Below are 111,939 nucleotides of genomic sequence, written 5' to 3' on the forward strand. Positions count from 1 at the left end.
CTGCTGTGATCACTCACACATGTAAGGGAGCAGCTCCCTGATTTGGCCCCATATGGAGGGTCCCCCTTTGGACAGGGATGAACACCAACTGATTACCACTTACCTGCAGGGCATCAGGGCCACCAAGGTGAGTGAGGTGCTAGAGGGTGTCCTCCCAGGAACAGGACATTCTTCTGGCCTCTTCATACCAGGTGTGCTCACTGGAAGTAGCACACCTGTGACGTCACCTGTTTTCTGGGGTGACTCAGTTCTCTCTCTCTTTCTCTCTCAGAAGTCACACTCGGTGCTGCTGCAGTTCCTCTGATATCTCCATGGCAACGTTCACGCGGATTTCATAGAACATAAGGTGTTTGAGCTGGAAGGGCTCTTGGGGATCAGCTCCTCCTGCCCCCACATTTCACAGAGCAGGGAACAGGCCCAGAGAGGGGACATCACATGCCCAGGGTCACACAGCAAGTCAAGGACCAAGAGGAGCCTCTGGTGCCGAAAGCAAACAGCTGCGTTCTGCAGAACTGAATTGGAACACCAGCCCTGGGGGCTTTGCCACTGCCACCACTTGCTAAAGGACCCCTGAGGTCCAGCCCAGTGCTCTGCTGCTTAGTCACAGAGCTCTCCCTCAGTGGGTACAGGAGCAGGCAATATGAGGCCCAAATTCAGGAAGCTCCCAGGTGGGTGCTTAGGCAGCAGAGTCACTTGGAGAGCACCCAAGGAGCTAGAAGTGGGGGCCAGAAAAGCTAGGGAATGGTGCTCCAAGCCTGGAAGATCAAGGAGGGTCTCTCATTCCTAGCTGCACCCCTTTCCTGGCATTCAGGGCCAGCCCGAGGGCTCAGGTCTGGGGGATGGGCTGCAAGTGAGGGGTGAAGCTAGAGGGCTTGGAAGGTGGGGGCACAGAGAGAGATGGTCTAGGCTGAAGGCCCCAGGAGGTCATTGTGGCTGTGAACTTGTGGCACATGTCACTCCAGGACAAGGGGGCCAGATATACAGAAGGACCAGTCAGCCATTGCAGTACAGGAGCTGGCAGCCACAGGCATGAGGGGACCCAGGTGTGGACTGTCAGATGCTCCAGGAGTGAGGTTGCAAGGAGCAGCTCTAGAGCGGCTCCCTTCCCTTGGGGACATGGACACACATGTAGACCCTCTTCTGCTTAGTGGAATTAGCCCTGCACTAGAAGGTTTGGGGGCTATAGCACTCCTTTCAGGGACACATGGTCCTCACAGCCCAGGGATCTGGACATTCCCAGGCCCAGCCAAGGCCACCCAACCCTCCTGACCATTCCCACCCAACTGGCCCTTCCTTTGTGTTTGCTGCCAGCCCACTGTAGTTATTTCTTGCTGTGTAACAAACATTCAAATATTTATGAATTTGCTCATCTCTACTTCATAAGGTGTCATGGAGAATCCACGCCAAGTGGGCTTCTCCCCTCACATGGCAGGCAAATCAATTCCTCTTCACTGGCTACTTGGGCTTTCTCCCAGCATGTCAGGTATCAAAAAGGAAGGAACTTTGGGTCCAAAAATAGTCACTTCTACCATATCTCTTGGTCAAAGAAAGCATATTTCCTGACCAGATTCAAGGGTAAGAGACACATAGGCCTTCTCCCTCATTGAGAAAATACCAAAGAATCTGTCATCTTTGACCCATTCCAGAAGCCCCTGTCCTCTGCTCAATGGACTCTCTTGTCCTTCCTCACCTTCAAGTCTGAAGACTCCATCTCTTCTAGAGTCTTTTCTGTCCCTACTACCTCTCCCCTGGGCTGCTACAACCCCTCTGACCCTCTTCTGCCTGTAGGCTTTACTATCCATCACATCTGCCACTACTCTATACAATGTATCTGTGCTCTGCTCAGAAATAATGTATTGATACCTTTCTATGAAAAATGTGCAAGCTCCTAAATGTAACATTCAAATTTCTCTTAGAATTTGGGCTCTCCTATCTTCCCAGTTGGATTACCTCTCCTGAAGCTCACCTGCTACATATTCACTGCCTCCACCTGGTAAGTTTCACCATCTCCTGTTGGACTCCTGATCCACCTTTGAAGCCCAGTGCAAATCCCTGTTCCTCCACAAAGGCTCATTCTCACTACAGGACCATACCAGTTTTGCTCTCGATGCACACTGATACAAATTCTGCCTTAAATCCTTATTAACAATAACATGTCCTCCTGAAATGAGGTTCATGTTTCTAATTCATATTTCTTCTGACAATTTAATAATTGCTTATTGAGGCCCAGAGTTGGCTGCCAGGGATATAGCAGTGACCAAGACAAGCTGCTTCCTGTGCCCAGAGAACTTACATTCCAGAGGGGGTAACAGATGGCAAACAGAGGAACCAAGAGACATAATGAACAAAGAGTAAGAAGACTGCAGGGATGCAGAAAGGCAGGGGGGTCTAATGCAGGTACCCAGAGCTCCCTTTTTTTTTTTTTTTTTCAGAGAAGCCAGACATGGTGGGGCGGCCCTGTACTCTCAGCTACTTGGAAGGCAGAGGTTAGGAGGATTACAAATTAGAGGTCAGCCCGGGTGAAGATAGCAGAGATCCTATGCTGGGGCATAGCTCAAGTAGTGGAGAACTAGCCTAGCATGTGCAAGGCCCTGGGTTCAGTCCCCAGGAGAGAGAGGGAGAGGGAGAGGGAGAGGGAGAGGGAGAGGGAGAGGGAGAGGGAGAAATCAGAGAATCAGAGACCTGAATTTTCTGGATTTTTACATAAACCCTCCCAATTTTAAAAGCAAGTCTGTCTCCTCTGCTGTTCCAAGCTCCCCCCTACCCCCCTCTGCTGGCCTCCCACTTTCTCTGGCTTGCCTGCTCCTTTCCTCTTCCCAGTTGCCTGCCCCACCAGCACCACCCCACCTCCAGGATGCCCTACTTGCAGCACCCGCTCCAGAGCATCCAAATTTCTTGTGTGTGTTCTTGGCAACAGCAGGAGAGCATAGGATCCACTGCCTAAGACCCTAGGGCCAATGGGTATTGGCTGCTGAGGCTCCCAGCTGAGACCCTTGAGCCAACCATCCTGAAGGTGGCCTTGTGAGATAGGATACCTGGAGTCCCCAGGGCTTTAGTAGTGGCAGCCTAGACCCACTACACACATTTGGAGATTGGTCTGAAGAGGTGTGTGAGTGTGCGTGGGGGGAGGGACAAAAGGAAAGTAAGTCTGAGGGGCCTCTGAGAGTGCTTCGTTGGGTTTGCCCCAGAGCTCTGACAGGACTCTGAGGGGTGGATCTGAGCCCATCCTGCCATGGGACCATTTATAGTCTATGGGGGCAGAGCAAATCCTGGCTCTGTCACTTCCTAGCCTGGTTACCTTGAACAGCTCCCCCTTGTCTTCTCAGGCTTCAGTTTCCCACATTGGGTACCCTGGCAGCACCCACTTCACAGGACAGTTTTGAATATGTCACATGTCTGACACATGACAGCAGGGTGGTTCTCAAGAGCCTCTGCTTGAATCACCATGGGATGACATCCTTCCATCTGGATCTCTGCAAGCCTCCGAGTCCCAGAGGTAGCTAATTATTCATACGCTGGGCAATGCCAGCTGGGAGGGCTCAGACCTCTGTGGGACCCAGTGTCATGATGACAGCTGTCATTTCTTGGATTACAGCCAGGCTGTCCCTCCAGCTCCCGGAGGAGCACCAAGAATCACCTCACCCCAGGACACTACCCCTCTGCACCTGGCACCCCCATTCTGGAGACCCAAAGTGTCTTCAGTGGGGGTCCTAGGGGGTAAAGGGGGTGTCAAACCCTGGAAATGTGTGTTCCAGGGTCCAGTGTGGTATTTGAAAAATCAGCACTGATATCCCTGTGGCCAGAACCTGGAATGGGAGGGCCAAGGGGCCAGTCACACCTGGAGAGGAGCTTTCACCTCGAATCCTCCAGGGCAGAGTCCCCTGGAAAGGGAGTCCTAGAGGTCCTGTCCTGCCCCTGGCTGTGACGGACTTTCTTTTTCTCCTTCAGATCTCTAGGTTTCAGCCCAGGTGGCAGAGGCTGTGGGAGAGTAAGGTGCCCACTATATCCTGCCTCTGATAAGCAGCTGTCGGCTGAGCCCAGAGTGCCCTGGCACAGCAGGGTTTATTTGCCAAGCTTGAGTGTTGGAGCTTCCTGGACCCGCCTGCCCTGGAGGGGACAGAGCAGGGAGGAGCAGTGGGCCAGGTGGTAGGCATCTCTGGCTGAGAAGGACAGAACCCCAGAGTGCTCACGCATACCGCCCTTCTGCCCACAGAACCCTCATCTAAGGACATCTACCTTGTTTCATTTCGGTACCCATGCAAGGAGTGAATCACTGGGCTGGGGCAGCAAGGAATGGGGTGGTGCACAGTACACGGAGGGGACACGAGATCCGGAGGCTCCCTTACTCAGGTGCACTGCCCCACACGGGGGTCCAGACACCCAGGCGACTTAGACGCTGGGTCACTGGGCCTGAGCTACCTCACCTGGCAGGAGTCCGGGACAGTGCACCGCCATGGCAGAGACCACCAAGGGCCGTGTCCAGGCCTCCCGACCCCGCCCCCGGAGCGGGGGGCTCATTTGCATGGCCCCGCCCCGGCGTGGCCATTGGCGGCGGCTACGGAAGGCCGGGCCTGAGTGGCTGCGCGGCCTGTGGGGTGGCAGGGGCGGGGCGGACGCCAGCCCCAAGATGCTACCACCGCCTCTGCCGCCGCCGCGGGACGGGTTTGGGTCCGGGTCCGGGTCGGGCTCGGTAATCACAGGCAGTTGGACGGCCCGGGGCTCCGCGGCCGCAGCAAGAGTGCACTGAGCGCCCGCTTGCCATGTCCAGGAAGAAGACCTCCAAGAGCAAGGCGGGGAGCGTACCTGCTGCCTCGGCGCTGCCCGCCGCCAACGGGTCCCGGCCGGCGCGCCCCGGGTCCGCGCACCCTGGCTCTGAGACGCCGCCCAACGGGCCCCCGCAGCCCAGCCGGCCCTCGCTGGGTGGCGGTGGTGACTTCTACTACGACGTCGCCTTCAAGGTGAGCTACCTCCCTCCCCACCCCCAACACACACAGGCTAGTGCAGCAGGTGGCGTCGGGTCCGAGCCGAAGGGGAGGGGGCGCAGAGGGGTAGTGCCAGGCTCAGCGGACCCCAGCTGCCAAGTCGTCCGCTGCGGAACCCCGTGGCTGGCACGGCTGCACTGTGCATCGTGCGCGCGCGCGCACACACAGCTGTCAGGCCCGAGTTGGAGGTATTCAACAGCTGGCAGGGTCTGACTTCCCGCCCCCCCCCAACACATTCACCAGGTGGAGGGCCAAATAAGGGGTCCCGAGACATCAGAGCTCTGCAGCTGTCCCTCCCTGATTCTCGCCCCCACCTGGGCTCCGGTTTTATCATTTCCCATATGCTGCCTTCCCTCACCCTGTGTGGGTCTCTGCTTTTTCCAGGAGGCTATAGGAAGAGGTTTATCAATTGGGTGAGGAGACTGAGGTCTCTTCCAGACCAAGACAGAACCTGTGTGAATTTGGCCGGGGTAGGCAGGACCATTTTTGGGTTTTGGAGCATTTGGCAGGAGGCTGGGTGGGGGAGGCAGAGGGCCTGACTGCCCCTCCCTGTACCCAGATCTGGCCCAGGCCCCTCTTCATGTCGAAGTCTGACCCTGGATTGGCAAGTCCCTTCTGAGCCTTGCTGCTGGGATTTGTAACCTTACTGGGGTTTGAAGTCCCTGGCCCAGAGCCCCTACAGTAGGGTCTCTTAGGAGGTCTCAGCTGACACCCCCAGCACTGCTCTCCATTAGGCCCCAAATGTTGCACTCCCGGATCAAGCATGATGTCCATTGGAGAGGGACAGGTAGGATCCCGATTGAAATGGGCACTGTTGGAGGGGGAGGGGACTGAGACCACCAGGGTCAGAGCTAGGGATTCAGGCCATTGAAAACTGTAGCTGCTGCATCTCTCCAGGCTATGCTGAGTCTCCTGGCCTGGGATGTCCCCTTCTCTAGTCTCTCCAAACACAGTCCATGTTTGGCCAGGACTGCTCAGGACGCATCAGAAACCCCCTCTGGGTAGGCTGACACCTCAGTACCCCCCCCTTTTTTTTTGGCAGTACTGAGGCTTGAACTCAGGGCCTTCATCTTTTTTTTTTTTTGTGAAGGGTTTTTTTGAGATAGGATCTCTTGAACTTTTTGCCTGGGCTGGCTTTGAACCTTGATCCTCCTGATCTCTGCCTCCTAAGTAGCTAGGATTACAGGTCTGAGCCACTGGCACCAGGCTCTCAATCTCCTTTTTCCCAGGCCTGACCCCCTGACCCTCCTATCTGTCCTAGGTCATGCTGGTGGGGGATTCAGGAGTAGGGAAGACCTGCCTACTCGTGCGCTTCAAGGATGGAGCCTTCCTGGCAGGCACCTTCATCTCCACTGTGGGCATTGACTTCCGGGTAAGAATGGAGGCTGATATCCTGAACTATGACTGGTCTTGCCATGCCCCAGCCCCCCAGAATCCCTGGGTAGCTGGTTTTATGTAGACCCAGTTGTGTCCACAGGTCAGGGAGTGAAGCTTGGCAAGGGTGGCTGGGATGGGACTCCTTAGCTACAAAGCTGACTGCCTCCCAGTACCTTTCAACACCTGGGTGGTGGCTGCATCTGAATGAAGCAGAGAGAAGACCCCTTGCAATGGGGCTGTATACTGTGTCCCAGGGTGGTGGCAGTCAGAGGGGACCCAAGACTGTGGGAGGTGCTGGGTCCCTGCCCAGGTCCCACAAGCCAGGTAGCATGGTACACAGCCTGGGAGAGGGTTTCCAGAGCTTGCCTGGTGGAAAAGTTCCTGCCTTTGGGTGTGGAGACCTCCTTCCCCCCACCCTAAACCCTAAGTGGGGGCATGGGGGCTCTGTTATCAAAGCCCTACCTTGCCCACCAGTCTGAATCGCACGTGCTGAGGTGCTGGTGTGTTCTTGGCAAATTGTGCTGAGGTGCTGGTGTGTTCTTGGCAAATTGTGAACTTGCATTTTTCTCACCCTCTAATTAGACCCAGTTAGCTGGAGGCCTGTTCGAAGGACAGGAAAGGGGGGCTCCCTCCAGTCTGGGAAGCAGTTCTCTACCTCAGTTGGGGGTTCCAGGTCTCCCAAAGCTCTCCAGGACGAAGGGCTGAGGTGCTAGAGGCGGGAAGGATAGGCTTGGGGGAATGAGTGATTCTTTGCCTGTCCTCCCTTCCCCCACTTATTGGCTCCGGGCAAGTGGTAAGGGAGGTGGGGCCATTTGGTTTGCATCCCTGTTCAGGGTACCAGGGAAAAGCGAGGTATTGTCCCCAGCCTGGCAGATGGTTGAAACTGGTTCCCTGGAGACCCAAGAGTACCCTGACCACAGGGGCTCCAGAGGAGGGAGGTGGAGCTTGTTCCAGCAGACCAGGGACTCAGTCAGTGGTTTTAGCCCCTCCTATACACCTGAGGTGAGACAACTCCAGCCTGGCATCTAGTCCTGGGAAGGCCCAGCTGGCAAGAGGCTTTAAAAAAAAAAAAAAAGAAAGAAAGAAATTAGTCTTTTCTCTGGGTATGATGTGTTTCCCAGTGCACAAAACAGTTCACATGGGAGCAGCTGCAGATGGGCACCCCACCTACCCCATTTGCAGATGTGGAAACTAGAGCAGTTAATGTTGACTGGGTTATAACACAGATGACTTTAAGTTGGTACAAATGGCTCTAAGCAGGAACAGTTCATCTACAGACTGAGAGGTCTACACTCTTAACAAAACCTGAGCAGGCCCCAGGGAGAGGGCTTTCTAGAGCAGTGAAGAAAAAATCTGTACAAGAAGTAGACACAGCTGGCCGCAGAGAGTGGCAACCTGACATCAGCTAAATCTCTTCAAGGGGTCACCCGGAGGTACAGGAAGCGGAAAAGGGAAGAACCAGGCAGCCCCAGGTTTCAGAAGTATGAGCTGCAGGCAGTGGTGTGTGGGACAGGCATTGCTCAAGAATGACTTAGGGCCGGGCACCGGTGGCTCACACCTATAATCCTACCAACTCAGGAGGCAGAGACCAGGAGGATTGCAGTTCGAAGGCAGCCTGAGCAAATAGTTTGAGAGATCCTATCTCAAAAACACCCATCACAGACACAAAAAAAGGGCTGGTGGAATGAGTGGCTCAAGGTGTAGGCCCTAAGTTCAAGCCCCAGTACCAAAAAAAAAAAAAAAAATTAAGACTTAGAATTTAGCCAGGGGTGGGAAAGGGGCTCCCCAGTCATCAGTGGGGCTGGGTTCAACACTGGCTTGTATTAATCCTGTGACACTGAGTCCTGGCTGAAGCTGACTGGTTCTCTTTCAGAATAAAGTTGTGGATGTGGATGGCATGAAGGTGAAGCTGCAGGTGAGATGACTGGGGGAGGGCAAGTTGGGGGTCGGGGTCACCAGGGAGGAGCTGAGCAGCATGACCAGAGACTGTTGCCACAGATCTGGGACACAGCTGGTCAGGAGCGGTTCCGCAGTGTCACCCACGCCTACTACCGGGATGCTCATGGTGAGCCCATGGACATGGGGGCTGACCATTCCCCTGGGAGTCGGGGCTATGATCTGTTGGTGGGACAACAGATGAGGGTGTGATGCTGCCACACTGTGACTTGAGGTGTCTGGGCAGCAGGGTATGTGTAACTGGGAACCACTGAGCCCCAGGGTTGTCCTCACTGCCCTTTGCCCCCAGCACTGCTGCTGCTCTATGATGTCACTAACAAGGCCTCCTTTGACAACATCCAGGTCAGTGGCCTTCCTTGGTGGAGGGGGGTGGAATGGGCCACCAGAGATGGGGATTGATGGCCCCTTTGCCCAGCACACTGAGCTTTTCTGGAAATGGGCACCCTATGGGGTCTGCCTTGGAGTCAGCGTTCCAACAGGGCAAAGTGCACAGGGAACACCAGCCCCCAGCCTGGTCCCAGCTGTCCCCACACAGGCCTGGCTGACTGCGATCCAGGAGTATGCCCGGCACGATGTGGTGCTCTTGCTGCTGGGGAACAAGGTGGGTGGCCGGGTCCCATGGGGTAGGGCCGCTGTGGGGAGGAAGGGTTGGCAAGCCATGGGCCAGACGTCACCAAAAATCCTGTGCTGGGGCCAGGTGGACTCTGCTCAAGAGCGTGTGGTGAAGAGGGAGGACGGGGAGAAGCTGGCCAAGGTGAGTCAGGTGGGGTGGGTTCCTGAGGGTGCCCTTGAGGCTGTGAAGCCTGGGCTGTCCCCACCAGTCCTCCCAGGTGGCAGTAGCTGTTTGCAGGAGTACGGGCTGCCTTTCATGGAGACCAGTGCCAAGACGGGCCTCAACGTAGACTTGGCCTTCACAGCCATAGCAAAGTAAGTCCTGGCAGTGAACATAAAGCTCCCCAAGACCCAGGATCTGAATCCCCGTGTTTGGGGGTACAGGAGGCCACTTTGTTCCATCATCACCCCTGCTCTGCAGGGAGCTGAAACAGCGCTCCATGAAGGCTCCCAGCGAGCCCCGCTTCCGGCTGCACGACTATGTTAAGAGGGAGGGTCGAGGGGCCTCCTGCTGCCGTCCCTGAACCTGGCTGAGCTCAGTCCCACTTTGAAGGAAACAGCCCTGGAGGGCTGGACAGCGGGTCTATAGGCCCTTCTGACTTCATCAAGTGGACACCCCAGGGTGCCCATTTCCAGGACTCCTGGATCAAGCTTCATCCCTTAGTCCCATCTTAATCCTTGGTTCCGAGGAGCAGGCCACAAGGCCATCATAGAAAAGCAAAGGTCCTCCACTTGGAGGGGCACACCTCACAAGGGCACAAACCATGCTGGTGCTCTGCTGCCCCCCTCTGGGCACTCCCAGCTAAGCTGGGCCACAGGCCAGCATGTGTGTAGTGCCTAACAAAGCCACGTCTTCACCTGCACACTGCTCAGGCAGGACTCCACCGCTAATCATACGTTCATGTGCCCCAAGGACCACAGCCACCTCTTCCCTGGCAACCCATAAGGGGCTCTGGTCCAAGCATCAGTAAAGTCCAAGGCTGTGTTCATGATGCAAGGAATGACACGTGGGCATTAACAGAACATCAGGAAACTGCGATCACCAGCCCTAGCCTGCTGACGAAGGTACCAACTTGGTGGGCCACAGCACTAGGCCAGGCCTGTTCCTGAGGCATATGGTTGCCCAGCTATTTCCAGCTTATGCTAAAGCCATCAAACCAGTCTTTTGAGTGGTTTCAGTCCTAGTGAATAAAAGTATGTTTTCTGAAGTTTGTTTCATCTGTTGAGCAACTGAAGTTTTAGAGGACTCAGTAAGGCCAGGACTTCAGGACAAGTTGGGCACAGGTGGGGATCTGGATGATTAACGTCAATTTCCCCACAGTACCAAACAGTAAAGAGGAGCATTCAGGACCCATCCTATGGTAAAGGCATAAAACAGGCAAAAAGCAGTCCCAACAGACTTGCACTTTCGTGCCTATATCCCTTTGCAGATTGCAGGTGGTTCACGTTAAGAGCACATGAAATTAATGATGCTTAAGAACAGGGTTTGGTGAGCCTTGAGTCAGTTAAAAAATTTACCAAAACAAGTAGAAGCAAAGCTTTATTAAAATACTATTGACTCAATGTTGGAGTAGCCTTGTAAGAAAAACAGATTAAGGTGACAGTATAAGGTAGATGGACCTCATATACCTGTATGAAATTGCTTTAAGAAACCTACTGCAATTGCTTTAAGTGGAGCAGGAGGGGGAGAGATGATGGGGCAATATAACTAATGAACATATAAATCTAACCAGAATTGTCACTATGAATCCTTCCTGAGTAATGAATATATCCTAATAAAAAGTTTAAAATAAAACACTACGCTGCTGAGGGTAGCAGTGAGCAGCTGAGCAACAAGGGAGTGCTGCTACCCTGACGTTTGGGACAGGCCTCTACGGTATGTTAGGGAAGGGCTCAAAAGAACAGAGAATCACGCTTTATGAGTGACACAGGACTCTAGCAATCTCTGGGGATGAGAGTGCGAGAGCACGCTGAGTTGGGGGTAGGCTGGGTTTTTTAAGGTCAAAGCAAGAACAAAGACAGGAAGCAGAAGATAATCAGAAGGAGTAAGGAAAAGGAGTAGCCATTGTAGGTTAGGGGGGCATGGGGTTGTATGAGGCGGTTTGCCTGGTCCCTGATGCCTCCTTGTGCAGCTGTGAGGTGGTCCAGGCTGTGCCAGTTTTGCAGGACCACTGCTGCCAGGGAGTCCTGTAGATCGTCTGTTGTAAGATTTCTTTGAGCCTGTTAGTCAATTCCTTAGAAAGTCTGGCAAATTCAGAAATGGATATTCCCATGCCAGCCCAGCCAGTTCCTGCCCCAGTAGTGATCCCCAGGGCTACCAGGAGGGGGAACCAATTGTACTGCTCTCTGTTCTTATTTGAGTATTACCTGAGAGGGGATAGGAAATGAGGTGTATGGGGGTGCGAACTCAAGTGTGGGGGACATATAAGCTAGGGTGCAGGTTCCAGTCTAATTGGTTGGTAAACAGATGTAGCTATTTGTCCCGCATACCCAAGTGTCCTGAAGTGAAGGCACCCTGATGTGTGGAATTAGGTGAGCAGGAGTAGATTGGGGGGGTGGACTGGGAACAGGTATTTGGTGGGAGCACGCTAGCAAAGAAGCTGTTAGCACAAAAATGGTGTTGCTGCTGGGGCCCCTGGAATTCCAAACCAGTGGGTTTGGAGTTTCCAGACTCAGTCTCTAACTGTGAGTGGAGGAAGAGTCTGATGTTTGCTGGGGTTGGAACTTGTTTGCAGGTGTCATTGGCAGGAAACAATCATTTCATATTCTGGGATAGCTTTGTGTCTCGTCCCACACAGTACTGTGAGGTGGTGGTGGGGATTTTGTATAGGTCACCTGAAAAGGTAGGGAAGTCTGAGAGTTTGAAATAGTCAGGGCTGGAAATCTTTATGTTTCTGTGGGCTGTAGGATTTAGGAGAAGGATGGTTGTGTTGCAATGAGAAGGTGGGAGCCTACCTGTTGTGGTGGGTGGGATATAAGGGAAATGCAGAGTGGGGCCTGATATGCCAATTTAAGATTGATTTGGGCAGGGGTGGTTATAGGTCTTTGTGGGGGTTTGGGGTTTAGGAAGGAGGTCCTGATTTCCTTGATAGCACCTACCAGGAAGATGTTTGTTCCTTCTACCAGGGTCATTCCCTAGACACCGAGCTTCCTGTATACTCACTACAGCCGGTGAGGTGACCCAGTAGTGTAGTGAGACTGGAAGGTTGGGGCTAGATTAAGGAAAAGGTGTTGGGGGATAGGAAATCCCAAGGCCACTTTTTTTGGCTAACTGATCCACCTGGTTGTTGGCCTGAGACAGGTATTTTCCATCCCGTTGGATGATGGCTGCCCAAAGTAATTCATCAATTAAAAAACTGTCCATTTACAATGGGGGCTTCTCACTGTGTTAGGAATCCTCTCTCCCCCCAGATTAAAACATCGGAGTGAATAATGTATATGTATTTGAGGGCTATTCTGCCTGCTGAGGTCCTAGGGGGCAGTTTTGGCTTCTATCACCCATTGGGGAGGGAAGCAATCTTGATTATGAAATCCCTCAATTATTGCACATCCAGCCTGGTAGGGGTGGGCCTTATGGGAATTCCCTTCAATGAACCAGTGGGGGGGGGCGCCCTAGAAAGGTGAGAATCTGTAATATGGGAAAACGAGCTAAAAGCAGAGTAGAGAGCCTCAAGGCATAAATGGGCAGGGGCTCCCCGAAAAGGGTGGAGATAATGGGGAGAAAGGTGGCGGGATTTAGGACAGATCATCGACTGAAAGATATTTGGGGATCTAAGAGTGTGGCATGATGTAGTTGAACCCTGGAGGGAGGGAGGGAAAGAAAAGCCCAATGGCTCAGGTTTGTCAGGGAGTAAGAAGACAGGACATAGAGGGGACTATGAATGGCTACTTTGTTGGCCTCTGGGATAAGGAGTGAGACTGTCTCTAGAACTCTGAGGCAATGGGGCCAGCCTGGAATACTGGGTCTAATTGTTTGGATAGGTAGGCGATGGGGTGAGAGTGTCACTGGCCTTTTGGCATAGGAGACCCAGAGCATGGCCTTTTATCTGAATGAATATAAAGGAAGAAAGGTTTGGTAGGATCAGGGAGGTAGTTAGGAGAAAGGGATGAGGGGGCTAGAAGAAGATGCCCTTTGGGGGCATCCTAAAGGGGCTTGGCTATTAAAGAAATAGGGTATCCATATCCTAAAGTAGTTGAATAAACCCAGTAGGGAGAGCAACTCCCCTTTGTTAGAGGGCAGCAGGGTGCTAAGGAGTGAAGTAAGGCAGTCTGGAGAGATGGACTGACAGCCAGGGCATTCAGAAGTTTGTTGTGTGGGCCTGCAAAGGAGGTGGTCATCCACATACGGGATGAGATGGCGGGGGGCCAGTCGAAGGGACTGGAGGTCCTGTTGGAGAGCCTGTCCAAAGAAATGAGGGCTATCCTGGAATCCTTGTGGCAGGATGGTCCAGGTTAGTTGTTACGAGGTGAGGGTGTCTGGATCTGACCAAGTAAAGGGGAAGAGAGGTTGGGAGACAGGGCGGAGCAGAATAGTGAAAAAGGCATCTTTTAGCTCTAATACAGTAAAGAACTGTGTCTGGGAAGGGATAGTACAGGAAAGTATAAGGGGTGGAAACAGGGTGTGTATGGAGAATGGGTCTTGGACGCCCAGGATGGGGGTATTGTGAGGCTTGTAGGAGCCTGTGAATGATAGGTTTGAGTGCCCTGAAGGTAGGAGGTGGCAGGGGATATTGTGAGACATTAACAATTGTAGTGGGGTCTTTGAAGGTCAGGAGATAAAGAGTTTCCTACAGTATGGAATCACTTGGTTTCAGTGGGCCTTTCTGTTTCTCCCTTAGAAGACAGTTGACTGTAACTGAATTTTCTGCACATGGCCTCACCTCCGCATTCCACCTGGCTCTTAGTATTTCATTCTCTTAACGGAAGTTTACTGCTAAGCAATTTAGATAAAGGCCCCCATCTTACTGTCAGGCCCTCCTGCCCGCTGGGCCTCTGGAATGCAGTCCATTTAGGGTTAAGGGCTGCAAGTTGATGTTGCGGGAAGAATAACAGACCAGCAAGAACGAGACAAACCCAGGTGGTCGGAGGAAAGATTTATTTACGCTAAAGGGCCAGAACCTGGATCTCTCCAAAATGGCGCCGGCCCTTTAGCTCAGGGTTGTTGGTTTTTTATGCCTCAGAATGCGGAAGCAAGCAAGCGGGAAGGACAAAAGCAGACGTGGCAGTTAGCCTTTCGCTGGGAGGTTACAACGTGTCACAGTAACACAAGGTTACCACGTATCACACTAGCACACCTGTGGCGGAAGGACATCGCTGTTTCTCTCGGGATGGTCTGAAACAGGGACCCGGCTGGGGGAGGGAGCTTTTACTTGCCTTTAGATCTTTTCCCTGGGTTTCCATCACTGGCTCACCACGGGCCCTGAAAACCAAACAGCGTGCAGCATGTAGACAAAAAGCCCTCATTCCCCTATTTTACTCAAATCCCTCCCCGTCAAGGGAACGTACCTAAGCCTCAGTTTTGCAATGTAATCAGACTGCACATGCAGTTTTCATACGAGGTGTCAGAAGTTAAAAGTAATTCATCATAGGCTTGGAAGTTCATGGGGAAAACCAGGCCAGGTTGAATCTTACCCGCAGGAAGCTGATGTGTGGATAAACGTTGAGGACAAAAAGTGGAGGCCAGACCAAGGCAGGACCCGGAACTAGCCAGGCCGGCAAGATTCGTGGGATCCCAAATTCCCATTCGGTGTCCAGTTTCTTCCCGCAACACGTGGACCAGCACAGGAAACACACCAACAAAACCTCGCACTCAATCCCAAAAGAACGCAGCCGTACGAGGCTGAAGCTTTTATAGGAACTTCCCCATCTGTGTGATTGGGCAATCTCGACGGAAGTGCCCGCCTTCCTTCGGCTGAAACGCCTCTTGTTTCCACCAATCGTGTCAAAGTATTTCTTTTGGAGGCGTTCCCTCCGGCAAGGTCCGACGCTCCTCCCTTTTTTGGAGACGATGAGCCTGACTGTGAGCGACGGGTCATGTTAACCAATCAAACTCCGATCTGCAACATAGACTGATTCTAAAGCCTCCAATCCCACCCCGCGACGACGGGGCTGTCGGAAGTCGTAGTTTGTGAAGCGATGTGTGTGAGGTGGCTGCCGGGGTTCCTAGAGTGGTTGAACTACAAGCCCCAGCTGGCGTAGTGCCCCAGCACTTCCGGCTCGTGCGTCTTGTGCCTTTCCCGGCCGGCGGCCGAGGGGGCACGATGAAGCGGGACGGTGGCGCAGCCGTTCCCGGGCAGTCGCGTGAGGGTAAGTGTCCGCGCGGTGCGCCGGATCAGGTGCTAGCGCCTCATCAGGTGCTAGCGCCTCAGTGCCGCGCGGTGGGGAGGGAGCAGGGGCGTCGCGGTCGGTGGAGGGCCTGGCCCGGGGGGGGGCGGGGCCAAGACGGGTTGGGGTCTCCGCGTCCGTGCGTGTCTCTCAGCTTGTCCACCAGTTTCTCCATTCCTTCACTCCCTCGTTTTTTTCTGCACTTCTTGTTGGCATTTATTGAGTGCCGCCTGGGTGTTAGGCACTGTTCTAGGCTCCGGGAAGACTGCAAAGAGCAAGATCCTAGTATTCATAAGCTCATGTGGTGCAGGATTTCTCAGTCTCCGCACTACTGACAGTTCGGGCTGGGTCGTTCTTTGCCGAGAGGAGCTTTCCCGAGCATTGTAGGATGTTGAGGTAAAGTCCTTGACTTTACCCACTGGAAGCTAGTACCCCACTCCCCGTTGTGACAACACAATCCTCCAGACATTAGTAAATGTTTTCGGGGGGCGGGGGGTGCAACCCACCCTCCAGAACCCTTGGCATAGAGAAAGGAGGGAGAGACTGACAATATAATTCAAATCATGAGGAGTTGTGACAGATATGAAAAAACCAAGACGCTAAGAAAATCAGGACTGGGGGTTCCTGGATGGTTTGGTGGGGGGCCCTACAATTTGGCAAAGACCTTATGGAGAAGCTGCCAGTCTTGGGACATTACTGTAATAAATAGCATTACATGCAGGGGGAGCAAGACCAACAAAGGCCCCAAGTGAGAAAGGGCTTGGCGCACCCCAGTGAGCCACTGGCAAGTGGTGGAGAGGCGAGGTTGGGAAGGAGGGACAGTCCACAGGGTGCAGGGTGGGGATTTTATTGTGCTTACAAGCAGGCTGTGGAAGACTTTAAAAGAACAGGAGACGGATCAGGTCTAAGTCCGGGAGCATTCTGGTTGTGGGTGAGGGTGGACTTTGGGATTCAGTGGAGATGCAGAAAAGAGTAAGGAGGCTCTTAGCCCTCACCTCTTAGTTCTCATTGAGGTCCAGCTGTCCAAGGCTGGCTGTCTTGAGCCAAGCCAAGGTAGTCAGCTGAAGCTGACCTACTTTGCTGCCTCACTAGCATGCCTAGGAGCTCCATCCGCCCAGCCTTTGCCCCCCATCCCCCTCACCATGTCTCAGAGTCTTTCCCTGTGCACACACAGGCTCCCTCTCCTCCGCTGCTCACCCCTGGCCTTGATTTAACAGCCTTGTGGCTTCTTCCTCATTCCTTCTCTTTGGACCTTTCCCCTTCCCAGACTCCTTTCCTGAGGGTCTGTGTAGCAGGCACAGCCTCTCTGACATGAATCCCTGCTTTCACCACTCTGGACATTGATGTTTCTCTGTAGAAATCCCCAGTCCCTGTGACTTGAGGTTCCTGCATCTATTTGCTGCAGTCTTTCTAAAAAGCAAGAACCTTTTTTTTTTTTTCACAATTTTATTAGCATATATTAGTTGTACAGGGGGGTTTCATTGTAACATTTACGTATGTGCTTACAATGTATCTTAATTAGATTCACACCCTCCATTGTTCTTCCTCATCTCTGCACCCCCCTCCCCCCATTCTTAGAACAATTTCAACAGGTTTCATTGTTCTGTTTTCATACACATATACAAAGTGCATTGCAAAACCTTCTTCTGAGGGAGAGCAATGATATACGCAGCCTGACTAAGGATGGAACTGGCCAGGAAGGAACAGCCAGGAGTAGTGTCCAAATCTGAGCGGTTCCTTGAAGTATTTCCCTGAGTCTGTGTATCAGGGTCTTTCTAGAAAAGAATGGAAAACATCAGGGCCTTCAGTTCCCCTGGGGAAGTGCCTTTGGCAGGTTGGATGAAGACTAGTGGGCTTCTGTCTGTCACCCCACTGGTTTCCCAACTCCTCCAGGGTCATATCATGTTAGTCATCAGCATGTCCTCAACTCTCCTGCATGCAGTGTGTGTACACTTTGGTCAGCTGGTTGACGAAGCAATGGCCAGTGTGGGAAATGGGAAGATAATGCAGCCGAAGGGCCTGACATGGCCAGAATGAGCAAGCAGCCCAGGTCTGTGGTTGGGGGCTTCTTGGCTCAGCTTAGTGAGGGTCTGGCTTGAGAGCATAGTGGGGCTCCTAGATTTGCTGGCAGCAGTGGAGGAAGCAGAAGGAACAGAGCTTGGGACATCCTTGGTGTGACCTCCTGCTGGCTTCTGTCTGTGGGCCAACGTCTTAGGCTTTCTCAACCCACACTCTGAACTGTCAGAAAGGAACTGCTGTTGTCACAGCTTTCACTCTTAACTATGTGTCACCTCTCATCGCTCCTTCCAGACACAGGTCCATCTATAGTTCATTTTATGGTTAGAAATCCGTGGCAAGAGCAAACAACTAACCCAGTTACACTCTGTTAAGTGGGGTTTGAGCACAGGTCTGTTTGAGTCTGGGACCTGTGGCCTTAGCCACACACCACACACCATGTCCATAACAGGCACCTTGAAGAGTACAAGAGTGTCGTGAGTGAAGTGTTAGCACATGTACAACCCCAGTAGCTGTCAACTGGACGTGTCTTGCTCTAAACCAGAGTTCCCACATGCCTGGTCTTACCAGCAGGTAGACACCAACCACTTTACCAGCCGTCTGACTGGCTTACTAGGAGGGACCCACTAACTCAGCCTTCAACAGATGACCCCAGTATCCCCAGGACGGAGAGATGCAGCTGCTCCCTGGAGGAGTGTGCTGCCAGGAAGGGCAGATGAAGAAGGAAAACAACCACTGGATCTGGTGCTGATGATGTGGGAATTGGTGTTTGAAGTCCCAGGCAGGAGCGAAGCTGTGGAGAATGAGTAAACCAATGCCAGGAGCACCTGGCACCCTGGTAGAACAGGCAGCCTTGAAGAAACCCAGGACTGAGGAGTAGGGATGCTCTGGGTGCCAGAGGAGGTGGTAGTGTATAGTGTGGGCCAGTGTGGAGTGGGGGCAGGTCTCTGCCCTCTGCATTCCCAGTCTGGATCCAGCAGAGGGAGCTGCAGATCCCAGAGAGGCTTGGCCTGGGCAGAAAAGACCAGGAGGCTAAGAGTGGGGTAAAAGAAGGAGGCTGAGCAGTCATGGGGAAAGAGGCCAGTTAGGGAGCTCTATAGATTGGGACTGTGGGTGTAGAGAACAGGGGAAGGTGAAGTGAGGGCAGAAGCTGGGCTGGGGTTCCTGAGGGAGAAAGAACAAACAGACTTTTGCTCAGGTTTTGTGGAGGTTCTGAAGGATTATCAGGGCAGAGGCAAGAAAAGACAGGAGCCCCTGACGTCATACCCTGTCTGGGATGGAAAAGATGTGCTATGGGGACGTTAGGGGAACAACCAAAGGAAGTGCATGTGGTTTTGCTATGGCAACCAGGCCTGTTTCTATAGGATTTTATAGCTAGACCTGGGCTTGGGCCAGAGGGGGCCAAGATAGGGACTGACCCAGAGGTTTGGCAGGATGCAGGTCCCCTTGGGGTGACTCTGTGATACCAAGAACCATACTTGAAGCTCTGGCTTATGTCCAGCCAGTTCATTCCCCACAGCTCAGGCAGGGCTGAGGCTTCTTGAGCCATCCCTGGCTCTTACCAGGGTGGCCACAGGCTTAAAAGGGCTCCCAGGTTGTACCTGCCCTCTTGAAGTTTCAGCATGGGCTGCTAGGGGACATCTACTTGCCTGGAGCTGTGGAATAGAGCTGCCTTGGCCAGACTTGGCCCTGTTACGGAACCCCTCTCCATCACTTGCTCTAGCAGGGCCACCTGGGTTGTCCCCTCCACCAGCTGCCAGACACAGGGTTGGCCCAAGGGTGTAGGGACGCTGGCCTAGCCTGACCTCTTGGGGTGTGTCCCAAGAGAAAAAGGGTAAAGACCTGTGTTCCATACCCCTGCTGAGGGTGATACCCCAGCATATCTTGTGTTGTGGAGCTCTAAGCCTTGGGTTCCCTCCTGGGTGTGGTCTGGGGGTGGGCTTTACCCACCTGAGCAGGCGCCTCATGGAAGGGGGGTGCAACTTGGGCTTTCAAGGAGAGGGGCTGTGGCATTCCATGTGGGCAGGGAAGAAGATTCCCTCACTCACCATTGGACAGAGTGCAGCCCCAGGAAGCCCTGAATTTGAATGTAGGTAGACAAAGACCCCTGGGTCTTGACCCTAGACTCAGGTGAGGTGGGGCAATGGGTTCTTCTGCATTGGCCCCACAGAAGAGCACGTGGTGAGCACTTAGGAGGTGAAGAGTGACTGCCCTACCCTGCACACTGCCCACCCCGTACCCCTCACCTCAGCAGGACCCTGAACACTCTCCAGTCATACTTGCCTGCTAGTGACAGCCATAGTAGATAGCCCCATTTCTTTCAGGACCTTTTCTCTTTAAAAGCAAGAATCCTGCTGGGCGCCAGTGGCTCATGCCTATAATCCTAGCTACTTAAGAGGCTAAGATTGGGAGGATCATGGTTGGAGCCCAGCAAATTGTTTGCAAGACCCCATCTCCAAAATAACCAGAGCAAAATGGACTCAGGCAGGAGAGCACCTGCTTTGCAAGCAGGAAACCCTTAGTTGAAATCCCACTCCCACCAATAAATAGATAATTAAGTAAATAAATGATAGAATCCTGCCCTGGGTGTTGGTGACTGACCTTGAATTCCAGGTCAGTCTGGGCTACATAGTGACCTGGTCATTTAAAAAAAAAAATGCTGGTGGAGTGGCTAAGTGGTAGAGCACCTGCCTAGTGGGCATGAGGTCCTGAGTTCAAACCCCAGTACCACAAAAAATAAAAAAAAATTTGGGGGTAGAGCACTTGCCTAGCATATGTGAAGTCTTGGGTTCAATCCACAGCACCCTCCCCCCATGCCCCAAAAAATTCCCTGTTCCCTGAGGGTACCTGTACTAGGCTCTGCAGACAGGCATGAGGGTTGGGGCTTGGAAAGGAGGAGCAAAGGAGCTGACGGGGACAGCCCTTTTTCAGCCCACTCTCCACAGCTTTTCTCAGCTTGGGAATAAGGCTCCAGTCCTGAGGAAGGCCGCCCACCACCAGTCCTGGAAACTGGAGGGCAGGAGAAGCCCTGCTTTCAGGGCCTGGTTGACAACTTCCTGCCCTCTGGGATGCCTCAGCAGAGTGTAGGGTGGGAAGAGGCTCTTCCTCATACTCTGGAGGCCAAAGCATGTTTCCAGGGCCACTGGGCCATCCTCCCTGTCCAGTGGGTTGTTGAGCTCCTGGTGGCTGCTTCCCAGGGGTTTGTCCTGCAGGTTGCTTGCCCTGCTGCTTGGGGCCCAGGCCTGGGCTCACAACACTAACTGTTATTACAAAATTCGGCATCTAGTGGGCTGGGCTGAGGAGAGCCTTTGGCATCTTGCTCAATTCTGCCTTGAGGGCGGGGCACACAGATGGGGGCTTTGGACTCCAGCCTTGGGTCCTCCTGTCCCTAGGTCCCTGGCAGGGCTCAATCTCTGAGAACCAGGAAATGTTCGACTGAGTGGTCAGCCTCCCTCCTTCTCTGCTCTGTTTGGCTCTTGAGCCAATCCTGTGGTCTCCCCACACCCTGCCCAGTAGTCCTTAGGACCTTCCGGCTGATTTGCATATTACATTGCATGCCTTTCTGTTTACCTCACCTCAGTGAGGGAGAAGTCAGATGCTGCTGCCCAGACTAAAGTAATGAGTGCTGAGTGTGGCAGGCCCCAGCCCCCAGGGCTGACAGGCTGTCTGTGGTTTCAGGGGGAGTTCCTGCTGGGGTCCAGGGTGTCAGTGGCTGGAGCTTGCAGCTGGCCTTATGACCCTGGAAGCCAGCGGTGAGGGAGCAGATAGGTTTATGAAATCCAGGTCAGTGTCTCCTGCCCCCTCCATGTGAGCCATCCACAGGTTTCTTAAAACGGGCTGAACATTTGCTGATGGGGTGAGTCCTGAAGCTCCCAGGTCCAGGTTTTCTGGGCTTCCCCCGTGGCAAGGGTGTCCTCACCTCAAGCGGAATGTCTAACCAAGGCCCTGGCCAGCTATCCCAATCTTTTTGCTTAAAAAGAAAGCCATCATGTTTTGAAGATTGGATAATATCAAAAAGGGAATTTTCAGACCTTACATAACCTAGCTGTTCAAGTTAACATACTGTCATTTTTAACTTTTCTAATAAAACTGCTTTTTCTTAATTTGGGAAAAAAAAAAAAAGAAGAAGAAAGGAAGAAACCAGCAGCAGTGGCACTGGGTGTGGGGGTGGGGAGTGACTGGCCACATTCTCTGAGTCCCATCTGCAGGAGCCCCTGCCCCATACAGCCAAGTCTGAGGCACACAGAGCCAAGCACAGTGTGTGTGCGTCGGGGGGAGGTCACAGTTAGGCCTAGGGTATCGGGCAGTGGGGGGAGGCAGCTCTGCTAGGTATCAAGGCTGGTGCAGTGGGAGGGAGGAAGTGTTTACTGGGGATCAATGGGTGCACGCTGGCAGGCCAATAGTCATGGCTACTCTGAGTATAGAAGGAGTCTGGGGACAACTGTGGACAGTGCCCCACCTACCTGAATCTGAGGATGCTCAGAGCAAGGTGGCACAGGTGACTATCAGTGCCAACTACAGGGGTCAGCAGCCACCCCAAGGTGGAGGATTGAAGCCCAGGGTCCTTGGCAGGTAGGGCCTGGATAATGCAGGGAGAGAAGGACAAGGAGTCATGGGTGGCAGAGAGGTCAGGGGCCAGCCCCTCCCTTTGGGTCCCTGAGCCAGACTGAGCACCACTGGGTAGACCAGGACACAGTTTATGGTCGTGGTGTGTGTGTGGCCTAATGGAGAGAGCTAGGCTGTCTCATCTGTACTCCCAAGGGATTGAGACAGAAATTCCTTCCCACCTTCTTTGAGTGGGGCTAGAGCTGGGCAAGCAGCCTACCCAGAGCCCTCTAGAGTTTACTCCTTTCCTGCTCCTTCTCTGTCCAGCAGGGACTTGGCATAAGCTGTGCCACCCTGTGGTGAGGCCCTGACCACTGAGGTGGACACTCAAATGCCATGTCCCCCCAGCTTATTCTGAAAGCCCCCACACACACACCAGGGGATGAGCTCCTGTGTGTTCCCAGGTGCTGCAGTGGCCTCTTGAGGTGGGGAGGGCACATGGCTTGGCAGGAGTCCTATGTGTATGGCCTTCCTCCCCACAGGGAACTCTAGAGTTTCAACTCTAACAAAGGCCACTGCTTTGGGGGGGGGGGGTGCCATTCTAGCCCTGCCCTCCCAAGTTCCTGGCTCCCAGATCACAGAGTCCTGAGAGTGGGGAGACCCTTGGGAGGGAATACCTGTTAACAGTCCTGTGCCCCTGCAGGGCATGCTTCTGTGCTGTCACAGGGTGGGTGTTGTCCCCAGGACCCACCCTGAGTGTGACCTGCTGCTTGAGTGTCCTGCTCTCTCTAATCTTCTTTCTCTGTAGGTACTAGCCTGGCCTGCTGAGGGGCACGGTCCCCCAGGCTCACCCAGCCCCTCTTTTCTGGGGAGGGTGGGGTTATTGACTCTTTTGTGCTTCCTCTGTGCCCTTTTCCTGCCACCCCAGCCCCTGAGTGGCACACTTGGGGGCCTGGGTGATCTGCACAGGGTGGAGAGGTGGGTCTGTCTCTTTTCTATGACTTTCTCCATGTGGCCACATTCAGGTGAAGTCAGATTCCAGTTATTTCACCCTATGGGTTCTCTCTGGAATGTGGTCAGTGTCCCCACTGGCCTGCAGACTGGGTCTGACTAGGTCCTACTGCACTTGCCACAGTAGAGAACACATTTGTCTTGTCCTGGCTGGTCACCATGTGACTGGCGTGTGCACCACACCTTGTTTTTTTTGCCCAGTAGGCTAGTGGAGACGTCCACCAGGGTCCAGCCTTGGCCTTAGAGGCAGGTCTGGAAGTGACTGGCTGTCAGTCAGGACCCAGAGAAACAGCCAGAACAGATGGGGGTCTTTCTAGCTCTAGGACAGAGCTGAACAGGCTCTTTAGGAGGGCTAGGCCCTAGAGGATGGTAAAACTGAGTCAGCCGCCCTCAGGAGCCTCCTTGCCTACATCTGGGGCCTGCGCACACCTGAGCAGGGAGGGAGCAGAAGGACTGTCCATAGGACAGTTGCCGAGTTGGTATCAGAAGTAGGAGGCTGTCGTTGCTCTGTGTGGGTCAGCCTGGCTGATGGCCAGGAACCTGGGTTGCTTCCCCTTGAGCCCTCATTTGTGTTGCACCCACAGAGGATGCTGCCCAAGGACCCTGGATGCCTCTCTAGAGCATGAGCTCGGGCAAGAGCGCCCGCTACAACCGCTTCTCCGGGGGCCCTACCAACCTTCCCTCCCCTGACGTCAGCACCGGGGTAAGGGGGGCCCGGGGTGAGGGTCTTCCTTCTTCGCATACCTGCACACCAGGCCCCCAGCATGCTGCAATAACTTGACACTGGCTGCAGAACTTCTAGCAGCCCCCTTCCTCCCTAGAGGGTCCCCTGAGGCTCATGGGCCGCTCAGTGGGTAAGTGTGTCAGTGCGTGTCCACCTTTGCATGTCCACGTTCTCTCCAGGGACAAGGCCAGGTCTCCTCTGTTCTCTCTTAGACCAGAATGGAAACAACCTTCGGGCCCACCTTTTCCGCTGTCACCACCATCGCTAAAGGTGAGCCTGTGTGTGGGAAGAATCTGCAACCCCCCGAGGTCCATCAAGGCCTGAGGGGCATTTCCTGGCTGGACAAGAGTTGGGTGCTTATGTTGGAAAATGAGCAGTTGGCCTCCAGCCTCTGTTCCTTGCCACATCTCAGTTCCAAGCCAGACGCTGGCTGGGTAGGAGTCAGGCTGTCCTGCTTCTGTGCCTCAGCCTCTGCTGCTGTGCTTGCCTGCATCATCCTGCTCCTTTGTCCTGAAACCTTGCCCATTATCTCTCCAGGGAGGCCTGTCCTGACTTCCCTGGCACCACCAGGCACATCCATCCCTTATCATGGTGACCCATGACTTGTCCCCAGCCTCAGGCTCTAGCCTCTGAGAGGTCATGAGTATCGTGGGATCTTTTCTCAAGTGTGGTCTGACACCCTCAGCCTCAGCCCTGGTCCAGGAGATGGCAGATGGAACTTTGTCCTGCCCGAAGGCTGGGGGAGGGAGGATTGGCCCTCCTTTTGGGGACTGGGTTCTGGGGCAGAATGTGTTCTCCTGCCTTTCTGGCACTCTGCCCTGCAGGAATGTACCAGCGGCTAATTGGTTTTTTAATTGCCTTCCTGTGACTTCCTCTGGATAAACCTGGCTGAGGGCTCATGGCCACCAGGTAACACCTGCTTACCACCTCCTTTTGCTGCCTGATGACCCTCTGGGGCTCTGAAAGGACCTTTTTTTCTTTTTTCCCTTCTCACAAGAGGCTTGTTCCTGAGGGAAAACAGATATCACCTCTAATCCCCTAAGCCGAGGGACTGTCCCTTCACTTCTCATCGACCCTTAGAGGCCGCACAGTGCCTGTGGCAACTGCTGAGAGCTCTGGAGACAGAATGATGTGTGTGGCACATCTTCGTCCCTGGTGGCAGGGGGAGAAATGAGAGCCAGGCAATGAAGCACCAACACTTGCCTTATCTGGCCCTTCTCATTGCAAATGGGGAAACTGAGGCCTAGTTACAGGGCAAGGAGTCCAAGCCCTGATCTTAAACTGAGGACTTCAGGGCTGGTTCTGTGACATCTAGATCGGGCTGGGCCTAAGACTGGTGGCAGTCACTGCAGGGCTATCCTCAAGGCTGCAGGCTGCAGGGCTCCCCACATGGATGGTTACCTAGCTCTTCTTAGGTCAGCCTTTCCCTTTGTCCCAGGCTGAGCAGGGTGGTGTGTAGCAGGAGGAGGGCAGTACCTCAACTCCTTTCCTGCACCTGCCTTTCTCTGTTTCAGTTTCCTCTTCTGTGAACACTCCTGGCAGAGTTACCTTGAAGGTTAACAAGAGGTCCTTAGATCCTGCCAATTAACTTTAGGTGTAATTGTTCAATGTTCACTATGTACCTCAATTGGGCATGGAGTGCCCTAGGCCTGGCTGAAGTGGTGGGACCTTGCAGGGGCTCTGATAGAAGACTCCTGAGGGTGGGCAGGTGGGTCCAGGAGCAGCCAGGCTCCAGCACTGTGCCTGTGCAAGTGCAGGCAAGCTTGCGGACATACTTGTGCCACTGATTTAACCTTGGGACACAATTTCAGCTACTCCTACCCTGCCCCTGCCCCTCTTGGCCCTGGGAGAGTTGAGAGGTAGAGACAGCCCACAGAGCCCCATGACCCACATGGGCTCCACCAGCCAGGACAGCATCTGCCCCTACCCGATGGGCCTCCCTGCATTGGCCCACGCTCATGGTGCCTGGCCCTCCCCTCTCTTCCTGGCAGCTGATGGGACCAGCACATACAAACAACACCGCAGGACTCCCTCCTCCTCCAGCACCCTTGCCTACTCCCCACGGGACGAGGAGGACAGCATGGTAGGTCCCACTTCATAGGTGCCCAGTGTGAGCCCCCACATCCCCTCATGCCCTCTGTCCTGGGGACTAGGTTTCAGGAGAAGGTGACAGTAGGGAAGAGCTCAGGGAAGTATTTCGAGGCAGAGGGAACAGCACTGTGGACATCCTGAAGTATGAGCACATGTGATGAGACACTGAAACTAAGGAGGCCCCCATGGCTGGATGATGATAGCAGAAGGCAGTCAGTTTGAAGGGCTAGGCTGGAGGATGTGGCACATGAAGGCTGAAACAAGGCACATTTGGCTCCACCTTAAGTGAGGTGGGAGCCACAGAAGTTTCACTAAGGAGGGTGACAAGAGAAAAATCTTACGTTTTGAAAGCTTCCTCTACTGCTAAGTAGAGGGTGAGTGGGGTAGCTGGGTAAAGGCAGGAAGTCAGTGAGGGGGTCCTGACTTGGGGAGACAGACACAGCAGTGGGGAAAGGTGCGTGGACATAAGCTATGGGGTCAGCAAAGGCAGTGGGGGCCTGTAAGTCCTATGCTGAGTGTAGGGGAAGGTAAAAACTCCCTGCCATTGGCTGTGTTGGAGTGGAAATGGTTCAGGGCAGTCGGGCTGGCTGCAGGTACTCAAGCCCCATGGCCAGGGTCATGGTGGCTATTCCCTGCCAGTCAAGTTTTGGTAGTCATCGATGGTCACCGGACCTGCCAAAGGAACAGAGGTCAACCTTGGTGGCACTGGGGCACCTGGGCATGGAGGAACAGGCTGACTGAGAGACAAGGGAGCCAGGCACACTCAGACCCTGCTGCTGGTTGTATCTTTGTGTTTTTCACTGACTTTCCTCTGGGCCAGGCTCTCCTTGCTGTGTGTGGCAGCTCTACTGATGGCCTCCAGCTGGTTCTCAAGCTCAGCCAGGCTTCTGAAGGCTGCTTCTCATACTGAGTGGCCAGGCCTTTTGAACTCAGGCCTTCTCGCTCTTGAGCCATTCCCCAGTCCTTTGTTTTTAGTTTGTTTTTCAGACAGGGTCTCGTGTTTTGCCTGGGCTAGCCTCCAACTGCAGTCCTCCTACCTCTGTGTCTCAAGTAGCTGGGATTACAAGTGTGTGGCACTATGCCTGCCTTTTCTTCCCCTTTTTAATGGAAAGAAGAAAATACTTTTAACTAACTGAACAGGCATACTTGTTTGCTAGGTACTGCACTGGACCCCAAGGACTAGTCAGATGTGTCCATGTCCTGGCCCTCAGGCCTCTGCCAGTCTCAGTCTCTATCCACCAGCTTGACTGGCCTGCCTGGTCCTTGAAGGAGGTTGATTCACTGAGCATCTGGTTTTGGATAATCCTGGAGCATCTGGAGAGTCACAGTGGGTTTAAGGATGTGCCAGCACTTTCTCTGTTTGCTGTGGGCCCACAGGCAGTCCCCTGCCTGTTCCACACTGCTGGCCAGACTCAGCCTCTGTGTTTAGGAAGGTAGGAATCTGGGAGGAGCATGGAGCTCTGTGCCAGCTCCTGCTTGAACCTGCTTCTGCCCCTCTAGTTGCCATCACTGCCCATGGGAATGTTTGACTCACTTCCCTTCTGTTCCTCACATGGCATTTCCATGCAAACAGGCCACTTGGGACACTGGGGGGGGAGGTGGGCACTGTCCTGGTGATGGAGGCGCATGTCTGTAGTCTCTGCTTTCTGCTCAGGGACGCCTGGCTGGCCTTGGGTCTGGCCAGCCTCTCTCTGCAGCATGAGGTTCACACCCAGGCTGGCTGGGAGCTGAATTGCTCCCATGGCCTCCTTGCTAGACAGAGGCTTAGGAGGGAGGCAGCTGGGACCAGGGTGGTGGGTCCTGGATGGGTCTGGACTTATAAATGAGGCTGCAGGCCTCTGTCAGGCTGGAGGGAGGAGCTGTGGGAAGCTGGCTTCTTGGGCACTTCTGGAAGTTTCCAGGCTAGGAGGGAAAGAAGGGACAGTACCTGTCCCTTGTGTAGAAGCCCTTGTGTAGAAGGCTCAGGCAGAGGTAGGCCCTGTGACTCTCTCCTTTTTTATTTTTTGCACTGCTGGGGATTGCACTTCACCTTGAGCCATTCCACCAGTCCTTTTTTATGATGGGTGTTTTTGAGATAGGGTCTTGCAAACTACTTGCCCAGGCTGGCTTCACATTATGATTCTCCTGATCTCTGCTTCCTGAGTAGCTAGGATTTCAGGCATGAGCCACCAGCCTAGCAAGGCCCTGTGACTCTTGCTTCCAGCTCTCAAGAGGCTTAGGCAGGGTTTGGGGGCGAGGGCATTCCTGCCTTCTTCCCTGGCTAGCTTCATGTCCCCTGGCCAGGGGAGGCCAGGCAGACAGGTGAGCCTAGGGCCACCTGGAGCCCAGCAGCCTCTCCCAGGCCAGCCTCCATCTACCAGTCTGGGGACCCTTGCCTGCTTCTGGATTGGCTGGTGGAGGCGCCCCCTCTGCAGCCTACATTCCCTCACGGGAAGCAGGAAATGGCCTGAACGTGTCCTCATAGAATTGAATAGCAGGAAGTCTCTCCATTTACACAAAGAAAATTGGCAGACAAGTGCAGGCAGCCCAATACCACAGGCCAGGGCCAGGGCCAGCCCGGGTGGGCAGGGGGGACCCAGGGCTTCACCGCCCCCCACCCCCACTCCTCAGCCTACTAGTCCCAGAAGCTCCACTGACTTCACTTCTCCATAGGGCTTGGCCCTGTCCTCCCTGCTGCTTAAACCCAGTGCGGGGTCCCCTGATGGGCCTCCTCTCTCTGTCCAGCCCCCTATCAGCACTCCACGTCGCTCCGACTCCGCCATCTCCGTCCGCTCCCTGCACTCCGAATCCAGCATGTCCCTGCGCTCCACGTTCTCACTGCCTGAGGAGGAGGAGGAACCGGTAGGTGTGTGTGTGTGTGTGTGTGTGTGTGTGGTGTAGGGGGTCTGAGTGCAGAGAGTCTTCCAGGTCTGTCCTTGTGCTACAGTAGCATGGAGACACCCTCCCTTCAGGCCACATTAGCCCAGCTTACAGTGAAAGACTGGATCACACCTGGTCAGGGTTCCTGGTCCTCACTGGTTCATGTCAGGGTTCCCTAGGTATGGTGTCCCCTATTCTCATTTCACGGCTGCCTAGAGGTGGGTGGCAAGAAGGTGGGGCCCTTTCTAGCCTTCATCCCAGGAAGTGGGTAGGCGGGGGCTGGCTGAGACCATGCGTGTAGATACCATATGTGCGGCTGGATGCAATCCTCCTGCTCAGGCCATGCCTCTGGGGGCCACACCCCCTGCTTATGCTCCTTTCCCACCCCTACCCCACCCCCAAGCCTTAGCAGCTTCTCAAGACAGACTGTAGCTGAGATTTCCTAGCCCCCGAGGGTAGCCCTGGGCCTGGACAGGGTGGGTGGTGCAGCCTGGGTTGGTGGCATGACTGAGGGTGGCCTCCACAGAGCACCAATGTGTCCTGGCCCCTCACTCCCCCTTTGCCCTGCTTGGTGCAGGAGCCGCTGGTGTTTGCCGAGCAGCCCTCAGTGAAGCTGTGCTGCCAGCTCTGCTGCAGTGTGTTCAAGGACCCTGTGATCACCACCTGTGGGGTGAGGCTGCCTCCCATGGGCCCTCCTGCCACCTACCCCAGGCTGCTAACCCTGTCTCTTGAGGGCAGTGATCTGCTGGCCCCTTTCCCATAAGCCTTGGTCTTTGTCACAGGCCTGGTCTGGCTGCCCATGAGACGCCCTCTGCAGTGGGCTGGGGATAGGGTGAGCCTTGGGCAACCACTGGTTTTGACTTGGGGTGCAGTGACCACCGGGGCTGTCCCCTAAGTTCATACTTTGTTCCTACAGCACACCTTCTGTAGAAGATGCGCCTTGAAGTCAGGTATGTGTGCGCCTCCCATCCATACTTGACCACCTGGCTCCCCAACTAGGGAAGGCAACCCCAGCCCTTGCTCCTGGCTGCCAAGCAGAGACCACTGGCTTGTCCCTTGTCCTGTGTACCATGTCCAGGCACACTTGGCCTCTGCTGGTGCTGGGGTAGTGCTAAGGGTGGTAGGGATCAGGCTCAGTGCCTCCACATCAGAGCCATGAGACCAGAACTCCTGATGTCTTCAGACTTGGAGCCCTCCCTGGGGCAGGCATGATAGGGGGTCTCCTGGAGTGAGCACCTGTGTTCTCACAGACTGTCCTCCCAACAAACACCTACTCCTGCCCCACACCAGGCTGACTGCCCTTCACCTCTAGTCTGCTGCCAAGATTTTACTGGGTCAGCTAAGGCGCCTCCATAACCACCTGCTTATCCGCCTGGGAAGCCCTGAACATATTCCTGTGCTGGGCGCCTCAGTGGGGCAGATAGATGGGTGGCTCAAACACCTAACAGGCTCATGCCCTGTACTCATGCCAGTGTGTTCCACCTTACCAGGACTGTTTACCACTGGGCAGGGCTGCCAGGCAAAGGGGTGCCTGGGCAGGCTGTGGGATCAGTGTTCCCTCTTCCCACAGAGAAGTGTCCCGTGGACAACGCCAAGCTGACAGTGGTGGTAAACAACATTGCGGTGGCCGAGCAGATTGGGGAGCTCTTCATCCACTGCAGGCACGGTTGTCGAGCTGTGGGTGCTGGGAAGCCCAGTGTCTTCGAGGTGGACCCTCGGGGTTGCCCCTTCACCATCAAGCTCAGTGCCCGGAAGTAAGTACTCCCATAGCCCCAACCTCCCCAGGAGTACTGAGCACCTTTGCCTCTCTGGGCCTCTATTGTGAGGCTGTAGTTCAATTTCCAATGTCCCATCTGGGTCTAGGGACCACGAGGGAAGCTGTGACTACAGGCCTGTGCGCTGTCCCAACAACCCCAGCTGTCCACCACTGCTCAAGATGAACCTGGAGGCTCACCTTAAGGAGTGTGAGCACATCAAATGTCCTCACTCCAAGTATGGGTGAGTGTGGTGGCGGGGCATGGGCAGGATCCCAGGCTCTCCTTGGCTACGAGCCCCTGTGTGTTGGTCCTGGGGAGATGGACCTGAGCCAGGAGCCATACCAATGACATCACAGACAAGGTCCAGTTGTCCAGGAGAGACTCGTGCCCAGTGGAAGAGCAGAGAAGTGACTGGACAGGTTGAAATGGGTCAGGGTGTCAGGGAAGGTGCATGCCAGCAGCTGGCCCAACTGTCATTTTGAGCAAATGGATGGAGTTTTGAGCAGAGAAGGGAGGCAGAGGCAGGTTTTCTTCTCAGAGAGGGAGGAACTTTGAGGGGGGTGGGAGATATAAGATCTCACTTGTGAAATGGCCTAATGGCTGCTGGATGGCAGAGATTGGGCAGGCAGCCAGATCTGGAGGATTCTCAAGGGATTCTTAGAGCTGGGGAGGCTCAAAGAGGGTCTTCCTGAGCAAGCAGGTGTATAGCCGTCCTGTCTCCTCAGGTGTGCGTTCATTGGGAACCAGGACACGTATGAGACACATCTGGAGACATGCCGCTTCGAGGGTCTGAAGGAGTTCCTGCAGCAGACAGATGACCGCTTCCACGAGATGCATGTGGCACTGGCCCAGAAGGACCAGGAGATTGCCTTCTTGCGCTCTATGCTGGGCAAGCTCTCCGAGAAGATCGACCAACTAGAGAAGAGCCTTGAGCTCAAGTTTGGTGAGATCTGGCCCGGAGGGTACAAGGTACAGTGCTGCTCCTGACCCCTGACCCCAGTAACACCCCCTTCCTCCTGCCACTCAGATGTCCTGGACGAGAACCAGAGCAAGCTCAGTGAGGACCTCATGGAGTTCCGGAGAGATGCGTCCATGTTGAATGTGAGCAAGCAGGGGCCACAGGCTGGTGAGATGCAGAAGGGTGGGTCTGGAAACAGGACTGTCCTTCAGCTGGGACCTCTGCAGGCAGGCCTCCCACCACTGGCCTCTGTCCCCAATAGTTGGGACTAAGGGCCTATGTTCCAGTGAGGGCGGTTGCCCTTGCCCTAGTTCTGGGGGCTCCAAGTCTTCACCAGAGGCTGTGGCAGCTCCCCTTACCTACCCTGTGCTTTGCCCTTGACCTTGCAGGATGAGCTATCCCACATCAATGCACGGCTGAACATGGGCATCCTAGGATGTGAGTATAGCCCACTGCTGTGCTCACCCTCTGTCCTTGGAGTCCCACTGGGTCCCTCACTAGTTTCTCCCATCTACAGCCTATGACCCTCAGCAGATCTTCAAGTGCAAAGGGACCTTCGTGGGTCATCAGGGCCCTGTCTGGTGTCTCTGTGTCTATTCCATGGGTGACCTGCTCTTTAGTGGCTCCTCTGACAAGACTATCAAGGTGGGTGGAGTCCTGCCTCATGGATTCTGCAGCCTGACTGGGTTAGGCACTGCATGCCAACCTTTGCCACCTCCTGCCCAAGGGTGGGCCCTCTTCCCCGGGTGGATGGCTTCCTCATCTTGTCATCCTTGGCAGTGAACTAACCCTGCTGGAACCTGTTCTGGCCCTGATCTCTGCAGGTGTGGGACACGTGTACCACTTACAAGTGCCAGAAGACACTGGAGGGCCACGATGGGATTGTTCTGGCTCTCTGTATCCAGGGGTGAGTCCAGGCACAGGGGTACCTACTGACCACAGGCACCCTGCGGACCATGAACTGTGAGCTTGAGCCTGGATCCCTGGGTGGCAGTGTGTGTGTACCCTGTGTGGCTGCAGTCTCTGCAATGTAGCCAGAGCCCTGGGCACAGCTCTGGGCTCAGGAATCATAGAACAGCTGTCCTGGCTACCTCCTTGCCTTAGGGTAGCCTCTTCCCCAGACCTGTCCCCGTATCTTGTGTCATGCTGGGAGGCTCTGTGTGGGCATGAGTGTGACTCAAAGGGAGAGGAGCACGTCCACTGGCAGCAGCAGCTTCCTAGCAACAGCCAGGTCCTCGGACTTGATGCTAAGGGTGGCTGACCTCCCAGCTGAGCTGTCTGCTTCCCAGGCAGGCACCAGGCTGTATCTGCCATTTCCCATGTTCCCATATAAACCAAGGCTTTGGCTCCAGAAAATATCAGTGGCCCTGCCACCAGACCAAGCTGTTGGTTCTTGAGGCTAGCCAGGGCAGTGTGGGTGAGGATGGTGGTCTTCCCCCATCTCACTTGTTGGCTTTGCCTCCCCAGGTGCAAACTCTACAGTGGCTCTGCAGATTGCACCATCATCGTGAGTGGGGCCTGGGCCTGGAAGCTAGGATGGGTGGAAGAGACCCAGCACTTGCTCCCTCACTGACCTCCAGGTTCAATGGGTAGGGCTGGGACCCTGAGGCTTACTGTCCCCCATCTTAGGTGTGGGACATCCAAAACCTGCAGAAGGTGAACACCATCCGGGCCCATGACAACCCCGTGTGCACACTGGTATCCTCACACAACATGCTCTTCAGTGGTTCCCTGAAGGCCATCAAGGTACAGCCCGTGGGTATGTGTGTATGTACGGGACATGGGTGCCACTGGGTACCTGCCTATCCCAGTAATAGCTGTCCCTGCAGGTCTGGGACATCGTGGACATGGGTGCCACTGGGTACCTGCCTATCCCAGTAACAGCTGTCCCTGCAGGTCTGGGACATCGTGGGCACCGAGCTGAAGTTGAAGAAGGAGCTCACAGGCCTTAACCACTGGGTTCGGGCCCTGGTGGCAGCCCAGAGCTACCTGTACAGTGGCTCCTACCAGACAATCAAGGTGTGGCAAAGTTGCCTCCTGGTGGCAGTCTCACCCTCTGTCTGACTTCCCAGGCTGGCCTCAGTGGTTCCCTCTGTCCTGCCCCTACCATCAGAAATACACTGGGCCCCAGAGACCCTGGGTATGATGTGCTTGGCCTGGGACCAAGTGGCTACACTTGCCCCTAGATCTGGGACATCCGGACCCTCGACTGCATCCACGTCCTGCAGACATCTGGCGGCAGTGTCTACTCCATCGCTGTGACGAATCACCACATAGTCTGTGGCACTTACGAGAACCTCATCCATGTAAGGACTGGGCACCCAAGGCAGGCCTGACTCCAAGCCCATCACTCCCAGCCTTGTTCTGAGTCTCTGTCTCCGACCTGCCTCTTCCTACCCCTCCCAGGTGTGGGACATTGAATCCAAGGAGCAGGTGCGGACTCTAACAGGCCACGTGGGCACTGTGTATGCCTTGGCAGTCATCTCAACACCAGACCAGACCAAAGTATTCAGTGCATCCTATGACCGGTCCCTCAGGGTATGTGCTGCCCAGCAGCAGGGGCTCAGAGGGATGGTGACTGAGCCTGGGTAGGCACTCACATTCTGTGTGCTCCCCAGGTCTGGAGTATGGATAACATGATCTGCACACAGACCCTGCTGCGTCACCAGGGCAGTGTGACTGCACTGGCTGTGTCCCGGGGCCGGCTCTTCTCAGGGGCTGTGGATAGCACTGTGAAGGTCAGTGCCTATAGCACAGGCCAGTCAAAGGGGCTGTACAGAACAGCGGAGGTGTGGGTGGGAAGCTAGTGACCACAGGCAAGTGGCAGTGGAGGGCAGGGAGCCCTGGGCCACAGGGGCATCTGAAACAGAGCTCTTTCTTTGCAGGTTTGGACATGCTAACAGAATCCAGGCTAAGCCTTGGCTCTTCCTGGGCCTGTCTGAGCCAGGCTGGCCACACAGAATGGCCTCCGGTTTCTGCCTGCCCTGTGGGGACAGATAGATGGGCTCAGGCAGCTGGGCAGTGCACTCCTGCCCCTGTGCTCAGCAAACCTCCCTCTATCAGGCCCTGCCTCACTGCTGCCAGAGAAATGTCCAGGCCCCTCTTGGGGTGCCAGGTACGATGCTCACCCAGTCCACTCCTTTATGCCACTCCAGACGGCCTGCGGGCCTTTTTACCTTTTCTACTGGTTTTAGACTGTATATAGATTTTATTACTTCCTGATTGAAATAAAAGCTGCACAGACTGTGGTCATGAGTAGGAACAGGTCCTGGGGCCAAGGGGCTGCGTGTGGGCCCTGAGGACATTGGTGTGCACAGGCACCAAAAGAGAGGGAGGGAGGTTAGGGGACCTTCCTTCCCTGCATGAGGAGGCTTGTCACCCCTCAGCTCCCAACTTCCAGTCCTGAGCCTCATTTCCCCCAACACAACCCCCCACCCTCCAAAAGAGTGAGCCAGGCAGCTCCGTTTTCTGCTGTTTATTGACAGCTGACAGCTGCTCCCTGCCCAGAACCCCCCCTTCCCACTGCTGGAGCCCCAACGTGGGCCACCCACCAAGAAGAGGCCAGGTGGATGGCCAGCACATCCACTCATGGGGAAGTGCCAGGTGTGCCAGCCGGAAGGGGCCCCATGGCCAGACACCACCTTAGTTAGCCCGCACCACAACTGCTGGTTTTCGGCAATTTTTAAACTTTTTTTTTTTTTTAAGAAATGTCAAAGTTGTGCCCAACACTGGTGGATCAGCAAACACGATAGAGGAGACCAGTCAGTATTTTTTGGAGGGAGGAAAACAGCGTGGGAAGGACTACACGACACAGCCTTGAACCATGAGCAGAAGCATCCTTGGGGACTCAAGGGGGCGACTGGTTCCTTGTATAGGGCCAGCCCGGGGCCCTGGGGAGGAGGGCAGGCACAGCCTCACGCACATCTGCCCCCAGCCTGGCATGCACATCCCTGCACTCAACTGCTGTCACTTGGCTGCATGCCCACGCTCACCACTGCACACACGAGCACCCCCAGGAGGAAGGAGCCTTCTTTGAGGTCTCAGGCATGGAGGACACAGCCTGTCAGTGAGCAAGGCACACCCTTCAAGTTCTTCAGATGCAGACAAGTTAAGATAGAAGAGTGGAGGAGAGGCCCTGGGTGGACCTCCCCCTCCCCGCAAGACCAAGTGTGCTCCTGGCCAGGGGCGTGGCCACTCCTGGATGGGGGGAGGGAAGGACTGACAGATAGCCTGGGCCTCTGACAATTTCTGTCTCCAGCTGGACTCCGTTGTCCTTTCAGTTGGTAAATGGTTTTTTATAGAATCAATAATATTTCTTTTTTCTTTAAATATATATTTGTTAAAGTTATACCTTTTTGTTTCTCTAGGGAAATCTGCCTTAGCTCATTTCCCAATAAATTAATACTCTTGATAGTTTATATTCTGGGGGTGCAGTGGGGCGGGCGGACCTTGGCCCCGGCTCTTGTGCTGCGCCGGAGCGGCTGGCAGAGGTTCCCCAATGGGCAGTTCTGTGCTGGGCATAGACCTGTGCTCTGCCACGGATTGGGGAGGGGACCACGGTGGCCGCCCCTCTCTTCTTCCCTCAGCGCCCAGCCTGCCTCGGGCAGGAGAAGGGCGGCTCTCCACCTGCAGGGCAGACGTGGAGGGCGCCCAGCAGTTATTGCACTGTGAGCAGCAGACAGGGACGGGCACCCGCGGGGGCAGCGCGTCTGCCCAGAGCCCTTGGAGCCCCCGGCCAGGCTGTCCTACAGGCTAGTGCCCGGCCTGAGCCAGGGGCAGGAGTTGTGCTTGTGCAGGAGCTGGGCAACACGCCACTCCCCGCCCCCGCCGCCGGGAGGTGCCCGTCCTGAGGTAAAGGTCAGTGTGCGGGCCCGAGCCGGGGACGCGGCGGGCCCGATGTGGGCGGCCGCCTCACTCCAGCATGGCGTCCAGCTGGTCCGCCAGGTCGTCGAACATGCTGCCGATGTCGTCCAGGATGCTGCCCGTGCTCTTCTCCGCGGACGCTGAGGGGCTGGGGACCCGCGCAATGAGCAAGGCGAGGCGGGGGCCGGGGCCCCGCCCCCTCTCCCAGCCCCGCCCCCCGCCGCCGCCGCCGCCGCCGCCGCGCTGGCCGGATCGGCCTCAACCTACCGCAGGCCCTGGCCGTCCTCCTGCCGGATCTTTTCCTCCACCGCCTGCAGCGCCGCAGCCAGGCACGCGCTTGTCTCCTCCAGCTTCTGCCTCGCGCTGTCCCCGGGCGAAGCGCCGTCCAGCGCGGCGGGAGGCCCAGCGGCCACGACGGTGGCGGCGCGCGGGGGCTTAGCGGGCACGTGCAGCACGGGCACGCCGGGGGACGGGGGCGCGGCGGGGCTGGCGCTCTGCGACGGTGGCGTGCTGGCCGGCTTGGCCAGGGCAGCGGGCGGCTGGCGCGCCGGCGAGGGCGCGGGCGACGGGCTGGCGCTGCCCGACTGCAGCCCGGCCGCGGCCTTGGGCGGTTTGGGTGCCGTGGGCGGCGGAGGCGGCTTGGGTGACACGGGCGGCGGCGTGCCGTGGGCGCGCTTCACCTCTGCGGGGAGGACCACGCTAGCACCCGGAATGGCACAAGCCCTGCCGCCGCGTCCGCTCTAGCATGCAGAGTGGAACCGCTGTCCCCCGCCCCGACCTCCCCGAGGCCGCCAGGGCTCGCGCTTCCAGGTGCAAACCTATTTACATCACTGCTTCCCAGGCCCTTCCAGGTGTGGCCTGCAGCAGCCACACTGGCCCTCCAGCTGCTTGACTGCCGCAGAGCCTTTACACTTCTATCTTATCTGGAAAACTTTTCCCAGTCTCCTGCACCTCAGTACACCTGTGTCAAGGCCCTCCCTGCACAGATCCCACCACTCATGGGCTTCTGTGCCTTCTTCTCCGAGTAAGAGAACTATGTCCACTTCATTCCTATCCCAAGGCTGGCACGGCGGGGGGTGGGGGGGTGGGGGGGGTCTGTGGCCATTCCCACCCCAGGAGGGCATCATCAAATGCAAAAAGAAAATCCCTCAGCCTGTGGGGTAGGCTAGCAGGACTGAGGGCCTGCTACCCCTGCTTGCCCTGTCCTAGCTGGCGCTCTGCTCCTACCTGGGCTGCCGGGGCCTGGCAGTGGCACCTTCTTAGAGGCAGGCGTAGGTGAACCCTGGATCTTGGGCACAGGCTGAGCCAGGACGGGCTTGGGAGAGACAGGCGGCTTTGCAGGCTTCCGGGTATCACCATCAGGCAAGGGCAGTGGAGGCAGGTGCACCAGGTCGGTGGGAGGGGGTTCAGCAGGTGGGGGTGGGGGGGGCAGCTCCGGGGGCCCAGTCTGCTCTGAGGCCGGTCTGCGGCGCATGGTGGCCGTGCCATTTTGGTACACGGATAGCGGTGGGGGCGGCTCTGGCCCCACCTCCCGTTCCTTGGCCTTGGGCCTGCGCTTGACGGTGTCAGACTCTGTCAAGATGAACTTGACATTCTCCTGCTGGCTCTGCTTGGCCCGGATGCGCCTCTTCAGTGTGGCACTGGCCTCCACCCTGGCCAGAGGTGGACCCTCTAAGCCCACCTCGCCCTTGCCCGGCCCTCGAGGACGCTGCCGGGTAGCACCATCCTCCACAAAGTGGCCCTGCTCTGTAGGTTCCCCAGATCCCCGGCGGGCAGTGGCCAAAAGTCCCGTGACAGGCCCACTGAGTGTGCGGCGCCTGTTCACCACCTCACCATCAGGCCCTATGGCCTCTTTGTGCTTCACTGAGGCCAGCACTGTCGCCACCCGGCCGGGCTCTGGGCTAGCGGGACGAGGTGTGGGGTGGCCCTCAGGAGGCCTGCGAGCAGCACGACCTCCACCCCCAATAGAAGACAGCTCAAGCATGGCTGCAATGCTCTTCACGCTACCAGCACTGCCTGTGTCCACGCTGCCAGCCAGGTCACTAGCCCGCCTGCGCTGTGCCCGTACCCCCAGCCGGCCATCCTCGGTCTCGGCATCCTGAGCCGGTTCATCAGCCAGGTTGGCACTGGCCATGGCTGAGCTGGAGCGCTTGGGTGGGGGCGGTGGGGGTCCCTTCTTGCGGGGGCGCACAGCAAAGGACTGACTGCGGTTGACATTCTTGTCGGTACCAGTGGGTGCCCTCACTGAGTGGCTGCGGCCCACACGTCGCTGGACCGTGGCATAGGGTCCCGTGGCGGTGGGCACCAGCAGCTCATCCCGCTCAGGCTCGCTGTCAGATGCCGCATAGCGATTCAGGCTGTGAGCACGCTTCTTGGGCCGCCCAGAGTCCACATCAGCCTCCGGGGGCAGGCATAGCGTGGGCACAGCCGCTGACACGGGTAGGGGTGCAGGCCCTGGAGCAGCTGGCCCCACTTCTCCCTCCACTGGCTGTGGTAGCACATAGGCAAAACCACGGTGTGTGGGTGACTGAGGCAGGGAGCGGGGCGACATAGGTCGCTCTGTTGGTGGCAGCAGCTGTGGGGTGGGCTTCACCTTGGCTGTGGCTGGGGCTGGACCATGAGGTCCCCCTAGGGCTTGAGGGGAGCCTGGCCGGGCTTTGGTGGGCGTCTGTGGGGGTGTGAAGTGGCTGGCGCCTGGTGGGAGGACTTGCCGTGGTTTGCCAGGCACTGGGGGCACACTGGCCCTCTTGATGCTGTGACCTTGGCGGCCTGGCCGGGCCTCCTTGGGTGGAGTGCCTGGGGCTGGCCCCTCATCGAGCAGGTACTCCTGGCTTCGTGACATGGGGCTGCCAGGCCCAGGGGGCCCATCACCCAGCAGCTCCTGAGAGCTGCTCATGTGCCGAGCCCGTCCACCTAGGCTGGGCTCCTGCCGCATGGTAGCCCTCGGGGTGGGGGGCAGGTGGTTGGAGGGCTTCTCAGCAGCCACTGCACCCCCCTCAGCTGGGCCAGTCATGGCAGCCTGCAGCTCACCACTGAGCTCACTGTCTTGGAAGGTGGTCATCTTAGGGGACTGGCATTCAGCTGGGGCAGGCTCTGGCAGGGGCGGTGACTCAATGGTCATCACCTCAAGCGACTGAGGTGTCTTCCGGCGTAGTGGTCCCCCCTCATACTTGGCATATTCTGCCTTCTGCAGCTCCGCCAGTTTCCTCACTGCCAACATCAGCTTCTTTTGGTGTCCTGAATGGGACATGGGACAAGTCAGAGGACCCAGAGGTGGAGGGGCTAGGCCTGGATTTGGGGCCGGGGCCTCACCCAGCTTGGTGATGCCGATCTCCTGCAGGTCCTCCCAGGTGATGTCCGTGATGAAGTCGATGTTCTCATAGCCGTTATCCACCAGCACCTTGTAGTACTGGGCCAGGCCAATCATGGACAGCCACATGGCCAGATTAGCCTAAGGAGCAGGGGACAGAGAGGGGCAACCCAAGCTGTCTGCTCACACCCTGCCCACCTACCTGGAGCCATTTTAAAGGAAGGGGCCCTGGACCAGTGGGGCACAGACAGACAGAAGGACAAACGGACAGGCCCGAGGTATTAGTATTAGAGGTGCAGCCTCGACAGGACCCACAGGCCAGCTCCCCAGTATCCCCACTGAGCACTGGCATGCATACATGAGCCAGCACACGCAAACACACATGGTAGACCCATCCTCAGAGCACAGTTGCAGGTGGAAGAAAGCACTGCCTTGCCTGGCTGGGTAGACACAGGCATAGTGCCCCGGGGAGACACACCCACACGTCATGGACACAGACACAGCACCACATTGGATACGTGTACACACACACACCCTGCACACTGTACTTCCAGACATTCAGGGCATCAACAAGCCTACCTGTGTCATGTTCACACTCTCTCACTGTTTACCCATCCACATCAGATACATAACCACACACCTCACGGTCACATCACACACATGCAAATATCCACAGGGGTCTTCACTCAGAACGGCCCAGTCGCTACCTGAGTTCACAGTTAATGCCACTTGTGCACCCACACTCAGCACCCTCATTCATGCTAGTGACAGAGTGAGGCGAGGCCCTCAGGGCCCAAATGTGCTCCTGGGGGAGCCCCCTGATCTGCTGACCAAGTGGGCAAGGTGGGGTGGATGAGTGCGGACCCACCCATCAGTAGATCCAGGGATAGATGGGAGCATGGAGCACAGTGCACTAGCATCAGGTTGGGTGGCCCCAGGCCCAACCCATTCTCCTGCCCAGAAGCGGTCTCCTGTCATAGGCACCTCCCAGTGAGTAACAGTACAGACCACAGTCTGTACAGGTACCACCAGAAACTGTGCTGTCAGCCATTGGCACCGGCCAGTAAATGCAGTGGAACCTGTGTGCATGCACACACACTTGTCAATACACCCAGAGCACATCAGGTCCCACACATAGGGTGTGTGGCCAGCATGTCCTGCATGGGCCCTTCTGCAGTCTGTGTATATGCATGATGGGCGGTGACATAGGGGGCCTACAGTGTGGAGAAAGGACACTCCTGGCTTCAGACTTTCCTCACCCTGACAGAACAAGTGTTACCCATACCCCTGCCCAGGGAAGCTGGCCCCAGCGTCCATGAGGCACACACAGGCTGTTCAGGAGGCTCCCTGCTGGCAGGCCATCCTCCCTTTCCACTCTCCAGGGCCACAAAGAGCAGGTGAGGACTTTAGTCAGAAAGGCTGTCTGTCTGACTGTCTGTCTGCCTGCCTGGCAATCCTGGCTTAGCCACCAGAGTGCAGGAAGCCTTACGGGTTTGTGTTCAGGCAGCCAATCAGGGATGCTCAGGCCACTGATCTCTGCAGTGATCTTCTTCCGGTGGCCTGGCTTGGTGACACCAATAGCTGTGAGGTCCTAGATAGACAGGAGACCCATTATCAGGAGGCAGGGGTTCATCTTTGGGAAAGGAGGCAGCTGACAGCCAACCTGCCACAGCTCACCTCAGGAGTCATGCGGCTTATGGTAGGCAGGTCGTAGCCAGCACTGGTGAAGTTGGGGGCATAGAGCTGCAGCTGGAACGTGGCGAGCCACTGGCTGACCGCCTCCGCACTCTGGAAGACACAAGGCACCCGTTGCAGCCTGCCTGCCTCCAGGCCTTGACCCAGCCTCCACAGTGCCTCCTTCTCTGCTCAGCTGGTGGGCCACCGAGCGCTGGGTCCGCTGTCCGTGGTCCATCTGCAGGCATGCCCTGGCAAGCCTGGCATCAGCACTCCTTGGTCTGCCACCTGAACACAGCATCCGCAGCCGTGTGGCCTTCTTCTGTGAGCTCCGCCAGGAGGGTCCAGCTGCTGACCATGTCACAGCCTCCCTGACCTTTCCCCCATTCCTGCACCAGGGACTCCCACACCATCTTGGGGAGGCAGGTGAGGGGGCTCTGGGGAAAGGGACTTCCCAGGCAGGGCTGGGCTGCTCAGCAATGCCCCCTCAACTCCCTGGAAGGTGAACTCTTTGCCACAGGTGGGTGCCTCGCCTCCTCTGCTGTGCAGGACTCAGCCAGCAGCTCATGCCTCCCAGCACACTGGTACATGCACACATGATCCACTGCCCTCATGCACACACCTGTGTGTCACAGCCATCCCCTTCCATCTGTGCAATCACACATGTGCATGCCTGGCTCATAGTCACACCATCCCATACACTCACATACCACACCACACCACACACACACACACACCTGTCACCCTCTGTACCTCCACAAGTGTACACATACTAACTCACAGTTTACATGACAGACAACACCTGTACACTTGTGTGTGCACACATGACACACACACAGACTGATAGACGGACAGAACGACAGAGTCTGCTGTCTAGACCCCTAACCACTGCTGTGGCCAGCTCAGGCAGGCTGCCCATGGGCCTGTCACACTGCCAGGCCCCACCCTCCCGAGCCTGGCCTTGGGAGCCAGCCCAGGCCCTGTACCTTGCCCTCCGAGGCTGGCTCTAGCTTCTTGGGCAGTTGTTCCCCGTAGACCTGCCCAGCATGGGTTGCTGGAGGCTGGGACCTGGTAGCACCTGGTGACAAAGAAGGTGGCAGGGCAAGGGCTATTCAGGAGCCACCTCCCTGCCAGGCCAGCACTGCTGGGTCCTTGCTCTTACCTGTGGAGCCTTCTGGAGGCTTGACAGGGCTATCCCCGGGGCTGGACTCAGAGACAGACTTCTGGGAAAGCACTGTTGCCAGGAGCTATAACCCAGAAAGGCTGCTTGCCTGTGCTGCTCCAGACTCAGCCACCCAGGCTGCACTGGCCCAGCCACCACCCCACTGACCTTGACTCCTTCGGAGCCTGTATGTAGGGCATGGCTCCCTCCACTCCGGCCACCAGCTGCACTGCTTAAGCTGCCACTTCGGTCTCCACCTGTTAGCACAGGGAGCATGAAGCCAGTGCTGGCCTCCATCTGGCCCCACAGCGGTGACCACAGAGGTGCTACCGTCCCAGCAGTCCAGAGGCCCCCATCCTACCTGCAAAAGGCTTCCTCAGCACCCAGATCTCCTCTGGGGGCGCAGAGGGCCCCGCTGAGCCGCCTCCCTGGGGTGGGCTTGGCTCGCTCCCTGCTCGGGAACCTGCAGGCCGAGCACAGCCTCCTTGAGCCTTGGGCTATCCATGTGGGAGCAGACATGGAGAGGGGGCCTACCAGAGGCATACACACCTCTGGAGGTCATGCCACAGCCTCCCCCTGCCCTGGCTGTCTCCAGGAAGCTGAAAGATCCCTCCCCACATTGGACATCTGAGACCAAGAGAGTGGCTGAGGGGACCCAGGGCCAGTGGCCCTGAGGTCCGACAGGCAAAGAGGCTGAGGACTGCTGGAGGGTGCAACCTTCTCTGTGCTAAGGGACAGGTAAGAAATCGCCCAGGCACCTGAACTCCCACCCCAGGAACTAGATGAACATTGGTGGCTGGCCGCATCTCCTAATTGCCCCTCTTGCTCCACCTGTTGATCTCCATGGCCTGTAAATGGTAAGCCAACCTCCTCCTACCGCACGCCCAGCCCTCGGAAAACAAGCCATCGGGTTTCCCTACCTAACCCTGCACTCCCTCCCCTTCCTCCTCTGCTCCAGTCATGCTGGCCTCCTGTCCTCGTGCCCCAGTGCCTTTGTGCATGCGGTTCCCACTGCCTGAATTGCTCTGCCCTGCGGATGGCCAGCCCCTCCCACTTCTCAGGCCCTTCTCTGACCTCCCTACCTAAAGCAGGCCTCACCCCACATTCTCTATGCCACTTGTTAGTATATTTCCCTCCATGTTTATGTCACTGTCCCTGCTTCCTCCCATGCCAGGGTGAACTTGTCAAGAGCACAAGCAATGTCTTGTCTGGTTCCCTTGAGTCCTTAGTGGACACCTGAGAACTAGAATGTGGCAGGCAGATCATGTGTGTGCATTAAGTGAAGAAATGCATGTGGGGGTGCTGATGAGAGCTGACCAGAGGGATCCCAGTCCCAGTAATGGCTGGAGCTCAACCCCTGCCTCGTGGCCAGTACACCAGAGCACACTTACTGCTTTATGGCCTTCAACTCAAGCCAAACCCCCCCCCCCACACTGCCTTCCTTCTAGGGATAGGTGGGACTTGCCTGCTCTCTTGATGATAGCCTCACCCAGTGAGGATGGGAAGTAGCCCACACGGTCGTTGCCCGTCCGGTTGTCATGGATACAGCCCTTCCACCGGCCATCTGGATGCTGTTCCAGGACCTGGTCAAATAAGTGGGGAGGTGTGCTCAAGGAGACCCCCTTCAGGTGTGGTCTCTGCCCAGTGCCCCACCCCAACTGCTGAGGGATGGTATTGTGAGTGAGCATGCCCAGGTCCCACCCATCCCAGTCACAGCAGCCCAGGAGCTGTCCTCACTGTGATGATGTCTCCTGCCTTCACGTTGAGACTGGTCAGGTCGTAATTGTTGCAATAATCCTTGGTCGCCCGGACCTGCAGGGCTGCCGAGGCCTCTGGGGACACAGGAGGTAGACCCCCCCCAGTCCTGCGAGCTGCCTGCCCAGGCCCCACCCCAGCCCCACAGCCCTGCCCGCGCCCACCTCGCAGCAGCTGCTTGATCTCTTTGCTGGCCTGAGACGTGGTGAACTGGTGCACGATGTCTAGAGCCGTCTGGCTGTAGGTGTTTCTCACCTGGGCATTGATCCCACTCTGCATGTGCCAAAGAGTGAGGCTCTATCAAGAACCCCTGTGCCCTGACCTGGCCCCAACAACACCCTCCCACCATTGCCCCGAGACTCACGTCCAACAGTAGCCGGACCACTTCCGTCTTTCCGCAGAGCGCAGCCTCATGCAGAGCTGTGCCGGATTTGGTCTGGCGGTTGATGTCGATGCCAGCCTGAAGGAGGAGTCTGGCGGGAAGGCAGGGAGGATGGGCAGGACCTTTCAGCAGGAGCCCTCCTCCCAACCATCCTCAAGCTGGGCCTCTATTCCTGGGTGCTCCGCTGACTGCTGGGGCTTGAGGTCAAGCCAGCCCTGCCCTGTGTTGACACAGTGTGTCTGATGTTTGCCAAGTGCTTGTGGAAGGGCCCATCCCTGGCAAACCCCTCATCGTTGTCATCTTGTCCACTCCTGACGCAGGCACTGCTGGGAGCCCCACTTTATAGTTAGGGAAAACAAGGCAGAGAAAAGTTAAGTGCCTCCATGAACAACCTATAGAAGCCCCTCCCTGTTCCCTCTGGGTCATCCTTTACCTGGGTAGCCGGAGGCCATACCAAAGGCACAACCACATTCCTGTGGTTCCCCCTGACGCTCTGGTCCGATCCCTAAGCCGGGAGCAGGAGCCAAGTCCCCAGATGCCATCAAGCCCCAGGAACCCTGAAGCTAGGTCCCCCTCCCTGTCCCTGGTTATACCTGATGATGTCGATGTGGCCATTCTTGGCTGCCAGGTGCAGGGGACTGGTGCCATTGGGGTCGGTAGTGTCCCCTGGCCGGGGCTCCAGCAAGGCCGCGCACATGTTGCTGCTCAGCAGCAGCTGGACCACCTGAAAGGAGGGGTCAGGGTAGGGAGGACCTGGCTTGGTGCCACCCCCGACCACACCCAAGGCAAAGAGGACAGGCAGGAGTCCTGCCTGGCTCCCCAAGGAGACTTACCCCGACGCGGCCGAACTCACAGGCCAGGTCCAGGGGCGTCTTCCCCGAGTTGTCCACCATGCACGGGTTGGACTGGTGCTGCAGCAGCATCTCAGACTGCAGGCCCAGGGCACGGTCAGTCCTGGGTATCACCAGTGTCATCCACCCTCCCCGCCACCCCCACAAGACCTCACCACGTCGTAGTGACCATGCTGAGCTGCGAGGTGCAGAGGAATGTGACCCTCATCAGATGGAACGTTCACTGCCGAGCCGGCCTTCAGCACCAGCTTCATGGGCTCCTTCCGGCCCTGCCAGGCTGCATAGTGCAAGGGTCGCATTCCTGGGGGCAGGTGGGGACTGTTGGAGCTAACCCCTGACCCTTACCTGAGGACACTGATCCCAGAAAAACTCAGGACAGAGACTTCAGTCAGGGGTCATTCAGGCTTCAAGGGCCCTGCCCCTGACCTTGACCCCCTGCTCCCGGCTTCACAGCCCCAGACCAGCCTTGCCTTTGTTGTCCTTGATGTCCACAGCAGCCTGAGCCTCTAGCAACAAGGTGATCAACTCTGTGTTGCCATTCAGGGCAGCATGGTGCAGGGCTGAGAAGCTGGGTGGGCAAAGAACAAGTCTAGGAGAAGACACCACACCCTGGCCTTCCCCAGGGTCCACCTATCCCATCCAGGTGGCCACCCCCCACCCAAGGTGAGCACTCACCCATCTGGATCCTGGAAGTTGACATTGATCTTCTTGGTGGAGCCCAGGAGCTCTGGGGGAAGAGGGAGACACGATGAGGGAAGGCTCTGCCCAGCCCCTCCAGGCAGTCTAAAAGCAGGGGAGGGTGGTGGCGAGCTCCCCAGTGGGGCCCAGAGCCAGGTTCTTAGTCTACAAACACGAATCCCGCTCCAACTGCATTCAGCTCCAGGTGCCAGCTCTCTGGACCTTGGTTTCCCATGGCACTGAGATGCAGTAGGGGGTTCATTATGCCAAAGACACTGGCCTGTCCCCACCTGGGAACAAGAGATAGGACCATGTGCCTGCATAGGCACACACGTGCACACACACACACCTCCTCGGGGACACTGGCTGAGCACCTGCCGTTGGTGGGAGGGAGAGAGCCAGCCCCATCTGTCTCTCAAAAGGACCCAGATGGGGCCGGGGGTGGCCAAGGAGGCTGGAACACCCGGAAATGGGGTATCTCTGGGAAAAGAGCTACATCTCCATGGTGCAGCCCCCCACTGCCAGTCCTGGCTGGCAGAAAGGGGAGGCAGGCCAATGCTTCTGGGTGACCCCAGATGAACAGCCACCTTCTTCACAGGGGTGATGCTCAGACCCCAGGCTCAAACCACCTGAAGCCCCAAGAGCCACACCCTCTCCTTGGGGCTGGAGTGTCTTCCTGTGGCTTCCCCCAGTCATCTGTCAGAGGAGGGGAGCCCACCAATGCCCCCTCCCCAGTGGCTCAAGTACACCGGACTCTTGCCAACCCCCTGCCTGTCTGGACCATGGTTACATAACCCATTTGTGGGTCAGTTGCTCTGGGCGGGGGGTTGGGGGGGGCTGGAAGAACAGAAGCCCCTTTGTCCAGGCCCAGGACAGGGGTGGGGGTGGGGTCCTAGGGCAGGGAAGCCGAGTCAATTGAGTCACAGAGGGCTGGCTGCAGGGCCCTCCTTCAACTTGATCCTGGCTGCTGGGCACAGGATATGGGCGCCCTAGTGACCCCTGAAAGCCTATGAAGTAGGCTGGACCTGAGTTCTTTCTTTGCCCTGCTACTTCCTAGCCCTGTGACCTTGGTCATAGGCCTCCTCCCTGAGCTGGAAAAGGTGGCGCCAACAGGGCGGTCCTGAGGCCCAGAATATTTCCAGGCACCAGGCCTCATTTAGTGCCAGCTGCTCGGGGATGCCACCCTGTCTCATGAAGTCTCTCCTGTGCAAAGTGAGGCATCTCCACCTCCCAGTCCCTTTCCTCTGCTCAGACACTGCTGGCACCAGGGTCCATCACAGTTAATGGCAAAGCCACCACCCTGAGGGTAGCCCAGGTCAAAGCCTTGGAGTCAGCCCTGGGGGCCTTTCTCATGTGCCTAAGTCATGTGCCAAGGTGAATCCTCCCTGTTCTGCCTCAGGATTTGCTCAAAGCACACTTGGAATCTTGCATTACTCACCATGCTGCGCTTACCAACCTTGGCCAGGCCAGCACCTCTGGCAGGTCCCCTGCCACTGCCTCCCCACTAGTGTCCCTGCTCCTCCGTGCTCCTTGCTCTGTCCTCTGTACCCACTAGTAGTGTGCTGTTAAAGCATAAGTCAGACCCTCTCACTTCTCTTCTGAAGACCCTCTACCCCCCCTTCTCATGAGGACAGAGTCTCGTGCTGGACAGTGGATCGGCATGACCCCTGCATTGGCTCTGACCTTGTGGTCTGTACTTTCATCATCTCTACTTAACTCACATGGAGTTCCATGGACAAACAGAACACCGCGGCCACGGGCCTTTGTACATGCCTGTGTATGTCTGAGAACTACTCTGAAGATATTCACAAGACTCCCTTCCTCATGCCCTTCACATTCCGTCCATATGGGGACTGCTCCGCAAGAACCCCTCCAAAATGCAACCCCTTCCCCTCCCACATCTGCTTCATTCTCCTCTCTAGCCCTCATCGCCACCTACCACATCACACCTACTTACTAACGTGTGTACTGTCCGTTTCCATCAGCAAACTAGACACTCCCAAAAGACAAGGCCTTTCGTCGGCTCTGATTCCAGCTGTACTCTGGGTGTGCCTTCCGCCTATGAGGTACTCAGTTGGTGTCACTGAACTGATTATCTTCTTCCCGTACACTAGCTACCACCAGGGCCAGCTTCATGAGCAGGTGACAATTATTCAGAAGGGTTCTCTTCCGGAAATACTTGTTTGGATAAGGGACACTACATTATTTTGCATTGAGGACCTGCTACCATCCCCTCCCCCATCTCCCAGGAATGTTCTTCTCTGCTTTTCTCAATCTCAATATAGTCTAATCTCAATGTCTCCTCTTCTCCCTCCCCCTGTCAGGCCTCCAGGCAGTTGCAGAGCCAGGTGCTGGAAGTATAACCCATGGGCCAAGTCTACCTGCTCATGGAGCCACACCTTCAGAGGCTACTACTTCAGAGGGGCTTGAAGGTCAAGGCCCAGAAAGTGAGATGTACCAGTTGGGGCAGAGCCTCAATTGGAAGGCCATCCCTACATGGGGAGGGTCACCTTATTAAGATCATCTACCCATGGTCCCTTGGGGAGGGAAATAGCAGAAATGAGATCTGAGGTCTCAGGGTGCTCCCCTGTACCTGCAGGTATACTGGGTGCCCCTAAAAATCCCAGAAATGAAGAGAGCCTGAAGCTAGGAGACTGTCCCACAGAGAGGGAGAGGTCTTCTAAATGAAGCAGGAGTAGGGCATGACTGCATGACTGGAGGGGACCTGGGAAGTGAGGAGGGGGCCAGTGAGGGTTAAGCTGAAGTCCTGAGAGCTCCTTTCTCTTTCCAGGAGGTCACAAAGTCCTATGGATTCAACATCAGTCATATTGTAGATAACTTGCATCCCAACCTCTGCCCAAATTCTTGGGACCCTAGCAGTCTAACTGCCTTCTCCTTAAGGACAGATCCAAACTTCAAGCTGGAAGGGAACTCTTAGTGGGCCAAGAAGAAGGTGGACACTGGCATGGGGTGTTCTGGGAATTCCTTTCGGGCATCCTCAAGCCTGCCTGGGGAAGGGAGGTGGGGCCAGAGGATAGGGCAGCCCCAGCCGACATTTCCCTCCAGAGCTGGCTCTTCTTCCTCCAAAAACAACTAAGTATGAGTGCACGTGCAAGAGGCTCCTGTCAAGGCGAGATGAGGGGCTGACAGAGCCTGGGGTAACAGCAGCTGCAGGGTACAGAGAAGGGGCTGGGCACTGGGAGGGGCTCAAGGACACAAGGATGGGTCATGGGAGGGGTAAGGGGCTCTCAACAACACTGCTGGACACCCCCACCCCATGGCCCAAACTCCAGCTGTACTTTGCTGAATCAAAATACATCTTACTCCAAAGCAGGCCAGCGTTGCCATGACTACTGAGCTAATTCATGGAGGGATTTCTCCATTTGATTTATTACACCCGCCCCTGTGAGTCAGAGAGTACAAGATACAGGGGCCAGTGCAGGTGTCTCTCCTGCCCCAGAGGCCACACCAGGTAGAGGCCCAGGAAGTGTGAAAGTTACCTCCTCTCCCCAGGATGGCAGAATAGAAGGCAGGACAAACCCCCAAATCTGAAGCCCATGTTTCCCTGGCAGTGGAAGCCGTCATAGTGTTTACTGAGCAAGTACTAAGGGCCTGTGTGCTTCCTGTCCACCTTCTCACTGTTCTCCTAACACTGGGGTGAGATAGGGACCACAAATGTCCCATCCTACAGAGGAGGAGACTGAGGTCCAAAGAGCCAGATGTCTGTGCTCAAGGACACACAGCCACTAGGTGGAAGCCTGTACCTTGCCTTGTGGTCTGTCTGCCCCTCCCTGGAAGTCCTCCCTTTCTCAGTCTTGAGAACCTGACTCCAACCCAGTGAGCAGAGCCTCCTGGGCAACCTCAGTCTGTGGAATAGAGGTCGGTTTGTGTGTCTCCAAGGCACCTATGTCCTTCCCTCTGACTATACAAAGTGGACAGGAGCTGGCTAAACAGGGCTGCTGCGGGGAGAGGGGGTGGGGGACATGCAGAGTCCTAGGTCTCAGCATCTCCCTGGAGAAACAGAACCCCCACACCTCCCACCCCCACCCCTGCCATGAGTAGGGAGTGAGGACATCCAGATCCCACGTGCAGACCTGCAAAGCCCAGCCCATGTCTGCACAGGTGCCCTGACACACTGACACGGTCATACGTGCGCAGCCGCACACGCAGCTGATCCACACGCCCATCCATCCATCTCCAGCAGCCCCCAGGGAGGCTCTGGGATGAGCCAGGATGAGTGCTGGGATCAGGGCTCCAGGCTCCCAGCCCTTCCCTGGGACCCCCACAGCCAAGCTAGGGATGGCTGTGGGAGCCCCCCACTCCCCCATGACCCCTTTCCCAGCAGAGAACCCAGGGAGGACCAGGGTCTATTTGAGCCTGCCTGAGAAGTGGAGCTTGCAGCCCTTCTCCCCCAGGATGCCCCTGCCTGGAGCCCAGCCTACCCTGGGCTGGGCGACCTTGGGCCTCTGCTCTCTCCTCAGTAAATGGCCCCCACCGGCCATGCTGGGCAGCCACACCCCCAGCGTGGTCCTGCCCCCCTTCCCTGCAAAGCGTGTTATTAAACATGAGGTGGAGAGGTGGTTGTCAGCCCCAGGGTCGCCCCCCCCTCCCGCTGCAAGGGCCCCCTCCCTCTCACCATGCTGGGGGGAGGCCATCAGCCTCGCCCTTTAAAGGGCCCAGCAGAGACTTCCAGCCGTCAGCCCGCAGCCTGGGAAGGGAGGGGTCCCCAGGCAGGGAGGGAGGGATGCAAACGCCTGCGGGCCCGCAGGGGAGGTAGGTGCCGCAGGTGCCTGCGGGGGGCTGGGGGACCGCGGGGCTCTCGGTGCCGCCCCTCCTCCAGTGCTGGGAGCAGAGGGGTCGCGGACCGAAGGTCTGGGCGATGCTGGCCCCGCCCCGCCCCCGGGGACCCATCGCATCCCCTCCCCGCCCTGCGCCGGGGCGGTGGGGGCCCCGCCCGCCGCCCGCGCCCCCGGCGTCTCCCTCACTCACTGGCCTTCCCGGGCCGCGGCCTCTGCAGCAGCCTCTGCGCGGTGCCCACGTCCTCCGCCTTCACCGCCTGCACCAGCTCCTGCTCCTTCCCCATGGCGCGGCCGGGCCGCAGCGACGCTGCGCTCCGTGCGCTCGGCTGTCAGACGCGGCGGCGGCCCCGCGGCTGCGGCCGCATCCTTTCCCACCCGCGCCGCCTGTGCCGCCTGCGCCGCCCGCCGCCCTGCGCCCTCCGCGGGCTCGGGCTCCGGCGCCGAGGGGCGGGCAGCGCGTCACGGGCGGGGGGCGGCCCGGGGGCGGGGGCGCGGCGTCTGAGCCACCTCCCTCCCGGACGCCTGGGTCCGCTCCCGCGGCCGCTGACCTCCGTCAGCCCGCGCCGGCCGCGCGCCCGGCTCCGTGGCTCCGCCCCCGCATCGGGCCCTTCCCCCCAGACGCCCCCTCCCCACGTGCAGGCGTGCGGGTCAGGCTCGGCCTCTGCGGAGCGCTGGTGGCCGGGGGAGACCGGCAGGGGCTGGGGATGGCGTGCAGGGGACCTGGCCGCGGAGCCCCGGCACGGAGGCAGCGCGAAGGCTGAACCTGCAAGAGGCTTCCAGAGGCTGCGGGACCCGAGGGGGAGGGACTCGGAGGCAGTGGGCGGGCGGGGACCGGGGCACCGGTGGCACGGGAGCCGGCTCGCCAGAGGCTGTCAGACATTTCTGGCCCGTGGTTCCCGTGGGAGGTGTCGAGGGATTGTGAAGAGGAACCTCCCAATAATGAATTCGGTGTCAGGGAACCCTTACCCCCTCCCCCCAACTACACCTTCTTCCCTGGCAGCCTCTAGCTCCTCTCCGCAAACAATGCAGGGTGACAGCCCTCCACCAGAACAGCCCAAAGGGGGCCCCTTCCTCACCCTCCCATTCTCCCCAGCACAACTGAGGTCTGACCCGCCTTATCCACCGTGAAGGGGGCTTAGCCTCACATCCCCAGTGCCACCAGCCCTGTCCAGCATGTCTGAGCTCCCGCTCCCAGCCTGCTTCTCTGGTCTTCAGCCACAGGTTCCTGCAGCCCCAGTTGGGACAGTCCTGCTTGGCAGATGCTGGGACCCCAGCACCTTAGAGGTTTTACACTTCTTACCTCCTGCCTGAAGGTGAGGGCTGTCCTGGGCCTCAGGCCCTCCCCTACCATGCCTGCAACATTACAGACATACACCGGTTGAGGTTCTATTTCCTTAGTTTCCCCATTTGCAGGGAGGAGCAGGTCAGCATCCCAACCCAGCAAGACTGCTGGAGAGTTTGGGGAGGGCCCACATATGCAATAGTGGAGATGTGGAAGCAGCAGCAGCAGACACAGGGATCCCGGCTCGTGTAATTTTCATGGGGCTAAAGGGAACAAGCTGGGCTCCTAAATGCAAGGACCCTTCCCCCACATTTAGCTGTAACCATTTCCTGGTTCCCTGTGTGCTGCCCACTTTGTAGATAAAGCTGGACTTACTGACCATTTTACAGATGAAGAAACTGGGGTTTAGAGAACCCATGAGCTTCCAGGCATGTACTATGAGGTCCCAGAGCCTCACAATCATGAGTCTGTAAATTTTTTTGTTTTTTGAGACAGTTTTTCTTTTTATGAAGCCCTGGCTGGCCTTGAACTCACTATGCAGCTCAGGCTGGCCTTGAACTTACTCTGCAGCCCAGGATGGCCTTGAATTCATTATGTAGCCCAGACTGGCCTTGAACTCACTGTGGAGCCCAGGCTGGTCCTGAATTCTCCATCCTCCTGCCTTGACTTCCCAGAGAGAGCTAGGATTACAGGTGTGCACGGCCACGACCCCCACTTGAGTCTAGACTTTGAACCCATGTCAGTTCTTCCTCTTACTGGTTTTGTAATCCTGAGGTGGTTACTTTGTTTTTCTGAGTCTCTGTTCCCCCTTTGTAAAATGGGGGTGAGTGTGACACCTCCTGTTAGGCCACTGCAGGGTTAACTGTGATGCTATCCACAGGGGACTCAGGAAGTACTCAACAAATGGCTGTTGTGGATATTGTGATGTACTTGGGTCTCCCTGCCTGGCTTGCAGCTGTATTTGATTCGTCTTTGCATGTACAGTGCCAAGCACACAGGGAGCACTACAAAAAGAAAAAAGAAAAATCCCAAGTCAGCTGTCATCATTGCTATTAGCATTGTGTTTGGGGCTTGTTAGGGTAAACCACCCTGGCCTATGCCTGACATTTTTGGGGTCTGGGGCAAAAGTACAGAGAGAAGCCCACTCACTGAATGTCTGAATGGTTAAATGCAGCAACTCATGCTGATAACCTGTTAAATAAAACATGTTCTGTCCTCCTACCTTGACAGATAGACCTTCATCATGACCCAAGGGCCAATTTTAAATTTAGAATTCCTGGATTCCTTTTGGCTAAAGAACTGGTCCCTGCCTGCAACTGCCTCACTCCTGTTCTCTGCTCAGTTCCGGCACCGTCCGCACCCCACAAACGCTAACTCCTCAGACCAGGAGTGGGCATCCTGTTGTGTGGCTACTTTCAGGACAAACACTGGAAGAGGGCTGCGGAGGTTAAACGAGTGGGCTTGAGGCCTTTTGGGCAAGGAATTTTAGGGCCTCAGGCTCATACTCAGATTGCAGTCTGAGAGGGGTCCCTGGGCTCCAGGTGGGCTCCTGCTCGTTGCCCCAGAGATTCCTCACCCACAGGGTGGAGGGTGGCAGGAAGAGGGCCTGAGTCTTTCCCTGCTTAGTAAGACTAGAGCCCCAGATCAGACATTGCTCATCAGTGACCTCGGACAAGTTCCTAATCTCTGTAAAATGGGCCAGCAGCTCCTTGTGCAGCCCAGGGTTAATGAGAAGGCCCACAGGAAACAGATGTGCATCTGCTCAGGGTCCCCCAGCCTGGGGATGAGGTGAGCATTGCAGGCAGTCGTCCTAGCTGGGGGATGAAGATGCAGAGGCATGGGATGTGGGACTTGGGCAGCCCTCCAGGAAGTCAGGCCTCTGAAGACCATCTGGGAGGAGGGGCCGCTGAGCCAGCAGAATCGCTGAGACAGCCTGGAGTAGAGCTGGCGGCAGCCTCACTGCAGCCCGGGCTGGCCTCCTTCCCAGATGCATGGCTGCCGCCAGCCAGCCTGCAACCCCTGCCTATGTGCCTGGTTAAGGCATCTCCCCAAACCTGGTGCCTGGCCCCTTGCGTATAAAATGAGGATGGTGAATGTTCCTTTCTCATGAGTGGCTGGAAGCATGTGGCATATGTCAGCTGCCACAGTTCCTGTCATTCCTGTAGGTGCCACTTCTGCGAAGCACTGCTCTGGTACCCAGGACATCATAGAGACTCAACAGCCACGTGCCCCAGCCCCCTCCCAGCCCAACAGAGACGCTGGAGCTACTCAGACTGATGGGGGCCCCGCCCAGTTTAACAGCTACCCCTGGGTTGGAACATAGGCAGTCTCCCTGGCCCTCAGAACCCTACTCCACCCAGAGCCCTGCAGAAAGAGCAACAGCTCTGGGCCTGGGGGACAGGTGGAATCCCCACTCATACATCTGGTCACCCTTCCCTCCTGTTCTTGGGCCTGTTGTGGTTTAAACTGCTGCAGACATCCTTCCAATGAATGAGGTTCAAAGGGCTCTTCCTCCCCCACCTTTCACGCCCAGCACTTCCCAGCTACTCTCCAGGCTGCCTCCTAACTCACTGGGCAGCTGCCTTTGGGGAGCTCATCTCTTCATTGAGAGGACAATATAAGGTGCAGGGGCCTTGGGGAGCAATCTCCAAGGCCAGAAAGGGCAAGGTCAGGGGTGAGTTGGGGTTGGAGGATGGGGCTTGGCCTGGAGCTGGACGAAATTAAGCTCCAGTGTCTTCCAGCCTTGTGGCTTCAGCCTTGATTCTACAGCTCTGAGCCTCGTTCTCTTGTCTCCTCTTGAACAGAGTCATTGTGAGAACTTGATGCACAATGTAGGTAAAACAGACACCATGATTTGGCAGTTCTTCAATAAATTGAACACAGTTGACATATGACCCAGCAAATCATAGCAATTCATTCGTAGGGTATTTTGGAGAAATGAAGATAGTATGCAAACAGGTGCTCGTATATGAACCTTCACAGCAGCACTACTCACAGAGCCAAAAAGGAGGAAATAACTCACATGCTCATTGATGAATAAATAAAATGGGGCCCATACTGGAGATGTGACTCAAGCAGTAGAGCACCTGTTTGCAAAGATAAAGCTGTGAGTTCAAAGCCCGGTCCCACCAAAAAATAAAAATAAACAAAATGGGGCTCATGTGTGCAATGGAATATTATTCAGCCATAGAAAGGAATGAAGCATTGACACACACCACAACATAAATGAATCTTGAAATAAGACACTAAGTGAAAGAACCCAGACAACTAATGCCGCAGAATTTAGAATTGTATGATTCCATTGACATGCAATGTCCAGAACAGGGAAATCTGTAGACAGGAAGATCAAGTGGTTGCTAGGGGCTGAGTGGGGAAGGAGGATGGGGAGTTATTGCTTAGTAGGTGAAGGTCTTTGTTGGGGATGATGACATAGTTTTGGAGTTACCTAGAAGCAATGGCTGCACCAGGTTATTGATGTACTAAGTGTGCTGAATTGTTCACTTTTTTTTTTTTCAGATGGAGGTATGGAGGTGTGGCTCAAGCAGTAAAGTGCTGCTTTGCAAGTACAAAGCCCTGAGTTCAAATCCCAGTCCCACCAAAAAAAAAAAAATCTCAGATGGGGGTCTCGCTACGTAGCCCAGGCTGGCCTGAACTCAAGATCTTCCTGGTTCATTCTCCTGAGTGCTATGATTACAGGTGTGTCTCAACACACATGCTGATTTGTTCACTTTTTTATTTTTTGTGGTGCTGGTGTTTTGAACTCAGGGTCTCGTGTTTGCTAGGCAGGCATGCTACTGCTTGAGCCATGCTCTCATCCCTGAATGGTTCACTTTATTTTATTTATTTTTGTGGTTTGGGGGTTTGAACTCAGGGCCTACACCTTGAGACACTCCACCAACCCTTTTTTGTGAAGGGTTTTTCGAGACAGGATCTCTCCAACTATTTGCCCAGGCTGGCTTCAAACTGCTGTCCTCCTGATCTCTGCCTCCTGAGTAGCTAGGATTATAGGCGCCTGGCTTGAATGGTTCACTTTAAATGGTTAATTTTATACTATGTGAATTTCACTTCAAGAAGAACAAAAACACCAGCACAAAGTTCCACAAAGAATAAGTCATCAAAAAAAAGACCAAGTCCACAAAATGAGAGTAAAGGTGCTGGAAGCCAAGAGCTGGACAGGTAAAGGGTCAAGGGAGAACATCCTAGGTACAGGCAAGGGATTCAAGTGAAGGTGTGGCAAAGTAAGGGGCTGCCTTCTCCTCTGGCTGAGCCCTTGACCTTGTCGGGAGGAAAGACCAGAGGTCACAGGGTGTACTGGAACTAGGCCTGGAGCCTGGAGGTGCCAGGGGACTACTCTAGTGGGGTGTTAAGTCACACTTATTTGTAAAGACCACTGTGGAAGGAAAAAGAGTGTGTGGCTAGTGAGGAGGTTGTTACAGGGGCGGGGGGAGGTAGAGGGGTCATTGGAAGAGGACAAGGTCAGTGAGAGGTGAAATCATGGATGCAAGAGAAGGACAAGCGTGTGGTGCTCCCTGCTGTAACACCTGGTGGCACTGCTCACAGAAGGGCAAGCAGTCAGGGAGAAGTTGCCTTGGCCGTGGATGGTAGCGTCCTCTGTGGGGCCATGTTTAACAGAGAGCTGAATGTACACTGAGGGTCAGGGCTCAGGAAGCCTTGGTGCTGGAGACAGGATGGCATCAGAAGTCAAGGAGCTAGTGGTCTTAAGTTCCCCGGGATCGTGTGTATGCAGAGAGATGTCTGGAGGGCAGTAGTGTGGAGGAAAGCAGACAGACTGGGAGCCAGGGCCTGAATGGAGGAGACTGGGAGACTGGAGATTTCCAGGCATGTCAAGAGGTGGGAGGAAAAGTAGCCACTGGATTTGGCAAACTAAGATAGCCAGTGGCCTTGAGGAATTCTCACTGGAGAGCTGGGGGTAAAGTTGAAGAATGAAGGGGAGGCAGGGAAATGGAGTTAGCAAGGCTGTGAGGTTAGTTCTCTGAAGGAGAAAGGGAGGCAGCTGTTAGGTATTTGTAGGGATTTGGGATTGTTCTAAGGGCTGAGGGTAAGATGGAGTGAATTTGATCAAAGGACATTATATACTTTATGTAAATACCACAATGGAACCCTTTTATGCAATTAACTTATGCTAATAAAAATAAATAATAAATTACCAAAAAGGTTTTTTTCCCCAACAATTTAAAAAAAAAAAAAGGCTAGGGTAGGAAGGAAAGGGGGTGGGGAAAGTACAGGAAGATGGATCCCTGGATGGATGGGTCAGGGACTTGGCATTGGTCCAGGAGCCAGATCTGCCCTCTCTGAAGGAGGGGATCAGCCCCACCCATAAGAGCCCTGGGAGTAAGCCATGGGAGAACCTGTCTCAAGGATGAGACCACCAGCATCAGAGTGGAGTTTTGAGGGCTGGAAAAGAAAAGGATGCATAAGGGTCTGCAGTTGTTTTGTTTGTTTCTTTGGTGGTACTGGGGTTTGAACTCACTTGCAAAGCCGGCACTCTACCACTTAAGCCACACCCCAGTCCATTTTGTTCTAGTTATTTTGGTATCTTGTGAACTAATTTGCCTGGACAGGCTTCAAACTGAGATTCTCCTAATTTTAGCCTCCCAAGTAGCTAGGATTACAGCTATGAGCTACTGGCAGGTCTGCAGTTTTAAAAGGGGTCCTTGGGCTGACTGAGGTTAAGGCTGGGGCTGCACAGGTCTGAAAGGACCCTGATTAGGGTTGCCGGTTCTAGCAAATAATGGGATTCCCAGCTACATTTCAATTTCGTTTAGGCAATTAGTCTTTTTTTTTTTTGTAGGACTGGGATTTGAACTCAGGGCTTTGCGCTTCCAAAACAAGTGTTCTACCACTTGAGCCGCACCTCCAGTCCATTTTGCTTTGGTTGTTTTTGTAATGTTTTTTATTAGGATATATTCATTATGGGGGGATTCATAGTGACAACTCCGATTAGACTTATATTGTACATTATTTACATTGCCCCCCTCTTCTCTCCCCCTCAGCCCCCTTCCCCTCTGCTCTGGTTATTATGGAGATGGGGTCTCACGAACTATTTGCTCCCTGTGGCTTGGAACCTCCATCCTCCTGATGTCAACCTCTCAAGAAGCTAGGATTATAGGCGTGGGCCACTGGCATCTGGCTGTTTTTAATTTGAGTCAGGGTCTCACTACACAGTCCAGGCTGCCCTGGAGCTCATGAGATCCTCTTATCTCGGCCTCCCTAGTACTGGGATTACAGACATGTACCACCACGCCCGGCTTGCAAATAATAATTTTTTATTGTAAGTATATTCCACGCAATGTTTGAAATATGCTTACACTTAAAAAAAATTATCCGTTGCTTACCCGAAATTCAAATCCTGTAATTTGCCTGGCAACCCTAGTTTGGTATGGTGGTAGTTACAGTAGGGGAGGGGGGAGGGGGGAGCATGGGGACAGTGTAACCTCGCCTGGGGCCCAAGTCTGGAAAATGGGCAGCGGCACTACAGGGATGTCTGGTTGAGAGGAGACGAGACTACGGCAGGTGATAGCGTCCACTCCGAACCGAGCCACTCCTGGAGTCCCCCGCCCCAGAGCTTTGGTCTCGTCCCGCCCCCCCCCTCCCGCGCCCTATGGTCTCGCCCTGAAGAACCCATCGGTAACTCTACGCTCGGCACCGGCTTCTATCGACGCGCTCCGGCTCTCCTCGCCGTCCTGGACCCCGGCCGAGTGCAGGGCGCGTGTAAGGTACGGAGGCCGCGGGACGAAGGCCGGGAATCGGCTGCTGGGTGGCTAGGGGGGCGAGGCCGGGGGAAGCAGGCCAGCAGGTCGGAGCCAGGGCGGTCGGCGGAGCACAGGGGAGTGCGGGGGTCCTGCCAAACTGCGCCCCCACCCGTCGGGTCCAGCTACGCATGCGCAGCCGCAGCGCTCGCCTTCCCCTGGCCCGCCCGTCCGCCGGCCGCGCGCGCATGCGCGGCTCGTTCCTGCGGCAGCCCGGGCTCCGCGTGACTGCCCCCTGCCGGCCGCCGGCGGTCTGGCGTTCCGGCTGGTGCGGGCGGCGGGGAAAGGAGCGTGCTCCATGGAGCCTCGGAACGGCCCCGCGCCCGCTGTCGCTCAATTCTAGTCGGAAATTCCTGGAGCCTCATTTTCCCCATGTCTAAAGTGGAAATGATAGCGCCTGTTTCTGAGTACCGAGTGGAACTGTCTTCTCACCTCTCCTCGCCAGATGCTGTGACCTCTGACCCTTGCCTGTCAGCTCTCGCCCCCGTGCAGGCCTCACCATGAACACCTCCCCAGGCACAGTGGGCAGTGACCCAGTCATCTTGGCAACTGCGGGCTATGACCACACTGTGCGCTTCTGGCAGGCCCACAGTGGGATCTGCACGCGGACCGTGCAGCACCAGGACTCTGTATCCTCCACCTGGGAGGCTGGTAGGGTGATGCCAGGCAGGACCCTGGGTGGAGATGACAGGTGCCTGGGGTGAGAAGGATGCAGCAGCTCAGGCCAGGTGCTGGAGACCGGGAGGGGTTCATACCTTCCCATGGTCTGCCTTAACACACCCAGCAGGTAAATGCACTGGAAATCACGCCCGACCGAAGCATGATTGCTGCCGCAGGTACTTACGAATCTTGACCTCTGGCTCCTGATTGGTCAACGTGGACACAGCCATGCTTCAGTTCAGCTTGTGTCCCCAGGTTACCAGCACATCCGCATGTATGATCTCAACTCCAATAACCCTAACCCCATCATCAGCTACGACGGAGTCAATAAAAACATTGCATCTGTGGGCTTCCACGAGGACGGCCGCTGGATGTACACAGGAGGGGAGGACTGCACAGCCCGGATCTGGGACCTCAGGTGCCGGGTGCTGGACAGGGTGGGCCCATTGCCTGGGGGTAATGGTGAACCAGGCCAAGGGACTGTCTTAGGGCAAGTCCTCTCCAAGCAGAGTCTGAGCCAGGGTGCTTTGTGTGGGTGATTTATTGAGGGAAGGAGGAAAGCTAGATGGAGTGAATTGCCTCAAAGAGTTAGCCCTGCCTTGAGGCCAGGGGCTGGCCTTCCATCCCTTTCAGTCAGTTTTGGTGTCAGGCTGCCACCTGGAGGGAACGGCTGGACTTCCCAAGCATTTCCCAAGAGCACACTCCCATCAGCTGAGGGGAAATTGGCCAGGGAGGGGGGCATCTGGCGGAGAACCAATAGTCTCTACTAGAGATGGTGTGTGACCTCACACCCCGACAGGTCCCGGAACCTTCAGTGTCAGCGCATCTTTCAGGTGAATGCGCCCATTAACTGTGTGTGCCTGCATCCAAACCAGGTAAGAGGCACTTCTGGGGCTGGGCATCCCGGGGGGCTTTGGAAGGCAGTAAGTGCTGCCACACCTCACCTCTGCACCCCAGGCGGAGCTCATCGTGGGTGACCAGAGTGGTGCTATCCATATCTGGGACCTGAAGACAGACCACAATGAGCAGCTGATCCCCGAGCCCGAGGTTTCTATCACATCTGCCCACATCGACCCAGACGCCAGCTACATGGCAGCGGTCAATAGCGCTGTGAGTCTTGGGGGTGGGTGCAGAGGCAGAGACAGCTCCGCACGTGTCCCTTTATCCCCTGCAGATGGGCTGATTCCCAGGGTGTCCTTCAGGCTCTTCTCCTCCCCTTCCTGTGCTCAACACCCACCAAAGACAGGAACCTAGGTACCACTCCTGATTAACCCCTTCCCCCAACTGCTGCCATAGCCCACTCAGCAGGCTGGGCATTTCCCTCCTCCGTCACCTCCCAACCCAAGTCACTCTCATCTCTCCTGATGTTGATGGCTTCATTGTGGCTCCTTTCCTCCTCTCTGGCCTCCCTGGGCCACCAGATCCATTCTCCCTTGGGATAGATATGTCTTTCAGCCTCACTGGTCAGACTGCACCATTCCTGTGAGGAGACCCGAAGATGCCCAGCTCCTGCCCATGTTCTTTTCTCCAGCTTCATTTTCTTCCTTAACTGCACTTAAATAGTATCACTTGTCCCAACTCCCCTTCTCCCAGCCTTGGTCTGCTGCATCTTCTGTCCAGGTGCCTTCTCTCTTCCATATGTCCCTCTTGGCCAGCAGTATCCTCAGGATATGTGAATCCTTGGCCAGTGTGAACTCCTGTTCTTGGCTGGCTGAGCACAGTCCTTCACTGGTGATGGGCCTCCCAGGAGCCTCCTATAGACAGGACCAAGGTGCCCATGACCTGCCCTGGCCCAAGTCCCTGTGACACTTGGTCCCCAGCATTAGGGACCCCCGGATCCTGATCCAGATTCCAACATATCCTGTGAGGCTGTGGGCGTCAAGTGACTGTTTTCCTACCCTGTAGGGCAACTGCTATGTGTGGAATCTCACAGGGGGCATTGGTGATGAGGTGACCCAGCTCATCCCCAAGACCAAGATCCCAGCCCACACACGCTACGCCCTGCAGTGCCGCTTCAGCCCCGACTCCACGTGAGTGTAGGGCCGGGTGGCCTAGGGGTTATCTGCCTGGGGCTGGGAGCTTGGCTCATGGGTTGGGCCTATCTGGTATATGGTAAGGGCGTGCAGCATGGGACTGGCTGCAGTGTGACAGCCCCATGTGTCCCTTCCCCCTAGGCTCCTTGCCACCTGCTCAGCCGACCAGACATGCAAGATTTGGAGGACATCCAACTTCTCCCTGATGACAGAGCTCAGCATCAAGAGTAGCAACCCCGGAGAGTCGTCCCGTGGCTGGATGTGGGGCTGCGCCTTCTCCGGGGACTCCCAGTACATTGTCACAGGTGAGCCCTGCCCTCCTCTCTCCCCCACCCTGCCTGGGCCTCTGCAGGGCCAGTCCTGGGTGCTGTTGCTCCTCTGCCTTTGGCTGCTTGGCCCTGAGCTGCTGCCAATCCTTCCCTGCAGCTTCCTCTGACAACCTGGCCCGGCTCTGGTGTGTAGAGACTGGAGAGATCAAGAGAGAGTACGGCGGCCACCAAAAAGCTGTCGTCTGCTTGGCCTTCAATGACAGTGTGTTAGGCTAGCCTCTGCTCCTCTGGATCACAGGCAGCCATCGGAGAGTTGGGACTGCCTGGTACAGTGAGCCCAACTGGATGCACCTGTGTAGCACCCTAGCACCCTGGTCGGATGAAGACCTCAGGGTAGCCTCTGCCTGCCAGGCCAGCCTGGGCCCACCAGGCCAGTCCTCCCTGGCCAGGGCTTTCTCAGTGCCCAGTTGCTTATCAGAAGGCCCACTGAGCCAGGCTGCATGTACCTGGTCTGGGAGAGCCTGTACTCCCTAAAGAGGCTGGACTCGTGACCCGAGGCTGTGCCCACCCCAAGTCATGCTCCCCACTCCTCCCCTTCCCTGCCACTGTTCAGGTCCTGAGGCCCCAGAGAGAACCACCATGGCCAGGTAGAAGGGTTTATTAGGCACTGATAACAGCCGCCCTCCTTGGTGCTGGCCTGTGGGGACAGTGCTGGCCTGTAGGAGCAAGGGCCGAGCTGGGCCAGGCAGGGAGGGGGCTTAGTCTGGGAGGTAATAAAAGCAGACAGACACGCAGATGTTGCTCGGGAAGCAGATGTCGATGCAGAGATAGATCAGCCGCTGCCTCTGGGGTCCTGTGGGGAGAGGGGCTCATGAATGCCCGAGGACTCTCCTTAGATTCTCTGTGGAGGCCACAGGCCTCCCCGCACAGCCTGCCCCAACTCACCCTCTGCCCGTCGGGTCCAGTAGATGGGGGTCTTTGCACAAAGGTGATGCACCGAAGCTCCCACTTGGGCAGGGTCCACGGCGTGGTCCCCAAGCACTGCCAGCAGCTCCTGGGCATGGTGGGTGTCCTGGCTGGGGACGCGGGACCCTTGGGCCTGCAGAAAGGCTGCAGTGGTTCATCGTATGGAGCACTCCCCTGCTTCTTGCTGGACGGGACCCTCGCCTCCCACCCCCACCTGATGACCCTGCCATCTGCGTGTGTCAGCAGCCTCAGCAAAGGAAAGATAGAGCTTTCTGTTCTCCTGAAACCAGAGCCCTAGCTGGCCCAGCTGGGCTGCACACAGGACCTTTTGTCTGGCCTCTGGCCTGGGGGCCAAGCCAAGCAGGGTTGCTCACCCCAGAAGTGTTCATCAGCAGTTGCAGGGTCTCCCAATCTTGGGCCTCCATCAAGCGGAGGAAGCAGGCCGGGTGCTCTGCAGGGCGGTAACAGATGCAGCCCTGGGGAGGCAGGTGGGTGAGGCAGGGCCACCTCAACACCTATGGTTTGACTCCCTCCCTCCCACTCACACTTTGTCCATCGAACAGCACCGTCCAGCTGTGGTTGCTCTGAGGTGGAGTCACCGTGATGGTCGCCACATTCCGGGCCGCGTCCACCAGGGTGGTTTGGTTGGACCGGGGCACACGGGGGCTTGGGAGTGTCAGTCGGAGCGTCTGCAGCAGTGGCTGAGGGAAGGAAGCTGGAGTTCAGGGGGACAGGCTGGGCAGCCCCACATGCCCCTAGCCGTGGGCCACAGCATTTCTACATCATCTGAGTGGCCTTCCCCTCTGGTCTTCTGGCCATTGGCTGCAAGGCCAGTATTTCGGTCTGTTTCTGCTGGAGTGCTGCCCTTCCTGCCTTCTTCCCACTGTCCATGCCCATGGGCTTCAGGAGGGGCTCACCTTGGGAGACCTGTGAACAAAGCCAAGAAGTCCTCCGGCCACAGCCCCAGCAGTGGCCAGTGCAAGCAGCAGCAGGCCTGCGGCTCTCCAGCCCCCACGGCAGGGTTTGGTCTTCACCTGGGGACACGTTGCTGTGAGTGGGGCCGTTTTAGAGACCAGGGAGGAGGCTTGCTCAGGGAAAGGGCTGAAGAGCAGGGAGAGGGGTAGGTGGCACTCCTGTCCCCTGTCCAGGGGACTTGTCCCAGGAATGGTAAAGGCACTTACCTCAGCAGGCCTAGGTCTGGAGTCCTCTGTGTGGCTGCCTTTTTGCTCCATGCTGCAGCCCCTGCTCACAAAGCTCTGATTGTCTGCAGCCCCTTGGAGGAGTTGGCCAGAGAAACTTCAGGATGCCTTTGATGAGTCAAACTGTACCCTCCCTTCCTGACCCCACTGCCTCCTCCCCAGCAGTATCTGATATCCAGGTCAGTGCCAGGACAGCCCCCTCCCCCACTGGGGATGCTGACACCTGGCTTGTGCAGATCAGAATGCATGGGGTCTGGGAGGGCACGAGAACAAGGGCTTGATGGGGACCCGCCCAGCTGGCTGGCTGTCCCCGGTCCTAGTCAGGATTTTATCTGGGTGAGGTAGATTTAATGTTTCCTAGAATCTCTTTCTGGTGTCTGTTACCTCTGACTCCCAGAGCTGGGCACACAAGGAGCCATTAATAAATGCCTGGTATGACCCAGTCACTTTCCAGGACCCACGAACACCCGATGGGGTTTTGGGCATTCTACAGAGCAAATGCCCAGGACCCGGAGGGATCCCAGTCAGTCTACTGCAGCCTCCCTTCTGCATACCAAGTTAGGCCAACCTCTGTGTCTCCTCCAGCATGGCTTCGTCTCTGCCCATTCCCTATCCCGTCACATGATACACAGTGGCTCAGCTGTCCATGTGCCCACCAGCTTCCACACAGAATCCCTATCCTGTGGTTTGGGGCTCTGCTTTTCCTACTATTTCAGAACCTGATCCTCCAGAGTGGTTACTGTTTTTGCTCTGGAATTGGAATCCCAGCTTGACCTTTTTTCCAGTCCTCCCACCCTGCCGTACCCATACCTAGACTGCCCTAGGGCTGCTGCAAAGATGAGAGGAAGGAAGGCCCAGTCAGTGCAGGTTTGAGAGTTTAATGTGCATTTGGGTTCACACAGTGAAACAGGCTGGAGATGGGACACACACAGGCTCCCGGGCCACTGACCAGTAGAAGAGGAGGTGTTGCTGGCTGCCGCACCTGCTGCGTGCTCCTGGTGTGGGTGACAACGCCCTGACAGGCCTGCTCAATATCCAGACCCACCTTGAGCCGACCTCGCAGAGCCAACGTCAGCACCACCAACCTCACAGGCATGGCTGCTCTCGTGTTGCCCTGTGGCACCATTCCAACCCCAGCCACCCCTGACCTGGGAGCATCTGCAAGCATAGGATACCCTTTATTGCTCTTAGAACTCAGTGAACAGGTGAAGCAGCGCTGTGAGAGAAGCCACTGGGTATAGGGCAAGGCACTGGGAAGGAGTCAGCCAAAAGGAACAGCTTCCCAGGCACTACCCTGTAAGTGCTGCCAGTCTGCTAAAGGTCAGTAGACCTAGGGAACAGGTGGAGAAGGCCAGGTGCTGCTGAGAACCCACTGGCTGGTGGGCCCTGCCAGTCTTTTCCCTGGCCACCAACAAGTGAATCCAGGGCCAAGATGCCAAGATAGGTGGCCTCAAAGGCCACTGACATCTACCCCACCCTGACCCTGGGTGACTCGGTTCAGGAGGAGAGGAAGAGAGCGGATGCTTTGTGAAAGGACTTCCTGTTCTTGGGACACCTCTTTCCTCCCCCACCCAGAGGGCGCCCCAGGAGACAGGCCATCCTTGGCCAGCACATGCCTTTAGCTATGCTGCTGGACATGGAGATTTCTTCAGTGGGATTTTTCCTATGAGACAGAGCACAGCTATTAATCCACACACACAAGATTCAATTCCACTACTTGACAAACTTGTTCACAAGTTAAAAAATAATTTTTGGTACCAACACTGCTCTGAGCTCCCTGCATAGCAGCCCAGAATTCAGCGATGGCCTCTGCACCCACTTGGCTGCTCAGCCAGCCATACACTCAGACTAAGTCACCTGGGTTTAAATGTACACTTGAGACAGCTGAGATTCAGCTGGGCTGAGTTTACAGAACTGTGCAGCAACGTATGAGGAGCTGCAGCCCTGGGCATCTGAAACGGAACAGACACTGTGACATCAAAGTGGTTTTCAAGGAAACAGGGTCGCAATGGCAGCACCCCACACCCCAAGAACAGGGTGACACCACCTGGGAGCACCCCCATCTCCACTCCTGCCATGCAGGGGAAGCTAGAACACAACAGCAGGATCTTCTGCTGTAGGACCACATTGGGGGGGCCCAGGTTCAATCTGTGCAAGTGTCTCACGACTGTCACAATAGCCCCTTCTCCTTTCTGCCCTTCAAGGGGGCTTGATCCCTGAATACATTTTTCAGTGAAAAACACACACACCCCCTCGACCCACCTCAGTTTCATCAGCAGGGCTTGAGGCTACCTGAATCCTGGGCAGATGCTATGCCTGCCTTGCCAACAAGTAGAATGCCCAGGACCCACCCCCACAATGCCCTCCAAGCTTAAAAGTGCATCTTAAAATATAAGCATCTGTAAACAACACTCCCCCCAAACCTTTACTTACAAGGTTAACAACTACCATCTTTGCTTAACTCCAATTACAGTCTGCAGTCACCCAGCTGAGCCATGCCTAAGCCCCATCTATTAATTTGGGTAACTGATTTTCAACTTCTTTTATTCCAGAGATTAAAGACACTAGATCTTTAACCTTGTAGGGCGGGCAAGAGGTCGGCTATGCTGTCAACATAGAAGTCAGGGACCATTTTCTTCTTAGACATGCAGTCACTTTCCTGATTACTCTTCACGTCCCCGAGAGTGGAGACTCCGGTGAGGGTCAGGATGGTCTTCAGGCCACAGGAGGTGCCCAGGAGGATGTCTGTGTCCAGACGGTCCCCCACCATGACAGTGCGCTCCGGGTTAATGCCGTACTCCTGGGACACGCAGTCGAAGATGAAACGGCTGGGCTTCCCGATGATGTCGGCCTGGCGCTGGGCGGCCATCTCCACGGCTCGCACCAGGCAGCCGGTACCTGCGGGACGGAGGGAGAGGGAAGGGGGCGCCGGGGTCAGAGGGCGAGGAGGGGCGGCCCGCCCTCCAGCCTCCGGCCCCGGGGCGCACGGACCCGCGATGAAGTGGCCGTTCTCCAGCGGGAGCCGGTTGTCCATGTTGGTGCCCACGAGCAGGCAGCCGGGCTGCTGCAGGTAGCGCACGGCCTTGGTGAGCTTCATGTAGCTGAAGTGCGGGTCGAAGCCCACGACCACCGCGCGCACGTCGGGCTCGAGCGGGGCGGCCAGCCAGTCGCCGGGGCCTTCGCCCTGCAGCGGCTCGGGGCCCACGCCCACGCTGGCGACGCCCACGGCCTCCAGCTCCGCGGCCAGGGCCGGGCTGCCCAGCACGTAGGCCTTGGGGGCCGGCGCGCCGGCCAGGCGCTGGCGCAGGTAGAGCGCGGTGCAGTAGGCCGTGCCGAAGACCTCGAGGCCGGCGCCGGGCCCCGCCGGGCCGCCGAAGCCCAGGCGCCTGAGCTTCTCGGCGTAGGCGGCGCGCGTCTTGCTGCTGTTGTTGGTGATGAAGCCCAGGCGCTTGCCGCGGGCCCGCAGCGCCCGCAGGGCCTCGGGCGCACCGGGCACGGCTGTCTCGCCACGCCACAGCACCCCGTCGCAGTCGAACAGCAGTGTGTCCACGTCCGCCAGCAGCGCCTGGGCCCGCTCGGCGCTCAGCCGCACGCAGCGGGCGTCGTCGCCGCCGGCCTCCGACTCCGCCATGGCCGCCCGCTGCCCTCTGCCGCCACCGGCCGCCGCCGCCGCCGCCGCCGCCGCCGCCGCCACCGGCCGCTCCTCGCAGCCGCCCGCCGTGGTGTCCGCCCCGCCCTCGGCGCGTTCATTGGCCCCGCGCCTCACGCGCACTGCCCATTGGCTGCTGCTTGCGCCAATCCGTACCCGTCTACCGCGAGCTGCGGAAGCTCAGCGCCAACCGTCGCGGCCCGGTACGGAAAGGCAGGAGACCATTGGTTGCCGGGTCCGTAGGCCTCCCGCGATTGGCTGGCAGGACGCCAACCGGCACTCCTAGCAGAGCGCTCGCTGCGGAAACGCTGCGGACCGAGATCGGCGCAGTCCGTAAGACCGGTGTTCATTGGCCACCTCGGGAAAGCTCGCCTATTGGAGGCGGGTGGTCAGCCTAGGTGACGGAGGCCCTTGGTCAAGTGACCTCGGGCCAGGCAGGTTGCTGATTGGCTGGCTTCTCTCGAAGTCTCGCGGTCGGCACTCGTCGCGGAACGGACGGTGGTCTGCGGTGCGCGGGAGTCCCGTCTGCACTTTTGCGGAGACGTGGGGGCTAGAGTCCCCGTTATGGACAGGGTTGGGACACGATGTCACTGTCCAGTCTTGAGAGACAGCCTGGGACCTCCTTTCCCAGAGGCCCTCGTGTCCTCACCTCCAGCCCTTTGCAAAACCTCTTTCCCCGTACCTCGACGATCACGTGCACTAGAGATTGGAGGGCGGTGGGATTGGGATCTAGGAGGACATTGGCTAGAACACAGCACTCAGCAGTTGGTCGCTATTATTATCATCATCAATTATTGGGATTAACATTTATTGAGGCATAACATACGGTAAAGGGCTGCTGCTCGATGGAATTTCAACCCAGCCAGACCAAATACAGATTATTTCCAACACCCCAGAAAGTCTCTTCGCCTCGCGACCATTCAGTAATGGATACCCCCTCCCACGCACGTTTCTGACTTCTTTCCATAGAGCTGTAGTCTAATTCGTCCTAGACCATTTTATAAAGGAGATCATCTGTATGTACTCTTCCGTGTCTTGATTATTTGGCTAAGCATAATGTCCGAAGTCTTCCCACCTTATTTTTGTTTTTATTTAATTCTCCTCTGGGCCATTGTTGAAAATATACCACCATTACCTTTGCTGTCCCCACTCCCGGCATTGGGGTTTGAATTTAGGGCCTAAACCTTGAGCCACTCCACCATGCCTATTGTGTTGGATTTTTTTGAGATAGGGTTTCACAAACTATTTGGCTGGGCTGGCTTCGAACCCTGATCCTCCTGAGTAGCTAGGATTACAGGCATGAGCCACTGGTGCCCAATTTGCTTTTGTTGTTTTATCTGTTTTCCTGCTGATGGGCTTTTGGGTCATTTTTAGTTTGGGGCTATTGTAAATATGAAGATTCTTGTTCCTAGACATGCTCAATTTTGGGGGGAGGCATATTGGGGTCAAATTCATGGCCTCACACTTGTTAGACATGGGCTCTACCCCCTGAGGTATGTCCCCAGGCCAGTATTCTTGTTCCTAAGTGAGAATATGTGAACATATGTACTTATTTCTCAGGTATATACTTAGGAATGAAACTGTTGTGTCATAGGGTAATTGTATGTTTATCATTACTTTCACTAGGTCAGGTGTCAGAAAAATAGTAGTTCCCAGTTTCCTGAGGGCTTACCCTATGCCAGGCCATACAAACCCCCAACTCTCAGGTGTTCAAATCCCAGTACTGGGGTTTGAACTCAAAGCTTCATGCTTGCTAGGCAGGCACTCTATCATTTGAGCCATTCTGTCAGTCCTTTTTGTGCTGTTTATTTTTGAGATAAGGTCTTGCTTTATGCCTTGACTGGTCTAGAATGCAATCCTCCTATTTGTGTTTCCCCATGTAGCTGGAATGACAGCTGTGCACCATGGTGCCCAGCCACCATGAAATGAGGTCTTGCAAACTGTTTTAACTTTTTATCCATACTTTTATCCACGTAGCTTCAAACCATGATCCTCCCAATTTCTGCCTCTCAAGTAGCTAGGATTACAGGCTGCAGCCACTGTACCTGGATAAGAACTGCATTCAACAAAACCCTGCTTTTCCCATCCAACAATACCCAGTTGATTTGGTACACTGACCAGAATGGAAAATGCCGATGGACCAGACATGGCAGGGGTTCTGCAATCCTTGTCTGATTGCCTCTTTTTCTTTTGGCAGTACTGGGTTTAAACTCAGGGCCTCAAGCTTGCTAGGCAGGTGTTCTACTTCTTGAGCCACTCCAACAGCCCACTTGCCTTGGTGTATACTTGGGACACTTAGTAAGCATCCAGACAGCAATGCTGCTGCTTACTTGCATCATGTTGATGTAACCACAGAACAACCCTGACAGGCAGCATCTGCTAGTATAACCATTTATAGAGGAGGACTATGAACCAGAGAGCCACCAGCTGTACCATGCAGAGCGGGGGTTAAGCTCAGGCAACCTGAAAGCTGAGCTCTGCCATATCTGGCTGACTTAACATCTTCTGAGTGTGCCAGTCTGTCTGTAGGTGGTGGTACTGAGCTGGCATACTGTGATGGGTGCAATGGAGAGAAGGGATGGTTGTGGACAAGGTCCTGGAGGAGTCTGGAAGGGGTAGTGACCTTATGGGGGAGGACTGACCTGGGGTGGGAACAGAGTGGAGTCACCTTGTGGATGAGAAAGGAGCCCATCTTTTTTGTTTTTTTTTTCCCCAGTACTGGGGGTTAAACTCAGGGCCTCATGCTTGCTAGGCCGGTACTCTACCACTTAAGCCACTCTGCCAGTCTGAGAGGAGAGCCCATCTTGGTGTGTGCACAAAACATAATAGGTGCTGTGTATACTGAGTTCCTGAGTAAGGAACTTATTCCACAAGTGGAATATTGGTTGGTCTTAGGTACAAGGATAGACAGGATTTAATCTTCTTATTTTATGGGACTGAAGGCATGGCTCAAGTGGTAGAATGCCTGCCTAGCAAGTGCAAAGCCCTGAATTCAAACCCCAGTACTGCCAAAAAGGAAAAAAAAATGTGGAAAAAAATCTTATTTTATAAATTTGCTTTATTATTATTATTTTTTTTGTCGTACAGGGGTTTGAATTCAGGGCCTTCATCTTGACCCACTCTACTAGCCTTATTTTTGTGAAGGTTTTTTTGAGATTGGGTCTTGTGAACTATTTGCCTGGGGTGGCTTCGAACCTTGATCCTCTGACCGTGCCTCCTGAGTAGTCAGGATTATAGGCATGAGCCACTGGCGCCTGGCAAATTTGCTTTAATTAATTAATTAATTAATTAATTAATTAATTAATTATTTTAGTGGTACTGGGGTTTGAATTCAGGGCCTCATGCTTGCTAAGCTTAACTGTATAATCTTAATGGTATTTCATGTAGCTGGCAGAGTGGCTCAAGCGGTAAGAGCACCTGCCTAACAAGCATGAGGTCCTAAGTTCAAACCCCAGTGCTACCAAAAAAAAAAAGTTACACATATTAGTAACCACTGCATGGATTCATAGTGTCGTAGAAAATACAAATAGTCATTGCATATTTTCAGTGTTACTGCCTCTAATGAATTAAGAAGAAGGAAGGGTCCTTTGGACCCAGTGGAAAACAAACAAACAAACAGAAACCAATTGGATGCAACCTAACTCTTCTTCAGTACGGAACCACTTACATAAAGTGTATCTAACTGACAGAGGAATTTGGAGTTAGGAAAGTCAATACCTGGTGTTCAGCTGGAGCCTGGGCTAAGGGCAGGGTAGGACATGAGGCCATCTGAGGGAAGAGAGGCTGGTTTCACTGCTGCTCCTGGCCACTTGCCCTCTGGTGGCCTGTGTTCCCCTGTGCCTGCTGATGTCTGGGCGCAGGGCTCCCTGGTCAGGAGGCCCTTTTCTGGCCCTCAGGGAGTAACCATGCAGAGCCCTGGTCTGCCCTTGAGCAGCCTATCCAGCAGGTTCTCTGTCTCTCTGAGGCCAGTTTTTCATGTCTATCCACACTCAGGACACCAGGCATCCTCGGCCTTTAACATGCTTCCCTCTTCTAGTCCCTGGATGCTGGCTTTTCCACTCCTTTTCAGCAGATCCTGAAGGGACATGTCCCAGGGCTCTGGGCTCACCTCCTCCCTGGGAGCCCCCAGATTACTTGTGCTCCCAAATCCCAACCTTTTATATTTCCCATTTGTTTCTCTCAAAGACATCCATCCTGAGTCCCAGCAGCTTCCTGGGCTCCCTTTCTGCCTCTTCTGAGCCCCAAGTTCCTTTTAAGTGGCTGTCAAAAGGGATCCATCTTTTTTTTTTTTTTTTTTTTTTGGTGGTGCTGGGGTTTGAACTCAGGGCCTACACGTTGAGTCACTCCACCAACCCTTTTTTGTGATGGGTGTTTTTTGAGATAGGGTCTTGCCAGGAACTATTTGCCTGGGGTTAGCTTTGAACCCTGATCCTCCTGATCTCTGCTTCCCGAGTAGCTAGGATTACAGGCATGAGACACTGGTGCCCAGCTAAAGGGATCCTTCTGAAAAACTTTCTTCTGCTTAAAACCCTGCAGTGGTAAGTAATTCATTACTAGCATGTAGACGGCAGCTCCAACATGAATACTGATGAACCTACTTGCTCCTTATACCTGCTAAGGCAGGACAGTTCAGGGAAAATGAGGCATGGGAAAAAGCAGCCAGGAATTCACAGATAAGCCTTGTACTAACGAGTAGCTTGATTCAAAGCACACAGATACTGCTTTCTTTGCTTTAAACTTCACAAGCTGCAACATTTAGAAAAAAAACAAAAACAAAAACAAGAAGAAAGGACAGTTCTCTCTCTCTGACCTTGCCTGTTTGCCCAAATAGTTAATGTTCTCTGGGAACTAAGCAAGGCTATCTTGAAGAAATACACTTATCCTGGGAAAAACCACCTGGGAAAATCACTCCTCTGGGCACAAAAAGTGTTGACAAAGAAAAAAACTTATCTCAAAGATGGACAACTGTCCTGAAGGGAGCATCTGGCAGGACTCATCCTTTGTTTAAAGGGATGCTCAAACATCTATGTCATAAAGACTCAAATTTAGTAAGTTTTTGGACCCAAACAATAAAACTGTAACAGCATGAATGACTAAATGTACCATGTGTCAGAACAAAGGAGAATACTTTCCCTAAGGTAAATCTGAGCTAAATCTTCATCCCATTTTCTTTTAACCATTAATACCCTTGATGTTAAGGCACTTGCGGCACCTGTTTTCACATGTGCTGCACCCATACCTGAGTTATGTTTTACCCATCTTTACTAATAAACTTTCTTGTCTCTACTCTGCTGTGTCCTAAAATTCTTTTTTTTTTTTGACATCATCAACTTGGTACCCAAAGGCCAGGTGGAGACCACCTCCCTGGAGCATTGCTGGTTCTAGTAACATTGTCAAACCAAAGGCCCCCAGTCTCCCACCTGGGCAATGCAGCATGGAGACCTCTGCTCAGTGCCCTGCTAAGTGCAGAGCTGCCAACTCTGCTGTGCACATGCTGCTCTTCTGGGCTCTGTGTCTGTGCTCCGAGTTCCCTGGAGGGGATCAGGTCTGAATCACCCTGGTCCCTCACATTCACAGCCAGCTGGCCTAAAGAAAAGAAATGAGCTAGCACACCAAGCCCATTGGGTTCCCAATCTGGGCTAGAGTCTTAAGTCTTCGCCTCCAGGCAAGTGTCTTGATGGTTCTGTGCCTCACTTTTTTCATCTTTGAAATGGGATAACTGATATCTTAAATGAATTAATCCAACAAAAGTGTCAAAGGGCTAATTAAATGACATCTTATAATAAAAAAAAGAACTTATACAAGAATGATCAGAGAAGCACTTTTCACAATAGCCAAAAAGCTGAAATTCAGATGTGCTGAATGAAAAGATAAAATGGGGTTTGTTGGTTCAGTAATATTATTCAGTAATAAAAAGTAATGAATCAGGAAAAAAAGTAATGAATCAGTTGGGTGTGGTGGATCATGTCTGTAATCCCAGCATGTGGGAGGCTGAGGAAGGAGGATTGAGTTCCAGGCCAGCCTGGGCTACACGCAAAACAAAATAAGACCAGCCCAGTGCTGGTGGCTCACACCTGCAATCCTAACTACTCAGGATGCAGAGATCAGGAGGATTGGGTTTGAAGCCAGCCAGGCTGATAGTTCTTGAGACTGTATCTTGAAAATACCCACCACAAAAACAGGGCTGGTGGAGTGGCTCAAATGGGAAAGTGCCTGCCTAGCAAGCTTGTAGACCCTGAGTTCAAACCTTAGTACCTCCAAAAAAATAAATAAAAATAAAAAGTAAATGAGGCAGAACATGGCTAACCCTTGTAAACATTCAGAGTGAAAGAAGTCAGACACAAAAGGTCAGGTATTGTATGATTCCATTTATACCATGAGTCCAGAATAGGCAAATCCATAAAGTAGACTGGTGGTTGTCAGACCTGGGGGATGTGACAATGGGAAATGACTGTTTAAAGAGTACAGGTTTCCTTTTGGAATGATGAAGACCTTCTGAAACGAGATAGTCGTGATGGGTGCTAAATGGTGTTGTGGCCTACATTTCCAACAAATGTTACTGATGATATATTTTATGTGTATTTATCACAACTTCAAAAAATATATATTGCTGGCAGCATAGCTCAATTAGTAGGGCTCCTGTCTAGCAAATGTGAGGCTCTGGGTTCAAACCCAGTAAAGACAAAAAAACTGTATAAAACAACAAAATGTTCTGCAAAGCTGCACGTGAGCTATCCCTGACTGGGGTTCTTCTGTCCTCACGCGTGTGACCATCAAGGGAGATTCTAACACTCCAGAGGGGCGGCGAACACTGCATTCCCTGGTCCAAGTTGGGCCCTAAAGCCAGTGGTACCCTCTTTTTTTTTTTTTTTGTCAGTACTGGAGTTTGAACTCAAGGCCTCGCGCTCGAGGCAGACACTACACTTGAGCAACGCCGCCAGTCTTTGCGTCACCTGATGCGTCTCCGTCTCCCTCTGCAGTTCTCTGACTCTCACGTGCGGGGTGCAGCGCCCAGACCCCAAGCCTAGCTCGCTCACAGCCCCACCCGACTCTTTGCTTCCTCGGGTCTGGACACGCCCCCGACTTGTTAAGCCACGCCTTCGCCCGCCCGAGTCCGCCCCTCCACCTATCAATCTGCCCCATTGTAACCACGCCCCTCCATCCGCCCCGCACCGCATCCGCTCTCCGCGAGGTGGGCCCCACCTCTGCAGCACCAGGCCACACCCCCTACATGCCCTGCCCCACTGCCTGTCCGTCAAGCTCACCCTAACTCCGCCCCGCCCTCCTCTCGCCGTTCCCTCACGCTGGCTTCGGTGCGGCCCGTTGTTATGACGACACGGTCGTAAATCCGCCATCTTCCTGCGGCGCGTTGCGACATGGAGGGCGCGATGGCAGTGCGGGTGACGGCCGCTCATACGGCAGAAGCCCGGGCCGAAGCCGGGCGTGAAGCAGGCGAGGGTGGGGTCGCGGCGGCTGCTTTGGCCCCTGGCGGTTTCCTCGGCCTCCCGGCGCCCTTCGGTGAGGAAGGTAACCGGGCCAGAGAAGCCGGGCGCGGCCGGGGTGGGGGCGGCTCAGCCTGGGTTGACACAGCCCGGAGGGCCGGAGCTGCGGGCGCGCAGACCCTCCCGCATCTAGGCTCCTCGCGGGACTCGCTAGCCTTCAGGACCTTCACGGGCCTTCCTGCTGGCCGACCCCCCCCCCACGCTTGCTAGGCCCCGGTGCGTCCTCTCAGGTGCACACAAGGTGCCCGAGCCTTGGGCTCTTCGGAGTGCAACCGGGCAAACGCCGCCAGCCCGGCCTCAGGCCGTCTCCGGCTCTTTGCTTCTCTGCCCCTCCCTCCGCACCTGGCGGACCACTGGGGCCCTGGCAGGGGCGGGGCTGGAAGCCGCGGGGGCGGGGCCTCGGGTCTGCTGCACTGCGTTCGGGTACGGCGGCCCGCGTGCGGAGGTAGCAAAGCCCGGTGAAGGAGAGTTTGCATCTCCCCTACTAGATGGAGCGGCGTGTTACATGAGCTCTTACTTCCTTACACCAACCCTGTTAGGTGGATGCTGTTATTATACTCCCGCTGTAGGGATGAGGGGTAATTGAGGTCCTAGGGTGTGAAAGTGCCCGGGTTACCCGCTAGTTAGTATCAGGGACTGGATTGAACCTAGGACTGTGTAGCTCAGATCAGCCCCTTTGATTTGTGAGTTCTGCTGCCTTTATAGGAGGATGGTGAGAATTAACATGGCGTGTGTAAGTTTAAGGCACTGAGGACACACTAAGGGTTCATTCGCCGGGCACTGATAGCTTTTGAAGAGGATTAGGTCTTACTGTGACCTTGACCCACTACAGGAAAGGAGTTGGTTGGTAGTGATATTGGAGTAAGGGTCTTTTGTGTGTGTGTGTGGGGGGGGGACTGGGTTTGAACTCAGGGCTTCACGCTTGCAAAGCAGGTGCTCTACAGCCTTTGTCCAGGCTGGCCTCCCAATCTCAGCCTCCCGAGTAGGTAGGATTACAGGCACAAACCACCAGTGTCCAGCCTGCATATTTTTCCTCTTTCTTATTCTAGTTGGAGTAGGAGCAGTATCAGTTTGAGAGGGGTCCCTTTGGAGACTGGTGGGCTTGTCTGTGGTCTTGTCTCAGGGTAACAGTAGGTTGGATGTGGTCTAGGGTAGGGGCTCCTTCAATAGCAATACCCTGCTTCTGACTCAGATGCTCAGTGAGTGGGGTGGGAGAGTTAAGAGGGTGGCAGGCACCTCAGTGGTTGGTTTGTGACTATGAGCCATCTGTAGGGGACCACCCTCTGTTAGGTGGCCTGTGGGACAAGTCTTGGCCTTTTTTTTTGGTACTGGGTTAGAACTCAGGGCCTACACCTCGAGCAACTCCACCAGCCCTTTTTTGTGTTGGGATTTTTCGAGATAGGGTCTCTCAGAACTATTTGCCCAGGCTGGCTTCGAACTGTGATCCTGCTGATCTCTGCATCCCGGGTAGCTAGGATTACAAACATGAGCCACCGGTGCCTGGTAAGTCGTAGCCTTTTAATTGCTCATTAATTTAACAGGCATTGACTGGCTCCTTTCAGAAACTGGGCCTGGGTTTGATCTTGATGTGGGACTGAGTGAAGTGGTAGGAACTGGTAGATTGGTGGTTTTTTTTTCAGTACTGAGATTTGAACTCAGGGCCTACACCTTGAGCCACTCCACCAGCCCTTTTTTGTGTTGGGTTTTTTCAAGATAGGGTCTCATGAATATTTGCCTGGGCTGGCTTTGAAGTATGATTCTCCTGATTTCTGCCTCCTGAGTAGCTTGAGGATTACAGGCGTGAGCCATCGGCACCTGGCTTGGAACTAGTAGACATATTATAGAACTAGTGCATCTGGGTAGATTTTCAGGTTCAGCTGGGTCACCTTGAGCCTCAAGTTATTTATCTAGGATGTAAGTAGTCATCCATTCCCCAGGTGCTGGCAAGATTTGGTGCTGTTCCCAATGAGGTGCCTTTCACAGTAGGGGCTCTGTGAGCAAGAATTGTCTCCTGGGACATGTCCATTCATGATGAGGGGCTCAAGTGCACTGGCCCTGGGATGGGGAGTCCCTCTGGACTATCCTTGGTGTCTACACCTGAACAGGGGCGCTGCCCGCTGGGGACCAATGAAGCATCAAGTCAGAAGAGTGGTCAGGGGCTAGGACTGTAGCTCAGTGGTAGTTTGTTTAGTATGCACAAGGCCCTAGGTTTGATCCACAGCACCACACACACACAAAAAGCAGTAAGAGTTGTCAGGGGTGAGGGTCCCCACTTTTCCTCTGTTTTCCAAAGGCTGGCCTCTTAGAGCCTTGTGAGCATCAGTGTAGTGAGCCCCTGTGCATTGGGTCAGTCCACTTTATCAATGAGGAAACAACATAGAGGTAATCAATGAGATGCTCATGGACACAGTCAATTCCCAGTAGTTTTAGGTTTTTTTTTTTTTTAACCTTATGCTGAGGATTGAACCCAGGGCTTTGTGGATGCTAGGCAAGTGCTCTACCACTGAGTTACATCTCCAGCCCCCCACAATCTTCTGCTATCCCCAGTCTGGCTTGGGTGCATCCCTGTGCCTCCAACCCCTTCTGGGCCTCTCTTACCTCATCACTGGAGTGGGTTCTTTGGGTGTAACAGCATTAGTGGATTCTTGCAACCTGAGTGTATAGTTAAGGTCACCTAACTATGCTTTTGTAGACCTCCAGAGGATGGGGCTACACCCTGGGGTTCCTAGCCCTGAACCCCTGAAAGGTGTTCTCAGCAGCTTCTGGGAGGTCTAGGGCAGGAGCAGAAACTTGGTTCTGATGCCATCCTTGGTTGATTCTCGTCTGGGGCTGGAGGGCAAACTGGTTGGGACCCTGGTTGTTTCCCCCGCTTCCAGCTCTCCTCACAGTAGGCTTATTGCAGATGAGGATGATGTGCACAGATGTGGTCGCTGCCAGGCGGAGTTCACTGCCTTGGAGGATTTTGTTCAGCACAAAATTCAGAAGGCTTGCCAGCGAGTTCCCCAAGAAGCCCTGCCCACCACTCCTACTGCATTACTGGGCCAAGAGGTGAGCCCCTACCCCACTGCTACCACACATACTCCCCTGCCTGGACTCCTCTGACAGGAGGAAGAGGAGGAGGAAGCAGAATGCCAAGACAGACTTGGGCAGCTATTTCCTGGTGACACGTAGGCAGACAGAGGGCAAGCATGTGGCTGTAAATGAAGGAGGGTCTGGTTGTGCCACTAGGAGCCTGACAGTGTTCTGGGGCTTCCTAGATGACCTAACCTTCACAGCAGCTTGCATAGTTAGAGGACCGGGGTCCCTGCTTTCTTGGAGTTGAGGGTCTCATTTAGCTAGGGGTATCATGGTAGCTTTTTTTTGGTGGTACTAGGGTTTGGATTCAGGGCCTCACACTTGCTAGGCTGATGCTGTGCCACTTGAGTCACCCCTAGCCCCAAGCTTTTGTCATTTTGTCATGTTTCCTGTGCTTTACTTGTAGTTCCTGGGAATTCCACAAACAAAACAGGGTCCTGAGAGTCCTGGCACCTTGTCATACAAAAGGACCATTTTGCTAAGTCCCTATTATGTGTTGGGGCTGTACCCACACAGTCTCACTAAATTCTGCAGCACCTTATGGGGCAGAAGCTCTCATCCTCTTTGGACAGAATCAGGAAGGGAGGCTCAGGGAGAAGTGAATGGCTTTAGGCCACAGTGGAGTGGTCCAGATGACATTGGAAATGGATCATCTCATGTCCTCCAGGAAGGGCACTGCCCCACAACCAAGGGTCCTTTTCTTGACCTTCTGGGTGGGCTGTGGGTGTGTGTGCTGTACCTTCATTTCTGTAGCCAGTCCAGCTCCACACCAGTTACTAGTCCCTCCCTGTGGGTATTCAGTGCTTCACATCCAGGTCCTGGTGGCTGAAGGCATTAGAGTAAATGGACCTTATTTCCAGCCCTGGTGCCAGATTGGGAGTTGGGCTTAGTGCCGTGGTCTTGTGGGGAAAGACAAGAGCCCCACAACTATATTGTAGGATGGGGACCAGATGTGCTTCCCAAGTCCACCCCTCCACAGTGTTACACCAAGGGAGCCCAGATTGTTATCCGGAAATTCTGGAGCCTACACATACACCCTATGTGTCTCTTGACCCCATTGGTAGGTGGTACCAGCGGCAGCAGGCGCAGAGGAGCCCATCACTGTGGCCCACATCGTGGTGGAGACAGCCTCCTTGGCAGCAGACCTCAGCCATGCCTCTGACCTTGTTGGTAAGCCAACTGTCCATGGGTGGCTCTCAGTTCCGGGGCATTGCTGACCTGAATGCTGTCTGTAGTCAGGGCCAGAGGATGGGGCAGTTTTGCTACCCACACCCTCTGCATATAGGAAGGTCTGGCCATGAAGGGCCTCCTCTGGGAAGGGCCTACAGGAGGAAGATGCATCGGTCACCAGACTCTGCCAGGAAAGGGAGCCAGGGCATTCCTCACTGAGCCAACAGTGACCTGCATAGCCCTGGGGCGCTCATGGGCACGTCTTCAGTTTGTACACCATAATGAGCTGGTTTTTCTTCTGCATGCATTCCCACACTATCTCTGCCTTGGTCTACCTAGAACCTTCCCCACTTCTCTGCTATCCTCTTGGGTCCTGCTTCCTGCCCTCAGGCAACACCTACTTGGTATATCCTTGCAAGGCCTACTTGACCCAGCAGTTGGTGTTGGAGAGTTGGTGTGAGTTGGACGGGATGCCCTAACTTGCTGTTCAACCTTGACCTTCACTCTCAGAGCTTGTTTATGACAGGCTTTTATGAGCGTGTGATGCCTAGCCTCTTTGATGGCTATGTTTCACATTTTAAGTGCCTCGCTGATGTGCAGTGGGAGGGGTGTTAAGAAGTCTGGATTGTGTCAAGCTCATTAATTGGAGGCTGCTGAGTGTGTCGGGGGACACTCAGAGGGCATCCTGGGCCTGAGAAGGTGGAGGAAACTGGGGGCTGTTTCTAAGTCAGGGGTGAGCAGCTGGGTGTGCAAATGCCAGGGGAGGGCAACCACTTTGGGCCCAATGTGGTGGAAAGTTGAGAAGCGAATGGTTGTTACCTCTAGTGCCTGTTGGGCAGGGTCTGAAGCAAGTGGGTGAGTGGGCAACTAGATAGGAAATGGGTTTGGGCAACAGATAGAACTTGGCCTTGGGAAGCTGTGGGGACGAGCTGGGGCAGGAAAATGGAGGATTTGTGGGGGAGGGCACCCTTAGGCTTGGGAAAGGAGCCTTTGGGCAGGTTGCCTTCCCAGGGGAGGTGACTGGGACACCTGTCCCAGTCTCTACTGCTTTTCCTGATGATCCTGCCACAGAGACACTCACCTGTTGCCACTCAGGCTTAGGAATGTTGTTTGGGGGTGTGGCTGTGCTCCAGCCCTGGTGCAATTTGGTTTCTGAGATGGGAACTTTCATTTGAAAAAACAAGTTCCCTAGGTTCCTGCACATGTCCAGTCTTTGAGCCTTTGGCCAGCCAACTCCCTTTCCATCCTACTTCCAACCTCTTTTGTTCCAAATCTTTACTAAACAGGGCACCCCCTCATTGAACTCCAGGAGTCCCTCTGCCGCTCCTGAACCCTTGAGATTTTCCCACTATGCAGGCATCCTGGGTGAGCTGGAGCCAAGGGTCACCAGTATTGCTGTTGTCCTTGGGTGAAGAAAGAGCAGTGAGGAAGTGGGCTATGCCCGGCTTGGTTCTCTTGGGGGCAGAACTTGATCATTGGGTTCTGTGGCATGACTGGGTACCCTCTCCAGGCCCTTATGCCTCTGCCCTGGACACAACCTCAAAGTTTTCTTGGGCTGGTGCAGTTGTGCCTTCACCTTTTGGGCCTCTCTTCTCTGAAAAGACCCTTGTACATGCCAGCCAGGACAGAGACAACAGATACCCTTAATTGTTTCTGAGTCACAGTGCTTTTATTCTGTTCTGAGAGAATGGCTTGTCAAAACAAGATGCCAGCCGGATGAAGATGGTTTCTAAGAAGTGGCTTCACAGCTAGTTCCCACTTGTCACTTTTATGAGCAGAAAATGCAAAGCCTGTTTATATCGGAGCTTTACATGTTGTCAGATTTCCTCACACTCTGTGACAAGTGCAAAAGCCCAACTTCCTTTCCTCAGACCATCCCAGGTGTCTAGGGAGCAGCCAGGCTTGGCCTCCTCAACCTGTTCTGAGACAGGGCTCTGGCTGGGCTTGCTTACCCACCCCTTGACAGCTCAGCTAGTGGGCGACTCCCAGAGGCATCTCCTCGGTCTCTGTTTTGCAGTCTTTGTGCCTCCACCCTGTCACCAGGACTCATGCATCCTCTTGGCTCAGAAGATGAGGTATCTGTGCTCATGGCAGCTCTCCACACTGGGCACATTGTGGGAGCCCTGGTAGCTCCATGGAGTTGGAGTGAGTGTCTCCACTCTGTCAGGCTGAACTCAGTCTGAGTGGTTTCCTGGCTGCCTCTCATGGTCTCTGTAGATTTTTCTCAGTTCAGGTTGATCTGGGTCTGAGCCTATAGCAGCAGGTCCTATGTCCTAGGAACATAGGTTTGTTGGGGGGTCTGGATAGTTTATGGCACTCAGTGGTCTCCCTCTGAGGGAACCTTTAGGCCAGGGCTTGTGGTGCAACCTGAGGCTTATGTTGACCTTCCTTTTCCCAGATAGTGGACACATCAAAGAGGTCATTGTGGCTGCTGAAGCGGAGCCAGGGGAGAGTGAGATGGCAGAGGCTCCCCGCAGCCCTGACCAGGGGCTTGGGCTTGCTGAGGAGGGTGAGCAAGCACAGGTCAAGCTGCTGGTGAATAAGGAAGGCCGCTATGTGTGCATGCTGTGTCACAAGACCTTCAAGACGGTGAGTCCCTGAGGCCAAGGGCTCACTAGGTCCCCTGCCTACTCCTGCCCAGGGAGGTGCCCTGAGTCTTGCTGCCCCTCCCCTGCAGGGCAGCATCCTCAAGGCCCACATGGTCACCCACAGCAGCCGCAAGGACCATGAGTGCAAGCTCTGTGGGGCTTCCTTTCGGACCAAGGGCTCACTCATTCGGCACCATCGGCGGCACACAGGTGAGCGGCATGAGGCCTGAGGTCTGGAGCCACCTTGTCAACTGGTCCTGGGGGTGCTCCACTCCTGGCCTTGTGTCCCCAGCTCCTGGTTCAAGAGGCAGGGGCTCTGTGCTTGCTTTCTCCTCATCACAGTCCATTGTGTGTTGCTTGTTTCCCTTCCCCTATCCCCCCAACTCTGGGGGAGCTGACCCTGTTCTCTTCACAGATGAGCGCCCATATAAGTGTGCCAAGTGTGGCAAGAGCTTCCGGGAGTCAGGTGCACTGACCCGGCACCTCAAGTCTCTCACTCCATGCACGGAAAAACTACGCTTCAGCATGAGCAAGGACGTGGTGGTGGGCAAAGAGGACTTGCCTGCAGGTCAGCATGGTGGGGATGCACTTGGACTCCTTGCACTGGGACTGCTGCTCCCAGGTGCCACCGTGGAGGGTTCTTCAGGGACTCACTCAGCTTTGCCTTAAAGGGTCAGGCACCTCTGCTGTGGGGACAGTCACATCGTCAGTGACAGGAGAGCCCATGGAGACATCACCCGTGATTCATCTAGTGACAGATGCCAAGGGCACTGTCATTCACGAAGTCCATGTCCAGATGCAGGAGCTACCCTTGGGCATGAAAGCCCTGGCTCCAGAGGTAGGGGCTGCTTTGTCTGCTTAGTGCTAGGCTGTGTTTAAGCCTTGGCTCCTGCAGGACCAGGACAGACTTGGGCCTGACCTGGGAGCTCAGTGTGGGTGCAGGGAATAGGAGAAGGCAGGGAGGAGTAAGGCAAAAGTGAGCTTGGATCCAGGGCAGGCTAGGCTTCCCCCAGTGAGAACAAAGGCAGCCAGCCTCCAAGTGTGAGAGCAAAGACCTCTGTCCCCTGAGCCTGGCCTGAGTCTGCCCTGTGGGGTAGGTGAGGGTGGGCATTCTGTACTGTGCTGCCTGACCAACATCTGAGCATCCTTCACCTCTCCTGCAGCCCCCAGTCCCTGAGGAGCTTCCCTGTTGCAGTGAGGGCAGCCGAGAGAACCTGCTGCACCAGGCCATGCAGAACTCTGGCATTGTCCTTGAGAGGGTTACTGGGGAGGAGGGTGCCCTGGAGTCAGCCCCACCCTGTGGGTCTAGTCCCCAGCCCCTGGGAGACGGACCCCCAGAACTGCCGTTGCTGGAGGTGGAACAGATGGAGACAGTAGGTGTCTGTGTTGCTGGCATGCTCCTTCCAGGGGCTGGATCCCTGTACTTGGTTACCACACTGGCCTGTGCTGCCACCCTTCCTAGGCTCTATGCATTGCTTTCTACGGTGACTTTGTCCACTGGTCTGTTTACTGCTTTCCCTGGGGCCATGAGGGAGCCTAAGTGGGGGTTGGGAGTAGGGATGGAGTCTTGTATTTGGTACCGCCAGGACACAGCCTGCAGTGGGTGCTGGAAGCCTGCCTGTGTTCCCCTAGCAGGTGGCCAGTGAGGCCTCAGTTGTGCCCAGGATCCACCCATGCCCTCAATGCAGTGAGACATTCCCAACAGCAGCCACCCTGGAGGCCCACAAGAGAGGCCATGCAGGTGGGTGGTGGGAGGGTGGGTAGATCCATGGGCAGTGGGGAGATCTGTAAGTGGCCAGGGTGGCCTCTGCAGGCAGTGGGTGGCTGTGGGTGGTGGGCCTGGCCTGACATGGCACATGGCTCTAGGGCCAAGGCCGTTCCCCTGTACACAGTGCGGCAAGGCTTTCCCCAAAGCTTATCTGCTCAAGAAGCACCAGGAGGTACACGTGCATGAGCGCCGCTTTCGCTGTGGAGACTGTGGGAAGCTTTATAAGACAATTGCCCATGTGCGTGGTCACCGGCGCGTCCACTCAGATGAGCGGCCCTTCCCTTGTCCTCAGTGTGGCAAGCGCTACAAGACCAAGGTGAGCCTCTGCCTCTGGAACCCTGAGTACTTGACTCTACCCTCTGCTCTCCAGCTCAAGGGTCAGCTGTGCCTCTTGTTCTCTGCTCCACCCTCCCTCCTTTCCTTCATTCTGCTCAATCTTGACCCCTCGCTCAGACCTAGAGGTGGGTGGGAGGAGCTGCAGTCTTGTCACTGAGGCCAGACTGGCACGGACTGGGTCTCCACAGAATGCCCAGCAGGTGCACTTTCGGACACATCTGGAGGAGAAGCCACACGTGTGCCAGTTCTGCAATCGAGGTTTCCGGGAGAAGGGCTCACTGGTGCGACATGTGCGGCACCACACAGGCGAGAAACCCTTCAAGTGCTACAAATGCGGTCGAGGCTTTGCCGAGCATGGCACACTCAACCGGCACCTGCGCACCAAAGGTCTGGGTTGCAGGTAGTGGGAGGGGTAGTGAGTTGGCATTTGTCTGGTTCTGACTGAGCTACACTGCCGGCAGGGGGCTGCCTGCTGGAGGTGGAGGAGTTGCTCGTGTCTGAAGAGAGCCCCTCAGCTGCTGCCACTGTGCTCGCAGAGGACCCCCATACTGTGCTGGTGGAGTTCTCGTCCGTGGTAGCCGACACCCAGGAGTACATCATTGAGGTGGGTGTGAGACTAGTGGGGGGAACAGGACCAGGCCAGCCTAGGCTGACCGGTGACTATCTGCTCAGGCCACTGCAGACGATGCAGAGACCAGTGAAGCCACAGAGATCATTGAAGGCACCCAGACAGAGGTGAGGGGCTGGGTGAGGGACCGGAGGGTTGTCTGCTGCCGAGCAGACTCAAGCTGAGCTGCGGTCCCTGCAGGTGGACAGTCACATCATGAAGGTGGTACAGCAGATTGTGCATCAGGCCAGCGCTGGGCACCAGATCATTGTGCAAAACGTCACCATGGACCAGGAGGCCGCACTGGGCCCAGAGGCAGCTGCTGCTGATACCATCACCATCGCCACCCCTGAGAGCCTGACAGAGCAGGTGGCTATGACGCTGGCCTCAGCCATCAGTGAAGGCACAGTGCTGGCAACTCGAACAGGTGCAAATGGCACTGAACAGGCCACTGTGACAATGGTATCATCAGAGGACATTGAGATCCTTGAGCATGGAGGCGAGCTGGTCATTGCCTCACCGGAGGGCCAGCTCGAGGTACAGACAGTCATCGTGTAGTATAGGGGCCTGCAGGGTCTCAGCTGTGCTGGGACAGGGGCAGGGGAGAGGAGCCTTGAGTGCCTGCCCACTGCTGCCTGGCCTGCAGAGAAGACAGCTGAGAATTTCAGGCGTCCAAAGGAGATGAAGTGTGAATACATAAAAGTTTTTTGTTGCTTTACAATAAAACATAAAAAGCTGCAGCTTGTGATGTTGGGGCAGTGGCAGCCTCTGGGGCTGACGCCACTGCCTTCACAGGTATCCTCTGGAAGCATCTGCCTGTCTAGGCCACCACCTACTCACACATCTGGCCACCAGCCCAGGGCCTCAGCCAGCCCTGGCGGCGCCTCAGTAGTGCGTGGGTGCCTCTGGCATGTTGACAGGCAGCCTCTTGCTGCTCCTTTATCCAGCTGGAGCTGTGACCCCAGTCTCCCCAGGTCTGCCGGGGGTGGGGATGGGGATGGTACTTTTCAGTCTCCTAACCTGGGACTGTCATGGGTGTAGGGACTGAGGTTGAGAGACCCCAGGAGCCTTAGGTCAGGTTGAACAGCCTTAGTTTTTTGTCCAGTTGCAAGGACAGGTGTCAGAAGCAGCAGGAGGAGGCTGGTCAGGACTGGGCTAGTATTTTCCCATTAGTCTGCCTGTTTCCCTGAGAGATGCTGCTCAAGGAGGCAGATTCTGGGTGACCTAGTTTCTGGGGAGGTGGAGACAAGGACAAGACCCAGACCATGGGTGTGGCTGCCCCTCTACAGTCCTGAGGTTGTTCTTGGGGACTACCAGGAGCTTCTGCCATGGTTCTGGGATAGGCCTAGGGCACTACAGCTGGTTCAGGGCAGGTCCGCTGCCCTGCCCTCCTGGGTCTCTAAGTGAGAGCATCCACTGGATGGGAGGGGACGGAGCATAGCCCAACCCCTTCCTGAACCAGGGCCTCAAATACCTGTGGGTGCGTTGGCACCAGAGCTGCTGTGGGCCCAAGCCTGGATCCTGGATCTGTACTGGCCTAGGACCCCTGAACCTCTGATACCACCTTGTCCACATCCTAGGTAAGTCTTGGGGCTGGGTTGAGCAAGGGCTGGATGGCAATGGGATGCCCTCCATTTGAGCCTTGGTTCCTCTTTTAGTGGGACACAGTCATGGGCTGAGAGCCCAGAACACTACCCTGGGGGGAGGGGACCTGGAAAATTCAGGGGTAGCATGCGTTTTGGGGTAGGGCAGCACCAGATTGTCGGCACAGCCAGGATGAGACACGACTATGGTGAGGGCGTGTTTACTCGCGGGTTGCACCTGTGCCCCCCAGGCTGTCGTGTCTGCCATGGGCGGGCCCCGGGCCCTGTTGGCGGCGCTCTGGGCGCTGGGGGCCGCAGGGGTTGCGGCGCTACGCATTGGAGCCTTCAACATCCAGAGCTTTGCTGACAACAAAGCGTTGGACCCATCCTGCGGCAGCATCATAGCACAGGTGAGCCGGGCGGGGGCGGGGCTGCAGCTGGGCTCCCCGGGCGAGCCGGCCTCGGCCTCGGCCTCGCAGGGTTCAACACAGCAGGCGGTTCCTCCCACAGATCCTGTCTGGCTACGACATCACGCTGGTGCAGGAGGTGCGCGACCCGGACCTGAGCGCGGTACTCGCGCTCATGGAGCAAATTAACAGGTGCGGCAGGCAGGGCCCGGCGGCGACCCTTGACTGCAGTCACTGGCTCGGAGCCTTGAACCAGAGCCTGGCGCATCTCTCCACAGCGTTTCCGAGCACGAGTACAGCTTCGTGAGCAGCAAGCCGCTCGGTCGGGACCAGTATAAGGAAATGTACCTGTTTGTCTATAGGTGAGGGGTCAGCTGCAGGGAGGGGGATGCGTCGGGCTGAGAGGATGGGCTCAGCAGACCACTTGTCTTCTGTTCCCAGGAAAGACTCTGTGTCGGTCGTGGACACATATCAGTATCCAGACCCTGAGGACGCCTTCAGTCGGGAGCCCTTCGTGGTCAAGTTTTCGGTCCCCCACTCAGGTGAGGCTGGCCCCGCCCTTCCCCAGCTCGCCCCGCCCCCCCAGCTCGCCCCGCCCCTCACACCGCCCCTGCTCCCACAGCCGCTAAGGAGCTGGTGCTGATCCCACTGCACGCCGCGCCTCACCAGGCGGTGGCTGAGATCGATGCTCTCTACGATGTGTACCTGGACGTGATCGACAAGTGGGGCACCGATGTAAGCCCCCCACCCCGGGGTCCCACAAGAGCGCTGAGGGTCTGGGCAGTGAGTGAGAATGGCTCAGACGTGCTCCTTGGCGCCCTCAGGACATGCTATTCCTGGGCGACTTCAACGCCGATTGCAACTACGTGCGGGCGCAGGACTGGTCGGCCATCCGCCTGCGCAGCAGTGAAGTCTTCAAGTGGCTCATCCCCGACAGCGCTGACACCACGGTGGGGAACTCGGACTGTGCCTACGACCGCATTGTGGTGTGTGGCGCCCGCCTGCGCAAGAGTCTGAAGCCCCAGTCGGCCACTGTGCACAACTTTCAGGAGGAATTCGGCCTGGACCAGGCCCAGGTGAGTGCGGCTTGTGCAGCAGCACCCAGTTCTGGGGGCCTGGACCACGCTAGGCCAGGCAGGTAAGCAGGAGCTAATGGATTACTGTGGCTTCCCTGCTGACAGCTCACACCCGATCCCCAGGCAGCGAGCGTGCTTACAGCTAAGGATGTCCAGAGCTTCAGTCCCCACCGGGAAGGGACCTTGTGCCTGTTCAGGCCTCCTCTCTCTCACTGGAGGCATTGCAGACTCCCTGCACCCTGGCCCCTTTCTAGGTGGGGGCAGGAAGAACACTCAGCCTTGTAGAATCGCTGAGGCTCCATTCCCTCTTCTTCCAGGCTCTTGCCATCAGTGACCATTTTCCTGTGGAGGTGACCCTCAAATCTCACTGACAGCCAAAGCTTGGCCAGAGCCTGACACTTGCAGATGGGCCATAAGGAAAAGCCCCATCATTAATAAGATCTTTGCGGGAGGGGGGCAGGTCCTTCCTGCCCCCAAGTGAGGATGTGGAGGCAGCTGTGTGTACGAATGGCTATGGACACATTACAGGATTACTTGGAGCCTCATTTTCCCTATCTGTAAGATGGGGTGCCACCACCTACCTCATGGGGTTGTTGTGAGGAGTACCCATGAAGGACACTTGGCATAGCACCTGCCACACACCTGTGCATATTTAATAAACAAGCTGCTCTCAGGACCACACACAGGTTGGCTCCAAGGCCTCTGTCCTGAGGACCGGCCCTTCTGGGGTGCAAGCCTTGGTCCAGGGCATCCTCGTTCCCGGCCCCCTTACAGGAACAGCCTGGCTTGCACGCCTCATGTCCTGGTGGGAACTGGCTGCCTCCAGACAATGCCAGCCCACGAGACAGCTCAGTGAAGCTCCCTGTCCTTCCTTCCTTTGTGCAAACAGCAAATGCTTCCAAGAACCTGCACCCTGAGTACAGCTGATGGGGGTGGGTGGTTAATGGCTTTCTGGGCTCTGATGTTTCATGACAGACTGATGCCCATTTTGCTGTGAGGGAGCCTCAAACATTCATCTGAGTAAAAAGATGTCTCACCCAGACTACAAGGGGAGCCCCTTGGCTCTAGGCTATGTCCTTCTTAGAGACTGCACTTTGCCCTCAGTTGTGCCTTCCTGCAGTTTCCTCCTTGAAGGCTGGGCTGCGCAAGGACATGGAGGATGGGGGCTTTGTGGCCAGGCAGGTGAGCTATCATCTTAGGAGCAGGAATAAGCAGCTTCATGGACACAGGGTTTCTGGTTTTTGAAACATCTCATTTTTAGCAAGATTTGGGGACTGACCTAAACTATATGGGAGGAAAGACCTTTGTTTAGAGGGTTCAGATATTTGGGTTTTTTTTTCAGTGCTGGGGATTGATCTCAGGACCTTGAACATGTTAGGCAGTGTTCAGTGGAGCTGCAACCCAGCCTGTAAGTTCAGTTTTCGAAATCTTTGTAGAGTACAATTCAGGGTCTTGGCAAGATTAACATGCCTCAGAACAAGCAATGCTTCTGTCACCCCACAAGTTCCCCAAGTTCCTCAAAGACTGTACACTCCCTTCACCTGAATGACAAAGTGTAGTGGCCAAAAGGCTTCTCTGCAGGGGACCTGTGGGTCACTGGATTCTGAAACTGCCTGGTCTGAAAGGCATCCAGTTAGCAGGCAGCAACAGTGTAAGGATGGGACAACTCCTTTACTCACAATTCTGTTTTGGGAAAGAGGACACCTGACCTTATAGAGGCCTTCCTGGCATTCATTTCCAAAGCTCAGACACTGCCCTCCCAGCAGTGACAGGACCCTTCCATCTAAGAACAGGAAAACAAAGAGCTGAGAACTTTAAAGTTGAAAAATACCTTGTTTAAGATCCCCTTGGAATCAACAGGCCCCCAGAGGGTACAGGTGGCCGAAAACCTATGTGGCATGTGCCTTAGCCTTTCTTCTGCTTGAGCTTTTCTAAATACATGCACAGGGACTTCTGGATGGAGTCTCTGGAGATGAAGCTGACGAAGTGTTGGATGTCGGCCTCGCGCTGTTTGATCAGCTGGTCCGTCGTGGGCTTTCGCATCATGTGCTTGGTCAGCTGCCGAGCGTGTTCTGAAGAAAGTGGGGTTCACTTGTGAAAACCCACCTTCAGGGGCAGTGGGGTCATTTGCAACCTAGCCACGAGTGTCAGACAGAAACTTGGGAAGGGAAGGTTGGTCGTGGTGATACACGCCTGTGATTCCTATTATTAGGGAAGTGGAGACAGGAGGACCTCAGTTCAAAAGACCCTCCCTTATCTGGGGACGCGGCCCAAGTGCTTGACTCTCAAGTGGGAGGCCCTGAGTTCAACCCAAGGTACTGCAAACAGTAAGTGAATAAAAACAATCCCAAACTGGTAGAAAGAACTTAGAAAATACAGGTGAGAGAGGAAAATGAAAGTCACCTGGTCCTACTGCTCACCCATTTTTATAAAGAAGAAAAATATAAAATTGCTTCCTTAACTTTGGCTTTTGGTGGGACCAGGGTTTGAGCTAAGGCTTTGCACTTGTAAAGCAGGTGCTCTGCTTTTGAGCCACATGCCCAGTTCAGTTTTGTTCTGGTTATTTTGGAGATAGGGTTTCTCAAACTATTTACCTGGACTGGCCTTGAACCTTGATCCTGCCAATCTCAGCAAGTAGCAAGATTATAGGCTTGAACCACTGGCGCCCAGCTGTATTATATCCTTGAAAATATTTTCCATGTCACTAAGTACTCACTTGTTTGTACTTACAAGAGTTGGCAAAATGATTCCCAAGAGAGGACATACCAATTATTTTTACTTTTTTTTTATGGTACTGAGGCTTGAAATCAGGGCCTGCACCTCGAGCTACTCCATCAGCCCTTTTTTTGTGAAGGGTTTTTTCGAGATAGGGTCTCACCAACTTTTTTGCCTGGGCTGGCTTTGAACCACAGTCCTCCCTCATCTCTGCCTCCTGAGTAGCTAGGATTACAGGTGTGGGCCACCGGAACCCAGTAAAAATGTAATGATTTTTACATTTTTAAGTAGTTGAAAAGGGCCCATTCAACAAAGGCCATGACTTGTGAAGGGGAAAATCCACCTGGCACTTCACAAAGTATGGCTGGTCACTGCCCTAGTTCTACAAACACAGTAAATTTCCATTTGTGCTACTAGAAGGCTGAGTAGTGTGTGACTCCAAAAGATATGTCTTAAGTCCGAAAAAAGATATTGTTCAAGTCCTAACCACCCCTTTAGAGCCTGTAAATGTGGCTTTATTTGGATAAAAACCTATCGACTCAATTGAGATAACGTGGACCTGGATCCAGAGAGGGCCCTAAGTCAATGTCAGGTATCCTTAGAAGAGGAATTTGAGACAGAGACACAAAGGGGGGGGGGGGGGAAGGTCCCTTAGGGAAGGAAACAGAGACTAGAGTGATTTGGTCACAAGCAAGGACCACCTGGAGCCACCAGAAGCTGCAAGAGGCAAGGGGACATCTCCCACTGTAGCCTGGTGGCACCTTGATGTTGGACCTCTGATCTCTAGAACCATGAGAGGGTATTTCTGTGACGTTGGGCCACATAGATTGTGGGCCTTTGTTAGGACAATCCCAGGATTCTAACAGCCTGTTTTTACAGAAACTGTGTGTGTGACACCTTTTGATCTCAGTGTCAGGCTGGGGCAGGAAGAGGAGCCAAGAGTCTGGTTTCTGTTTTCCATGGGTACCTGAAGGTGCCTGCTGCTCCCCCATGCTGCTCACCTGGAATGGCCAGCCACTGGGTCATCACTGAGAGAGCTTCACTCTGTACCTGGTCCTCAGGAACCACCTTGTCTACCAGGCCCACCTGGAGGGCCTCTGCTGGCTGGAAGAGCAGCCCCAGCTGCAGTGCGTGCTCCGAGGCTCTGTGCCCAATGGTGTTCACGAGGGTGTCTTTGAACCTGGAATGCAGGTGCCCACTCACCTGTAGTCTCTGAGGCTCCCAGGAGGATCTGTTAGCCCAGGGTCAAGTGTAGAGTGTGGATGCATCCTGTCTTACCAGAATGGGGCGACAATGCCCAGCAGGGTCTCATTCAGTCCTATGCTGTACTTGGGGTTGTTAGCCAGAATCCGGTAGTCACTGCAGAGGGCTATCAGGCAGCCTCCAGCAGGGGAGGCACCCTGCAGGGAGAAGCCATAGAGCTGGGGTCAGGACATGCCCAAAGAAGGGCTGGGGTGGGCATGAGCTCTTGGGGTCACTTCCCAGCGTGCTGCACCAACATCGGGACTGAGTGTGAGGCCTGAGGAGAGAAGAGCTGCTGGGGTCAGCAGCTGGGGGCTCTGGCTTCTCATTGGCCACGAAGACAAAAAATTCTGGAGGCCAGAAAAATCACTTTTCCTGACCATCCGGTTAGGAAATTGCTTCGTTTATACCTTTTGTCCGATGCTAACAGATCAAATTACCATTTAGTCCATGCTACATTTCACATTAGGCCCCATAAAGTCCAGTGCAACCCCTAAGCAGCCAACCCTTCCAGGATGCTCTGGGAAACCCAAACTCACTCCACTGCCCCACACATAGGCAGCAGTTCATTGGCATCTCCTCCATGGTCCTGTATCCTGTCTTGCCACTGAATGTTCTCTCATTCCACCCCTTCCTTCCACCTCCTGCTGGCCTTGAGCCTTGATGGTATCAGAGCCAACCCCCTCAGAGCAGAGCTGAGCCCTGTCCCCTTCCTCAGCCTTCCTGAGGTTGGGTCAGAGTGATGTTTCCAAAATGTGCATCTGGTCACACGCTCACTCACTGGCTCTCTTCTCTGCCATGTCTGCCCTGTCCCCTGGGCTGTTTCTAAGGGCCAGGGAGGCCCCATGGAACGGGACACTCACGTTGATGGCAGCAACCAGCGTCATGTTGGATAGGTAGAGCCTCAGCCACAGCTCCTGCACGGCCTTCCAGTACTCAGCGTAGTGGGCTGGGTTCTTCCCACACATCTCTGTCAAGTCCAGGCCAGCAGAGAAGATGCCAGGATGGTCCTGGGGGAGAGGGCAGGGCCAGGTATCTATCAGAGCCCATCTCCTGGCCAGCATCATGCCACCAGGGCCAGGGTCCTGTCTCCAAAGAGTCAGAACTGACAAAGCCTAGACTTCCTCAGAGCAGCCTCCTCCTGGCGTGTTCAGGCACTGCCACAGGGACATAAGAATATCAGCTTTCTGCATGCCTGTGCACAGCTCTGTGTCCCAGTTCTCTGTTGTCCAGGCCCAGGAACTTGGGTACAGTGAGGACTTCTGACAGAGTACCCCTGGAGTGGTACATGTTCTGATACACCCCTAAATGGTCCAGTAAAGACGAGGGCAAGAAAATGATCTGGGTCCTTGGTGGGTGACCCAGGTCCCCACACAGCTACTAATTAATGGGCAGGGGAGAACACAGATGGAAGAAGCTACAGGAAAGTGTTAAGCAGCGCAGGGCTGAGCATCAGGGTAGGAATCCTGTGTCTTTAGTCCAAGGAGTATTGAATGGGAACACAGCCTGGGGGAAACGGCTCGGAAGCCCTCATGTGGAAAAACTCAGCTGGGGCTCCCACAATGCCTTCCCCTTCCACAGGCTGTAGCTCTGGGTGGTGGACTTGTTACAAGGCACAACCTGACCCTTCCCACCTCCCTGGAGCAGAACTGGACAGGTATCTGCCTCATGCCCTTTGCAGCAAGGACTGACAACCGCCTTGTGTCTATGAGGCGGCGCTGAACAGGCAGATGTCCACACTCTGTAGCCTTAGAGAAGGGAGGAAGTCACAGTACAGGGTGTGGAGCTGGAGTTCACTCTTCTCAGACAGTATTCGCTCATGATACCCGTGGGCTGACCTTACTTTTTGTTTCCATGAAAAATGTTCTGCTTTTGTAACTCAGATGAAAAGGTGAGTGACCGTTATGCCAAAGTCAGTCGCTTCTAATGGGAGGGGGTACGGGAAACCCCACTCTGCTGTGCTGGTTGCAGAGGATGGCGGAGTGGACAAGGCTGCTGAGCGCCTCGGCTCTCCCCAGGCCTTGGAGCTGCTCTGACTTGAGGAAGACCTGCCTGGGGCATGCCTGCACAGTCAGGTGGTTCTTTGAAGTCCTACCGAAGGCACCAAGTGTCTAGGTTTCACGGGGCTGTCAGCTACTAACTGTCACATGATGGCAGGCTCCAGATTATCTCCAGCTTTTCTCCAGAGACTCAGGACTCCAAATAGCACCTACCGAAGTTAAGATGACGCCACGGAAGGTCTTGTCATTCTCCAGTTTCTCCAGGCTGATGACAAACTCTGTCAGAAAGTCCAGGCTGAGGCTGTTCACTGGAGGGTTTTTGAACTTCATTATGGCCGTCCCTAGTTTAAAGGAGGAGGAGGGGACCTCACACCCAGCACTGGAAAGCACCCCGACCAGACTGTGCACGCTAGGCCTGGCCACAGGAGCTACAAGATTTTGGAATTTTAAAAAACTGGTAGTGGGGCATTGGCGACTCATGCCTGTAATCCTGGCTTCTTGGGAGACTGAGATCAGGAGGACTGAGGTTCAAGACCAGCTCAGGCAAACAGTTCTTGAAACCCCATCTCTAAAATAACCAGAGCAAAATGGACTGGAGATGTGGCGCCTGAAGTCCTGAATTCAAACCCCATCCCCCCCCCCCACGCACGCAATGGGAATATAAATTGGCCAGGGAATGAAGGTGATGAAGCCTCTCGCAATTGCTTTTAGTGGTGTGAGGAGGGAGTTGGGGGGGGAGATGGTGGAGGCTTTCTAACTAATGCACATTGTAAGGCTATTCGGAATTGTCACAATGAATCCCTCTGTACAGTGAACATATGCTGATAAAATGGGAAAAACTGACAAGGGAGATGGGGACACCCAGGCGTGTGGAATTCGGGGTGGGGGGCTTAGGGAATGGTCCTGTCAGCCCTCTGACAATGCTTTCATTGCTAAAACACAGCTCTGTCTGAACAAGAGCTTCCCACACCATTTCCACATTTAAAATGGAGCATCTACTTTCTTTTCCCATAAACCAAGAAAACTTCAAATAAATAGGAGCAAAATATAAAAATACTGATTCCAAATAACATCCGACAGGTTCCAACGATGTGGCCAGGCAATGTCCTCTTACAAGGCCAGCCTGGGCTGCATAGTGAGACCCTGTCTCAAAACAAAACAAAAACGTCCTCTTAGGGCTGGGGGCTTGTTTCAAGTGGTGGAGTGCCTGGGTCGAAAGGGTGAGGTCCAGAGTTCAATCCCTAGCAACTGAAAAAGAAGTCCTCTTAAATCCAGATGGTGCTTGTTACTCAACCCAATTAAACAGGCCAAAGGCAAAGCCACATCATCAAAACCCTCCAGTCTCCACCTTCCATCTCGGGAGTGAGCCAACACTTTTGGTTCAGGGCCAGGGAGTATTTTCAGCTCTTCAGGTCACATAGTCACTGCCACAATTAGCTAGTGTGCAAGCTGCCAGTGTATAGACAGATGGGTACAGCTGTATGTCAATAAAATTTATGTAACAGAACAGGTGGGACTGGAGGTATGGTCCAAGTGCATGCTTTAGCAAGCTCAAAGCCCTGAGTTCAAACCCCAGGAACCTCAAGAAAAAACAAAACCAAAACCAAACAAAGAACAGGTGATAGGTGAGATTGCTGATGTGTCCTTTAACACTTTACATTTGTCTTTTTCATAAGAGAAAGGAGCTGGAGTCCTGTCGGCTGATGACACTGTTCAGGCTCTCAGGGACACTCCCACTCTGAACCCGGGACAACACTGGAACTCCCAGCAACCTTGGCTGACCAGAGATAAATGGGTTAATTTTCCAGAGCTCCACTGTGTGCAAAGTTCATGGAGGTGTTTTTGAGACAGGGAGAGTTGTGAGTTTAGAACAGGGAAGGATAAATTATGTTCCCAGCATACGCTGCTCAAGGCACTTGGCCCACAAATTGTGAAGACAAACAGTATAGTGAAAAGAATGCCTGAAGCCTCAAATCGCAATAACCCAATCGATCTCTGCCTCCCAAGACGCTCAGCTCAAACTTGTTTAGGGACAGAAGCCAGGGGTCACATGTTCTACGGCCCTTGGATTATCATTCATTCTGTCAGCAGCAGAGAAAGGAGGAACAAGGGCCTGCCCCGGGGACACTGCAGCTGCTAGATGGTGGCTCTGGCCACCTGTTCCACTCCCCCTACCCCCAATGATTTCTGAAATACTGCCACTCAATTAAGGAGCATTTCCCTGCTGGATTGTCAACATAAACCCTTCTCTGGGAAGGGGAACTAAACCTTAGTGAAAGGGGCTCTGTTTTGGGCCTTTGGTTTATGATGAGGGAGAGGTATCTATGACCCAGACACAGGTGTACCCAAAAGAAACAAACTCCCACTTGATTGGTAGGGAAGCTTTTGGAATTGACTCTGAAGTCTGGAAGGACAGCCAAAGAGGAGCATGAGTTAATGAAGGAGAATGAACTCAGCCCTAATGAGGCAAACAACAAAGTGAACAGGCCAACGGTAAAGCCACACGGTCAAACCCCTCCAATTCCTGGCACAGAGGGGGGACTAGATAAATGCATCCTGAACACAAGTTTTTTTTTTTTTTCTGTGAGACTGAGGTTCGAACTCAGGACTTCTGTGCTTGCAAGGCAGGCACTCTACCACTTGAGCCACACATCTAGTCAATTTTGCTCGTTATTTCAGAGATGGGCTCTATTTGTCCAGGGTGGCCTCCAACTTTGATCCTCCTGATCTGTCTTCCAAGTAGCTAGGATAATAGGCGTGAGGCACCAGCCCCCAGATTAAACACAGTTTTAAATGTGTTTAAGTGTGCCTAGAGTTGCCCCAAAAAAGAAGTCATGGTGTTTCCACTTCAGTGTCTGGCTTTTCTCTTATAGTGGGGGTGGAACCAGGCTTGGCTATTCTGACCCCAAATTCTACCCTGCCTGTTTTTGGTGGCACTGGAGTGCAGGTGACCTTACTGTCTGAGCCACACCGTCAGCCCTTTCTTGCCATGTTTTTGGTTTTTTTTTTTTTTCCAGATAGGGTTTCTGGAATTATTTGCTTGGGGCTGGTTTTGAACTGTGATCCTACTGATCTCTGCCTCCTGAATAGTTTTTTTGGTTTTCTGAGAAAAAAGTCTATGTGGCTGAGGCTGGCTTTTCACTGTTGATCCTCCTACCTCAGCCTCCTGAGTGTGGGGGTTACAAGTGTGCACCACCAGGTCCAAAGTCTACTTTCTGTCACACAAAGGCACTGAGGTTAGCAGGTTCTTACATGGTAGAGTGAGAAAGAATTTACTTTTTTCTTCTTCTTTTTTAAAATTTTTGCAGTACTGGGGTTTGAACTCAGGGCCTTCAACCTCAAGCCACTCCAAGAGCCATTTTTTGTGAAGGGTTTTTCGAGATAGGGTCTCTCGAACTACTTGCCCCCATTGGCTTCCAACTTCCAACCTCGATCCTCCTGATCTCTGCCTCCTGAGTAGCTAGGATTACAGGTGTGGAGCCACCAGCAAGAGGCTTGTCATGTTTATTTTATGCGAACTAAGGGATTTGAAGAGTGTGAGCTAAAAGGTGCCATTTTCCACTAAGCAATCTTCTATTTTTGTCTTTGAACTGAAAGTAAGCACGTATCTAAAAAATTAAAATGAAAAAAATTGGCTATTCCACTAATACTTTTTCCTTTTTACTGCAGATATATACATATCTGTTTAAACTGTGGTAAAATACACATGACAGCTGGAGGCATGGCTCAAGTGGCAGAGCATTTGCCTAGCAAGCATGAAATGCTGAGTTCAAACCCCAGTACTGCCAAAATAAATAAATAAACAAATAAGGTAGTTTAAAAAAAAATACGTGACACAAAGTCTAAAATTCTGACCATTTTTAGGTGTACCGTGACCTCACCAGATTGTATAGTGAACACTAATTCATTCTGATGTTTTCAAATGTGCTTTTGAACATTTGAGATATATTCAAAACTACCTCAAACAGGGCACCGGTGGCACACACCTATAATCCTAGTTACTCAGGGGGCAGAGATCAGGAGGATCTAGGTTCAAAGCCAGCCTGGGCAAATAGTTCGCCAAACCCTATCTTGAAAAAACCCATCACAAAAAAGAGGCTGGTGGAGTGGAGCAAGGTGTAGGTCCTGAGTTCAAGCCCCAGTACTGCAAAAAACCAAAACCAAACAAAACCCTCTACATCCTGTCCAACTTAAACCCAAAGTTTTTCATCACCTCGCTCAGCAGGTGCAACTCAACAAGACATGAACCAAGCTGGAAGGCACAGGGAACCCGACCTTGACCTGCAAGCCTATTTGGGCAGGAACTGGCTTCCCTGGAGACTCCCTGCCTAGCACTGGGAGGTCAGCCTGTCCTAAATGTGAACCTTGCCAGGCTCTGCTTCCTCTTCGGAGAGAAAGCCCAGGTTTCTCTTTTCGAAGTGCTTTCCCTGTTTGCCCTGGAGTTTTCAGAGGGTTTTTTTTTTTAAATACAGGGTCTTGTTATGGCAATCCTCCTGCCTCAGCTCCTGAACACTGGGATTACAGAGGTGATCAACTCTGCCAGGCTTCCCAGGTGTTCTGATGGGAGTGACAAGTGGGTAGTGATCCTACTTGTGGCTTCTGGCTTTAATTAGGACACTGGCTGGGTTTTGTGCCACGTGGGAGTATTAAGAAAAATGAAAATATTTTACTTGAAAACGAGGCAATCGTTGTCAACCAACAGTTCGGCCAACAGAGCTGAAACCACGTTTATGCTCACAACGGGCACGACCCGCTTAACTCACGTGGTGTGACGCTAAGTTTTTAACTGCAGCCTTTGCAAATTCCACGATCACGTGAGTCTGACTCCCGGACCGGACTTCTGGGCCTCACGCGGAACACGGGTCACACAAGCTGCGCTTGGTGACCTTCGCCTTCACCGCCCGCAGCCGGGGAGAGGACCCCGGGCGCCCTCGGCCCGCTCACCTGCGGCCGCGTCCAGCTCCACCAGCACCCGCTGGTTCGCGAACGTCCGCGCGCCATTCCCGCCTCTGATCACTGTCGCGGAGCGCCCGAGCCGGACCCCTGCGGACAGCGCGAGGACCCGTTAGCGCGTCCCGCCCGGCCCCCCGCCGACCCCCGCCCGGCCCGGCCACGAACCGGAGCAGAGCAGCACGCGTCTCGCCGCCGCCAGCGCCATCTTGACCGGCCGCGGGGGTCGCGGCGCCGCGGTGTGGCCTACAGCCTCCCGGCGGGGCGGGGCGAGGCGAGGCTCCTCCTCCTCCCGGGCCGCCCCGCCCCGCTCCGCCCCCGCCGAGGTCCGTGGCCCGCGCGGGCGCACGCACGCCCTCCCCTGCGCGGGCCGCGGCAAGCAGGACACCGTGCGGGGCACGGCTGGAGCGAAGGGCGCTCTGCCCGCCCGGGTGCGCTTGCCTGCATCGCCGCCGGGCCGGGCTTCGGTTCGCCTCACGCTTTTCCAGCACTGCCTGGGGCTCGAGCGCTTTGGGTGGTGCCGGGAATGGAACCCACGACCTGGGCGTGCGAGCGAGCGAGAGCACGCCACAGTCGAGCGAAGCCCCAAACCCAAGGAACTTTTTCCGGAGGTCCTGGGGCTTGAAGTCAGGGCTCACGCTTGCCTAGCAGGCCTTCTACGTGACTCTCGCCAGCCCCTTTGCCGTCTGTTTTCAAACACGGTTTTATTACGCCTTGCCAGCCTGGTCCTCTTTTTGTACTTTTTATGGCTGAGATGGGGTTCCCGCAAACCTTTTGCCAGGGCTGGTCCCCCGACGCTGCAGTCTTCCAATTCTGCTTAACTGGGCTACAGAAGTGCATGGCTCCAAACCAATTTCTGAGTGGACAATACACTTTCCCATCGCTACCTAACCGTAGGTGAGTCTCAGCTAGAACCTGAAGCTTCTGTGAAGAGATGGTAAAAACATCCCTCTCCCCTGCTGTCCTCCCACAGAACCCCAATTCTGACTGAGAGCCTTTGGAATTGTCACTTTAGTTGGCGAGCACCAGAATGGTGACTGAGAGTGTTCCGGGGATGGAAGAGTTAGAGGCAGTGAAACCAGCACTCAATCTGCATTCCAATCCTAGGTTTATTCAATACAGTTCCTTTACTCTACACAACAAAGTACAAACACAACCTTACCTAAAATGCTACAAAGTTACAAAACTCAAAATTTCATAGTACTGACTGTACAAGGAAAAAAAAGCAATGTACACTTTTTGCCAAGATAACCTGCAAACCATCATGAATGGCAGACAAGATGGGGTGGGGGTAGGAGCAGGCTCTGTGCCGACCCTGCAGAGCTGGCTCAACTCGCTCACCAATTCTAGAGTAAGGGACATACAGGACAGGGTGTGTTGAGGACATGGAAAGACTCATTTATGGTAATTAACATGGGGTGGGGAGACTCTTCCAGGGTGTTCGACCCTAGAGATTGGAACAGGACTCAAGAGGAGGCAAAAGGCCAGGCCTAACAGGAACAGCAGCTTGGTCCCCTTCCCTGCAGGATGCTGCACAGCAAGGTGAGCAGGTCACCAGATCGGCCCCAGGTCGAGTACTCTGTCATCTGGAAGCTTGCTTGTCCTTGCTGGCTCTGCCACTGAACACTCTCAGAACCAGGAACATGTGAGCTTTCTAGCCGGAAAACTACAGGGCACCTTCATGGGCACAGTCCCTGACCCACAGTAGGCTTTGGCAGCTAGAACTCGCCTGCAGCAGAAACGTCTCAACTGCTGCTTTTGAAGCCTGACTGATCCTCCTTTGGCTGGAGAAGTGACAAAACTGAGCTGGGTGGCACATAAATTACAGGGTGAGCTTCGGTTGGCCTGCTTATCGAGAGGAGTTGGAGCTGGAACGGCTTCTGTGGCGGCGGCGGCCGGGAGAGCGGGACCGCCTGCGCACTGGGGACCTGCGCCTTGGGGAGCGTGACCTACAGGAAGAGAAGAAACTAAGTTAGACCATCAGAAGCAAAGGCCCCAAGAAGCAGTACTGTGGGGTCAATCTGGCTTTTTTTCTGGAACAATCCTTTGCATTTTATGTTTATTTTTTGAGTGGTCCTGGGGTTTGAACTCAGGGCCTTGTGCTTGGGAGGCAGGTGCTCTACCACTTGAGCCCTGCCCAACCCTTGCATTTTACTTTTTAAGATCGTGGCCTCCACTATGGAAATCACTCCTTCGCTACTCCCCAACCCCAAACTTCCTCTCTTAATCTCTCCCGTTTTCTTAGCTACTAAGGGGGAAAGGATCTGCACTGGGTCTCACAGGAACCACCACAATCCTAGAACCTCTGGTCTTGTAGCTACCATGCACTGTGGCTGCACTTCTTTCAAGTTCCCGAGGATACAAAGCTGACCAGCTTTCTGCCCTCCTTCCCACAGCAGCAGCAGCAGGCAGAGTGCTAAATAGAGTCCCAGAGCTGCTGCAGCCGCATAGGTCTGTAAATGAAATGAAGGGCCCTTATGGGCCCAGCGAGCCTCCAAACTGACTTACCTTCTCCTCATCCGCGGGGGTGACCTGCGCCACATGGGAGGTGGTGGCAGCATTCTCCTGGGGGGGCTGAATCGCCGAGGCGGTGGCCTAGGCCAGGGGGCAAGCACAGCAGTAGCAGTGATCTCCTGGCCATCAATTTGTCCTATCGAAAAAGCAAGTCATAAAATATCGAGCACACACCCACCTTAGTCAGGTAAGCCACCAAGCCGGATGCCGGGCAAGCCACAGTAAACACGGGCTGAGGGTGTGAGGTGTTCCACAACACTGGAAACCACTTCATCAGAGAATTATTAGACACCACTGTGTGCAATGGCAGGAACAAAAGTTTGAGGGAAGGCAATACAGGGTAGAAGCCCCAGGGAAAAAACAAGGGAAACTGAGTTACAGACTGGAAACCCTTAGCTTCGAGAGACCGTCTCGACAACTGGGCACACTTGTAGAACAAGCTTCTGTGGGGCACAGAAGGCCCAAGGGCTCTTCTGTCTTGCTGGCTACTTTCCTGCAGGAGCGAACCCAGGCATGCGGGCTGTACACAGAACACACCAGAGGCTGAATGCAAGTGAACCCAGCCTAAGTAAGTCCCTGGCTTGCTCCCAAAACCAGTTCTAATGAGGAATTTAATGACATTAACTATATGGGAACAGAGGCAAATGCATCTCCTGGCTAGCTGGCAGTAAGACCAGAGCCTTTCAATTTCTTCCAAGAGACACTGCAGGTTTGTCTATTTATGACGCATAGCACAGGAGAGGACACATACAAAACCCCACCAGAACCCTTAAGAACATTTGGAATTGTTCGTTATGCCCACCCTGGATGTTCCCAAGTCTCTTAGCTGATTAGCAAGTGCTCAGATTCTGTCAAATACCAGATGACTGGCAGATTGTAAAGTGAAGGTGTGATTCATAGGAAAAGGAACGAAGTGAGTGACACAGGCAGTTTATGCTGAGCCCCTAAAACATTTCATAAGGACTTAGGTAAACTGAAAGAGAAATTGGCTAAGTAACAAGAAAAATTTAAAAATACCAAAGTTATATTAATCCTCCACGGCAATTATCAAAAAAACAAATGTAAAGTTATTTATAAAGCTTGTCACAGGGCACCAGAGGACTCAGAGGTTCTTATGGCCCAACTATCGGTACTATGGGTTGCCTGTTCACAGCTCTAGCTGCTATGATCCTGGCAACAGACAATCGGGCACAGGCACACTCTATAGTCCCTAAAATGCAGACCTGAAGACACAATGAAAACTGGTCACCCGAAATTATAAGTGTTCATAGGTTATAGGGTTTTTTTTGGGTAGGACCACAGTTTGAACTCAGGGCTTCATGCTTGCAGACACTCCAGAGCTTGAGCCATACCTCCAGCCTATTTTACTCTGGTTATTTTAGAGATGGAATCTCTAAAAACTATTTGCCCAGGCTGGCCATGAACCAGTTTTCTTGATCTCAGCCTCCCAAGTACCTAGTGAGCCACCAAGCCACCTAGCTTATTCATAGGTTTGTTTGTTTTTAATAGTAAAAATAATAGTAAAGTTTATTAGGAAAGGAATTTAGTGTTAACAGGACAAAAGTGCAGGAAATGGGAGTAAAGACTCCTGTTCGTAGGCTTTAAAACCCACTCTGGTTAATAGAAATAGCTATAAATGCATTTGAGAGGTGAATACATCACTCAGCGAAGTAATTCTTAAAAAAAAAAATGCAGAGATGCTGGCAAAACAGAAGACAACTCTCAGAAATTATTTAAAAAATCCTCACATAAAGCACCAAATATATTCTTTGTATGAATAGCTTCATTTGATCCGTAAGATCAAATGGATCTTTTAAGATTGAAAATCTCTTAAGGTGCTAATATAGTCATATTTACTGAGTTTTAAAAAAGAGTAGTCCTCCATAAAACATGTTCCTGATAAACACACCCACTAAGCAAGAACTGGAATCCTGAAAGGGCTCCAGTGAGACTTTCGACAGAGATGGGTTGGAAATCAGCTCAAATGGTCCCTATAGGCCAGAGGGTGCTGGCAGGGTCACCCACCTCCATCCATGTGTTTCAGCGCCTTTTCAGCTTCATCGGGATTCTCAAACTCCACATATGCATAGCCTTTGGATAGGTGAGGATGCATCCTTTCTACAGGCATGTCAATCATTTTAATTTTTCCGTAGGTGGAAAATATTTCCATAATGTGATCCTAGAAAAAAAGAAAGGTCATTCTAATGCTCACCCATCAATAACTGAACTACAAAGAATTCACCACACAATGAGTAAAAACTCTAGTATAATGCCTGTTACCTGATAAAAACTACTGTTATTCTGGGCTAAGTCTCCTAGACACAGATGTTAACAGTTCATGAAGAGTAATGAACCAGTGCTCCCCTCAAATCACGCACCTAATCTATACCAGTCCTGAAAGGCTACATTCTAAGTGCACCTGCTGCCAGAGGTCTGCTTGTCCACACCCCAGTGCCACCCAGATGGATCTGTGATCCTCACCTTGGTCACATTCCTAGTAAGCCTCCCAATATGTACTTTGGTGGGTTTAGGGGAAGGGCTCCGCCTTTTCCTCTCCTTTTCATCTCTTTTAGGTGGTTTGGATCTGAGAGAAAACAAAACACCAGAAACAGTCAATTTCTGTCAAGTCTGGGCTGGGAGTGGAGCTCAGTATAAGTCTCTAGGTTTTGTCCCCAGCACTGAAAAGAAAAAAACAAAGACAATGAAGAAAAAGTTTTGGGTTCCCTTTTAATGGGAAATTATTTGCCTGGCTTATATAACAGCTTTTTACAAGGAAAAATTTCCTACCAGTTCACTTACATTATCCCTGTCCCAAAATTCCAATTTCTCCTTTTGATCTACTTTTCTAATAGCTACAGTAAATGTACAGCTCCAGCCTGACAACTTGCACTCACTTGGAACGGGAACGCCGCCTGTTGTCATGCCTGCGCCGAGAAGGGCTAGGGGAGCCGGAGGAGCTGCTGGAACTGGAGCTGCGGGACGTGCTGGAACTTCCCGAGCGGCTGGATGCAGAGGAAGAGCTGGAGCCACTGCTCGAGCCAGTGCTGGTGCTGGATCCTGAGCTGGAAGTTGAGCTGGAACGAGACCTGAGGGCAAGGGGTGAGGGAGGAATAACGACAGACTGTCACCTATACAGAGGTCTTTCTTACTGGGAGGTAAAGTAGGAGACCAACAAAATTCAAACCACCATCTCAGCCTTGGGAAGGGGACTGTGGATAGGCTCAGGCTGGTTTTCAACTACTGAAAAATGAGCTCTAGACCAGGGCTACCCAATCCCCCCAAATGCCACATTCCTTAGGATCTTCAGGAAAGAAAAGGGAGATACTATCTTCTGTACACAAGCACAGCAGACTCCAATCCACTGTGCCGTAACTTAGGGTCTTGTTAACAACCCAAGGGGTGTGGTTGTTTTGTAACTAGTTATGGCTGTCACAGCAGCCTCTTTGCCCCCACCTAGTGCTGCTGCTTCCACTGGAAGCACTGCGCCTCTTCCGAGTCTTATCCCTGCCACGGTCCTTCTCGCTTGACTCCTTGGTGGCTCCTTTATCTTTAGAGCGATCCTTGGACTTCTCATCAGAGCGGTCCTTGCGTTTGGTAGGAGAAGGAGCCCTGAATGGTGAGGAACAGTGAGACTGCATGCTCCTCTAATTAAATCATCAAACAACAGCACAACCCAAAAGAGGGGTCCAAAAGGGTTAGAGATCCCAGGTGATCACAGAGCAAAATGATCTGTGGCTTAGGGCACTCATTGTAGAAAGCAAAAACATTTCAATCTCCCCTTTTTGAGGGTCCCTACTAATGAGAACCCCCAAAGTAGCACTAGAAAAATCTTATGGAAGGATTACCTAGTGCTGGACTTTTTATTATTTTCTTTGACTCCTAGCAAGCTCTTCTTTTTCACTCCTGATAAATCCATTCTCCCCTTCTGAGGTGTTCAAAGCAGCAATGGCGGCCTCACTTATCTGAACTCTCACTTCTAACTTGAGTCTGAGAAACGATCCCTAATCGATTGCAATTTACGCCAAAGAGCAGCCTAATAACAAGATAAAAGGATTTAAATAAAGAGTGAACGAATTGGCAAGACAACAAATCCACTTTGCAATAAAAAGATGAGCACACAAGAAGATAACAAGGGAACACAGTAAGCAGCAAGTGTCCACAGAGCCAGAACACTCAGGGGACAGTCACTATTTCCTCAGGGAGTTCTTTCTACCCCACAGGAGGTATAGGAAGGTCACCATAGTTTGTCTTTTTCTTTTTTGAACAAGAAAAAACCACAAAACTTAGGCATGTCTTTTCTTAAGGAGACAGGGATGGCGACTGTTCACTTATATTAGTGATTACACAATACCAGATTTTACTCCTAAATTGGATAAGCCCTCTATAGTCTTTTCAATACTACAGCACCATACTATTGTGCAGAATAGAGAAACACCTAACAAGAGTCAATCTCCTGACAGGATCACATCTCTCTTGTCTTACCACTATATCTGAATGATGACATGACTAGAGCAAAAGTCAGAGATTGACCAAAAACAGCACCAAAACATTTCACACCTAAGCACAAATATGCAAAATGTTCCACAGGTGCATTAAAAAGCAGTAAAGTGATTTAAAAGTAGCAGATGCAAACACTGAACTTTTGTTAATGAGTTACCTACCTATCAGGCATGTTAGGGACATCAAGGCAATTTACTTTGAAAATATAAGAAAGTAAGCGATAGGTAACTAGACAAATGATAACTATGGGTGAAATGTGACTTTTCAAGTCAGGTAGGCACAACTGTATTAATTTTTAATTTATTTTTGGCAGGGCTGGGGTTTGAACTCAGGACTTTGTGCTTGCGTTCTTTCAACCTTTTTGTGGCTTATTTTTCCAAAAATAAGATGAGATGGAAAAAGTAGACATCGGAACTGAGAGAGATACTGCTTGGTATTTAAAGTTTAGCAAAGTGCCTGGGCTATAGCAAGGGCTTGATAATGGTTACAAACTGCTAACTCCTCATATGTCCTATTTCCAGAGAGTGAAATGTAAGCAAAGGGCTCAAGGTGCTCAACTCAACTCCTGCTTCACCTCCCTCCACGGCCTGTAACTGAGGCAGACACAGCACACCATGGGGTCCTGCTTTCAGTGGTACTTTAAAATGCTGCTGAATAAATGTTCTGACCTGAGAAGAGCACCTGGCTTTGGACAACTGAGTGGAAAAGGGCAGAGTATCACCTTTACTGCTCCTTTCCAGGGGTATAAGCTCTTTTCACACTGTTTTACCTTAAAACAGCAACATACTATGGACACCTACCAGGCGTTCTTGGACAATCAGTGAACATAATCCAGAAGCTGAGTCTGGAGTTGGCAGACCTGTGTTTGATCTGAGGTTTTGCTATGTAACCTTGGACGTGTCATTCATCTTTTTTTAAGTTTCTCACAGCAAATTACATCTCCTATCATACAGTTATCAGCGCATTAGCTCAATTAATCCATGAATCTCACACAGCATCCAGTTAAAACTTAATGAATGTTACTTAATGTTAGAAGATAGGGTTGTTTCTCCATGTCTGGAAGCTCTTTATCCAGTCTCTCAACTCCAAGGTTACAGATGATTTCCGAAGTCTCAACGAGATTCCCTAAATAGCCCTTCTTAAGATCCCTTAGTGCAGTACTGTCCCCTACTAAGCCATGAGTACAACCTGAAATTTCCTAATAGCCATATGATAGGTGAAATTAACTTTGGGGGGAATGGAGAATGGAACTCAGGGCCCTGCACAGGCTAGATAAACACTCTACCTCTGAGCTATACCCCCAACCTGAAATTTTTTTCTGGCAGTACTGGGATTTGAACTCAGGAGCTCACACTTGGTAGGCAAGACTCTTACCATTTAGCCCCACCACCCAGCCCTTCAAATTATTATTTTTGGTACTGGGGTTTGAACTTGGCCCTACACCTTGAGCCACTCCACCAGCCCTTTTTTGTTATGAGTTTTTTTCGAGATAGGGTCTCTCAAACTATTTGCCTGGGATGGCTTAGAACCGTGATTCACCCGTGGCCGGCCTGAAATTAACTTTTAATAATATATTTGACATACCCAAAGCATCAGCTGATCCGCTGATCTGCACGCTAGGCAAGCGCTCCACCACGGAGTTACATCCCCAGCCCCTCAATAGAAACCCTTACTGATAAAAATTTACTTTTAAAAACGGCTAGCCACTGGACAGCATAGGAAACAGTGGCGATTACATAAGATTTCGGTGTCCGTCCGCCGTCCGCCCCCCATTGTACTGTATGGAACAAGCACCACCAGCTGACGAAACTGAGAACCACAAAGTGAACGCTTTGCTGGGTGTGGTCGAGTGCTAGAAAGCAAAGGTTGAGGTGCTCTGTTCACACAAGTTCAGGTAACAGCTCAGGACCTTGGTTACCTCCCCCATCCTCCGGAAAGGCGCGCGTCCAACAGCCAGAGAGAGGAGAGAACAATTAGTCAAATCTCGAGCAGATGGCGTTTCAGCATAAATCTTCAGCGCACCCTCCCCACGTAAAAGGGCACTTCAGACACCGTGCATGCAAAGTAACAAAGGCAGAAAAAGTCTACTCTGTGTCTCTCTGCGACCCACTAGCACCTTCCCGTATCCTCCCTTCCGAGCCCCATCACCGTGCTTGGCCCATATTGGGCCGGCACCCAAAAGCCGAGAACGGCACACCGGAGTTCGATGAACGTTCGCGGAGTGAATGTTTGAGTTAACGACTCCGAAAGGAGCCCGCCCTCTAGGCCGTCCCACAAAGCAACTCCGCACCCGCTCGGGCCCCACACGCCGACCTGCCCGCCCCTCCCCCTCCCCCGGTCCTCGTTCGTCCACTCACTCCTCTCCTAGCAGGGCCCGGAGTGCAACACTGCGGGCAGGTCACCCCGAGTGCCGCTGGCCGGTCCGAGTGGCCGCCGAGCGGACGAAGCGGGGTCGTCCTTCCGTCCGCGGCGGCCCCGACCACTTCCGGGCCGCGGCCTCGACGCCTCCCACTCCGCCCGCCCCGGGCCACACTCTTTCTCCTCGGGCTCTGTGTTCCGCTGCTAGGCTGTCGTTGCACCGTAGGGGTGCAGAGCAGGTCGGCCCCACGATGCGCCCCACCAGGCCTGCCAGAAGGTTCCCGAAGCTTGGATGCGGTCGGATTCCTTCCCCAACTTACATCTTCCCGCCGCCGCCACCTCCTCCCGCTCTCCTCAGCCGCTAAGGCCGGCGCAGTTCTGTCGTCAGAGTTCAGGAGCGGGAAGGCGCTGCCGTCCGGCGCGCGGTGTTGACGTAAAATGCCTCAGCCAATGGGCGCGAGCGGTGGAGTGTTAAAGGGCCATGGTCGTTTTTGCGGAACGTGTGGACGCCCTTGGTGTGTGGCTTTTCTCTTTGTGGCAGTATCTGGAGTTACCCGAGGCGGACTGTGCTCATTCTGGAGCTGGCAGGCGAGCGGCTGACTGGGGCCTGAACTGCAGTGCTGAGTGGGCGCCTCCCAGGCCCGCGGCGCGCCCTCCCGTCTTGCTTGTGCGCCCCGGGCCCGTTGCTGGAATGCAGAGTGGCGGGGCAACGGCCGTGTAGCGTCGCACAGCATCGCGACCTCACGCAGCTGACCGTGAGGGTCCGCTGAGCCGATGCCATTCAGAGAGACGGGCGGGTACGGGGATGTGGGTTCGTTCAGTCAAAACCTTCGGTTAGTGTACGGGTGACCTGGTAGACGCGGCCTTTCGGCAGGCAGAACTTGGACGGCCGGGGACAATGTGATCAGAAAGAACGAGGAGCTTGAGGAATGCAAGAGATAAGGTGCAGAAGGAGGCGTCTCCGAGGAGGTGGCATTGCGGCTGGGACTCGCCTAGAAGGGCGCACCAGTAGGTGCAAAAGACGCTCAGAGTGGCCGGAAGAAGGGAAGGGAGGCAGCGGATCCCAGGCGAGGGTCTGCGGAGGTGGAGTTCAGCGGCGGGGGCACGTGTGGAAGGTGGGGTGTCGAGGCTCACACCAGCGGCCTCTGGAGGGTCCGGGCAGAGATCACTGTCGGGACCTTCTGGCAAAGACAGGATTAGGGTGTAGTGGCCCCAGCTCAGGCAGGAAACTGTCGGAATAACACCCGCCGGTAGGTTTTGTTCACCTCAGTGCCTCCATTTTCCCTATCTGTACCTGGTAAGCATTCGTTCTGTTAGGATTATATATGGAAGGAACGAAGCTCCTGCCATTGTCCCAACAGGTTGGAGGAATCAAGGTAGAGAAAAAGGGAGAGATCCAAGCAGGTCTTTTGGAGGAAGGAACCAGCGTGACTTGGAGACATTATATGTTGCAGCTTGGTGACCCTAGAGTGGCAGAGGAAGGAAATACGGCTCAAGAAGTTTGGGACAAGTTCAAGGCCAGCCCAGACAAAAAGGGAGATCCCCATCTCAAGCATGGGGGTGTGCCTGTTATCCCAACTACTAGGGAGGGCTAAATAGGAGGCTCTTGGTCCAGACTGGCCAGAGCAAAAGTGTGAGCATAGCAGAAAACCAGCTAAAGCATAAAGAACTGGGGGCATGGCTGAAGTGGTAGAGCATCTGCCTAGCAAGCAGAAGGATCTGTGTTCAAACTCCAATACAAAAAAACCCCCAGGTGTTCTGGGGGGACAGAACAGCTGGTAAAAGGAGCTTGCTTCCAGAATCTACACTGAGGCACCAGGGGTGGAGTTGGCAGGCCCAGTCAGGATGGTCTGGGTACCCCTGTTGGTCTCAAGATTTGATGTGTGGGCATTTAGAATAAGTTAAATTCCCTGAATTACTGTCCCATCTGCCTAAGCCAGGCATGAGCGATAAGTGGATCAGAAATAACAGTCTGTGGGGTCTTCAGCCTGTCCCCGTTGTAGGAAAGGGGCTCTGGAGGCTCTGTGATGGGATTGAGGTGGTTTTGGTAGTCAAGCAGGAAGCATATGGAGTTCTCTGAGCAGGTAGTGGAGCCCATGATCAGAGAGGCCTCTGGAGACCCCAAACCCAAAGTGTGTGTCCAGGGCTTCAGAGCAGCATTGACACCCTGGGGGCAAGGAGCAGCCTGGTGACCCCACCATGGTGAGAGGAGGATGGGAAGAGAACCCGCTGGACTGACAGCTCCTCCCTGCTTTTTTTTTTTTTTTAATGCTCCAAAGTAATTTAATTTGGCATGCATGTAAACTTTTTAACACATTTTATATTAAATTTAAAAGTATGATTTATTCAGACACTGATCAAATTTGTATCTAAATATTATGAATTTTTGTAATCAAATGTGCTGTCAGCTGTTGAGCTTTGAAAAAGGAGCATTCTGACTTGCCATTTTGAGGATCAGCAGAAACATGTTTGGGTCTGGGCAGGGTGACATACACCAGTAATCCCAGCACTCAGGAAGCTGAGACCAACCTGGGCTACATAGCAAGACCCTATCTCGAACAAGCAAAACATGTGTGGAAGACTGTGAGAAGTGAAATTCTAGACCTCTTCCTCTCCTTCCAAGAGTCCTCGTGTCCCCCATCCCATCCCCACTGCCAACCTGCTGAGGCCTTTGGGACTAGGGCCACGGAGCTGGGGCCTTTGGGGTTCCAGGGCATCTTAGGGCTACTTTGCTTTGCTGGAGGGAGCATCATTGGCTCGCCAGAGCCCAAAAATGCATCCTGTAGGCCCTGGCCAGTGTCCTAAGTCCCCTTGTGTCCCCTTCCAGGGCTCAGGGTCATTTGTTGGTGATTTGGGGGCTGGTTTAACTTTAAGAGTGTGTCCATGTTAGGACACCCTCCTGGACCTGATGGTCTCTGAGGTGCCTATCCTTGGAGGTTGGCAACCCGGGACACTGCCATGGTCAGGGACTGCCTGGACTCTACTGGAGTCCAGTAGCTTTGGATGGACATCACACCTTTGTAAGGAAGTACCTCTACCTATTGCTAGAACTGGGCTCTGGACTGACACCTCTCTGGTCTCAGCAAATGGAAGAAGATGACTTGTGACTGGGAGAGACCTAAGAGAAGCTGCTGCTTGCTGAGAGTTCAGTCATCAAGGCCTGGCACCTGCCTTAGGAGGGACAAGGAAGAAGTATTGGCTACTGTGTGGCCAGAATAGGACTGAAAGGGCTGCCAGGCAATTGACTCAGGCAAATGTGGCCAGCTGGGAGAGTGCAGCTGTGGGAGTTGTCCCCAGCTACAGGCTTGCATCATAAGGGGTGGGCTATCTCAGAGTCTGATGCCTCTGTACCAGGCACCTCTGGAGTCTTGCATAAGGTGTAAGCTGTTCTCTGGAGGGGCCCATGGGGCCAAGTGGTGAGCTCTGGAGCCTATACTCATCTTCAGCTCAAAGCCATGTGTCCATTCCTGCCATGAGGAAGTAAAGGATGGTGACATCTGAATTGCTTCCCACTCACCAGGGTAGTCTCAGGGGACAGGATGGGTAAGATCCAGGCACAGAGTAATGAGCTGATGTGCTGGATGATCCGAGCGAGACTTGATGCTTCTCTGACCCTGGAGGCACTGAATGCTAACATCTGTAGGGATGGACTGGGCCCCTGGAGTAGGGTTTGGGCAGCTCTGTCAGCTGAGGAGGAAGGTAGGGCCCTCTCTCCCTTTGCCTGGCCCTGCAGCTTCACTCCTCCACCTGCCTGCCCAGAGTCCAGACCAGGAGGACCCATTAGGTGAGGAGGGGGCCCTCTCCAGCACTGTCACCTGCTCGGGTGCAATGTTGGCAGTTCTGTGTGGGTGGCCACCTGCCCTCTGCTGGTAATGTCCTGGCATCTGGGGTTCACTGTACCTGTATACATGAATGTGTTTTGGGCAAAGCTGGGCACACAGAAGTGAATGATACCCTCACACACAGAGGTGAATGATACCCTGGATCTGCCTGAAGGTTTTGGGTCAGGTAAATGTGCCTTTTCTCCCCAGCTC

The 111,939-nt window shown here is 54.5% G+C and overlaps 10 protein-coding genes, 2 long non-coding RNA genes and 1 other non-coding gene across 36 annotated transcripts; 6 read left to right on the forward strand and 7 right to left on the reverse strand.

Moving 5' to 3' along the window:
* Positions 1 to 4,590: 4,590 nt before the first annotated feature.
* On the forward strand, positions 4,591 to 10,135 carry Rab26 (RAB26, member RAS oncogene family). Of its 6 annotated transcripts, XM_074059899.1 has the most exons (9): positions 4,594 to 4,958; positions 6,244 to 6,354; positions 8,233 to 8,274; positions 8,358 to 8,424; positions 8,605 to 8,657; positions 8,851 to 8,916; positions 9,013 to 9,069; positions 9,166 to 9,242; positions 9,349 to 10,135. In XM_074059899.1, exons 1-9 carry the CDS (start codon positions 4,761 to 4,763, stop codon positions 9,449 to 9,451), a joined length of 774 nt encoding a protein of 257 aa, XP_073916000.1. In that variant the 5' UTR covers positions 4,594 to 4,760; the 3' UTR covers positions 9,452 to 10,135. The 6 variants fall into 6 exon arrangements, with proteins under 6 accessions (XP_073915997.1, XP_073915995.1, XP_073915996.1 ...); XM_074059895.1 differs by having other exon boundaries at positions 4,592 to 4,958; positions 8,731 to 8,916; positions 9,013 to 9,242; XM_074059897.1 differs by having other exon boundaries at positions 9,013 to 9,242.
* A 3,491-nt stretch (positions 10,136 to 13,626) lies between these two features.
* LOC141418440 (uncharacterized) lies at positions 13,627 to 14,779 on the reverse strand. The gene is made up of 2 exons (XR_012443052.1): positions 14,559 to 14,779; positions 13,627 to 14,346 (listed from the first exon to the last, which is right to left on the reverse strand). It is a non-coding gene; the product is annotated as an uncharacterized lncRNA (long non-coding RNA).
* LOC141418692 (small nucleolar RNA SNORD60) lies at positions 14,435 to 14,518 on the reverse strand. The gene has a single exon (XR_012443349.1). It is a non-coding gene; the product is annotated as a small nucleolar RNA SNORD60 (small nucleolar RNA).
* A 299-nt stretch (positions 14,780 to 15,078) lies between the features above and the next one.
* On the forward strand, positions 15,079 to 34,460 carry Traf7 (TNF receptor associated factor 7). Of its 7 annotated transcripts, none has more exons than XM_020169351.2 (21): positions 15,080 to 15,233; positions 23,408 to 23,526; positions 23,760 to 23,817; positions 25,539 to 25,630; positions 28,363 to 28,479; positions 29,075 to 29,167; positions 29,414 to 29,447; positions 30,068 to 30,251; positions 30,361 to 30,495; positions 30,980 to 31,197; positions 31,282 to 31,355; positions 31,602 to 31,650; positions 31,730 to 31,857; positions 32,037 to 32,119; positions 32,680 to 32,719; positions 32,842 to 32,958; positions 33,109 to 33,231; positions 33,399 to 33,518; positions 33,619 to 33,750; positions 33,831 to 33,950; positions 34,098 to 34,460. In XM_020169351.2, exons 2-21 carry the CDS (start codon positions 23,446 to 23,448, stop codon positions 34,110 to 34,112), a joined length of 2,013 nt encoding a protein of 670 aa, XP_020024940.1. In that variant the 5' UTR covers positions 15,080 to 15,233; positions 23,408 to 23,445; the 3' UTR covers positions 34,113 to 34,460. The 7 variants fall into 7 exon arrangements, 6 of the variants coding, with proteins under 6 accessions (XP_020024940.1, XP_020024945.1, XP_020024942.1 ...); XM_020169353.2 differs by having other exon boundaries at positions 15,213 to 15,233; positions 23,727 to 23,817; XM_074059893.1 differs by lacking the exons at positions 15,080 to 15,233; positions 25,539 to 25,630 and having other exon boundaries at positions 23,727 to 23,817.
* A 212-nt stretch (positions 34,461 to 34,672) lies between these two features.
* On the reverse strand, positions 34,673 to 51,088 carry Caskin1 (CASK interacting protein 1). Of its 5 annotated transcripts, none has more exons than XM_074059888.1 (20): positions 50,877 to 51,088; positions 45,885 to 45,936; positions 45,680 to 45,777; positions 45,368 to 45,510; positions 45,192 to 45,287; positions 44,952 to 45,082; positions 44,341 to 44,449; positions 44,141 to 44,249; positions 43,959 to 44,053; positions 43,687 to 43,804; positions 42,583 to 42,684; positions 42,390 to 42,478; positions 42,222 to 42,306; positions 42,046 to 42,137; positions 41,063 to 41,173; positions 40,875 to 40,976; positions 39,388 to 39,526; positions 37,303 to 39,312; positions 36,343 to 36,757; positions 34,673 to 36,223 (listed from the first exon to the last, which is right to left on the reverse strand). In XM_074059888.1, exons 1-20 carry the CDS (start codon positions 50,968 to 50,970, stop codon positions 36,124 to 36,126), a joined length of 4,290 nt encoding a protein of 1,429 aa, XP_073915989.1. In that variant the 5' UTR covers positions 50,971 to 51,088; the 3' UTR covers positions 34,673 to 36,123. The 5 variants fall into 5 exon arrangements, with proteins under 5 accessions (XP_073915989.1, XP_020024938.1, XP_073915992.1 ...); XM_020169349.2 differs by having other exon boundaries at positions 45,365 to 45,510; positions 50,877 to 51,087; XM_074059891.1 differs by lacking the exon at positions 50,877 to 51,088 and adding an exon at positions 46,237 to 46,383 and having other exon boundaries at positions 45,365 to 45,510.
* Positions 51,089 to 58,599: 7,511 nt separating this feature from the next.
* Positions 58,600 to 62,496, forward strand: Mlst8 (MTOR associated protein, LST8 homolog). 2 transcript variants are annotated; one of them, XM_020169347.2, is made up of 9 exons: positions 58,600 to 58,705; positions 59,184 to 59,367; positions 59,523 to 59,574; positions 59,654 to 59,816; positions 60,198 to 60,273; positions 60,356 to 60,508; positions 61,304 to 61,428; positions 61,573 to 61,736; positions 61,858 to 62,496. In XM_020169347.2, the coding sequence occupies exons 2-9, from the start codon at positions 59,239 to 59,241 to the stop codon at positions 61,974 to 61,976; spliced, it is 981 nt and encodes a 326-aa protein (XP_020024936.1). In that variant the 5' UTR covers positions 58,600 to 58,705; positions 59,184 to 59,238; the 3' UTR covers positions 61,977 to 62,496. The 2 variants fall into 2 exon arrangements, with proteins under 2 accessions (XP_020024936.1, XP_020024937.1); XM_020169348.2 differs by having other exon boundaries at positions 59,526 to 59,574.
* Bricd5 (BRICHOS domain containing 5) lies at positions 62,343 to 64,588 on the reverse strand. 3 transcript variants are annotated; one of them, XM_074060334.1, is made up of 6 exons: positions 63,848 to 64,588; positions 63,584 to 63,700; positions 63,212 to 63,367; positions 63,041 to 63,142; positions 62,646 to 62,799; positions 62,343 to 62,553 (listed from the first exon to the last, which is right to left on the reverse strand). In XM_074060334.1, the coding sequence occupies exons 1-6, from the start codon at positions 63,896 to 63,898 to the stop codon at positions 62,459 to 62,461; spliced, it is 675 nt and encodes a 224-aa protein (XP_073916435.1). In that variant the 5' UTR covers positions 63,899 to 64,588; the 3' UTR covers positions 62,343 to 62,458. The 3 variants fall into 3 exon arrangements, with proteins under 3 accessions (XP_073916435.1, XP_020024934.1, XP_020024935.1); XM_020169345.2 differs by having other exon boundaries at positions 63,584 to 64,588; XM_020169346.2 differs by having other exon boundaries at positions 62,646 to 62,810; positions 63,584 to 64,588.
* A 139-nt stretch (positions 64,589 to 64,727) lies between these two features.
* Pgp (phosphoglycolate phosphatase) lies at positions 64,728 to 67,533 on the reverse strand. Its single transcript, XM_020169341.2, has 2 exons — positions 66,857 to 67,533; positions 64,728 to 66,763 (listed from the first exon to the last, which is right to left on the reverse strand). Exons 1-2 carry the CDS (start codon positions 67,494 to 67,496, stop codon positions 66,438 to 66,440), a joined length of 966 nt encoding a protein of 321 aa, XP_020024930.1. The 5' UTR covers positions 67,497 to 67,533; the 3' UTR covers positions 64,728 to 66,437.
* Positions 67,534 to 74,855: 7,322 nt separating this feature from the next.
* Positions 74,856 to 85,297, forward strand: E4f1 (E4F transcription factor 1). Of its 6 annotated transcripts, none has more exons than XM_074059747.1 (14): positions 74,857 to 75,041; positions 77,919 to 78,064; positions 79,156 to 79,261; positions 81,660 to 81,850; positions 81,939 to 82,059; positions 82,265 to 82,417; positions 82,521 to 82,687; positions 83,013 to 83,222; positions 83,485 to 83,590; positions 83,716 to 83,933; positions 84,142 to 84,340; positions 84,415 to 84,557; positions 84,626 to 84,688; positions 84,762 to 85,297. In XM_074059747.1, the coding sequence occupies exons 1-14, from the start codon at positions 74,891 to 74,893 to the stop codon at positions 85,116 to 85,118; spliced, it is 2,331 nt and encodes a 776-aa protein (XP_073915848.1). In that variant the 5' UTR covers positions 74,857 to 74,890; the 3' UTR covers positions 85,119 to 85,297. The 6 variants fall into 6 exon arrangements, with proteins under 6 accessions (XP_073915850.1, XP_073915848.1, XP_020024929.1 ...); XM_020169340.2 differs by having other exon boundaries at positions 74,858 to 75,041; positions 83,482 to 83,590; XM_074059748.1 differs by having other exon boundaries at positions 74,858 to 75,032; positions 83,482 to 83,590.
* A 137-nt stretch (positions 85,298 to 85,434) lies between these two features.
* Positions 85,435 to 88,309, forward strand: Dnase1l2 (deoxyribonuclease 1 like 2). The gene is made up of 8 exons (XM_074059752.1): positions 85,435 to 86,140; positions 86,395 to 86,553; positions 86,654 to 86,742; positions 86,829 to 86,912; positions 86,992 to 87,092; positions 87,173 to 87,285; positions 87,375 to 87,626; positions 87,944 to 88,309. The coding sequence occupies exons 2-8, from the start codon at positions 86,410 to 86,412 to the stop codon at positions 87,995 to 87,997; spliced, it is 837 nt and encodes a 278-aa protein (XP_073915853.1). The 5' UTR covers positions 85,435 to 86,140; positions 86,395 to 86,409; the 3' UTR covers positions 87,998 to 88,309.
* Positions 88,310 to 89,439: 1,130 nt separating this feature from the next.
* Eci1 (enoyl-CoA delta isomerase 1) lies at positions 89,440 to 98,830 on the reverse strand. Its single transcript, XM_020169339.2, has 7 exons — positions 98,702 to 98,830; positions 98,528 to 98,626; positions 93,797 to 93,924; positions 92,447 to 92,593; positions 91,620 to 91,741; positions 91,343 to 91,521; positions 89,440 to 89,698 (listed from the first exon to the last, which is right to left on the reverse strand). The coding sequence occupies exons 1-7, from the start codon at positions 98,739 to 98,741 to the stop codon at positions 89,532 to 89,534; spliced, it is 882 nt and encodes a 293-aa protein (XP_020024928.1). The 5' UTR covers positions 98,742 to 98,830; the 3' UTR covers positions 89,440 to 89,531.
* A 1,511-nt stretch (positions 98,831 to 100,341) lies between these two features.
* On the reverse strand, positions 100,342 to 105,031 carry Rnps1 (RNA binding protein with serine rich domain 1). The gene is made up of 7 exons (XM_020169337.2): positions 104,893 to 105,031; positions 104,501 to 104,656; positions 103,942 to 104,133; positions 103,529 to 103,631; positions 103,073 to 103,226; positions 101,042 to 101,183; positions 100,342 to 100,482 (listed from the first exon to the last, which is right to left on the reverse strand). Exons 1-7 carry the CDS (start codon positions 104,961 to 104,963, stop codon positions 100,383 to 100,385), a joined length of 918 nt encoding a protein of 305 aa, XP_020024926.2. The 5' UTR covers positions 104,964 to 105,031; the 3' UTR covers positions 100,342 to 100,382.
* LOC141418549 (uncharacterized) lies at positions 101,106 to 105,357 on the forward strand. The gene is made up of 2 exons (XR_012443180.1): positions 101,106 to 101,234; positions 103,900 to 105,357. It is a non-coding gene; the product is annotated as an uncharacterized lncRNA (long non-coding RNA).
* The last annotated feature ends 6,582 nt before the right edge of the window (positions 105,358 to 111,939 follow it).

Source organism: Castor canadensis, chromosome 17 (assembly GCF_047511655.1).
Source record: "Castor canadensis chromosome 17, mCasCan1.hap1v2, whole genome shotgun sequence".
NCBI classification, from domain to species: Eukaryota; Metazoa; Chordata; class Mammalia; order Rodentia; family Castoridae; genus Castor; species Castor canadensis.

Coding starts and splice junctions, on each gene's coding strand:
- E4f1 (XM_020169340.2), top strand. CDS start 74,891: ATGGAGGGCGCGATGGCAGTGCGGGTGACGGCCGCTCATACGGCAGAA. Junction 75,042..77,918: donor GGCGCCCTTCGGTGAGGAAG/GTAACCGGGCCA, acceptor GGCTTATTGCAG/ATGAGGATGATGTGCACAGA. Junction 81,851..81,938: donor GTCACAAGACCTTCAAGACG/GTGAGTCCCTGA, acceptor CCTCCCCTGCAG/GGCAGCATCCTCAAGGCCCA.
- Dnase1l2 (XM_074059752.1), top strand. CDS start 86,410: ATGGGCGGGCCCCGGGCCCTGTTGGCGGCGCTCTGGGCGCTGGGGGCC. Junction 86,913..86,991: donor ATGTACCTGTTTGTCTATAG/GTGAGGGGTCAG, acceptor TTCTGTTCCCAG/GAAAGACTCTGTGTCGGTCG. Junction 87,286..87,374: donor TCGACAAGTGGGGCACCGAT/GTAAGCCCCCCA, acceptor TGGCGCCCTCAG/GACATGCTATTCCTGGGCGA.
- Traf7 (XM_020169351.2), top strand. CDS start 23,446: ATGAGCTCGGGCAAGAGCGCCCGCTACAACCGCTTCTCCGGGGGCCCT. Junction 31,356..31,601: donor GAGATGCGTCCATGTTGAAT/GTGAGCAAGCAG, acceptor TTGACCTTGCAG/GATGAGCTATCCCACATCAA. Junction 31,858..32,036: donor CCTCTGACAAGACTATCAAG/GTGGGTGGAGTC, acceptor TGATCTCTGCAG/GTGTGGGACACGTGTACCAC.
- Eci1 (XM_020169339.2), bottom strand. CDS start 98,741: ATGGCGCTGGCGGCGGCGAGACGCGTGCTGCTCTGCTCCG. Junction 92,594..93,796: donor GTGGCGTCATCTTAACTTCG/GTAGGTGCTATT, acceptor CCTCTCCCCCAG/GACCATCCTGGCATCTTCTC. Junction 91,522..91,619: donor GGCATTGTCGCCCCATTCTG/GTAAGACAGGAT, acceptor CCTGCATTCCAG/GTTCAAAGACACCCTCGTGA.
- Caskin1 (XM_020169349.2), bottom strand. CDS start 50,970: ATGGGGAAGGAGCAGGAGCTGGTGCAGGCGGTGAAGGCGGAGGACGTG. Junction 45,937..50,876: donor GCCGCGGCCCGGGAAGGCCA/GTGAGTGAGGGA, acceptor CTCTTCCCCCAG/AGCTCCTGGGCTCCACCAAG. Junction 45,288..45,364: donor AGCATGGTCACTACGACGTG/GTGAGGTCTTGT, acceptor CTGGGCCTGCAG/TCTGAGATGCTGCTGCAGCA.
- Bricd5 (XM_020169345.2), bottom strand. CDS start 63,898: ATGGAGCAAAAAGGCAGCCACACAGAGGACTCCAGACCTAGGCCTGCT. Junction 63,368..63,583: donor TTGTTCACAGGTCTCCCAAG/GTGAGCCCCTCC, acceptor TCCTTCCCTCAG/CCACTGCTGCAGACGCTCCG. Junction 62,800..63,040: donor TGCTGATGAACACTTCTGGG/GTGAGCAACCCT, acceptor GCCTTTCTGCAG/GCCCAAGGGTCCCGCGTCCC.
- Pgp (XM_020169341.2), bottom strand. CDS start 67,496: ATGGCGGAGTCGGAGGCCGGCGGCGACGACGCCCGCTGCGTGCGGCTG. Junction 66,764..66,856: donor GAACGGCCACTTCATCGCGG/GTCCGTGCGCCC, acceptor TCCGTCCCGCAG/GTACCGGCTGCCTGGTGCGA.
- Mlst8 (XM_020169347.2), top strand. CDS start 59,239: ATGAACACCTCCCCAGGCACAGTGGGCAGTGACCCAGTCATCTTGGCA. Junction 60,509..61,303: donor TGGCAGCGGTCAATAGCGCT/GTGAGTCTTGGG, acceptor CCTACCCTGTAG/GGCAACTGCTATGTGTGGAA. Junction 61,737..61,857: donor CTCCCAGTACATTGTCACAG/GTGAGCCCTGCC, acceptor CCTTCCCTGCAG/CTTCCTCTGACAACCTGGCC.
- Rab26 (XM_074059894.1), top strand. CDS start 4,761: ATGTCCAGGAAGAAGACCTCCAAGAGCAAGGCGGGGAGCGTACCTGCT. Junction 8,917..9,012: donor TCTTGCTGCTGGGGAACAAG/GTGGGTGGCCGG, acceptor TGCTGGGGCCAG/GTGGACTCTGCTCAAGAGCG. Junction 9,243..9,348: donor GCCTTCACAGCCATAGCAAA/GTAAGTCCTGGC, acceptor CCTGCTCTGCAG/GGAGCTGAAACAGCGCTCCA.
- Rnps1 (XM_020169337.2), bottom strand. CDS start 104,963: ATGGATTTATCAGGAGTGAAAAAGAAGAGCTTGCTAGGAGTCAAAGAA. Junction 101,184..103,072: donor GCTGAAACACATGGATGGAG/GTGGGTGACCCT, acceptor CTTTTTCGATAG/GACAAATTGATGGCCAGGAG. Junction 100,483..101,041: donor CCCCCGCGGATGAGGAGAAG/GTAAGTCAGTTT, acceptor CTCTTCCTGTAG/GTCACGCTCCCCAAGGCGCA.